The sequence below is a fragment of the Peromyscus maniculatus genome, chromosome 5 (genome assembly GCF_049852395.1).
Source record: "Peromyscus maniculatus bairdii isolate BWxNUB_F1_BW_parent chromosome 5, HU_Pman_BW_mat_3.1, whole genome shotgun sequence".
In the NCBI taxonomy this organism is placed as follows: domain Eukaryota; kingdom Metazoa; phylum Chordata; class Mammalia; order Rodentia; family Cricetidae; genus Peromyscus; species Peromyscus maniculatus.
In genome coordinates, this window is record NC_134856.1 from 32,000,021 (window position 1) to 32,144,199 (window position 144,179).

General features: G+C 44.3%; 2 protein-coding genes across 7 annotated transcripts; both read right to left on the reverse strand.

Annotated features, from left to right (window-relative positions):
- Window positions 1–4,971: 4,971 nt before the first annotated feature.
- On the reverse strand, window positions 4,972–42,513 carry Tom1 (target of myb1 membrane trafficking protein). 3 transcript variants are annotated; one of them, XM_006974950.4, is made up of 15 exons: window positions 42,358–42,513; window positions 28,470–28,554; window positions 24,892–24,970; window positions 23,650–23,799; window positions 23,262–23,396; window positions 23,023–23,169; window positions 20,417–20,533; window positions 17,585–17,718; window positions 16,628–16,661; window positions 16,226–16,319; window positions 14,487–14,607; window positions 12,085–12,160; window positions 7,896–7,955; window positions 5,928–5,967; window positions 4,972–5,828 (listed from the first exon to the last, which is right to left on the reverse strand). In XM_006974950.4, exons 1-15 carry the CDS (start codon window positions 42,407–42,409, stop codon window positions 5,674–5,676), a joined length of 1,479 nt encoding a protein of 492 aa, XP_006975012.1. In that variant the 5' UTR covers window positions 42,410–42,513; the 3' UTR covers window positions 4,972–5,673. The 3 variants fall into 3 exon arrangements, with proteins under 3 accessions (XP_006975012.1, XP_076428106.1, XP_076428107.1); XM_076571991.1 differs by lacking the exon at window positions 28,470–28,554 and having other exon boundaries at window positions 42,358–42,491; XM_076571992.1 differs by lacking the exons at window positions 24,892–24,970; window positions 28,470–28,554; window positions 42,358–42,513 and having other exon boundaries at window positions 23,262–23,373; window positions 23,650–23,791.
- A 1,399-nt stretch (window positions 42,514–43,912) lies between these two features.
- Hmgxb4 (HMG-box containing 4) lies at window positions 43,913–89,046 on the reverse strand. 4 transcript variants are annotated; one of them, XM_076571990.1, is made up of 12 exons: window positions 88,947–89,018; window positions 83,494–83,597; window positions 82,719–82,867; window positions 82,536–82,614; window positions 82,314–82,428; window positions 80,842–81,794; window positions 56,582–56,663; window positions 54,740–54,804; window positions 53,682–53,787; window positions 52,674–52,843; window positions 46,429–46,551; window positions 43,913–46,017 (listed from the first exon to the last, which is right to left on the reverse strand). In XM_076571990.1, the coding sequence occupies exons 6-12, from the start codon at window positions 81,724–81,726 to the stop codon at window positions 45,973–45,975; spliced, it is 1,476 nt and encodes a 491-aa protein (XP_076428105.1). In that variant the 5' UTR covers window positions 81,727–81,794; window positions 82,314–82,428; window positions 82,536–82,614; window positions 82,719–82,867; window positions 83,494–83,597; window positions 88,947–89,018; the 3' UTR covers window positions 43,913–45,972. The 4 variants fall into 4 exon arrangements, with proteins under 4 accessions (XP_076428105.1, XP_006975011.2, XP_076428104.1 ...); XM_006974949.4 differs by lacking the exon at window positions 82,314–82,428 and having other exon boundaries at window positions 88,947–89,046; XM_076571989.1 differs by lacking the exons at window positions 82,314–82,428; window positions 88,947–89,018 and adding an exon at window positions 87,940–88,057.
- Between the last annotated feature and the right edge of the window lie 55,133 nt (window positions 89,047–144,179).

Sequence of the window (144,179 nt, forward strand, 5' to 3'; positions counted from 1 at the left end):
CTGGCTGTTCTTCCATAGGTCCTGAGTTCAATTCCCAGCAACCACATGGTGGCTCCCAACCATCTGTAATAAGATCTGGTGCCCACTTCTGGCATGCAGGCAGAATACTGTGTACATAATAAACAAATCTTTAAAAAAAAAAAATGTACCCTAGCCTGAATTTCACTTCCCCCTTTTTTGAGACAGGGTTTCTCTGTGTAGCCCTTGGCTGTCCTGGAACTCACTCAGAGATTCTTCTGCCCCTGTCTCCTGAGTACTGGGATTAAAGGCATGTGCTACCACCCCGCTGGTCTCACTTTCTTTTGGGGCCTGCTGGCTCTTCCCCTCTGCATGTCCATCCAGCCTGCTGATAGATATTTTCTTCTCTTGGTCTGGTGGGCAGCATAGTCGAACACTGCTTTCCTATCTCCACAGATGACTTGGGCTTCTTGCCTTGTGTTCTCCCCAGTCTTCTGTTTTGAGACAGGTATTCTTCTGTAGCACAGGCTAGCCTGAAATAATGTAACCCAGGCTGGTCTTGAACTCATAACAACATCTTGCTTTAACCTTCTGAACATGAGGATTATAGGTGTGATCTTCCACCTGTTTCATTCTTTCCTGAAGTGGGCAGTGAAGTGTGAAGGCAGACTGGGCAGAAGAGCAGAGTGGGGGACACTTCTGTGGGTTAACTAATTGGGAAACTGAAGCCCAGAAAGGAGAAAGGATTTGCCTCCATCCAAAAGTATTTTACATGGATGTGTGAGGCAGAAGCTGGGCCTACTTGTTGACTCCCAGGAGGACTCCAACCACAAGGCAACTTGCTTGAAAAAGGTAGGCCTGGGAGTCCCCATGCTCTGGTCCTGCACTGCCTCCCTGGTGCTCACAGCCTGGGTGGGAGTTGTCTCTTCCCTAAGCCAGGTTGAGATAGGGTTATACATAGCGATCTGAGTTCAGAGGTTGCCTGCCTCCTGATTTTTGTGCCCCCCATTCCCGACTAAAGATTGCACCAGGGACACATAGTTAGAAATAAACAGACACCATTTATTAAGAAAGGACAAACAGCCAGGCATGGTGGTGGACACCTTTAATCCCAGCACTGGGCAGGCAGAGGCAGATGGCTCTCAGAGTTTGAGACCAGCCTGGTCTACAGAGCGAGTTCCAGGAGAGCAGGGCTAGTGAGCAAGGAAAAGAATGATCCCAAAAGACTTCAAGTCTTGGCAAACTGGCTTGAGCATGCTCCACTCATTATACGAAGCCCGAGTGGGGAAGTGCTTCCAGTTTTTGTCACTTGGCTTTTTTTTCTAGTATGTTAATCTTTTTTAAAACCAGATTTATTTTTATTTTATGTGTCTGAGTGTTTTTGCTTGCATATATGTCCATGTACTATGTACATGTCTGGTACCCAAAGAGGCCCAAAGAAAGCTCCAGATTCCCTGGAACTGGAGCTAGAGATAGTTATGTACTACCATGTGGGTGCTGGGAATTGAACCCAAGTCCTTTGCAGCATGCAGCTCTGGGGATTGGAATGCAGGGTGGTCTTTGGCAGGGGCAGAGTGCAGACTGGCTAAGCAAGGAATGGGGAGGATGGGGATCCAGATGGGTGGCAGTGAAGCCTGCTTGCTGACTGGTACGTGCTGCTTTTGGATGGGTAGGCCATCCTAGGGAGCAGGTAGAAGCCTTAGCCAGGCTCACTAGACCTGAGTCCTTTCTGTCTCCGATTCCAGCTCTGCTCTGGCCTCATGGCTGGTTCTTGGTGAGTTCCCATGGCTCTGGGGCTGGGCCAAATATTATCTATCAGTCACTGCAAATCTCCATGAGGGCAGGGATGGAGGCAGGTATTACATGCCACCGCTCTATACAGTGAAAAGAATCTGCGTGTGATAGCCATGGGAAGGATATGTCCTTCCAAATGCATATGTTAAAGTCTTCAGGTGTGACTGTATTTGGAGAGGCACCTCTGAAGAAGTGATTAAAGTTCGATGTGGTCATTAGATGGGGGATAATCCAATATAACTATATCTTTCTAAGAGGAGGAAATCAAGGTGAAGATAAGTGGGCCATTGTGACAACACAGGGTAAAAATGGCCATCTTCAAACCAAGGAGAACATCTCTGCCACACCTGGATCTTGGACTTCCAGAACAAATGTCTGTTGTTCAGCCAGCTGTGGCCCTTTGCTGGGGAACCATGCAAGGGAACTGCATGGACCAGTGATCTCTGTGGAGCTTTCTGATGCTGGAGGTGGAGAGGTCTCCTCCAGGGACAAACCCCAGAACTGCCCAGAGGAGGAGTTAGCCCAGACAGTAGGTTGTGGATGTCACTCTATCAATCTGCCTACAGCGAAGCCTGCCCTTTCTTTTCCTCTCCCCTTCCTGTCCCAGAGCTGTGAGATGAGTGACAAGATTGCCACTGGTAGTGAGGGGACAGCAGTGGCCCAGAGGGAGCTCAGGAGCTTGAGTTGAGAGAGGAGTGGTGTTTGGACAGGGCCATGGGGTCCAGCAGAGGATGGCCTGGAAGATATCGGATAGGGACAACAACAGAGTGGTGGTGATGGACTAAGCAAGACATAGTCAGCGTGGACCGAGGCAGGCCTGAGGTGATGCCTGAGACCACAACACTCAGAATTTGAGGAGGGAGGTTAGGAAGTTTGCTTGCTCAAAAAATGAAAAATAAACTGGGCAGTAGTGGTGCACATCTTTAATTCCAGCACTTGGGAGGCAGGGATAGGTGGATCTCTGAGGTCTAGGCCAGCCTGATCTACAGAGTGAATTCCAGGACAGCTAGGGCTTACACAGAGAAACCCTTTCTTGAAAAAACAAGGAAAAGAAAAAAAAAAAGAAAGAAAGAAAAAAAAAAAGGAAGGAAGAAAGAAAAATAAAATGTGCAGTGAGGCTGCTTTTCTTTACTGGAGAGGGGAACAACAGCATGAGAAGCTGGGCTCTGAGAAGGGTGCTGGGCTGTACCTGGTGCCATTCCTGACTTCCGGCATGTACAAATAGCTGCAGCTGTACATGAACTAGTACATGTACAAAAATTAGTCTGCGCACCAGGTTTTACCAGGAGCGTCAGGAGATGGGCTCTACCTAGCCACAGCCTCACAGCCTGCTGCTGGCTCTGGTGTGTTTTCCCTGCAGCTCAGGAGTCAGAGCTGAAGCTTCTGGGAATCAAGTCCTTAGCTGAGTTTTGAAAGAGGGACTTCAGATTCTTCAGACTCCATCTCCCTATTTCACCAGTCAGAGAAGCAAGGGTAGGTGTGGGGAGGTATGTGTGTGTACAAGCACATGCGTGTGTGTGTGTGTGTGTGTGTGTGTGTGTGTGTGTGTGTGTGTGTGTGTGTGTTCAAGCAGGGAAAGGAGCAAGAAGAGCTCCTGTGCATGCAGCACTGCTGCCATCTTGTGGTCACAATGGGACTCTGCTCCTGAAGCCAGGCCCACATGGCAGAGTGGGACAGCCTTCCAGCTATCCTGGAGGGGTCAGGGGCTTCATGAAGTCCTGGCTTCGGTAGCAGGGCTAGCACCAGGCCCTGTGGGCAGCCCTCGATTCACTCCTATTGCTGGGATCTTGGCAAGGAGCATCCAAGGCAGGAGGAGAGACTGGTGCTGCCTCTAGGTCTCCAGCAGTTGTCCTGAACAGACACATACCTGGAGCTGGGCAGCACCACTGCAGGCTGTGCTGAGGAACGAGAAGAGTAGTGCTCCAAGCCATGTTGCTGCCAACTGACCTGAGGTCTGCAGGCAGTACCTGGTTTCCTGACAGCATCCCCTCTCCTCTGCTGTCTGCGTGGTCTCCAGAGAGAGAACCCCTGCAGCATTGCCCTGTCTTGGTGGAAATCTGGGGATTGATTGGTTGATCCTTGATTCCCACTTAGTGCAGTGGCCCTTTTATCTCAGATCTAATCTTATTGTCCCTTCCCTTCTACAAGTGCCCAGGCGGGAACATCTGTCACATCCCCATATGTATCCCCTGCACTGAATACCATGTCTGCCCTACAACGATCACTCAGACAATATCAAACCCTGGTAACAGACAAGATGGTAGCTGTAATTATTGGTAGGGCCCTGGGCTTCTGGAGTGGTTTGTGGAAACTTCCTGGGGCTTTCTAGCTTACACAGGAAAGCAGCAGCCTTGGCTTTGATCATCACAAAGTCAGTTTCCCTAAAGGGTTCAGACATGGAAAGAATGAAGGAAGCAGGCAGAGGAATGGGCTGGGGTCCCTCTCCTCCATGACTTGTTAATTAATCAAACAAGGCCTTTCTTACCGACCTGTACCATGGATGCTGTGGGACCAGGCCAGGGGTAGATGGGCTTGGCCTGGATGTGCACTCCGCCCTTCCCCTGCTTAAAGATGGACAGCCAGGGCCCATGCAGGCTATCCCCAATCTGGTTCCTTTACCCAACTGTCCCTAGAGGGCTGAGCCGGGTCTCAGAGTGCAGGTACCAGACCCTATGTGCTGACCACTTTTATTCTCTGTCCTCTTGAGGGCTGTGTAGAACCAGGAAAGGTCTGGGTGCCTACACCTGATGTGCACAGCCCAGTGCCCAATGTTGTGTGCCAAGGCGGCCATGAGTTCTAGTCACCAGTATGCAGTGCAGACAGTGCAGAGCACCTGGGTCATGGCTGGCACCAGCATTCTCCCTGTGTGTAGCCTGCTGCCCCAACATGCCAACACTGTCCACCAATACTTGGCTCCCTCTCTTGAGCAACATGCCACTCTTGTAGGATGGGCAGAGCATGGGGGTAGTCACGTGTGAAGGAACCCAAAGAGGCAGATGGCTGCCCTATGCAGAACAGATGGAGGCTGGATTTGTGTGGTGAAACAGGGGTTTTATATGTGAGGATGGCTGTGTGCACCACCCTGCTGTGCTGTGAGTGTGGTCTACAGACCACACTACATCAACAAATGCCCACCTCTCAGACGGCCTCTAGCTTAAAGTAGGCCCTGCCCACCATGAGGTCAAAATGCTTCCTGCCAGAAGCAGATCACGATGCAGGTGGCTTTCTACTTTTATTTGAGGACACAAAAGGCATCTCTCCCTGTACCTGAGGACCAACCAACAGGTGAGCCTCAGGTGGGTGGAGCCCTGCTGGAGGAACAGAGCAAGGATGGGGGAAAGGCAGTGGAGGAACTGGGGGGCTCTGCGTACCCAGAATCCCCAAGGTCTCATCTTGACACCTGGACTGGTGAGGTCTTGCCTCACTGGGTGCAACTTCGTACCTGGACAGTGGGCAGCTCAGCAGGGGCCACCATAGCCTACCCCAACAGCCAGCCAAAGCCTTCTTCAGGCCCCGCTCTGCAGGGGCAGGGATGGGCAAGGCTGTGGTAACGTCTCCTCTATACCTAGACTGGTAGTGTGGATTCTGGAGGGCTCCCATGGGCTTCCCTGGGGAAGGAACCAGGGGAACTTCATGGAAGCAGTCTCACACCAGGTCAATCAGGTCACATCAGGTCAGCTTGTCTGGGGCCCCAGGTCTCAGCAAAGTCATAGTGGGTAGCAGGATGGAGGAGGCAGGACCAGTCAGGATCCCAGTAGAAGGCTGACCCGTTCCCCCAGTTCATCCTACTGCCACCCAGGCTCCAGGAGGAAAGAAGGGGTTAACACACCACCCCCAAGCAGCCTTAACACCAAGAGAGGGAGGGGCCCCAGTGGGTATGAGAGTGCTAGGCCCTGGGCTGCAGGGTGCCAGACCCTGCATTCATAAGGCAAACAGCATGTCATCATCCTTCTCCTGGGTCTTCCTCCGAGGAGCTGTGCTAGGAGAAGGTCCCGGGGGTCCCTCGGCTGAAGGGCTGGCCAGGTTGGGTAGTCGATCAGCAGCTTTGGCCCGTTCTTCCAGGAATTTGTCAAATTCTAATGGGAAAGAGTAGTCTTGTAGGCTAGAGCTGGGGGAGGGACAGGGACAGGACTATCACTTCCAGGGAAGGAGTAGGTGGAAGGGTGGTCTGTTACCTTCACTGGTGACACCAGAGGCCTCCTCAGCACTGCTGCCCTGAGAATGCAGAGGGAAAGAGAGAGAGGTTAGTACTGCTGGGAGCTGTACAGCCTGCCACACAGTGGGCAAAGACAGGCCCTTGACCAGGACCAGTGCTGGTGTTGTGCTGAGGCTGACCCTAGTGTCAGGACACAGGCCTTGGTTCACTCCTTCCTGAGCGAGCTTCAGGCTCCAGGTGTTCAGGTTTCTCTGAGCCATGACATTTTTCTCCTTTAAACAAGGAGGCTGGAGCTGAAGAGATGGCTTAGTAGTTAAGAGCTCATACTATTCCCACAGAAGACCAGAGTTCAGTTCCTAGCACGTCTATCAGGCAACTCATAACAGCCTTTAACACCAGGTTCAAGGGAACCAATGCCCTCTTTTGGCCTCTCTGGGCATTGCACTCACATGAACACACACACACACACACACACACACACACACAAACACACACACACACACACACACACACACACACAGACACACACACACACAATTAAAACATAAAATTAGGGCTGGAGAGATAGCTCAGTGTTTAAGAGTACTTTTTGCTATTGCAGAGGACCTGGGTTTTGTTGCCAGTGCTCATATGGCAGTTCATGACCAATTGTAACTCTAGTTCCAAGGGATCTGATACCCTCTTTTGACCTGTTCAGGTACCAGGTATGCATGTGATGCACATACAGACATGCAGGTAAAACATTCATACATGTAAAAATTAATAAATCTTAAAAAATTAAATCTTTTTAAAGAAACAGGAAGGATGGCTGGGCATGGTGGCACATGCCTTTAATCTCAGTACTCAGGAGGCAGAGGCAGGAGGATCTCTGCAAGTTCAAGGCCAGCCTGGTCTACACAGCAAGTTCCAGGACAGCCAGTACTATATAGAGAGACTATATGTCTCAAGAACAAAACAAAACAACAAAATCAAAACAAAACAAAAAGCAAAGGAAGGAAGGAAGGAAGAAAAGAAAGAAAGAAAGGAACTGCAGCAGAGGCTAAGTTGGTAGCTGTTGGAAGCTAAGCACAGAATATCAAGCCCAGGTGTGGTGCCCAGCAGCACATTCCTTTCCTCCAGGAGCTAGAGACGGGACTATCTAGCTCCACGGATGGAAGGCTGACACTCACTGGCACTGTTTGTATGGCTGGAGCTAAGCTATAACCCATTAACCACTGAACACGTGGGGTATGGGGATGGAATGAGGCTTCTGCCCTAGTTAGTAGGGCCTGAGTCCTGCCTAGTCCTTGGCCTAATTTGGGTAAAAACAAAGTCTTGCTGCTTATGGATGGCAGCCTTTGGAAGGGAAGTACTCAAGCTGTCACTGGGTCTTTAATGTCCACAGAGGTGGTGGCAGAAGCTGGGGAGAAGCCCTGATGCCAGGCTCAGGACTTCTGTCTTCTGGTCGTGCCCCTTTAGAAATGTGGTGGCCAGGAGCTGGGTCCCTTGCAGTTATCAACCTTTATTTTTTTTTAAAAGATTTTATTATGTATGCAGTGTTCTGCCTGCATGTCAGAAGAGGGCGCCAGATCTCATTACAGATGGTTGGGAGCCACCATGTGGTTGCTGGGAATTGAACTCAGGACCTCTGGAAGAACAGCCAGTGCTCTTATCCACTGAGCCATCTCTCCAGACCTTTTTTGATATGAAATGGGGTGATAATGATGCCTCCCTCTGAGTGGCTTTAGGTCTCCAGGGGCTATTGTGGGGACACGGTTTAGTACCCCTTTTGGTCTATAACCAATGCCATCTCCCGAATGATGGCTGACACGTGTAGGGACCTCACACTGGAGGTGTGATCTGGGACAGGGAGGCTGTTGCCTGGGGGAGGACACTGGGGAACCAGATGAGGACATTAATACTTATCTCTCTTCACCAGTTATACACCAGGCCCTCTACAAGACAAAGGGATCCCTCCTTGTTAGGCGAAGAGTGAGCCCCAACTTACCACGTCTGTGGACAGCCACTGCTCAATGTCCTCCATGATGCGGGCCTGGGTGGCAGGGATCTGGAAGGAAGGTAGCAGTGAGGCAGGGAGGGGCAGTGGTCTGGTTGCCGTGAAGGAAGCTGAGTGGTCCTTGAAATTCACTCACCCACCCTGATCTGAGTTTCCTCTGCCTCCTGCTGGGGTACACATCCTGGGATTACCTGTTCCAGCTGCCTAGGACCTCTTTGCAGTGGTGCCAGGCTGTAGGTGAAGGAACACAGATCCAGCAGAATAAGCAGGGACTGTGCTCCCAGCAGCTGGAGTAGGCAAGGGGCAAATGGGAACCGTTCCCCACATGGAGAGAATGTACATCTGGTCCCGACAACGGGATGTGTGGGGAGGTGTTCCAGCTGAGGGGGGTTTTATGCCATGGACCAGGACAAGGACAACCCTGGTCACCTGTGCTCAGAGCAATGCCAAAGAGGCTCTGTCTCCAGGCACCTTGGTAGATTCAGTTAATGGCAGAAGCAGAAACAGTAGGATCCAAGAGGAAGGAGGGTCTGAGTGTTCCAGAAAGGGCAGGCTGGTGGTCTCAGGGGCAGCTTTCTAGATGGGAACATTTGACTCTGGGCCCAAACACATGGGCTCTCACATGATGGCTCCTAAAAGGAACAGAGGTTGGGGTCTTTTTCTGTTAACTGTTTCCACAGTGGCAATCTGGTTGGAGGTCAGAGCATACATACGGTCTGCTATGGTCTTTGAAGCACTCGTGGCATCCTGCATAATGTTCTTATACTTGTCTTCCTCACCTGATAATACAACTGCCATCCAGAGTGCTGTTAGGAGGAGGTAAGTCCAGCAGAGAGCCTTTACAGAGGAGGGCTGGGAACTCTAAGCTCCTGTTTGGCAGCTTTTGGACAGAGGAGAGCTAGAGTTTCTGACCAAACCAGTTTAGGGCCCAAGCTTATCACCCAGTACAGGGAAGAGGCGGGGGACAGCGTTCCAGCAGCAGGTGCTCTTGGCAGGCCAGGCCTGTTCAGCTAACTGCTGTCCCTTGCCTGCTGGAGGAAGGAGTGCTTGAATCTGAGCCTTAGCCCTCCTCTCTTGAGGCTGCCCAGGGTCATGCTCCCTAGTACCAATTCTGTGGCCTGGTGCTTGCTCATATGATTTGTCTGACCATTGATCATTAGGTTCTTTACACTACCTCTCTCTCATTTCAGGTAAAGAGCCTCACCAGGGTGGCAGGCAGCAGGGTTGAGTTCAGGGCCAGTGGTGGGCTGGCAGCCTCTTCCACCTAGATGTTCATGTGCACATATATGACTGTGTGTGTAGGTGTGTGCATACACAGGTATGGCAGCAGAGCCAAAGGAAGCTACCCAGGGTGCCTCACTGCGGGAGAACCATGGTGGTAGGAGCCCAGAGCTTCTAGACTGGGGCAATGTGAAGAGAAAACAAAAACAAAAACACAACAGTGAGAGCTGGAGAGAGGGGTCAGTGTGGTTAAGGGCACTTCCAGGGGTCCTGAGTTCAATTCCCAGCAACCACATGGTGGCTCACAGCCATCCATAATGAGATCTGGTGCCCTCTTCTGGCCTGCAGGGATACATGCAGGCAGAACACTATATGCATAATAAATAGATAAATCTTAAAAACAAAAACAACAGCAATGAACTCCTTGCCATTCCCAGGGAATCCCAAAGGGTGGCCTGCATACTCAAAGCTGAAGAATAGAAGCTATCAGCCAGATTGGTGACTGGCCAAGGGCTTCTGAGGGGCATCCAAGTTACAGAAAAGTTGCTTTGTCCACTGGCTTTCTAGGCCCCAGAGCAGGTGGGTGGTGGAGGGGCTCCAGCCCATTATGCACTGACCTCCCTGTCCACTCGACACAGACCGAGTAGGCCCAGCCCACTGCTGCACCCGGGGAATGAAGGAGAGAATCTGGCCCTTGGTGCAGCAATGTATATCACACAAGTTGTCAGTTCTGCTGAGTCTTGGACAAAGGCACTGCCTACCAGGTCCAGTTTGAACTTTGATCTTGCAATCACATCCAGGTAGTGAGTGAATTATGTGCCTTGCCTTGCCTCTAGTCAGACATAAGCCCTTGAGAGTGGGTGCTGGCTTGGTCTTCAAAAATTGCATCCAACAGATGGTTGGCCCAAGGAAAGGGGAGAGAGAGTAAGAATGCTCATGCTTGTCAGTGAGTGGAGCTGTGCTTGTTTCCCACTGTGCCTACAGCTGTGGAGCCTGGAAACACAACACTGGTTATGCTTTTGGCGACGTACTTCTCCTGGGAAGATGCCTCCATCTCTGGGTGGCAGCAAGAGTGGACTGTGTGTGACTCCCAGGAGGGGAACATGAGGGTTTGGCATAGGGCCAAGCACAGAGCACAGGCTCAACAGTGATGGCTCAAAAGCATGCAGAGGCACTAAGGCCCAGTGCAGGTGTGCTCTGTCATACCCAATGGAGGCCCTCGTACTCCATGAAGCCTGCCCCAGTGGTCCCCCGCCCCCTCCCCCCAGGCAGGGTTTCTCTGTGTTGTTTTGGTACCTGGCCTGGATCTCGCTCTGTAGACCAGACTGGCCTTGAACTCACAGAGATCCTCCTCTGCCTCCCGAGTGCTGGGATTAAAGGCGTGCGCCACCACTGCCCAGCATGCCCCAGTGTTTTTTGTTTTTTTTTTTTTTTAAATGACCAATGTCGTTTATTGAAGGAGGGAGGAGGTCTTGAATACAGGCTTACAGCACAATGGGAGAACCTTGGAGGGCAGAAGTTCGCTACAGATGTTTTACAATTTTGCATCTAAGCTGTTAACGCCCATTATGCAGGATACACAGACAAGGAACTTTTCTTAAGCATTCAGGAGGGTGAGGGAGGGAATTAGCATAGGGAGGATATCAAGGTCAAAGTCAGCAAGCAAGGCAGCAGTTATCTAAAACGGGGGCCAGGGCCCTACAGGTCCCCCTTTTACTAATAAACGAGCTTCTGACTCAGGTTGCATGGGACGTCAGCAGGGCACCTTACCCATCATGGAGACGCCTGCCCAGGCCACACAGGCACTGTCTTAGGTTGGTGAGCGCCCCCCAGACATTACCCGTCTCTGAATACTCATTATCATACAGGCTCAATTGTGTGTGAGCTGCAGAGTTTACTGCTGCCAAAGATCTCAAAGTGGCGCTGATGCCCCAGTGTTTTGTGCCTGTTCTGCTCTGACTTGAAATGGACCCCAAGCAAGGAGATAGGAGGCACATGAATGCAGATGGAGAGTTCCTGGGAATCACCAGATCCTGCCCCATTTGAGCAGGATCTCCTAATGGAGCTCTGGTTTCCTTCTCCTGTGTCCAAGGCTTTCAAATGACTTTTACCTCACCTAAGACAATGCCCATTGTCTTAGCCACCACTTAGACTTCTTCTTCCACTTCTCAGGCCCACTTGGCCTCAGAGTCCATCTGCCACAATCCTCCTCTGTGACCTCCTTGCTCTCCTCTATTTTCTAAGTCGGTGTGCTGTTTCTAGCTCTCCCACACTCCCACTGACTTGGCTCACTATAGATTATACTTGAAGATCTTACCACTGAGGAGGGTGGCCACAGAATGCTCAATCTGGGCCTCAACACACAGTCAAGGAATTAATTGGACTTAAAAGAGTGCTTGGGAGGCAGAGGCAGGTGGATCTCTGTGCGGTCGAGGCCAGCCTGGTCTACAGAGTGAGTTATAGGACAACCAAGGCTACACAGAGAAACCCTGTCTCAAACAACAAATAAACAAACAAACAAATAGACAGACAGAGTGCCTGGGAATTCTGACTATTGTTCTAGGGTCTCCATTTTATTCCCTCTGCCCATGCTGCTATTAGTGACAGTGCTGTTCTCTCACAGGCTTCTCTCAACTACTATTGCTGTTAAAAGTTCCAGGTAAGGAGGATGAAACAGGGCCAGTGGGTTAATTTGCATGATGACCCAAAGCTGGCAGTTGATGAAGTAGGATGTGAACCCAGGACCACATTGGACACCAGCTCCCGAGGCAGGATTGGGTCTGAATCCTTGCTGGGTAAGTGCCTCCTTGGCTCTCCATTGGGAATAATGACACTAGCCACAAAGGGCCAACTGAGAGTCAAATGGGAAAGGTTGTGCCAAGCCAGTGCTGAGCTCATAGTGGGCCCAGAGTCCCTTCTTTTTGGCAGACTCTGGGTAAAACAGGACCTCTATGCTTACCGCTCCGGTGTTCTGCTGCCGGGCATCCAGGGCCCCAGCCAGGCCATCTGTGGTTTGGGGGGCTTCATATTTGACCCTGAAATACAAAGCAGCAAGGCATCAGATGCTGCCTGACCACACCAGGCCTGAAAGGCAATGTGAGGATTAAGGGGACCAGGTAAGCTAGACTTGGGCTGGCCTGGGCAGGAGTGGCTCAGGTCACAGGATGGCCTAACCCGAGGCTCCTTCTCTCCAAGCCCGGGACAGGAAGAAGGGGCTCCATTTTCTCCTACTGGGGATTATGCTCAGATATGTGCCCCATAATGATTTGCATCAATCATGCATGAGAATCTAGGAGCAGCACTTGACCAAAGACCAGGAACAAGATCACACATGGTTGTGACCACTCTGGGCCGAGTTGAGGGACTAGGAAATAGACTGTGACCCTATGCCCATGGTGAATTTTCATAGGTTCCTTTTTGAGCAGTTCCCATCTGAATTTCATAAATTGTGGTTCTGTTTGAGGGTGCATTTGAATGGAAGAGTCCCTTCTACTGCCAAAATGAGTATGTAAGCGCTGAGGCCTATCTGACGTTGGCTCACCATTAGGAAGGCTCCCTACCTCTCTGATGGATTGGTTACAGCTCCTCTATACATCCCCAAAGGGAGGCCAGGCAGCCAGGCAGGTGGAAGGCTGGGGCTGAGAGGGGTGGGACTGGCACCTGGCTATTGGAAGATGAAGACAGGGAAGGAGTATGTGGTGTGACTGAAGTACAGGAAGTAAGAGGTCACCCTGGAGTGGGAGGAAGGCTGAGCGGGTAAGGAAACTATCTGGGCAGAAAAGGTTATCCAGGTGACTACATGGGAGGACAAAGGACAAGGACTTCATGGCTAGGGCCCAGTCCTGTCTCTGTGGGTGCATTCTGTAGTGAGAGGTGGCTGCAAGTGTAGTGAGGGGACAGGCAAGACAAAGGCCCGAGAGGGTGCAGAATGGCTATGGCAGCCAAAGGGAGCTTCAGAGGCACAAGTCTGCTAGGAAACGCTTCCCCTGGCCCTGCTGCCCCCTATTGCCAACATGAGGAAGAACTTTTGTGAAGTCCCCTCAGTGTCTGCTCCCTTTCTCAGACCTGTGCCCAGCAAAGGGCCAGAGCTCAGCCCTTTCACCTTACCTCCAAGCATCTGCACATGCTGTTCCTAGAACCTGAAATGCTCCCTAAACCCGTCTGGCCTTGAGCCCTCTGAAGAGCTGCCTGCCCCGCCAGTCAAGCCCTGTATCACACAACAATGGCCATGCACACCACTACATGAAGACTGCTGCCTGAAAGGGCAGGTGCATGTGTGCCTTCCCCATGGAGGGAAGAGGTGCAACAGCATATCCCAGCCATGCTGGCAGACCGGTTCGACACGAGGTACTCTCCAGTGTGCCCGGGGCCTATGTGGACAGGCCCCACTCCTGAGTGTGGGTCCCACTAGACTCATTAGCTTTCATCTGCATAGCTGCTTCAGCAGCACCTGTAACTCCATGGCGATTGTAAGCTGCTAGTCCCAGAGCCTCTGGGCTTGGGAGTCCAGACGGCTTAGGGTAAAGGCAAACCTGGTTCACACCTCAATATGTATCCGCTGGCTGCAGACTGTCAGATTTCACCTGGATCTGCAGTGTGCACAGGGAATTCCCTCTGGCCAGTGCCCCCAAAGACAGAATGGTCACTAAGGAGTCATGTGGGAACATTTAGGAGGCTTCTTTAATCTAGAACTTTCCTTGGTTGTAAGAACCATAGATGCCTACATCTCAGCCAAGGGGGTCATAAGCAAAGGGATAAGAAATAGCAGCTAAACTATTTCCTTTGACAAGCACATGTGGAGCCAGCATGAGATCAGCCAAAGCAGGGAGTGGCCTTTGGAAAGCAGCTCCATTATAGGCTCTGGCTGTGACAGCACCTCTCTGAAAATGGATAGCTCATACGGAAAGACATACACCAATGGAGCCAGAGTCTCCTCTGGGGATAGGGGTGGCTATGGGACAGTCAAGACCTGGAAGCCCGTAAGGCTTTGCGAAGGGCCTTCCTTGCCCCTGGGGGCTTGGGACTGGCTGCATATTACATAAGACGGTGGGCCAGCCAGACACATTGTTTTGGACAAATGGCCAAAGGCTCCCAAACTGGTGCTGCCAAATGCTAGCCACTTGTCCCATGGCTTATGGCCAGCCTTGGTTCTGGTTCTGGTCAGATGCTAGCATCCTTTTCCTGCTCATCCCTTTCTGTCTAAGGATCACAGTGCTTGCCAGGCCATGCTGGACTGAACTTAGGGACTGTGTGTCTTTTCTCCTGCCTGCCCACTTCCAATCCAGATTCAGGGATCCTGAACGATGCTCTCACCAATGGAGAGCCCCCGTTTGCAGGAGAGCAGGGGAACAGGAAACTTACCCTTTCCGTTGGTCGGCCAGCGAGCTGCCCCGAGTCAGAGCAAACATGTCAAAGTCATCTTCCAGGCGACCCGAGGTCTCCAGAGACTGCAGGCCAGCTCTCACACTGCTGGAGCCAAGGTCTGCAGAGACAGAAAGGCCAGGTGAGATATCCACCTGCTCTTTCCATGTCCCATCTGGGTCTAGGGCTATCTGTTGGAAGAGTATTAGGGGTTAGGTGGTGGGAGTTGGATTTCCTTTCTGTTGAGTGTACTCATCTCTAAGGTGGTCGCACAATCACCTTCTCCTGGCTGTGGTGAGGATTAGAGAACAGGAAAAACGGCTGCCTGTGACACAGAACAGCAGTTCTCAACCTGTGGGTTGTGACCCCTCTGGGGGTTGAACACTTTCACAGGGGTCGCATGTCAGATATTTATATTATGATTCATAACTGTAGCAAAGTTACAATTATAAAGTAGCAATGAAATAACTATGGTTGGGGATCACCACCGTACTAGTGGAAGAGGCTGGTCAGCATGACAGTGATGAGATCCGACTTTTCACAAGTGTAGTATCAGTTATTCAAAGTGGGGCTTGGCTTGGAGCAAGCAGTCAACACCATTACACCCTCAAGTAACATTACAATCTCAAGCAGGCCTGGTGGTGCAGGTCTGTAATCCCAGCCCCAGGAGAAACTGAGGCTAGCCTGGATTACAATGAAGCATATTCAAGGACAGTTTGAGGAACCTTGTGAGGGCCTGTCTCAAAATTAAAGGGTTGGAATACAGTTCAGTGGTAGAGTATTTGCTTAGCATACTTCAGGCCTTAGGCTTAATCCCCAGCATGGCACAAAACAAGACAAAACACCAAAGGAAAAAAACAACAACAAAAAGATCAGGGAAATAACTGCTCACATTTATCAAGAGTACAGGGAGGTGCACTCACCTGTAATCTCAGCCTTCAGGGAACTGAGGCTGGAAGATGGAGAAAGTTCAAGGCTAACCTAGACGGGCCACTAAGCATTTAGCAACAACCTGGGTCAAACTGGGTGGTGGTGGCACACCTTTAATCCCAGCACTTAGGAGGCAGAGGCAGGCGGATCTCTGTGAGTTTGAGGCCAGCCTGGTCTACAGAGTGAGTTCCAGGACAGACAAAGCTATATAGAGAAACCCTGTTTTGAAAAACAAGCAAACAAACAAACAAATGATCAAAAGCCACCAAAATCAAATAAAACCTAAACTATCTACTCTTCTCAAAACAAAACACCAAAGGAAATCAATAAATGAGCTGGGAGTATAGCTCAGAGGCAGAATACTTGTCTAGCATGTGCAAGGCCCTGGGTTTTATCCCCAAGTACCATCAAAACATGGAGTGCATTCTGGCTCAGCCCTGATGGAAGCTTGTTTCTGGCAGTCTCTTGTTCTCCCTCCCACTCTTTCTTCAAGGAGGAACTAATTCCTGAGGCTGAGCATCAGACTGTCCTGATGCCCTCAGGTTGTTCAGGTGGGGGGCATGAGGTATGGTCAGAGCACAGTGGGATTTACTAGATCCAAGGGGTTCAGAAGCATTGGTGCTCCCAGGGCATTCTCACAAGCTTTTTATCAAGTGCCCAACCCTGCAGCAAGATTTGGCTTGGGCTCCCAGCAAAGTGAGACCTGGACCAATGAACTACTGTTGGGGAGTACAGGAAGGCACCCCCAGAACTTTGAGGCTACATATGCATTGTAACATACCCTTGGCTGGAGCCCCCAACATACTTACTCATTCCCGCCAGTTGGGATGAGAGGTTGTTGGTGGCTGCAGGGTCAGGACCCATGTCAATCAGGTCAGCGGCTGGCTCGGCTTCACTGGAGGCCTGAGATGAAGGGAGATGCCTGGATGATACTTTCTGGATGCAGTGATTCTGCCTCCAGGCCCCAGCATCTCTGAATGGGAGCTGGGGAGATTCTCCCCCTCCACTTGGGCTCCAGCTTGGCTATATCCCTGGGAGGCTGGGAAGGCCCTGAGGTACCAGCTGGTTGTGGCAGAGCCTTATTTCCCTTAAAGGGGCAGTGGTATAAGAAGTCAGAAGAAACTTCTCTATGAGCCTAAAAAGCACCATTTCCCTGTGTAGGGCTTCCTATCAATACAGCATGATCTAGTCCCAGAAGACATGCCTCTTACCTTGGCAGTCTGGCCTGTTCGGAACCGTTCAAACCTACACGACACAAAAGACCCCAGTCAAAAGGTCAAATTGACACAGTCCCCAGAAAACCCCTAGGAGGTTTTGAAATCACAGGTTGCTACCAGGGTGATGAGATATACTGGTCCTCCCTAACAGATCCAGGGCATCCTTACTGTCCCCCGTCACCTCTAACCCAGCCGTCTTTCAACTTGCACAAGGGTTGGATAGGATCAGTTATAGGGCCACCCTGTAAGTGTCAGCAAGAAACAACCGACAAGAACACAGAGAAAAGAAAGGGACACTCAGCAAGCAGAGGGGAGTGCTGCTTTGTCAAGTGTCCCAGTTATCCACCTACTCCACACTTGGGGAATGTGTGGGTAGCTCTCCAAGATGGCCACTTGTCTCTAACCCTGACTACCAAGGGGCTGAGGAGATGGATGGAGAAGACCTTAGTGTGCACTCTGTTGGAGTTGTGGCCTGGTGTAAAGGACATCATTTCTGAATTCATCTTCTGGTCTAACGTCTCTGGGCACCTGCCTGCCAGCTCAGGTGATGACTTAGTTGAGAAAATGAGTAGCAGTGGCTGGCACTGGAACAAACTGGTGAATTAGGGGCTTAATGCTAGGGTATTGGGGGTCTACCACACAAGATGGCGAGAAGGAGGTCCTACATTCTACTGGGCTAATGAACGGGACAAGGTGGTCAGTTGTTGGTCTCAGGGGCCCAGGGCCCTCTCAACGGACTGCAAACCACAGGGCAAGTGGGGAAAGACAGAAAAGAGGCCCACAGAGTGGGAGGCGGACAGACAATAAACCGTTTCCAGGCAAGCAGAGGGCTTTGCTGCCTGCTTTCATGACCCCTTACTACCCAGGTGTCTCAGTGATGGGCAGGGAGCTCAAGGCACATGCCCCTGGTAGCCTGCTGGTGCCTGAACAGGGAAAATGACTGTGGACTACCGTTCATGGCGCAGAAACACATTGTTGAGGTTGTCATTGACCATGAGAAGTTCCTCGGTCAGCTGCTCATTGGAGATGCGTGGGATGAGCTCCAGAACCCGCTGCTGCATGGCGCGGCAGGTGCGGTTCAGTTCCTGCAGGGAGAAGTGGGACATTGAGGCCACACTACAGGACAAGGCTCTCCCTCATGGATGGTATTTCAGTCTGGGCCTGTCCTGGAGGAAGGTCTTCAAGGCACCACACAACAGCCTTTGGGGTTCTACAAACCTGTTTTCAAGATCACTTCTCAGGGTGTTACAGTGTAACTACATTCTTTAATTGTGAGATGGGGTCTTACTATGTTGCCTAGGCTGGTCTGGAGCTCCTGGCCTCAAGTGATCCACAGCTTCTGGAGGTTTCACACTAACATTTAAAGTACAGGAACCCATCATGTTAATGATTCTGCCAGTTTAATGAGAGTGCACGCAGACTGAAGAGTCACATTTCTGCCAACATGTTTGCTTCCTTAAAAAAAACTTCAGACTTTCTGGGCGTGGTGGCACACACCTTTTATCCCAGCACTTGGGAGGCAGAGGCAGAGGCAGGCAGATCTCTGTGAGTTCAAGGGCAGCCTGGTCTACAAAGCCAGTTCCAGGACAGCCAGGGCTGTTACACAGAAAAACCCTGTCTCGAAAACCAAAACAACAACAAAAACCAAACAAACCTCAGACTCCTGGACCAGCTGGTCTGGCACATGTGGTGAAGCAGCACAAACAAAGAGACAGTCTCAGACAGAGTGGAAGAGAGGACCAACTCTCTGCAGCTGTTCTCTGACTTCTATATGCATGCCACGGTATTCACGTGTCCTCACTCTTACACACACCATGCACAAAAAAACGCTCACCAAAGGGAAGAACAAAAGAGGGTGACGGTGATGACAGGCCTGAGGATGGGGCTGGGGGTGTATGAACAAGTCATGATTTCTGTTACCCCACATATCCCGATTTTGAGTCTTTGCCTCATTATTCTCATTGACTGACTTTGTTTTTTCTTTTGACAAACTTGTTTGGGGACAGTTTTTCAGGTGCACTGCAGAGCTGCTGCAGTGATGGCCCCGAGGCCCCGTGTGTCTTCACCCGGTTAGACACTGATCCAAACGAAGGCATCAACATCGGCATTGACTAAACTGCGTGTTCATGTTTTGTCACTTTTTCTGCTAACATCTGTTCTCTGTTTCTGGATCCTACACTGCATTTAGTCTTCATGTTACTGATTGACTTTCAATCACAGTTAAATTTGCTTTGGAAAAAGAAAAATATTAAGAGGCTGGGTGTGAGGCTAGTAACCCTGGCAGTCAGTGGCCAAGGCAGGGGAATGGAGAACACTCAAGACTGGCTTTGGCTGCATAATGAGACCTTGACTCAAAAATAAAGAAAAAGATAAAACTTCCTTTGGTTTATAGACAACTGGTAAGGCTGGTCACTTCTTCCCCCAGTGCCTGTCACGTGACCATGGCCCCTGGCCACATGCCAGCATACTTTCTCTTGTGGGGATCAAAGATGAGGCTCTGTACCAATCTTTGGCTTCCTGTAGACCTTGTTCCCTACCCACTCCTAAGTCAGGCCTCCTTCATTTTTTTCATCTGCTCAGGGTGACTTTCAACATCCCTGGGCTCCCTTCTCTTCCTCCCATGATGAAGCACACCTGAGGATTAGTCTCTGCTTCCTAATGGGTCTCTCCGGACAGCAGAAGAACACAGCTTGAAGCTGTTGCTCCAAGTCACAAATCCCAACTTTGCTACCTATCAGCCACATGACCCTAGGCATGTTACATGACCTCTCTTTGCCTTAGTGTCCTGATCTGGTGAATGGGTGCAGTCAGGGCTATGAGTGAATGTATATCAAGTACCTACATTGAGCTTGACACATGCAGTGCACCCAGTGGGCACTGACTCTGTGTCACCCTGCCAGCTTGCTCCAGCCTTCTGAGTATCTCAGACTGCACATATCCAGATGGACATGGCCTGGGACAAATACAACTAACAACAATCCTTCATCAACCCTTTTCTTCATCTAGTCCTCACATTCAAGAGTCCACTCAGCTAAGATAGTCCTAGTGTGTCCTCCTCCATCCTCCCATCCTCCCAAGTATACAGATCTCTTAGCAGTCACAGGGACATAAAGACCAGGCTGGTAGGAGGGCGGTGCATGAACAGCACACTGAGCATTCTGCACACACAACATTTTGTCCCTCCATGCACTCTGGAGACTCCTAAGCTTTGGCGGTTGCTTCCCTGAGTGGCCTCCACAGGAAGAAGGCAGCCTAGCTCCCTTCACTCCAGTACCCCACCCCATATGTGGACAGGATCAGGTGAATATCACATGACACCTGGGAGCAAAATCCAGCATTTCCCACTTGCCTCAGCTCCCCAAGATCAGATGCTCACTCCTCTCAAAGCTCACATTGCTCTGTGCCTCTGCTTGTTCCCTCAAATGCTGTGAAAGGTGGAAATCAGCCCTTCCAGCTTTTTGAAGTACTGTTCATGCTATCAGTACTGGGTGTAGGACTACGTTTCACATGTACTATCTCATTTAATTATCATCTCCCACTTGTATCAAAGCAGCCACAGAGATGGAGAAAATGGGGGGCTATTTTGTTCAAGCTGGAAAGCAGCAGAATTAAGATCTAAATTCCCATCTGATGCAAATCCAAGGTTCCTCTCTGTAATATTTTCTGTTGCCTCAGGGCTCCCAGCAAAACCAAAAGATTGCAGTGTGGGCAGGAAGAAGCAGGTATGGATGCACACAGGGGCACCTGGGTGGGGCTGAACCTGTAGGCAGGCTGTTTGCTCACCTGTAGTAGTTCTAGGTCTGCAGGCTCTACCTGGGTGGGCACCAACTCTGTCAACATCTCCGACATCACTCGCACATTTCCACTCACCATCTCCAGCTCACTGCGCAGCTTCCCAATCTGAAATGCAGCATAATAAGGGGAGAGAAGCCAGAATTTAGAGCCCATGCTGCTCCAACAGACGTGTAGCCCAAGAACTGCCCCACCAACACCTTCTCCGCACAGCTTCTCTCCTGACTTCTGGGGACGGTCTATACTTAAGAGCCAGCAGAGGGTGCATCCCACCACACAGCCCCCTCACAGAGGTGCTACCAACCGCTGCCATCTCCAAACCAGGAGCCAGGTGCAGGGAGGAGGTTGGAAGAAGTGTGACAATCGGAGGGGAATAAGCCGGTGAGTGTGGTTGCCAGCATCTTTCGGGGCCAAGATGGCAATTAATGAGGCTCTAGGGAGTGGCAGTTCTCCCAAGGGAGTGGGAAAGTTGTAGGCCCCTTGTGTCTTGGAGGACAGAGTGGGTTCTATGTCTTTCCCTCCATTAAGAGAACTGGGGTTCTTTCTTGTCTCTGGTCCATGTTTGGGCCCAGGCTCATCCAAAAAAAAAAAAAAAAAAAAAAAAATATGTTCCAGGCCTGCTATCCACTTGAACATGAAACTCAGATCCTATACTTGTACTAGTAGTCAAAGGGAGTCAAGGTTCCAGGCCTGGGGACACATAACAATGAAGGTGGTCAGAGTCCTCAAACAGATTAAGTTGTGAGGAGCACTGTATAGTATCTTTTGTGAACCCCAAGGAACTTTGTATGCTCATGACACTGTGTCCACTTTGAATGCTGAGAATCATATGAAGGCTCCCCCAAATGTATCTGGATCAAGACTTTCTTATAATGGGATAGCTCATGAGTCTAGTGGCTAGAAGAGTACATTTTGGGAAATACTGGTATATTCTAAATTGTGTGACTAAGTGCCAAGCAGTGAACACATACCATCACAAGTAGGCTCAGCCACCTTTAAAGAGCTTGAGGATGAAGAAACAGGCATGCAGAGACAAGTACTATATCCACTGAAGTTGACCAACAGCACACCCCACAGTGCCAGGCAGGATGACTTGTTTAATAACTTTCTCGGTGTGAGTGGACAAGCTGTTCATCACCAATTTGCCACATCCAAACCCAAAGGGACCTAACCACAAAGGAGCCTAGGAGTTACATCACTAAACTACAACATCTTAACATGCCCCAAGAGGGAAAAGGGGCTATGAAATCAAACAAAAATACTCAGTTTTGTTTAGCAAGAACCTTCTAAGAGCACTAAAGTAATCAATCAGTCTTAATATACAGACATTAGGAATACTAGTTAAAACCAGAAGCAAGGTAGAGAATTGTTTTTGACAGGAGGGTAATTTTACAGTTTTGTAGGCTTTAATTACTTCTTAGCATGCCAACCTTCTCTAGTCATGTTTGCTGTGGTGCTCGGTTTCATAACTTGCTATAAGATATCATGGACATTTCTCTGTGGGGCTGAGACTGTGCACTGCATACAAGTGGTCAGGAAACAGTTCTTTAGAATGAAGCTTCTCATCTGCATCATGTTTGTGAATCTTTACCTCCAGCACACTTAGCAGCTAAGTGAAGTATGCTTCACTGATGATGGTCTAAGGTCTGTGAAGGCCTCAAGTCCAGCCCAGTACCACATCTCAAGGGACCGATGATCTAGATTATAGCCACCTGGTCTGGGGCAGGTGACTCTCTAGAGCTAACCCCAGGCTAGGGAAACTTCCCCAGACTCTTATGCTAGGCCTCCAAGCTTCTCCGTGAGGCATGTGGGAGGCCTCAGTGTAGTCTTTCTCATTTTGTGCATCTCTCTCTCTCCTGTCTTCTCTCTCTTTCTCTCTCTTACTCCTTCCCTCTCTCCCTCCCTCTCTTCCCTCTCTTTCTGAGACAGGGTTTTACTATGAAGCCCTGAACTCACACAGATCCATCTACCTCTATCTCCCAATGCTGGGATTGAAGGTATGTCACGAACCCCAGCAAGCATATAGATCCTTTAAGGTGTCCTCAACCAGAATCTCAATTCAGATGAAATTCTCTGTGAGCCCATTACCACAGTGGAGTGGCCCAAGTGAAAGGGACTGCTTCCCTGCTGCTGGCCATTTCCTCTCCTTGGTGCTCCACAGAGGGCTCCATGGAAGGAAGAGTTTGGAAAATGACAGAGGTACTGGACTGCATTCCAGTACAGACAGATTGGAACTGGAATCTCGGCTGATTCTGATGAGCCGTGTGATTTTGAGGGGATTTTTTATTTTATTTATTTATTTTTTAAAGATTTATTTATTTATTTATTATATACACAGAAGAGGGCACCAGATCTCATTACAGATGGCTGTGAGCCACCATGTGGGTGCTGGGAATTGAACTCAGGACCTCTGGAAGAGCAGTCGGTGCTCTTAACCTCTGAGCCATTTCCCCAGCCCCTGAGTGAATGGATTTATCTATCTAAATCTTATCCTGAACACAGGAAGAACAGTATTCATCTGTGGGCTTCTGGGAGGACAAAGGAATTTCTGGTGCTAAGGGCCATATCCACTGCCTCCCTGGACCTTGTCTGTGTACCTGCTCAGGAGTTGGCATGATGGGTGAGTCACCGGGGAGAACAGCTGGAGTGGGCAGAGGGGTGGTATGCTGGCTCAGGTCTCCTCGCTGACTGGTGTCAGAGCCCACAGAGTTCTGTCCGGATGGTGTCTCTGAGTTAAACACAGTCTAGGGGGCAAAAGACAGGGTAAGTGAAGCCCTCCTGGAAGGGCACTGTAGGCCCTCAGAATAACTCCTGCCCCACTCAAAGTTCTCCTCACCCTCTGGGGTGTGTGGATGGGTGACAGCATGTCCAGGTCAGTCATGGGGAACTCCAGGCCCTTCCTTCGCAGGTCCTCGTAGACAGCAACGACACCTGTCAAATCAGGCGAGCTGCGGAACGCGTCAGCCCAGGACTGAGAGGGGACAAGGGGACATGGCCGGTAACCACTGCTCACCTTCTTTTCTGTGAGCCTTCCCCACCCTGGCACTTAGGCAGAGGACAAAAGTGCTTCCCTCCCCTTCCTTCTGCACCAGGGTCAGCAGACAGTGCTAAGGCCTGCTGCACACATAAGCAGTCGACCAGCAGAGAGAGGAACACTAGCCCCGGCACTCCCCATCCCCTTGAGGTCACTAAGCCTCTCCACCCTGTCAAAGAGAAGAGCGCACCTGGATGAGGTTCAACACCTTGTCATGCACGATGGTGGGTGGATTGTTCTTTGGCAGGATGGTCCTCACCAGCACACTCTCTACAAAGTCCTGGCTGGCCACCAGTACATGGAAGCGGTGTCCGCAATTCTTAACACATGTTTCCAAGACCTGTAGGTCAAGGTGCCAAGAGAGTACTCCATCAGAGGAGAGGAAATGGGCTGCCACTCCAGTGAGGCTCCTCTTCTATCCCAGAGGGAAGCCGAGCAGAGAAGAGGAGGCTTCCAGAAGGGATCTTCTAGGACATGGGGATGGGAGCAGTGCTACATCTGGGGGCTTCCCTCCTCTTAGACTGCGACATACAGAATGATGTGACAGACAGGACTCCCTTCCTGCTAGACCAGGGCCTGTTATAACATAACCCTACTTTTTAGATCACATGATCTAGAGCAGTGGTTTTCAATTTCCTAATGCTGCTACAACCATTTAATACAATTCCTCATGTTGTGGTGACTCTCAACTATAAAAATCATTTTCATTGCTACTCCATAACTGTAATTTTGCTGTTTTATGAATTGTAATGTAAATATCTGATACATGGGATATCTGATGTGTGACCCCTGTGAAAGGTTCATTAGACTCCCAAGGAGCCCTGAGTCACAGGTTGAGAAACACTGGCCTAGAGTGTCAGATGTTCTCCAGGAGGAATTGGAGACAACTTGAGCTTCCCCTATTGGTAGGTAACATTATGACTCAAGGACCAAGCACCAACCTTCTCTCCCCATGACCTAGCAGGAGCTGCCTGTGCTTTGCAGGGAAGCAGGACCATCTGGATCTAAGCACCACATGGTAGAGGCATGGACAGGGTGTTCTCCCACCTACTCCCTAGCCAGGCTGTCCTAAAGACAGGATGGATGCCTGGTGCTTGGCCCATGTTGGCCTGGCTCAGTGCTATGGCCAATGCTGTTCTTAGATACTGGCATTTGCTTTATGTTCATGTTTCAGAGTGCAGTTTTAGAGGGAAGTGGCCCCAGTATGTCTACTCCCCTAACTCAGGTTAGGAACTCCTTTCCAGCTCCCTTGCTTTGTCATCTACCTCTACCAACAGCATGGGTCTTCCCCGTGGTGCTTTTCTTCCTCGTCCTCAGAGGAGGAATTCAAGCATGGGTGGGAGTCCCACTGGACCTAACTGAGGAGAAGCAACTTTCAGCAGACCATGGTCTAGCCATGGGAGATCATGGAGGGATGGACAGACAGACTCACCGTGAGGGCCAACATGACCTCATGGAAATTCTTATTCCCCACAATTCGCTTCTTTACTGCTCGGAACGCATCTTTGGGGCTGGTAAAAAGGACAAAAAGAATGATGGGCTTAGGCATAGAATCCTCTTTCCTAACACAGAAGGCTAAGGGCCCAAGCTCAGGAGGCTCTGCAAAGCTGGAAGGCTGGATAGGATCTTCCCTCCTCCCTATGCCTGACCTGTGTGCCAGGTTCTGATCACACCAGGATACTGCTGCCACCATGGCCTTCTCAGTCCAAGCACTAGGTAGACCCTGGGCCTCCCATCACAGACTCATGTTGGGCAAGGTATGAGTGCTTGTCAAAAATACAGAATCCCAGGCCTTTCTTAGCTGACAGTATCAGAATCCAACAAGTAGGGCAGTCCCATAATTTGCTATTTCTCATGTACCCCACAGTTCCTAGGGCCTTCTGGGTATTGATGCTAAGAACAAATGGGCTACAGGCAGAGTGTTCTAATGCCACATTTTGGACAGTTCCACAATCCATCTTCCTGTCAAGTTTAACCAAGCACTTGTGTGTACGTGTATGTGTGTGTATGTGTACATGTGTGCACATACACTACTTCTAAGGATTCTGGGATAACTGAAGGAAGAAGTAGTCTTGAGGAAGAATGGAGTAGGGTCTAAAAGACACTCAAGGAGGTAGCCAACCATAAAGAATGGGGAGGACAAGTTGGAGGACAGCCAGAGAGTGGGTTCAGGTGCAGGGAGAGCTTGGTGGGGAGAAGCTGCTTTGGAAGGACAGAGAGGAGACAACAGTGTAGAGGAGATGGAGGGTCAGGAGCCTGGATGCGCCTACATACAGCAGGTGGCCACAGAGAGCCTGCGGTCACCTATCCTCCCTGTCCCACCTGCTGACTACTCCTTTCCTAGCACTGCCAGAGCTGCTCTGCCCCGAAGGCTTTTGTTGGACCCTGCCTGTGCTCCAAACCCAAGGGAAGGCCTAGTGATCCGTGAAACTCCCAAGGGGCTTTCCCTCCAGTGCATCCTGTCTGGAAACACTAACCTATCCAGGCAGAGAAGACAGCTCCTAGAGAGCAAGCAGATGACTTTCAGCAGAGTGGGCCCACTGCAGGTGCCCGGGCAGAGAGGCTTTGAAGTTTATTCTGACTCTGCTTGTCTGTCAGTGCTGACCTTTAAGGGCCACACTGGGGCAGTATGGAATCCTGGTAAGATCCTTAGCAGAAGTAAAGGCAGAGGCCTCCAGGATGGGATCCCACATGCAGGCAAAGCTGTGCAGGTGGGTCAGTGCTACAGTGGAGAGGCTAGGGCAGGTATAGGAGCCTGTCCAGAAGGGTGAGAACAACCTGTACTCAGAACCTCGCACAGCTCCCTGACTTTCCCTGGCCAGTTCCAGGGGCAGCAGGCTTCAGTTCTTGATGTCAGCAGTGCTATATTGTTTGGATCCTGAGTGTCCCCCCAAAACCCACATGTTTAAAAAATGCTTTCATCCTCACAGCAGCACTGCTGAGACACTACAGAAACTTTGAGGTGGGGCCTAGGCTGGAGGCAGTGCTTGTCTAGCATGTGCAAAGGCCCTGGGTTCCATCCAAAGTGTGGTAGATAAATGGGGAGGGGGGAAGCTAGAACCTGCTGAGTGGTCTTTTTGTCATCAGAGATGTGACTTTAAAGGGCACCATGGAACCCTGGTCCCTGTCACTCTTCTTTTGTTCCCTGGCCATGAGGTGTGTGGTTGTAGCTCATCACACACTTCTTATGATGTACAACATCAAGACTGTGAGGCAAAATAAAAACTTCTGCTTCAGCTCCATAGTGAATTTGAGGCCAGTGAGATTCTGTCTCAAAAACAAACAAACAAACAAACAAACAAACCAAATCAAAACTGAGATAAACATTTTCTCTTTATAAGCGGATCATCTCAAGAACATTGTTATAGTTATGAAAAGCTGATTGACACAGTTGCTGACCTGTGGACCATTTTAGTGCTTGAAGTTACTTACTCCTACTTATGGAGTGGCCTGGAGAAAAGGGAACAGCACTGGTAGTGGACCAGGTATGCACAGTGACACGTATAAAGTGTATGGCAATGGTATGAATCCACCAAAGACACAAAGTTTAGATAAGATTGGTGAGGCTAAGAGTCGTGCCTGTCATTGCTGACTGCTGGCTCCTCGATGCTTGGACAGTGTCTGGAACATTTAAAGTGCTCGAATGAACAGCTACACAGCCAATGAACTCTGAACACAGTGCTTCCCAAGTTCACCATGGAGACAGGAACACTGTCTGCAAAAATACTGCAGCAACTTAGGGCACACCATCCATAAAGCTGCCAGGCCTTTCCAGAGGCTCAGTAAGCATGTCTGCCTGTCTTCTCTCCTGGTGGTGCTGACATCTGTCCAGGTGCACCCCGCTCTCACTCCGAATCTAGATGCAGATGTGTGAGTAAGTCACACAGCACAACTGAGTCTCCCCCAGTTCTCCCTGCACTCCTTGCCTCCTGCCCCTTTGCTTCAGTCTGCACTTGACTGGAAGGACGTCCTCATCTGGCTGCACTCCCTGCCTGGCATGACTAGCCACCCTGCACCTCACCCTACTTTCTGCTCCATTCAAGGACTTAGGCTAGAGTTTTGGCAGGATTTAACAGAGTTCTGCCTTTGAGGAAAAAGTCCTGGGGAGGTAATGCAATTTGTCCATGGTCCCATCACACAGTTGGCCTGCATGCATTAGGCAGAGGAAGACAGAAATCCAATACCTCTCCCATACCATGTGCTTTGACTGGGCTCAGCATTCTGAGCAAACGCCAGGGCCCCACACCTGGTTGCCTGAAGGTACCCACTCTGATCTACAGCTCTGCTCTGCTTCACTGACTGCCCTCTGTGAACTCCCTGGTGGCCCTGCTGGTTGCTAATCTTAGGGAAGAGAAAGTATGTTCTTGCTTTTTGAGAAAATCTGGCTGTCCTAGGACTCCAGCTCTCAGCATGCAGAAAGGCACTGTGAATCTTCAGCTGGCTTTGTTTGTTCCAGGGAGGTGATGCACCAAGGCAGGGGCTCAAGATCTGTGTGCCATCTGGGCTGCTGTTCAGAGACACTGTGTGTATCACAGCACCTAGGGGCCAGGTGGCCACACACTGTACCTTTTTTTTTTTTTTTTTTTTTTCCAATACAGGGTTTCTCTATGTGGCCCTGGTCATCCTGGAATTCGTTCTGTTGACCTGGCTGGCATTGAACTCAAGAGATTTGTCTGCCTCTGCCTCCCAAGTGCTGGGATTAAAATTGTGGGTCATCACTGCCTGGCTCACACTGTGTCTTTGAACTTCACAATTCTGAGCTTTTCATCCACCTGATGAAGGCAGTGGACTGGATTATGGTCTAAAGATGTTTAAAATGCCATGCTGTTGTTTAGCATGGGAGCAGGATACTGCACAGCAGGGTTAGACTTTGTGACCACAACAGTAGAGGGCTGGGGAGGATCATCTGGTGGGACACAGGTATGAATCAGTGCTGGTGTGTACTACGTTATAGTTGGCTGTCACAGCCTGTATCACCTCCCACACCCCCCCCCCTCTCAGGGCCCTTACCCTTCCTCGGTCTCGTTGATGATGTCACAGATCTCCATGTTGAGGGCCCAGTCCTCACTCTGCAGGGAGCCATCTGTAGCTTTCTCTGTGAAGAAACTGTGAGTCACAAAGGTATGCGGAGTCCTCTATGGGCAGACCCAAAATAGTGGAGAAGGGAACAGATAAGACAGAAGATCATGTCTGCTTTCTGGGCACCCAGGTTTATATACTGTCCTACTTGTCATTGGATTGTACCAGCCATGTGAGGCCAGAAGTGTCCTTCCTTGTTCATGGATAAGAAAACTGTGGCTCAGAGAGTCATAAGTGGATAAAGGGGCCAAGAACTGAGGCAGGCCTGGCCTCAGAGGGCTTGTTTGTAACAGGCTAGCAGAGATCATGTATTGCTTTATTTGTATAGGTAATATGCTCTTCTTCACTTCATATTATCCTTTGAGTTGGAAGTAGTCATGTGGTTTAAAAGGTAAAATGTTCCAAAGAAGTATTCAATGGGGAGCAACTACCTCTGTCCTTGCCCTAGGTCTCATTTCTTACAGGCCCCCACATGACACTCGCACTCTGTTTTACCTCCTGTCATGCCTGAGTTGGCATAGCAAATGTATGTATTTTTACCACATGAAAGCTATGTGACAGTTTCTTCTGCTCTCTCCTGGGGCATTCTTTCCATGCCACCTTGAGGCAGTTTCTCTCTGTAGATTGGGTCAATGAAAGAACAGTTTCAAGGGCAGGCAATGTCCAAATGGCACTTTCTCAGAATGGCTGTGCAGTGACGGCTGGCTGAGGACTAGTCTTTTCCTTCTGGAGCCTGAATGCAGGGTCTCATGTGCAGCAGAATATTATTTTAAGGAGTGTTACTTTTGTTTATGTTGCATTTGTTTAACTCTGTGAAGCTGTGTTACTTTGCCTGTATAAAACACCTGATGGTCTAATAAAGATCTGAATGGCCAATAGCGAGACAGGAGAGAAATAGGCGGGGCTGGCAGGCAGGGAGGATAAACAGAAGGAGAAATCTGGGAAGCCACAGGAGGATGACTCCAGGGGCATCCACCTAGCTGCACACACAACCAGTCATGGGAGTAAGAAACAAAGAAAGGTATTCAGGAATGGAAGGGGAAAAGCCAGAGGCAAAAGGTAGTCGGGATAACTAAGCCAAGCTAAGGCTGGGCATTCATAAGTAATAATGTGCCTCTATGAGTGATTTATTTGGGAGTTGGGTAGCGCCCTCCCCATCCCCCCACCCCCCACCACTAAGAGTAAAACAAAACAAAACAAATTCAGAAAAGACTAAAAACAAACAACACTCATCATGGATGGCAGGCAAGTGCTCTATCACTGAGTTACATTCCTTATCCAGTTCTTCCTTTTAAATTGATACGAAGTCATACCATATAAAATAATATCTTCAATTGTGTAATCAGTGGTACAGTCACAATGCTGTATAACCACTTCCACCTCTCATGGTATTTTCATGCTAGGGTGATCCTTAGGTTAAGATCTCTTAGTTAGGAACCAGCTACGAAGTTCTCAAGGCTTGTAATGGGTAGGTGAACATGGTGGCATGCACGTATAATCCCAGGACTTAGGAGGAAGAGGCAGAGGGACTGAGTGTTCAAGGTCAGCCTGGTGCTACACAGCAAGTCCAAATCCAACTAAGCTACATATCCATCTCAAAGAGCATTGATACGTGTTAAGTGAATGACAATCCAGGAACAGATAAAATGTGAGGACCTTCACCAACCCTCCATGCACACACACTACCATGTCTATTATTCAGACAGAACACACACACTTTGTTCCATCTCCTGTCATAGCAGATGTATTTTTCCACATGTAATCTGTGTGACAGGCTAACATTCAATATTCAGAGGGTGGAACCTTGGTGTTTGTCCAAATTCCCCTCCTCCTTAGCTATCTCCTCTGGCTTTCAGACTCTGGCTGTAGATGTGGTATACTCACACACCTGCTGATCAGCCAGTTTGGCTGGTGGTGTAATTTGTCTCACAAGGAACACGGTCTTTATTGCTGGGTGGTGCTGACAGCTTACCATTGTGTAGTTATTTGTAAGCCAGACCCATTCCAGGCACTGAGATGCCTGGTGGACAAAAAAGTACAGTTCTCGACCCATGGTATCCAGAACAGGCTCCAGTCTCAACAGGACTAGGAGAGGAAGAGCATGATCGCCACGTGACTGAATGGGACTCTTGCCTCTTCCAACCATCAGCAATGCCCCTGCTGGGCTGGGCAGGCAGCCTTCAGTTCTACCCTTGGTTCCTGCAGACAGACAGATGCTTGTGTGGCCCAAACATATGACAGGAGGCTGAGATAGAAGGGCAGTTGCTTTGCCACTGGCTTATGGCCAGGGGAGGAGGCCAGGAAGATTTCCCTTTAGAGGGCTGGAAGACAAGGCCTATTCTTTCCATAAATATCTACTGAGTGTGGCTTTTGTGCTCCACTTCTCATCTTGAGGCCAAGTGTCCCCTTGAGCAGGTTATGACTTGCTACAGAGGGCCTGGGAGCAGGGGCTGCTTAAACATGAAAACTTGCTCCTTTTCCACAGACTATACTCAGCCAGATGATCAGCAGGTATTGAGTCATCCTTGACCTCAGACCTATGTCTAATAGTCACAGTGTCCTGCCAATCCCACTTCCCAAGTTTGCATTGTGCCCATTCTCTTCTCTCTCCCTCCCCATGTCTACCCCTCCCATGAAAGTAACCATGCCCTTCCTGTGCTTCATGGCCTTCCAGGGTTCCCCAGTCTTTGCCTACAAAATACTTCTGTAATAATTTAACCTTTTGAGCTATATGTTACACAATCACGAGTGTAATTAGCTAGTTATATAAAACACAAGATTTAATTGTCACCCCATGTATTGTATACTACTACCTCATCTCACTAGTGAGGAAACCAAGACAGAGGAGTCAGCCCCTTAAAACAGCCACTCAGGCTGGCCACAGTGGTGCTCACCTTTAACCTCAGAGATCAGAGGCAGCTGATCTCTGTGAGTTGGAGGCAAGCTTGGTCAACAGAGCAAGACCATCCAGAGCTACATAGTCAGATCCTATCTCAATACAACAAAACCAAAACAAAACTCAAAACCCCAAAGACTCAGAACACAACAAAACACTAGCCATCCTATGATGAAGGGTGGCTGGTCTTTTGCAGCAAACTTGTCAGGCCTGCTTTGGTGCCTGGCTCTTCCTGGGGTCAGGACATGGCAAAGCATCCTCCTGACCTGCTTAGAGTTGTGCGCTCTGCCTTCTCCAACCCCAACCCTTCCAAGGCTCCTCTCAGCAGTCCTCTTGCTGCTGCTGCTGCTGGCCACTGGCACACCCTGGTAACTGAGCATCTTCTCCTGGGGAGAGAGCTGAAGTTTCAGAAGAGACATAGCCATGTGGGAAGGCCAGTGGCTGGGGATGGAAAGCTGGGAATCACAGGTGGGGATGAGGCTGGCCTGGTAGATGTGTGCAGACCACTGCTCCTCAATTCAGGTCCCTTGGGGACTGAGCAGTTACAGAATCCTGGACTTCCTTCTGACGTGCCCTGAGGAGAAGTGTCCTGTAAGTGTGGAATCTGAGAACAGTGGCATTATGTTTTGCTTTTGACCATGAAAGTAACTTGCTATTAAAAAAAAATTTTTTTTTGCCGGGTGGTGGTGGCACACACCTTTAATCCCAGCACTTGGGAGGCAGAGGCAGGTGTATCTCTGTGAGCTCGAAGCCAACCTGGGCTACCAAGTGAGTTCTAGGAAAGGTGCAAAGCTACACAGAGAAACCCTGTGTAGACCAGGCTGGCCTTGAACTCACACAGAAATCCACCTGCCTCTGCCTTCCAAGCACTGGCTGTGCCCAGCATAACTTGGTAATTTAAGAAGGTATTTTAAGTTAGTAACCCTAACATGGTCACTAGCTTCCTAGAGCACAATAATTGACTCCTCCACCTCTGGCTGCTGGCAGTGACTTTCAAGGGCTGCTGGGCAATGGCTCTTGTCTCCCAGCTCCTGCAGGTCTCTGCTGTCAATAAGGGCTTGCTAATTTTGCTTAGGGATAGCAGTCCTGTGGTCAGCAGCTTGTCCTGTGTTGGGACTAATGCAGGTATGTTCTGCCCAGAGGACCTTTGGTCTCTTGTCTGGCACAAATGCAACACTCCTCCATTTATAGTGACTTGAGCTGGGCAATGGCCTGGGCCTGCTGGCCATATCTCCTAACTCAAACATATTTGCCTATGGGTCAAAATGAGCAAGTTCCTGTATACATGTATCAGATCAGGTTGAGCCTGCCTGTTTCACAGCAGTGTGGCTTCTCAACCAGTCAATTGTCTCAGGCCAGGTGAAGGCTGTGATGATCATTGGGGTCTGACTGCAACTTGGGCCAAAGGAAAGGAATGAGCAACAGCCAAAGGTTGTGCTCCAGGCAGATGCTAGGTGCCTGTGCCTGCCCACCACCTTTTCACCTTCAGTGGTGACCTACAATCCCTGGCAGGACAGCTGCCTTCATGGTCCCAGAGGGGCCCTGCTCTGTCCCTTGGAACCATTCTGTAGGTGCTCAGTAGAGCTACAGACAGTATTAGAGCTAGGGCACATTGCCTTCCTGTTGCCACATCAGCTGTCTCCTCACCTGCACAGGCCAGAAGCTACCAAGTCTCTCACGACAGGGCCAGCTCTGGACCAGGTGCCATCACATGCCGAGGCCTAGACTGTCACTCCTACACCCTTCTCTTTTAATGCAATTCTAACTAGCACTCTTTTCTGTTGAAAAGTTATCTATAACCCTGCTACCAAGGGTCATAATCTGAACTCTTCAGAGGAACAATCAATACCGAGTCCCCACTTTTGGAACTCTTTTTCTTTCACATTCCTGGGTGCTGCCTGGAAGGTCATCCTTCATGTAGTCAGCCAGCCAGTTCACACACACACTCACTGGGCACAGTATGCACCAAACATAAGACTGAGAATGTCTTGCACATAGTGACACTCACTACCCTCAAAACAGTCTAGAACAACGGTGAGAACAGAGAGGGCTGTAACCTGTCCACAGCCACATGGTTGGTAAGCTGCAAAGCAGAGATTCACACTCCAAAAGGTCTGGTTCTCAAACACGCTCACTCTTTTTTGTTTAGAAAGAATCTTGCTTTTTTATTACCCTGGGTGACCTGGGACTTCCTCTGTAGACAAGGATGGCCTGGAGCTTACTCTGTAGAGAGGAATGTTTTACGATTTACTGTGTAGACTGGCTTGGGACTACTGTGTAGACAGGCTGCCTGATGCTCACTCTGTAGGCAGGGCTAGCCTGGGACTTGTATTGATCCTCCTGTCTTTGCTTCCCACCTAGATTACAGGCTCAAACAGACTGTAACCACTGTTACATGCCTCCCAAATACCTTGAAACATGTCCAGGCCCTGGGGATACCTTGGTGAGCAAGGCTAACAAAATCCTGCCATCAGCCAATGTGCATCCAATGGAGGTTATGGTGGGTAATGCAGAAAGCGAGGCTGAGTCAGCACATAGGCTGTGGGGCTAGGATGCAGAAGAGGAAATGAGTCTGCTAATGCACACCCCACCCTTACTCCACCCACACCCATCCTTAACCATCTCCTCAGCCAGCCTCCTCCGGTAGTACCATGTGATCACCAGAAAACAAGGATCAAATGACCAGCACTCACAGAGCAAGTATCTGTGTATGAGCTCCATGACCCTCCTTTCCTGTCACCTTGGCTGATGTATCAGCCAATGCTGATGAAGACAGGCAAAGTCTGCTTGCTTGCACTATCCCAGAGTGCTGGCCACTCTGCTCTATCCCCTGAAGGCTACCACTACTTGCCCAGCTCATAATTCTCCCACCCCCACACTCTGGGTGGCAGACAGGAGAGGGTCCTGGTGTGTCTGTGTAATAGTGCACTGAGTCTCCAGGCTACCAGGTATTTAGTTCAATGCTGTGGCCTGGACATCTGTTCTCCTCAGTACTCTTTGTTGCATTTCACACCTCAGCCTCCAGGCTAATGTCAGAGAAGAGCTTTGGTAAGGACAGTATTGAGATGTCAGCCCATGGGAAGTTGTCTCTCTCCAAATTTCCTTAAACATGTGGTTTCCTATTGCCAGAAGCTCGAACAGGGCAAGCTGATCAGGGTTCCTCTATCAGGCTCTGCTGTCTGGCTTTCCTAGAGATTGGCCATGCTGTGGTACCTATAGAATGAATTTGAGTGCCCTGGGCTTCCTGGAATTTGGTGGTCAGGAGCCAAGTGTTGGAATAGTATGACCTTCCCATAGCTCAGCTTCAGACTCAATTCTTCTGGGACTGTGCCCTTGTTCCTTAACTCAGTTCCTAGTCCCATCAATAAGGTCAGGTCATTTTCTGGGTACCTTGAGTCCTCCCTGCTTGCTCCTGTACTCAGTGGGCCACCAGCATTCTGCATAGAATGTAACTCTCAGCTGGGTTCTTGGTCTGTCTGTCCTTCAATTAGAGTGTGATGCATCTGGAGGCAGGTTAAGTCTCCCAGTTCTCTACACTGGATGAAGCTTGTAGGGCCTGTTTGCTAAGTGACTGGATGATGATGAGGCTACATTTTCAGCACAGTCACCTTTACAGCACTTTAGTTAGGAGAAGCACCACCTCCACTTGACATTCCTTGATCCCTAGTAGCTATTAGATAAAATCCCAATCTTTCAGAAAATTCCAGGTCCTTTTTTTCCCTTTCTTTTTTGTCCCCCTGTTCCTCTCTTGCTCTCTGTTTTTTTTTTTTTTTTTTTTTTTTTTTAGTTTTTCGAGACAGGGTTTCTCTGTGTAGCTTTGCGCCTTTCCTGGAACTCACTTTGGAGACCAGGCTGGCCTCGAACTCACGGAGATCCGCCTGCCTCTGCCTCCCGAGTGCTGGGATTAAAGGCGTGCGCCACCACCGCCCGGCTCTTGCTCTCTGTTTGTCCCTCTCCTTTTGCTTTTTTTGAGACAGGGTTTCTCTGTGTAGCCCTGGCTGTCCTGTCCTGGAACTCACGCTATAGACCAGGCTGGCCTCGAACTCATAAAGACCCACCTGCCTCTGCCTCCCAAATGCTGGGATTAAAGATCTGTGCCACCATACCTGGTCCAAATCTTTTCTTAATCCGCCCTTTAACCTAACACACTCTTCTCTGATGTGATTCTGGACATAATCCCCCCAGTTAGCACCATCTCAAGTGGCCCCTGGGATATAGGCTGGCTGTGCCAGCCACCTGGAAGTACAGCGTGGGAATCCATACATGGTTGTAACTCATCTGCTCACAATAGATACTACTGGACACCTGATCTATGACATTCATGAACACCACTGCTGACCTGCTGCTGTGACAGACTCCTTCCCCTGGCTCACAGTGTTTCTCTTCCCTAGTCTCCCTCCACTCACTCCTGGCCACTTGAACACAGGTTCCTGTAGGCTTTGTTTTCCTAGTAAAGAGACTCAAGCTGCTGGTGTCCTCAGCTGAGCTCCCTGACATAGGGAGGAAATTGTTATGGAAGAGGTAGGAATATCGGAGCCATTGGTGGATTCAATCATTCTAGATGGACACCCTATGATGCAAGGAGAAGCCCAGTGAGTCCCTTTCAGTCCTGTGGGTCAGCAGTGAGGGGGAAAAACTAGAAACACATGATGTGAACAGAAAATTCCCAGTGTAGGCCCTGACTTTAGCACCCAGTACCTGAGTAACCCTGAGTGAACACCCGAGCTCCTCTGCGCCTCGTTCTTCCTCTGCAGAATAGGGTAACTAAAGTGCCCACCTTCCAGGGTCGTGTGAGAAGGGGATGAAAGTGTGCATGTTAAGTCCACTGACTATAGCATAAGCACCAAACAAATGTTACCCACTACAAAAGTATCAGCCACAAAACTATAGTCCAAAATTTCAAGACTTCCCATTAAAAACCATTCTAAAATCATATAGAGTAGCCAACTTTTTTTTCTCTAGCCAGCAAGTTGTCTTGAAGTCTATTTTCCAAATGAACAACTCTTTCCAGACCCAGCCTGGAATGTTCTATCCATTTCCTAAGTTGCTGAAACACCCTTTAAAACCCTGGTTGTCTCTCCCTGTCTTTTTTTTTTTTTAACCACAGGCCACAAGAGAAACCTTAAAATACCTTACAGAGGGTATTGCTTCCTCACTCTGCATTTTCCAAATTGATGTAACTAACTACAGTTCTTTGCTGAGAAACTTTTGGTTAGACAGAGGAGAGTTCCCTAAGTTGTTCAGGCAGGAGGGAGTGCTGGTGTCACCCCACTTGTGATTGTGTAAGTCGTGTGGACAGCCTTGCATAGGAGGGGGAGGGTGCTGGGATTAGTCAGGGTTCGGAGAAATGGAAGAACAGCTAAGGAGATAGTTTGGTTAGTTATGTGCTTGCTGTGTTTATTTAGACCTGGTTTCCGATCCCCAGCACCATGTAAGAAGCTGGGTGTGGTGGTATGTACCTGTGATAGCAACTCTGGGGAGGCAGAGACAGGAGAGTACCAGGAGCTGCTGGACAGGTAGTCTGCTGAGTTGGTGTGCTTCAGGTTCAGTGAGAGAGCCACTATCAAAAAAGGTGAAGACATTCAACACTGACCTCTGACTTCCACACACATTCACACAAATGCACATGAACCTGTGCACACACATGTACATGCATATACCACACAACACACCCATATAAAATAAAAATAAGTGAGAAATGGAAGACTGGAAGAGTGTGAGAAAGAGAGAGTGAGCAAACATGCAAATACCAGTGGGCTCATTGATTTTAAGACATGCACTCATATGATTGTAGAGGCTTGGCAGCTCCAAAATCTCGAGCCAAGTGAGAATCAGCGACAGATATGTCTGCTGGCAGGGTTTCCCTTGCTCTGGGGATGTCAGTCTTTCCAGGAAAGTCTTCAACTGACTGGGTAGGGATCGTCCACATTATAGAGGGCAATCTCTGCCTGCCAGGCTCTACTATTTCATTATTAACCTCATCTAAGATTTACCTTCACCAGACTGGTGAGATGGTTCAGTGGGTAAAGGTGCTTGCTGCCATGACCCTGTAGGCCCGATTGTGAAGGACAAGGAGAAATGAGTGCGTGAGCCAATTAAAGGAAAACACCATGAAAATAAGAATAAAGGAGGCATGAAGATACAAAGGTTAAAAGGTGGCAGATGAATGTGGCAAGGTGAGAGTATTGGCCTAGATCAGGACCTCCTTCATCAAAGGGTTAAGAGTTAGTGTCCTGAATCCCCAGGCTCCTTATGGAGTGGCAGCCCCAAGAGAGTTCCACACTGAGGGCTTTAGTTCAGCTGCCCAAACACCACCCTCTGAGAGCAGAAATCCAGGACTTTACTCTTATTTCTCAGTGCTCCATGTGGGAACAAAACCTATTCAGCAGCAGCTCAGTCCACAGTCAGGCTGAGCCTATCCCCAGGAGAACCGGCTCCACCTACAACCTGAAACCTGACCTGCCTGTGAATGTGCTGCCACCCAGCCAGTGACTGCTCATATCCCAGGGACACAAAGACCAACAGAAAGGCTGCACTGGAGTCTGGGCCTGCATTGTTACCTTGGCTCTGTCGCTAAGTGCGCCCTAGAACAGTGACACCACCAATGACCATCCCCGTGGCTCACAGCTGTGAACTCCTCCTGTCTGGCAGCCGTCGGTCCAAGTGCTTCAAATGCCACACAGTACACAGCAATCCCACCTGACAGGTGCTATTATTAGCCTCCTTTTACAGATGGAGAACCAGAAGATAGTGAGGTTAATAACCTACTCCAGGTCACAGAGCGAGTGTTCTGACTCAAGGTCACCTTGGGCCTTACTAGTATTTGTTCAGCCAAGGCAAAGCCCTATGTAGACATTGTTTTGAGATAGGGTCTTACTAGGTCGACCAGGCTGGCCTGGAACTCACAGAGATTTGCCTACCTCTGCCTCCAGAGTGCGGCATTTAAGGCATGCAACACCACACCCACCAAGAATAATACTTAATGGCAGATGGAAATGACATGAACTCAAATTCCATGGCCCATATAGTTTTATTGGAGCATCACCACGCCCATTCATTTACCTATTGTCTCTGGCTGCTCTTATGCAACAATAGCCTTGTTGAATTATTTAACAGAGACCATATGGCCTTCCTAAGCCTTTAGGATTGACTGTGTGGCCCTTTGTAGAGTAATCCTGGTCTAGTCCACCCTGCCAGCAGTTGTAAGAGTCCTCTGAGGCTCCCTCTCCTTTGACCTATACCTTTCACCAAGAGTGGGCAGAGGAGCTGATTATGAACAAGGTAACTGGCCCATCTCTGACAAGTCCAGGGTAGGCTGCTTACCCTAGCACTGACTTCCTCTTGTAACACCACACTGCCCCTTTGTGCCTTATAGTACTAACCCTTCCCCATTCCTGCTACCTTTCAACTGCTGTTCACCAGTCCTATGGGAAGGCGAGGGACTGGGATGCCCCTGTGTTTCATTACAGATGGGGATGTGAGACAGAACTGCAATAGTCAGCAGTAGTCAGGGACCAATACCATCACTCCTAACCCAGCCCAATGTCTACAACATGGCCTAACCTGTGGGTTTCTAGCTCATCTGCCCCAAAAGAACCTCAGAGCCCCGATGCTGGTCATTCATTTCTGATTCCTGTCTATGGGCCCATGGGTAGGCTTTGGGAATCCAAGGACAGCTCCAACGTGTGTGTGTGTGTGTGTGTGTGTGTGTGTGTGTCCGTCCCCATCCGTGTGTCCTCTCCCCTACCATCCCCACATGGCCCGCCTCACTAGCTATGGTCTCCCTTTAATCTACAATAAACTTTTCCTCCACCATACCTAGGAGCAGTCATGTCCTTCTTTTTTCTTTTTTCACCTGAGGCACCAGGAAAGGAAGGGATAACTCCTGGTCTCAAATCAAGGCTAGCAGGGATGGTGGTGTATCAGTATGATGGAGGTAGAAACAGTAAATGATGGTGAGATAGCAGGAGCTGATGTTCCCCACACCCTCTCACTGTGCAGGCACTTTCTGGGAACCAGCTTTCTTACAACTACTCTCAAGCAAGAGAGTTTAAGTTTACAAACTGAAGTTCCCAGAAAAGGCTACACCTGTGTTAAAGATGTTAGAAGGCTGACTACAATTTTGTGATTGTGGAAAGTGGAAATGTTGCAGATCTTGAGACAAATTACCTTGCTTTAGACCCTTTAGTAATCACTTATTGCTCATCTCATCTCTGTGTCTGACCTAACAAATCTGTGACTATCAGGTAACACCTTTTGGAATAAGTTAATAGAAAACTAGCGTCCACCAACCCAAGAGCTAGGAATGTCATCAGCTGGCACTTGAGACATGCAGCATAGATTTTCATGCTTTGCTATAACCGAATTGCCTGATTTCTGGCTTGCTTTTGTTCTGTAGCTACAAAAATGTCATGAAACTATTTCCCACATTGAAACATGTTATTTGGGGCGATGTGAATCTGTGTTCCTGGGTCACAGCAATTCATATTTGGCTGTGATTCATAAACTGTGATTTCCCTTGAGGTGAGAGCAGTTTTGTGCCTACAGGAAGCAGAGTGACAAGAGAATAAAAGAACAGAGATTGGAGCAGGAGTTAGGAAAGACCTCAGTGGAGGAGGTGATGGTGCCTAGTGCTCGAGGGGATGAGCCCAGCTCCTCACAGAAGCAGACACTCCAGACAGTGAAACCAGCAAGCATCAAGGTGCATGTGAATTGTGAGGCCAGTGACACTGGGCCCTGACTAGCACCATTTAGTGACTGCTGTCCTCTAGTATGCTAACCATACAAGACTCTACTCTCAGGGCATGAGGTCAGACCTGAGAAGACACCATTTAACTGCTGTAGCAAAGAGAGGCCTAGATTCAGGAATTCAAACAGCTAAAACCTGGCCACCCATCATTACAGCCAGCTAGGCCCTTTGGTACAGGTGCAAGGTCTTTGATACTTGGAAGCTGATGGGGAGGACTGCTTGAGTCCCTAAGTTCCAGGCCAAGCTGGGCAACACTGAGACTCTGTCTCAGACAGACAGACAGGCAGACAGGCAGGCAGGCAGGCAGGCGAGCGCGCGCACGCGCACACACACACACACACCCCTCCAGTACTTCTATCTCTACACATAAAAGAGTACATTAGGAACACTGATGTTGTTGTTCAAGGTAGGGCTCTCTATGTAGTCCAGGCTGGACTTGAACTCAAAATATTCCTGCTTCAGCCTCCTGAGTGTTGGGATTATAGGCATGCTCCACTACACCAGGCTCTTTTACAGCCTCTTCAGTAGCCCTGGAAGGCTCATTTCAGTTGTTCTATCAGTTCACTGGCTTCTTGGGAGAGACTCAGTCTTCACCACCTTCCCTTTGTAGAACTCAATCCCCTGCCCCCTCAGTAACAGGACTGTGCAGACTGGTATTTTTGTTTTGAAACAGGGTCTTACTCTGCAGCTCATGATGCCCTGAAACTCATTTTGTAGTCCAGCTAGCCTGGGACTTGGTGGCAATCTTAGTCTCCCAAGTGCTAGGATTAAAGGTGTGAGCTACTGCTTCTGGTGGGAGGTTTAAGTTTGTGGTCTCCCAGCCAATTGCATTGCAAAGAGCACTACTGAGAACCCCACAGCTGCCAGCTTGAATCTCAGATGGATCTAGCCTAATCTGACATGAATCCCAAGGCAGAGAGGGTCCAGCAGTGAGATTTAGTCAGTACACTGATGTAGCAGCATTCTGTCTGTCCAGAAGTATTTCTTGCCCAAGGAAGGCAACCTTTCAGGGCACGAAGAGATGTTGAGTTTTGAACAGCTGGTAAGCACACTGAGCCCAAATAAGCTTATCCAGAAAGTCTCAGGACTTTGTGGCTGGGTTTTACGGCCAGACTAATTTGCTTGTTTTTACATAGCAAGTATGTAAAGAGGGCTGCCTTCTCTTTCCAGGTCCTAAACAAGGATTCAGGATGGGGCTTTGTGAAGCACCTGGATTTCAGGCACTAGCAGTCCCTTGCAAAGAACTGATGAGAACCTCAAAAGAGCTACTAATAGCCGCAGTGGCGGTTACAACACAGAGCTGGGCTAACGACTTTGGGGAAGCCTTGGCTTCCAAGGCAGGAAGAATGCAAAGAATGCCTTAACTAAAAGATCCAGGCTTCCCAGTCTGAACCCAAGGCGAAGAGCCATCAAAAAGAATTTCACAATGCTGTTGGGACCCTTCGGGAAAGGGAGGGGGGGAGAGGCATACCGAGACCACCCATTCCTGGGGAAATGTCGCCTGCCCTCCGCCCGAGAATAGGTTCTGGGAGCCGGCATCTTCCCACGGACTCCAGCCCCATTAGGTGGTATCGCAGTGACAACAACAAGCGTTAGTCATGTGTCAGGCAGCAGCCTCAGTGCTTCGCGCTTATTAATGCATTTAATGATCAAGCAAGCCTAGGAAGGCCAGGCCACCGTCCCTTAACTATGGGCGAGGAACACCACCGGGGCGACGTCACACAAACCCCAGCGAGCCCAGACACTCCGGTGTCCGGGAACGTGAGGGGCCGGAGAAGCGGTGAATGACCTGAGCGCGGCCAACCCGGGAGGGGCCCTCAGCTTGCGCGCGCCCGGCGTCGGCGGGGCCCAACGCCCGCTCATCACAGCAGTCCCTTTAACCCAAACTTTCTCCCTCTACTCTGGACCCCAACACGCACGCATTGGTTGAGCCACATACGCCTGGACCCGCCCTCCCCCCTGCCTATTGGTCATCCTCAGCATCAATCCCCATATGAGGCTTCTGGTTGGCCCTTGATCTTGTCAATCAGGGTGAATCACAGGGAGGCGGAGCCAGGAGCACCGCGCCAGCCTCGTCTACCTCTCCCACTCCAGACTGGGGACTCCGACAGGTCCCAGGGCCCAGGCCAGAGCGGCACACAGGGGAGGGGCTGCGCGCGGCTTCGGGGACTCACCGATGCGCTGTCCCACCGGAGAGCTGAACGGGTTTCCCAGGAGAAAGTCCATTGCCACCGCTGCCGCTGCCACCAGCTCCCAGAATCAGGTGACAGCAACCGCCGGCGCCGCCGACCCGTCACGTGACCCGCTGGTCGGGCCGCGGGGCGGGGGCTCTGGCGCACAGCCACGAGGCCCCGCCCCCTAAGCCACGCCCCTGAAAGGCTTCCGCTTGCTCCGTGGTGGAGCCTGGAAGTCTTCGCATCCGGAAACTGGGTCTCTGGGTCTCGTTACACAGCTGGGGCTGGTATCAGTGTCTTAGCCTTCAATCCTGGGGACGTAGCCCTGAGTGACAGGCTCCTTGACTCTGCCAGACTCGAAATTTCCTTTTGATGTCTCCCTGCTCCAAGAGCCACCTTGTGTGTAGCCAAGAGGCAAGGGCCTGGGTTTGTGCTCCCTTGAGACAGAGAATGAACTCAGTCTACGCCCAGGACTGTGGCAAGCCACCTCACCGGCCTCTGTTCTTACTTGGCAAATGGGAAAAGTACTTTTTCTGCATCTGTTCCCCTCAGTTGTAAAGGGGGACAATATCCATACTGCTTTGAGAGTATTAAGATGACACGTAAATCACTCAATAGTAGGCATTCAGTATTTCTTCCTTGATATATCTTTGTAAGACATGTTTTAAATTTTTAATTCTTTTTACTGTGTGCGTCATGGTGAATACAGAGGACAGACCACAACTTTTCCACCAAGCCAGTGCTCTGCACCTACTTTTGATATAATCTTCCTAGGCTGGTCTCAAATTCGGATCTCCTGAGTGTTGGAATTATAGTTGTGCACCATAAAACTCAGCCTTTAATAAGTTTTATTTTGCTACTTACAATTTTTAACATCTTGTATTTCTATTAACTTTTTTTTAACCACGAAAGGTCAAATTTCCATATATTCAATGTTCATAATATTACCAAACATTCACTTTAGGCCAGCTGGTTGTAGACTCAGAGACAGGGAGGTGACATCACCTTTTTTTTTTTTTTACAGACAAGACTCTGGAAGCTCATGGGACATGAACTGTATATTTTTCAGCACATTATTTCATGCAACCCTGACAAAAATGAATGGATACTTGATTTGGGCCAATACAATAATGTACATGGTTTCATTTGCCAGGCATTACAGCCACAATGACAGATTCTCTAGTTTTACAATACACAAATGGTATTTGGGAGCCTGGGACCCAGGATAGGTAGGAATAAGAAAACTTGACCTTTATTTCAGCATTTGGTCTAAAATGTTTTAGTTTAATTATGTATATGTACGTGTGTCCTGTGTGGGTATATGCACTTGTGTGCTAGTGCCTAAGGAGGCTAGAAAGGGTGCTGATCCTCTGGAGCTGTGATCTAACTTGGGGCCTTGGCGAGAGCAGGAAGTATACTTAACCACTGACCCATCTCTTCAGCCCCCACCCCCTTTTAGAGAAAAATTAGGGTAGAATAGAGTGAATGACAGGTTTTTATAATTTTATAGCAACTATGATTAACCCAATTAGGGAAAAGACAGCTAAGACAGGACTACAAATATTAAAAATGAGATCTTTAATATAAGTACAAAATTTTGTTTCTTTATACAACTGTAATAGGATTTGGATCAAACCACTAGGATTTATTTAAAAAAAAACAAAATAAAACAATGATATAAAAACAGCAAGAAGGCCTGAATCCAAAGTTTTCCTCTAATAGTACCAAATACACAAGTTACAGATTATTATACAAATGTGTACAAATCTTTAATACAAACACAACAGGGCTAGGCTTCAGAGGAAAACAAACACGAAAAGTCGGCTCTCTTCAGGAGTTCCCTACGTCTGTAGCAATGGCGATGGACTGGCTGCTTCCTGCACTGGGTGTGTCTTCTTGGCCTCTCCTTCATACCCCGTTTCTCAAAGGAAACTTCTGTAGGTTCAAATGAGGTTCTGACCTGTTCACTCAAATTTAAATTTCTGCTCTTCTTTTTTTGTTTTTTTGAGACAGGGTTTCTCTGTGTAGCTTTGCACCTTTCCTAGAACTCACTCTGTAGCCCAGGCTGGTCTCGAACTCACAGAGATCTGCCTACCTCTGCCTCCCAAGTGCTGGGATTAAAGGCGTGCACCACCACTGCCCGGCTAATTTCTGTTCTTCTTGATTTCAGTTCCCACATATTCCTGTTTCCTTCTCCATTTCCCAGATTAAATCTCAAAACTGCTCTGATCTGAAAAAGGGACTGAGAGTCCAGGACAGCTGTGAGAAGCTTAGCTGTGAAGCACAGTGAGGCTATGGGAAGGAATTGAACAGGGTGGCAGCTGGCTACATGGTCCCCAAAGATTGCTGTGATGCTGCCCTGTTCCATCTAGGCTAGAGGAAGAAAGCATGGAAAGGGGATCTCACACCAAGTTTCCAAACAACCCTGGAGTGCTCAACTGTCTTCTAATAGGGAAGTAGGTCTGGTTCTTTAGGAATAAGGGCAGTTGGGAATTGTGACATTCCTTTCTATTTCACTTTCCTAACATTATTGAAGGCCATGAAGCTCCTTTCTGAATCATAACACCTTAACATATGGATGACTTGGAGCTTTTAGACAGACATGAAGACATGACAAGTCTGTAGCTCCACATGCCACTGCTGGTGGAGGCTAGTTATTAAATTATATATACAGAAATTTACAGGATAAATTAAAATCTAAAAATTCTGAAGAGTTAAATACACATAATTAAAATATACGCTCACACGCACATAGAGATAACCCCACTGTGAACGGAGGACTCCTTTGTGATTGTGTGTGGAATGCAGAGCACAATTTGCCCACCAGGGGAACCAGAGCGGAACCAAGAAGCTGCAGACTCTCTCAGGATTTGGTCAACCAATGCTGCCAACAGAAGACACAGCTTTGGTTTTACAGACCCAGCCTTCTTGGCCAGCCAGTGCAGGTTCAACAGGCGGCACCAACAGCTCTGGCCTCTCCAAGGTATTTCTCTGCTGCCAAGAATCACATAACTGAGGCTATCAGCAGTGTCAATGACTGTGGTACCAATGGTTACAACAAAACTGGAGACACAGATCCTCTTTAGTAGGAATTGGAATGAGTCCCCTATCAGTCGACCTAAGCCATCTCCACCTCCCCCCAGGTCTCTTTGAGTCAAATAGTTTGTAGTCATCTGGCCTCCTCCCATAATCTTTACTATATTTCCAATTATAAGACAGGTAAGGCAAATGGTCAGTGATGGGTCTGGAGGTACAACCAAGCTTGGAAAAAAAAATCACATTTTAGCTGTCTATAAGGAGATACACATGGTACCCAGAATAAGCCCCTAGTCCCCAAATCACACTGATTTTTAAGGCAGATTTTTTTACACAAAAAATAATTCCAAGCCCACATTCATGCCAAAGTTTCCTTTTTATCTAAACCCTTGCCATTTCATAAAATTATTAAAAGCGAAGTAGTTATAATCCTATGTATATACTGTACATTATATATATGTATATATAGATATAAAAATTTAAAACCTACACCCAGAGATCAGTAGAGGATCTGGAACAGTCATATATACATGAACTAGTGAAGGGGTAGACAGGGTTCTATCCCAGGCTTCTCGGAGGTCACAGTCCAGGCATGATGTATGCAATGTTGTCCAGCGTGTTTGACTGCAAACAAGGAGAAAGGCTCAGCTGTGGCATGCCTCCCTGTGGTCCCAGAGACAGGCATGCTGCTGTCAGCTATGCCAGGAGCTTCTTCACTCATGCCTCACATTAGACCCGGCAGCAGGAAGAAGTCCCTCGACTGCCTTTGAGTTGCAGCCCCTCAAGGGCTAGACTACACCGATTCTCTCCAAAATACTGTTGTGGAGGTGGCACGTTTTCTAGTTTCACTGAAACCATAGCATACAGTTGATAATAGAGTGTCATGCTCTGTGGGACAATATGTGATAGAAGTGCCATGTGCTACCAAGCCTCAGGAGCAGTGCTTGGTATGCTCATTAAGGAGGCTTTCTGGCTCCCTAAGACCCCAGCTCTAAAAAGTTAAGAAAAACAACAACAACAATAACAAAAACTCACCAAGACCTGTTTGGGACAGCCGTTCAATTCAGGTAGTTGTGTGGTCAGGCATGCCAAAGGGCCAAGAGCACAGATAATTGAATCCAGGAGCACGGACAAGCTGCCGGATACTGCTACCATGCCCTGCAAGGAAAGCAGACAGCAACTAAACCTCTCACTTGCTCTTGCTGCTCAACGTTCTCCTGCTTGTAAGGTTTCACTCCTCTTTTACATCTTCTTGATAAAACACAGTAACAAAAGGCACTGTGTGCAGTCAGCAGAGGATCTGTGAGAGGCTACTGGAATTCACCCCATGCAATCAAGCAAAATCTTAATAACTATTTGCTAAGTTTCTGTCATTTCTACACTACATTGCTACTGAACCTTCTTTCTCTCCTCAGTGCTGATGTCTTCACTCACAATCTATAGATTTTCTCAGAAGGCCAAGTAGGAACTCTAATCACATCCCCCCCCCCCCCAAACCCTACTCAAAAATCCTCTGCAGTCCCAGAACAGGAAACCACAAATACTTCAGTGTCTACCAAGACGTCTGGTTTGGATGCCTGCCTTATCTTCCTGCTTTCTGTGTGTGTGTGTGTACACCCTACCTCAACAGTTAAGCAGGAAGACTCTTCCAAAGATCTTTTAAAGTAGGGCTGGAGCCTAAAGCCTCAATGGCCCTCCTTCCACCTTCTTCTGCAAAAGGCCCCGAGAAGGAGAGCCAGGCACCTGCCATCTTCTGTTCACAACATCTCTCCAGCTATCCACCCAGCCCTTTTCACCAGGCCTTTTACTCTCATAACCCAGTACACTGCTTCCTCTGTCTCTCCTTTGGAGACAGGGTCTCACTTTTTAGTACAGGCTGGCCTAGAACTCATTTTATTATTATTATTATTAATTTTTATTTTAGGTGTATTGGTGTTTTGCCTGCATGTATGTCTGTGTGAGAGTGTCAGATCTTGTCTTGTCAGTTGTGAGCTGCCATGTGTGTGCTGGGAACTGAATCCAGGTCCTCTGGAAGAGCAGTCAGTGCTCTTAACCACTGAGACATTTCTATAGGTCCCTAGAACTCACTTTTTTGAAACTCACAGCAATCTTCCTGACTCAGGATCCTAGCAGTAGAGCTACAGTTCTATGCACCACCAATGCCTAAGTGACACTGTTCTGTGACAGTCTTGTAACTGCTCACAACAGCACAGCAGTGCAACATGAGGAGGGCAAGGCCAGCTGGGCTCTATTTTTGGTACTAATAGTTATATAAATTTGCGTTGAAGCTCAGATATTCAATATCTACACTAGTGAACTATGTAAATCAATGTTCCTGAAAGTGTGGTATGCAATTTCTGGTGGCATATATATGAACTTTAACTATTTTAATAGTTACAAATCCACTATGCTGTTCATTAAATAAAAATCATGGGACTGGAGACATGGTTCAGGAGTTAAGAGCACAGGCTGCTCTTCCAGAAGTCCTACGTTGATTCCCAGCACCCACATGGTAGCTCACAACCACCTGTAACTCCAACTCAGGGCAGTGGAAGCCACACTTGCACCTTGCTCACACTCACACATACATGCACACACTTTTGGGAAACAACAGCCTAGACAGGGAATGAGAAATGACTGCTAATGGGCATTGAGTTTCTTTCTGGGGTAATGAAAATGTTTTAGAGACAGTGATGGGTCCAAAACTCTGAAGAGTATTGCCATTAAATCTTGCACTATAAAGGGTGAACTTTTGGCATGTGAATCATATTTTTTTAAGGCTGTTACCAAAGGTAAGTGGACAACAGAATCTATCAACTCTTTTCTCTTTCTGGTATGGTAACAACCCCTTATCTGCAGTTTCCCTTTTCATGGCTATAGTTACTCAGGTTTTTTGGTTGGGTGGAAGGGGTTTGTTATTATTTCTTTTGCAGACAGTGTCAAGTCATATACTGCAGGCTGGCTTTAAATCCATCATCCTCCTGCCTTAACCTCTCAATTTCTGGGGTCACAGATGTACCCACCACTCAACCTCAATTCCCAATTCTAAATTGCATACATGCTGTTGGAATGGCAGGATATAATCTCTGTCCTCTGTGGACTGTGAATTAATTCTATTCAGCATCTCAGTGCTGCATGGGCTACTTGCTTCTTGGTTGCTAGTAGCCATCTCTGGTGCCAGGTCAAGCATCGTGGAATCACTATCTCTATATAGGTGTAAGTGCTACCTGTGGGTTTGGGCATGCTGCTGGGTGTCTGTTGCCTGCGGTGTACATACAAATTCTCAAAGCATCTCTTCACACATGTGTGCATGGTTCTGACTGTTAGTCACATAAAATTATCTTTCCAGTTAGACTGTAAGCATCCTAAGACAGCCAATAGACAGTTAGGTTTTTCTACTCTGTAAGTTCTTGGAATAATCTCATAAGAACTCAAAAATATTTGCCAGCTGGGTGGTGGCAGAGGCAGGTGGATCTCTGTGAGTTTGAGGTCAGCCTGTTCTACAGAGGGAGTCCTAGGACAGCCAGGGCTGTTACACAGAGAAACTCTGTCTCTAAAAACAAAAATAAAAAAATATTTTCCAAACAAAAAGGAACTATCTTGGAAAATCTGGACAATGAATAGTGCATAAAACTATTTTACAGCTTGTGGTGGTGGCACACACCTTTAATTTTGGGAGGCAGAGCCAGGAGGATCTTTGTGAGTTCAAGGCCAGCCTGGTCTACAGAGCGAGATCCAGGAAAGGCGCAAAGCTACACAGAGAAACTCTGTCTCGGAAAAAAAAAAAAAAAAAACCAACAAAAAACAAAAAACAATAACAACAACAAAAAACAAAACAAAAAACCATTTTACTTTCAACTTTTTCGAAAATATAATAATGGTTAAATGTGAAAATTTAATAAAGATCACAGAATATTTTATTCTGGAAATACTTTTACTTACTGAGGTATTTGAGTATTGTATGAGAATGCCCATGTTCTTTCAACACCTGCTGAATTTTTAGAAAATAGCCAAAGAACTCAGATGTAGATTCATTTTCTGTAGCTTTTGTCTGTTGAATAATAATTTAACATTTATGTAAAGCAAGTCATTAGTTTTTATATTCTTGCACTGATTTTCTAACTTAAAAATGGCTTGAATAGGGCTGGAGAGGTGGCTCAGAGGTTAAGAGCACTGCTGCTCTTCCAGAGGTCCTGAGTTCAATTCCCAGCAACGATATGGTGGCTCATAACCAACTATAATGAGATCTGGTGCCCTCTTCTAGTGTGGAGTGCAGGCATACATGCAGGCAGAACCGGCATATATAATAAATAAATAAATCTTTAAAAAAATAACTTTAATAGCATACAATAATTCCTTTGCTATACTGAACAGTCCAATTAAAAAATGGGCTAAAGAGCTAAACAGAGAATTCACAAAACAAGAATCACAAATGGCTGAAAGACATTTAAAGAAATGCTCAACATCCTTAATCATCAGAGAAATGCAAATCAAAACGACTCTGAGATACCACCTTACACCTGTTAGAATGGCTACGATCAAAAACACCAATGACAACCAATGTTGGAGAGGATGTGGAGCAAAGGGAACACTCCTCCACTGTTGGTGGGAATGCAAACTTGTACAACCACTGTGGAAATCAGTATGGCGGTTTCTCAAAAAATTAGGAATCGAACTACCTCAAGACCCAGCCATCCCACTCTTGGGCATATACCCAAGGAATGCTGATTCATACCATAAAGACACATGCTCAGCTATGTTCATAGCAGCACTATTTGTAATAGCCAGAAACTGAAAACAACCTAGATGCCCATCAACGGAAGAATGGATGGAAAAAATGTGGTACATATACACAATGGAGTACTACTCAGCAGAGAAAAATAATGAAAGCATGAAATTTGCAGGCAAATGGATGGAACTAGAAAAAATCATCCTGAGTGAGGTAACCCAAACCCAGAAAGACAGTCATGGTATGTACTCACTCATAAGTGGATTCTAGATATAAAATAAAGAACAATCAGACCACAACCCATAGAACCATAGAGGCTATATATATAGCATGAGGTCCCTAGGACGACTATGGCTTATAATAAATTTCGGTTTTACTCAATTATTGAAAAAAAAATAGCCAAATGAATGGAAACACATGAACTATGAACCAAAGGCTGAGGGGCCCCCAGCTGGAGCAGGCCCTCTGAATAGGTGAGATAGTTGATTGGCTTGATCAGTTTGGGAGGCAACTAGGCAGTGGGACCAAGTCCTGTGCTCATTGAATAAGTTGACTGTTTGAAACCTGGAGCTTATGCAGGGACACTTGGCTCAGTCTGGGAGGAAGGGACTGGACCTGCCTGGACTGAGTCTACCAGGTCGATCTCAGTCCTAGGGGGAGGACTTGTCCTGGAGGAGGTGGGAATGGGGGGTAGGCTGGGGGTAAGGGGAGGGGGTGGGAGGGGGGAGAATAGGAGAACCCGTGGCTGATATGTAGAACTGAATGGTATTGTAAAATAAAAATATATATATTTTTTTAGGGATCTTAGAAGGGGAAGATCGGTTAGAAATGAACTTTCAGAAGGACAAAGAAAACCACAATAAAAGATCGTACTTTTATGTGTCAAAGTGTGTTGCCTGCCTGTATTCTGTGCACCATGTGTGTGCATGATTAGAGAAGGTGTTTGGGTCCCCTGGAACTGCAGTTACAGACAGTTGTCAGCGGCCACGTGGGGGCTGGGAATGGAATCTAGGTCTGCTGGAAGAGCAGCTATGCTCTTATTTCAGCCCCCTTTTTCTCTTTTTGTTTTCGAGACAGGGTTTCTCTGTGTAGCCCTGGCTGTCCTGGAACTCACAGAGCTCCATCTGCCTCTGCTTCCCAAGTGTTGCGATTAAGGTGAGTGCTACATCTCCTTTCATTGTTTTGATAGTGTAATATAATTACATCATTTCCCTCTTTCCTTTCTCTCACCAAACCCTCCCACATTCCCCTCCTTGCTCTTTCAAATTCATGGCCTCTTTTTATCATTAACTGTTGTGACAATCCTGGAGGTGCATGTGTGTATTTTTCTCCTAAGCACACAAATACAACCTGCTCAGTCTGTATAATGTTACTTGTATTTGTTTCCAGGGCTGACCATTTGGTACTGGATAACCAGTTGCTGTGCTCTTCCCTGGGGAAGACTGTTTCGTCTACTCTCAGTATTCCTTAGTTGCCTGTAGTTCTTTGTCTAAGGTTGAGCCCTGTGAGCTTTTCCCTAGGACCCTTTCTTTAAAGGTAGAGTCTCACTCTATAGCCCTGGTTGGCCTCAAACTTGTGATTATCCTCCTGCTTCTGGCTCTTGAACCCTGGGATTTTCAGAGAATGATGGGAATTCTTATCCTTGTATAATCTTGTCTGACCATTCAAAACTGCAGAAATTGTACTAAACAATCCCAGCTCTCAGAAGGCTCCAGGGGTGTCCACTAATTTTTTTCACTGCATTTTAATTTACCTGGGCTTATTTTTTTGAGACAGGATTTCAGTCTGTAGCCCAGGCTGATCTTGAACTTGCAGCAATTCTCCCGCTTCAGCCTCCGAAGTTCTGGGATTATAAGGCTGAGCTGCCATGAGTGGCTTCTACTTAATTTTTTAAAAAAATTATGTTATATGTATGGGTGGGTGTTTTACCCCCAAGTATGTCTGTGCACCACATGCATTCAGTGCTTAAGGAGGCCAGAAGGAGCCAGGCGGTGGTGGCGCACGCCTTTAATCCCAGCACTTGGGAGGCAGAGCCAGGCGGATCTCTGTGAGTTCAAGGCCAGCCTGGGCTATCAAGTGAGTTCCAGGAAAGGTGCAAAGCTACACAGAGAAACCCTGTCTCAAAAAACCAAAAAAAAAAAAAGAAAGAAAGAAAGGAGGTCAGAAGGTGTCAGATTTCCCAGAACTAGAGTTGCAAGTGGTTGTGAGCTACCCTGTGCATGCTGGGATCTGAATCCTGGTCTTTGGGAAGAGTAGCCAGTGCTCTTAACTGCAGAGACATCTCTAGTTCTTCCACTGAACTTTTAGAGACTAAAACCCAGCTACAGGGTATCTTAACTTCCCCTAGCGCCACTGTTTCTACAGGATGGTATACTGGTATAAACTCTAAGAGCCAGTAGGCAGACTCTGAATCTCTAGACATCTTTTCACTACACCATGGGTACCTGGCATTATTTTGCATTAAGTAGTTGCTCATTAAATGAACAAATGGCTCTAAATGGATCTAAATGGTATAAGAAACAGAAATCCTGCTAGTGAGTGCTGTGCTTACCTCTGTCTCCTGCAGGCGGTGTCCAATGAGGCTGAGGGACTCTCCTAACAACTGGAGATGAGCAGCGACATCAATGGGCTCTGTCTCAGGAGCTTTGGCTGGTGAGGCTGGCAAAAGCATTGTGGTTGGTGGGGACTTCTTTTGGGGTGACAGTATTCCCAGAGAAGAAGCTGAGAACAGAGAGACGAAAATTTGTCCATGGCCTTCAATGTCACAAAAATGAGAATTTCCCTCTTAAAAAACTATACCAGGCATTAGCTAATTTATGTTTGTGAGCTAAAATTAGTTTGACTTCTTTTTTTGTGACCCATGAGATAAAAATAGTTTTACTTAAAATTTTTTTAAATTTATATTTATGTATATGAGCATTTGCCTAACATGCATGCCTGTGCACCCACATGTGAAAATGCCCAGAAGCCAAGAGAGGGTACTGGATTCTCTGGAACTGGAGTTATAGTCAGTTGTGAGCAAGGTTGAAGCTGGGATTTGAACCCTAGTCATTTGAAAGAACAGCTAGTGCTCTTAACTGCTGAGCCATCTCTCTAGCCCCTAGTTGTACACATTTAAAGGGTTGTAAGAAAGAAAAACAAATAAAAAATGTATATGTGACTGGAAATGCACATACCATCCATACAAAGGTTGTAACATCCACTTTCTGGATCCTTTTATTTTTTTTAAAGACAGGGTCTCAGTGTTGTCCAGACTAGTCTATAATTTGCTATGTAGAGCTCAGGCTAGCTTTGAATTTGCCACTCTCCTACTTGCTAGGTTAGAGGTAGGCTGAAGGACCCACCCTTATTTTCTGGATCTTTACAGCAAAGCCTGTGACTCCTTACAATTTCTAAATTTGAACTACTTCTCTGCAGCCTGTAGTAGTCAGTAATACTTAGGTGTCAAGGCCTACTTTTACTATACGCTCTTTGCTCTCCCAACTTCCTAGCAAAGAAGCAGAATTCACAGGGTGTTGGAGGAAATCTGTTCAAAGCAGAAGAGAGAAGCGGCTGCTACCTCTGACTTTCCCGGAACCTTCTGCACTGGATGCTTTTCTTTTCACAGTCGTGGCTTCAGCTTTGTTCTGTTTGTGCTGCAGATACTGAGCCTTTTGCTTCCAGATCTGCAACAGATCAGCCACACATAATTTAAAAAGAAAGACAAAAGGGGAAGCAGAAAGGGAGCAGGGAGCTGGGAGAAGGTGGAGAGAGGACAAATAGGAATTCTGGATCTTAGGTCACTCAAGTGGCTTTGAGCTGATAAGCTGATCTTAAATGCAGGACTGTTAGAATACTCCAAGGTTAAACACAGGTCACACAGCAAACACCTGGCTCAGTATAATGTCCATGTGGCTAACCACTTCCTCTAACCTGTCTGGCAATGGGAAACAGCAAGCTATCAAGAATAATCTGAGTGGAAAAGAGCTGTATTGTCTAAAAAAGCCATTCTTTAAAGTAAGAATGGCAGTTTTTTGTTCCCACACAACCTTTGTACCAAATGACTGGGATGTGACGGCACATAATTCAGATGTGACTGTCACTGCTTTATTAGCTCTTCTACTTTCCTTTTTGTTTTTTTGAGCCAGACTTGTTATACAGCCCAAGCTGGCCTTGAATCCATGACATTCATGCCCAAGTCTGCTAAGCGCTGAGATTACAGGCATGAGCCACCATACCCAGAAGTCTTATTAGCTTCTTGATAGGAGAATGCATTGCTAATGGTTGATGAGGATGGAGTCCTAGAGTTTGGCTAAGGGAATCCCATGCTTCTCTTATCTAGAGGGTGAAGGTCCTCAGTCCCCAAACCATGGCTGACTGGCATGTAGAGTGCTGTGACTTTAAATTTTCTTTTTAAAATATTTTAATCAACTTGGCTCTTCTTGTTTTACTTAAATATGGTTTTTGGGGGAAAGTAAACAGCAGTAGAACAAGGCCATTTTCTTACAGCGAGAATAGCCTGGCCCAACAGTGGCCGTGTCCCTGCTGGCCACTTCTACTGCTCCTTTCTTGCTGTTCTCAGTGTTGTGTGGCTGGCAGGCAAACAGCAATGGAAACTGTGCAAGAAAATATACTTACTAGTTTGTCTTTTTCTGGCAACTGCTTCCATACTTCAGCCAATTTTTTACTAAGTTCCCCAAAATCTGGTATAAAAGAGTTAAAAACAAGACAAAAAAAAAAAAAGCACTGTAAGAAACAGAAGACTGGGGAAGCAGAAACTGGAAGAGGGTTTGGCAGGACAGAATTCTTTTTCTTTTTCCCCAAGACAAGGCTTCTCTGTGTAGCTCTGACTGTCCTGGAACTCACTCTGTAGACCAGGCTGGCCTCGACCTCAGAGATCCACCTGCCTCTGCCTCACAAGTGCTGGGATTAAAGGTACACATGTGCCACCATGCCTGGCAATGTCTACTTTTTCACAGCATCTTTGTGGCATGGACAACCACTTTATACTTAAGTTCAACGAAACAGAGACATAATGTGACCTGTGTAAGGTCAAGGTAGTGTCTGCTCATCTTACTAAGTGCTAACACAGAGACAAGCAAAACACTACAAAATACATGCAATGGAGCTCAAGGCCTACACTGCTGGAAATAAAATGCATATTTTGAATATTAATGTGCATTGATGCATTGGTTTTTTTTTTGTTTTGTTTTGTTTTGTTTTGTTTTTGTTGTTCTTTGTTTCTTTTGAGACAAGATCTTGCTATACTGCCCAGGTTGGTCTGAAACCTGTGATCTTTCCAGGTTAGTCTCCCCAACCCAGGGATTACAGGTACAGACCTGGCTCCTATATCTGTTTAATTTATGCATTCTTCTTCTTCATATTTTATTTTACACAGGGTTTTGTTGTACAGACCTGGCTGTTCTGGATCTCACTTTGTAGACCAGGCTGGCCTCAAACTCACAGAGATCTGCCTGTCTCTGCCTCCAGAGCACTGAGATTAAAGGCGTGCATCACCACCGCCCAGCATACTTTCCTCTTTTATTGGTTAAGAAATACATACTGGGATGATTCTCAGAAATGCAGAAACACAAGGAACCTTGAAGCTTACTAGCCATATGGATGAGTTCTAGGTTAAGTGAGAGACTCTGCCTCAAAAAGTAAGATGAGACCAGCAAAATGGCTCTGAGGATAAAGGCATTCACCACTAATGATGAACCTAAGTTTGATCATTGGGACATACATGGTAGAGAGAACTGACTCCTACAAGTTGTCCTCTGATCTCCACTGGCATACATGCACACATGTACACACACAAAATAATACATAAAATTCAATAAAAAGGGGCTAGAGACATGGCTCAAGCACTGCTTGCTCTCCCAGAGGTCTTGAGTTCAATTCCCAGCAACCACATGGTGGCTCACAACCATCTTGGAATCTGATGCCCTCTTCTGGTGTGCAGGCATACATGCAGACAGAGCACTCAGATATTAAACATAAAAAAGTAAGGTGGAGCCAACATGGTGGCACACACCTGTAATCCTAGAGAGGGAAAGGCAGGTGGCTCTGTGAGTTTCAAGGACATTCTGGAGTTCCAGGACAGCTAGAGCTACATAACAGAAAACAAAACAAACAAACAAAATACTACTAATAATTAAAAACCAGGTGGAAGCAACTGATGAAGATATCTGACATCATCATTCTCTGGAAAACTCTTTTATAGGCTGGGTGAAATAAAGGATTTGCAGAACTGAGGAATTACAATTTATCTTCTGTTTGAGACAGGGACTTACTCTGTAGCACCGACTCCCTTAGCCTCCCTGGGATTGCAGGCATGAACCACCCAAACTGGTTTCAATTTGTATTCTAATGCTATAGGGGGAAGAGGCCTGGTAATCCAATTAATTAAATGCATAGCTTCAGAGAGTAGAAAGTAAAAAACAGAACAAAATGAAACCCAAAGCTCAGAAAGGTTCTTACCTATACCTGGATGGTCAGCCACAATGGTTACTCGATACTCTTTACAGAACACCTGGTAGGCAGACATGTTCTTCTTTTTTGGCTAGTGTCACACACACACACACACACACAAAACATAACAGGGCAAAAGTTGATTAGGACCCAAGTAGTATATTTTCTATATTCTTCAGCCACAAAAGAGTGCCATCCTATCAATCAGCTTCCCTGAAGAAGATAATTTAATTTTTAATCCATGTTACTTATTACCCAGGGGTTAACATCAGATCTAACATGCCAAACATCTGTGAACACCTTCATTCTTATATAAAAACCCCATGTTGCATAATTCTTTGAGCATCAAGTACTAATTCTTCTTCTTCTTTTTTTTTTTTTAAAGATTTATTTATTTATTATGTATACAGCATGTATGACTACAGGCCAGAAGAGGGCATCAGATCTCGTTACAGATGGTTGTGAGCCACCATGTGGTTGCTGGGAATTGAACTCAGGACCTCTGGAAGAGCAGTCAGTGCTCTTAACCTCTGAGCCATCTCTCCAGCCCCCCCCCCCCTTTTTTTCAAGATAGGGTTTCTCTATGTAGCTTTGAAGCCTGTCCTGGAACTCACTCTGTAGCCCAGGCTGGCCTCAAACTCAGAGATCCGCCTGCCTCTGCCTCTCTGGAGTGCTGGGATTAAAGGTGCGTGCCACCATCACCCGGCCAAGCACTAATTCTTATAAGATCTCTACCTTCCCTTGAAGAGACTAATTTTCTCATCCTTGAGAATCAGAACCACTTTCCTTTTCTTTCTTTTTTTCTTAGGTTTTTTTGAGACAGGGTTTCTGTGGACCAGTTGGTCTCTGCCTCTGCCTCCCAAGCTCTGGAATTAAGAAATGTACCAGCACTGTCAGACTAGGGGTTCCCTAGTTGGGTCAGCTCAACCCTGGAGCCAGAAATGCACACCCTAAATCAATGTTACTTTTTCTTTTTCTGGGTTTGATGTCTCATCTTGTAGCCCGTTTCCTAACCTTTGTAGTTTATCATATTTTATTCAGATTCCAGTGGTGGAAAGGTGCGATAGTTAAACCTGTAAACAAGTTGGACATGGTGGTACACACCTTTGATCCCAGCACTGGGGAGAGAGAGGCAAGAGATCTCTGGTACATATAGCAAGTTCCAGGACAGCCAGGGCTACATAGAGAGACGGAAGGAAGGAAGGAAGGAAGGAAGGAAGGGAGGAAGGGAGGAAGGGAGGAAGGGAGGAAGGGAGGAAGGGAGGGAGGGAGGGAGGGAGGGAGGGATGGGAGGGAGGGATGGGAGGGAGGGAGGGATGGGAGGAGGGATGGGAGGAGGGAGGGAGGGATGGAGGAGGGAGGGATGGAGGAGGGAGGGAGGGAGGAGGGAGGGAGGGAGGGCACTGCAGACAGTTATTAGGTAGTATCAAGAGGGGCTCAGGCTCTTCACTTCAGCATATGTGGTATGTACCATTAAAGCACTGGACTGTGACAATGCCCAAAGCAACAAAGGGATTTTCAGAAACAAAATCTGTATTTAAGCCAGTTCTGCAAGGGAAGTACAAGATTCTTTATCACATGTTATAACTCTCTACTGAGGGAATGATGCTGAGTGTCTCTACCTGGAAAAGGACATAAGTTTAAAATATCTACCCAAACCTCCATTTGTGGATGAAGAAAGCAAACAGAGAAACAGATTTGCTGAGGGCCATACTGAGTGGTCATGGAAAAAAACAAACAAACATACAAAACCCTCTCTACTTCCTTCATCTAGACGCTTCAAAGTCTGATGATCTCCTAAGAGGCCCTTCTGGTCTTATAATTAGTAAAAAGACACACACAGATCAACAATTTAAAAAGCTACTGGCAACTTGTTTGCCTTAAGAGTCTGATTTGTGTCTAAAACCCAAGTCCCTTATGTCACTCCACAGAGCTGCTTGTTTGATCAGGGAAAGCCTGGCTGTTTTCTTTACTGCCTTGGTCACCAATACTTACCTGAACTATAATGGTGTGTTTGTCTTTAGTCTATGCTGACCTATTTGCATGCCTAAAACACACTAGAGTAGAGAAGAAAAAAGTCTGTACATTTCTAAATCTTTCCCTCCAGCAGAATCTATCTCACCGCTAAATATTGAGATATTAGGGAGAATATGTATATAAAAACTTTTATCTCATTTAACTGTATTACAGGTCTTACAATAGGCATTTTAACAATGTTGTCTTAAACATGGTTCAATATTGTTACTTTCCTCCTAGCCCCAACGTCACTTGGAGTTTAACATGAAGTACCTTCATAAGATTAATTGTAATTCTTGGTCAACACCCAGATTCACAGACTGAAGGAAAGGGTTTCCCTATTATAGAGGACTCTATCCATTATAAAGTAAACAAACTAGTATTTATCAAATAATCATACTGGCTGTAATAAAATGAACTTGAATCCCAGATCTTACTAGTAGGAAATTAAGAACAGCAACTGGGTGGAGGGGGTGATAGGAGAGGGAAAGGATGGGGGGCAGGACAGGACACAGGACACACATGAACTTTACCTTTAAAGGTCCAACATCTCATCTTAGATATGCTATATACTACATGGTTGATCTTGAGTAAGCACACAAGAAATGGGTAGCTTTTCTGATATGTGGCAATAAAGTATTTAAACTAGGATGTGTGGCTCACATTTATGAGTCCCAGGACTCAGAAGGCAGGAGTATTACTGAGAGTTCTGGGCAAGTCCCAGGCTATATTAAGAGACCCATTCATTTATATTTACTGAATATTCATCATGTGTCAGATGCTGTGAATATAGCCAGGATTGAGATATATAATCTAACAGATAAGACATACATTTGTTGGCAAGGCAGTGGTGGCGCACGCCTTGAGTGGTAAGTGAATCTCTGAGTTCAAGTCCTGTCTGGTCTACAGAGTAAAAAAAAAAAATAAATAAATAAAAATTGTCACAATAAAATGAAGAATTTGAAGGGTGGCGGCAGCACACACTTTAATCCCAGCATGGAGGCAGAGGTAGGCAGAGTTCTGAGTTGATGCTAGCCTGGTCTACAGAAAGAGTTCCAGGACAACCAGGGCTACATCAAGAAACCCTGTCACAAAAAACCAAACTAACAAAAACCCCACAGAATTTGGAGACCAACAGAGAGATCCTGATCAAACTAAACACCAGCTACACAAATGGTTTCATTTTCCTTAGTGTTAACTTATATAAATAAAATGTAGATGGTTGAGGAGGTAGTGCGAGAGCTAAAGTTACATTTAAGTTAATTACTAGGCCTAGAAGATCCATGAAACAAAAATGTCTCTGATCTGCAAGCCCCTTGCTCAAGGACAGACAGTTCCTGAAAGGCTAGAGGCCAATGTTAATGGGAGATAACAGGGCATGTTTTCTCCACTCCCTTAAGTAAGTCTGTTTGACCCATATGCACTGGATGTGCTTGATCACCTGTGGGTGGAGGTTCAAAGGCAGAAATACATCAGGATGTATATTTGCTCCTGATTGGATCTGATGGAAAATGCAATGAATTACGGGTTTCCCTTCTTAAGCCTCTGTAAACCGTGACTCGGGGCCATTTCCCAGGAACCTGGGTATGGACCTGGCCAGAGCCCACCTACCAGGCCAGTATTTAATTAAAGCTTGCTTCAAATTTGGCTTTAAACTGTGGTAGTGGTCTTATTCTCACAGTGGCAGAGCACTGGCCTAGCATGCAAAGACTATCTTATACTACACCATAACTCAAAGGTGGGGTTAGTAAAATGTTCCATGCTTCAGCAAGTGCTCAATATTGTTTTTGTGGTAGGAAGAATCCAAGATGTCCTCCCAGACTCTGCCCCCTGGCTTGCATGTCTTGTAGCTATCTTTTTGTGAACGAGGTGCTGAATAAGAAGGGCACTGGCCCCTCTATATATTCTATTACATAGCAGAGGAGATTTTGCAGTCATAATTAAGGCATCTAATGAGCTCAATCTCAGTCAATCAAAAGGGAGGTTTTCCTGAATGAGCCCTTAATTAAAAAGCCAAGCTAGTGCACGCCTTTAATCTCAACATTCTGGAGGCAGAGGCTGGTGGATCTCTGTGAGCTCCAGGCCAGTCAGAGCTACATAGTGAGACCTGGTCTCAAAAGAACAAAACAAAAACTGAATCAAAGTTTGTATACAGAGGTATAAGACCGAAAGAGAACTAGCATGGTAGTAAAGAAAAGGAGTGCTCAAGGGTGCCGCTCGCCACAGTGCTGGGACAGCGAGCACTGACTGGCACAGGGACACACGTGCACACTGGTGGGACACAGCAGAGGGCCAGAGACACTCAGCAATGTGCTCAACTGATCTTTGACAAAGGAACAAGGCAGCACAATGGAGAAAAGACAGTATTTTAAATGAACAACTAGATAATCACAAGCTGGAGGCAGGAGGGGAGTCACCACTACAACAAAATAAAAAACCTACACACAAACTTTATATCCTTCAAGAGAATTAATTCAAAACAGGCTTAAAGATAAAATACAAAGTCAAGGGGCCAGCAAGATGGCTGGGGGAGGGGGTGGAGGGAGGTGTTTGCTTGCTGCCAAACCTGAGAACCTGAGCTTGATCTTGGGGCCCACGTGGTGGGAGGAAAGAACCAACTCCTGCAAGTAGTCCTCACACATACACACCCTACAAACAAATGTAATATGTACCCCCCCCCTTAAAAAAAACCCTATAGAATTCCTGAAAATCTCCATGACCTGGGATATTTTAGATAAGATACCAAAGGCTTAAAAGAAAGAATTGGTAAGTAGGACTTCTTTAAAATAAAAATTATCTGGGTGTGGCGCATGCCCATTGTCAAAAAGCAAAAAACTTTAACCATTTGCTCTGCAAAAGGCACTGTTAGAAGAATGAGTCCACAGACTGGGAGAAAGCACTTGTGTAAGACTTATCTGATCAGGTACTGTTACCCAAAGTGCACAAAGAACTCTGAAATCAACAAGTGAATAATATAAACTGCACCAAAGAAGCTAAAAGACACCTCACCAGGAAAGATAAACTGACAATAGATGAACATAGATGAAAAAAGGCTCCACATCACATCATCAGAGAAGCACATATTACACATTGAGACACCATCAGACAACTGACCATACTCGATGCTCCTTCAAGGATGTGCGGTGGCGGTAGTTCTCAACTGGTGGATGTTTGAAATAATCTTCTTTTCGGGTTTGGGAGAAGTGCTGAGACAATCACAGGCAGGGGTCAGTACTTTAACTGATGGCCACCTACAAAGGAGGAGGCTAGGGTAGAAGGGCCCACAGATACCCAAGAACAAAGGAAATGCCTTTTCTTGTAGACTTCAGAGGGGAAGAGGCTTCTGAGCTTAGAGGGAGGAGTGTACGTTAGCATAATAATAACTACAGGATAGTCCATAAGGCTTTAAATTCAGAAAGTTACTCTACAGTTACGCCCTGCCTTGTGGTTGCTCCATGCTAGGACTTTAGCTGGTTAAGGGAGGATACTAGATAGTGTGGCTGATCTCTTACAAGGGCATCAGTGTATGTAGGGGGATATAGACACTCTGAAGATGGTTAAGGTGGTTTCTCACAAACTAAATATAACTCATCACACAGTCCTTCCTGCTTCTTGGTATTTACTCACTGGAGCTGAGAATGTCTCTCTCTACATAAAACAGACATATGGATGTCTGTAGAAGCTTGAGAGCAACCCAGACAGCCTGCACTTGGTGAACAAATGAACTGTGGTCCAACCAGACAACAAAATACAATTCAAGAGACAAGTTAACATTATAAGCCAAAAAGGCCACCTACAAATGATTCTAACTATGTGCCATTTTGAAAAAGGCAAAATATGGAGACAAAAAAAAAAAAAAGTCGGGCAGTGGTGGCGAACGCCTTTAATCCCAGCACTTGGGAGGCAGAGCCAGGAGGATCTCTGTGAGTTCGAGGCCAGCCTGGGCTACCAAGTGAGTTCCAGGAAAGGTGCAAAGCTACACAGAGAAACCCTGTCTCGAAAACCGCCGCCCCCCCCCAAAAAAAAGGTGAGATGAACAGGTGAAGAACTAAGATTTTTAGAGTAGTTAAAAGTACTTGGTGATGCCACTGCAGGAGAGAGACCATTTCCACACTGTAAAATGGACAACACTGACAGCACAGACCTCTGCACACTATGGACTTGGGGAGATAAAGATGTCAATCTGAGTCTGGATTCATCTATAGCAAGTACACTGGTGGGTGTTGGCAGTGGAAGAGGCCATGCACGTGTGAGGCAGGGAATGTATCGCATATGCCCACATTTTCTTCTCAATCTTACTGTGGTTCTAAAAAACTTTACTTTTTTTTTTTTTTTTTTGAGACAGGGTCTCACTAGGTCTCACTAACCTTGGCTAGCCTGGAACTCACTATATAGACCTGGCTGGCCTCAAACTCACAGCAATCCATCGGCTTCTGCCTCCAGAGGGCTAGTGTGCCACTATGCTTTGCCTAAAACTTCAAAAATTTTGCTCTACAAAAGTAGTCTGAAACGTTTCTTCCCAGGTGTGACTGACTGCTCACTTACAAGGCTTAAGCATGAGTAGTCCTAGTTCAAGGCCATCCTGGGCTATATGAGAAAACTATCTCAAGGAACTTAAGAGTAAAAAAAAAAAAAAAAAAAAAAGCAAAATATTAGATGTTAAAGAAAAAATAACATTAAAATAGAATGTCCAACTTGAATAAGCCTCAGATGGGAATGCCACTCAGCAGACCATTCACTTCAGTCTTATGAGACCCTAAGCACAGGACCCGAATGAGTCACCCAGGCTTCTACTCTACAGAACTGGGTGGGAACACATGGGCACTATTTAAAACCATAAGTTTGTGATAGTCTATAATCAAATAGTTCTTTTCATTCCCTCTGTACAGTTAAAAATAGAAGCAGTGGCATCCAGGAAGTGAATACAAACTTTTTTAAACGTAGAAACTGTGGTAGGGAGGACTGAGTGAAAAATATTTGACCTACAAGACACAAAACAAGGGAAGCCCAGGACTTACAAATTTTTCATTTAAATAGTAAAGGACACTTGGGGAGGCATTACAGACCTTTATTCTCAACATTTGGGAGACAAAGACAGGCAAGTCAGCCTGATCTAGTACTGAGTTCCAGGCCAGCCAGGAATACATAATGGGACTGTCTCAAAAATAAATATATAAATACTCTCTGGAAACCCTCAGCCCAATTTGACAGGAAAACAGGTAGGCTAACTGAACGACTTCTTCCTCAGCCCTTCCAAGTCCAGTCTCCAGCTCTGCAGCAGCCCACCACTGGAGCCCCCATCTCTAGTGGATCACACAGATCTTCTCCTCCTAACTCCCTCCCCCATTTCTTTTATTCTAGCCCCGAATTCCAGCAGACACTCCTGGGAACCCACACACCACTGACCAGGGAAACAAATAGGCTAACTGCAGATCTTCACCTTTTCATCCATTCCTCCAAGTCCAGTCCCCTAGTCTCTGTTATGCCCAGATCCCAGGGACCCCCAAAGACCACCACAGGGACTGAATCCCACATGTAAAAGCAAAGAGCCTTTATTTCAAGCTCTGGAGCTTGGTCTCTCTGTCTGTCTGACACAGCGGTGAGAGCAGAGAGCCCCAAGCTCAGGTGGGGTGGGGTTTTTATCAAAGCAGAGGTTGGGGTGAGGGGATTTCCAGGGTCCAGGACCCTGATTGGCTGACAATTGTCTAGGGGTATCTGTAAAACAAAAAACAGGTGAGTGCTAGACTTAAGGACATCTGGCCACCTTATCTAATCTAATGGTTGGAATGTTTGGGATGTCAGGTACTTCCTCATCCCTGGGTGGTATCAGCTTAAGGCTTTTCCTGGATCTGGGCATTGCCTGCCAGTAAGCCTGTCACAGAAGCTGTGACTAGGTCCCTAAGCCTTCATGGCTGCTGTGTGGTCAAGCTGTTTAGGGCCCTGTACAGTCTCACCCCCAGCTCTGTAGCAGACCTAATGCTGCGGCTCACTCTCCGCCCCATTCCCTGCTTTCCTCCTCCCGTGGAACCCTCCCCGCCCTTCTCCATTCTTAACTGTCAGCTCCCAATACCCAGAAACATATTTTACATGGAACCCCTAGTGGCCACACCTTTGAGGACCCTAGAAGAATTTTCTATTAGGCAACACAGCCACCACACTCTCCTAAGAACCAGAGAGAAAACAGAAACCAAGGAACGAAACACCCACCCAAAAAGTACAAGACCAGCTATCAGCACCTAGAATTACAATCTTCCTAAACCCAGATGCCTAGACGCCTGCGTAAAAACACAACCAATAGTCTGGATGTCACATCTCCACTAGAGCCCAGGAATACTACCACAGCAGGCCCTGAACATAGCTGAAGCACAAGAAAAAGACCTTAAAACAACCTTTATGAATGTGACAGAGGTCCTTAAAGAGGAAATGAATAAATTCCTTAAAGAAATCTATAAAAGAACAAATAGTGGAAAGAAATTAATAAAACAGTTCAAGATCTGAAAGTGGAAACACAATCAATAAAGAAAATCCAAACTGTGGGAATTCTGGAAATAAAAAATGTAGGACTTGAGCAGGAACTACAGAGGCAAGCCTCATCAACACAATACAATGGAAGAAAGACTCTCAGGCACAATAGAAGAGGAAACAATAGAAGAAAAGGATACATCAAAGGAAATGTTAAATCCTAAATCTGGGACACTATGAAAACAAATCTAAGAATAATAGGAAGAGAGGAAGGAGAAGAAACCCAGGTCAAAGGCACAGAAAATTATTTTCAACAAAATTATAAAATATTTCCCTAACATAAAAAAGAAGATGCCTACAGGAAGCATACAAAACACCAAATAGACTGTCCTCTTGGCATATAATAATCAAAACACTAACTGCACAAAACAAAGAAAGAATATTAAAAGCTGCAAGGGGAAAAAAAAAAACAAGTGACACACAGAGACCTATGAGAATTACACCTGACTTCTCAATGAAGACTGAATGCCAGAAGGATCTGGGCAGATGTGCCCTAAGACTCTAAGAGGCTGCAGATGCCAGCCCAGACTACTATATGCAGCAAAACTTCCAATCATGATAAATGGAGGAAATAAGATATTCCACGATAAAACCAAATTTAATCAATAACTATTTAAAAATTCAGCCCTATAGGTGGCGCTAGAATGAAAACTCCAATTTAAAGAGGTTAACCATACCCAAGAAAACACAGAGAATAAATAATCCCAAATTAAAATTAAAAGCAAATTAAAAGAGAGAAAGTGCAACCACCACCGCCACTGCCACTAAAGTAACAATAATCAACAATATTGTTCATTGATATCTCTCAACATCAATGGTCTCAATTCCCCAATAAGAAGACACAGATTAACAGAATGGATATGAAAACAGGATCCATCCTTCTGCTGCATCTAAGAAACACGTCTTAACATCAAGGATAGACATCATCCCAGGGTAAAAGGAGGAAAAAGATATTCCAAGCAGATAGACCTAAGAAGCAAGCTGGTGTAGCCATTTTAGTATCTGACAAAATACACTTCAAATCAAAACTAATCAAAGGGAAAATCCACCAAGAGGACATTGCAGTTCTTAACATCTATGCACTAAATACAAGGGCACTGTGGTGGCTTGAAAGAAAATGGCCCCCATAGGGAGTGGCACTATTAGGAGGTGTGGCTTTGTTGTAGTAGTAAGTGTGGCCTTGTTGGAGGAAGTGTGTCACTATGGGGTGGGCTTTGAGGTCTCCTATGTCAAGCTACTCCCAGTGAGACAGTCTACTTCCTTGCTGCCTGCATATCAACATGCAGCAGCTCTTCTTGTTCTAGCACCATGTCTGCCTGCATGCTGCCATGCTCTCTGCCATGACAATAATGGACTAAATGTCTAAAACTGTAAGCCACCACCTCAATTAAATGTTTTCTTTTCTAAGAGTTGCCATGGTCAAGGTGTCTCTTCACAGCAATAGAAACCCTAAATAAGAAAGGCACTCAAGATCATAAAAGAAACACAATTGCAGTTTAAACCACATATTGACCTTTACACATTGATGGTGGAACACTTTAATATTTGACTCTCACCAACAGAGAGATCATCTGGTCAAAAACTGAACAAAGAAATGCTGGAGCTAACTAATGTTATAAATCGCATGGACCTAACATATTTATAGAACATTTCACAAAAACACAAAAGACTATAACTTCTTAGCACCTCATGAAAACTTTTTCAAAACTGATCATATACTTGAACACAAAACAAGACTCAATAGATGCAAGAAAATTGAAATAATACCTTGCATCTTGTCTGACCTCCATGGATTAAAGCTACACATCAACAATAGAAACAACCGAAAGGTTACAAACTCATGGAAACTGAACAACTGTTGAATGAAAAACGGGTCAAGACAGAAATTAGGAACAAAATGAAAAAAGCCAGGCGGTGGTGGCGCACACCTTTAATCCCAGCACTTGGGAGGCAGAGCCAGGTAGATCTCTGTGAGTTCAAGGCCAACCTCGTCTACAGCCAGAGCAGTTACACAGAGAAACCCTGTCTCAAAAACAGAAAAAAAAGAAAGAAACAAATGAAAGACTGTCTAGAATTGAATGAAAATGAATACATAACATACCTATACTTATGGGACACAATGAAAGTGGTTCTAAAAGGCAAGATCATAGCACCGTACCTACATTAAAAAAAAAAAAAAATTGGATAGACCTCATACTAGCAACTTAACAACATACCTAAAAGCTCTAGAACAAAAAGGAGAAAGCATGCCCAAAAGGAGTAGGCAGCAAGAAATAATCAAACTCAGGGCTGAAATCAAGAAAATAGAAACAAACAAAAAGCTGTTTTTTTGAAAAAGATAAAATAAAACTGACAAACCATTATTCAATTAACTAGAAGGCAGAAAGAGAATATTCAAGTTAACAAAATAAAAAATGAAAAAGGGATATAACAACAGTCACTCTGTAGACCAGGCTGGCCTGCCTTGAACTCACAGAGATTTATTTGCCAGGCTCTGCTTCCTTAGTGCTGGGATTAAAGGCATGTGCCGCCGCCGCCACCCGGCCTAATGTAGTAGTTCTTTAGGAAGCTACCTCAAGTTTTAGCTATCTATCCAAAGGACATTTCATCCCACCAGAGACACTTGCTCAACTATATTCATAGCAGCTTTATTCATAATAGCCAGAAACTGGAAACAATACAGACGTCCCTCAAGAGAAGAATGGATAAAGAAAATGTGGTACATTTACACATTGGAGTATTATCAGCCATTAAAAAAATGACATCATGAAATTCACAGGTAAATCGATAGAACTAGGGAAAAAAAATCATCATAAGCAAGGTATTCCAGACCCAGAAAAACAAATATAGTATGTGTTTGCTTATATGTAGGTATTAGCAAACTGTTAAGTCAATGATAACCAAGCTACAACCCATAGAACCACAGAGGTTAGGGACAGAGTATGAGATCTGAGGTACAGATAGATCTCATTAGGAAAGGGAAATAGAATAAATAATTGTGGATAGATGAATGGGGTGGGGGGGCTGGAATGGGAGGTTCAAATGGGGAGGATAAAAGAAGAATGGATGAGGGAAGTAATATGGGGAGAGACATCTAAAATTAAGGGCAATTTGGGTGGTGGTATGGAAACCTAATATATGTGTATATATTATGTTTATATATATATATGTGTGTGTGCGCGCAGGAAGCTTCCCAAAATGTATACATATATTATAGTGATCTAAATGAAATTGTCAAATAACAGGGGAAACAAAGTCCCAATTGACCATCTCTTGTTACCAAATGAAGCTTCCAGTATTGGGACTGGATTACATCTAATTGAGTTCTTGGCCAAAGGGGTTCCATGGGAGTCCCCAAACAACCCAGGCTATTGCCAAGAAGACTATAGGTTGTTCTGCACAATCTCACAGCAAGGCCCCATTGCTGAAGACAATACCTACACAACTCATTGAACATGGAGAAGTTGAGGTGGTGTATACATAGAGCCTTCTTTGGTACAGGAAGGTACTCTGCATGCTACAAGAAGAGAAATGTGGACACCAACCCAGTCACAAACCTTTTGATTTACAATGGTGTCCTGCAAGATACACTAGGGCAATAGTGGCATAAAGCTGTGGGAGCAATCAACCAATATCTGATTTAACTTAAGGCCCACTCCATGAGATGGAATCCATACCTCACACTGCTTGGGAGACCAAGAATCTGAAACTAGATAGCCCAGGGGTCTAGGGTAAAACAAAATACTACTGGTCTCAAAAAGCCATAGTGACAAAATGACTCCTAATGACATTCTGCTATATTCATAGATTGTTCAGTCATCATCAGAGAAGCTTCCTTTTGGAGCAGATGGGAACAAATACAGAAACTCACAGCCAGACACTATGCAAAGAATGAGAGATCTTGGAACACATAGCCCTAAGTGGGATCTCCCTATCAAATCCCTCCCCTTAGGGCTCAGGGAAGCCCAAAGAAAAGGAGGCAGAAAAAGTTTAAGAGCAAGAGGGGTGGAAGACACCATGAAAACAAGGCCCTTTAAATCAACATGATCAACGCTTATATGAACTCACAGAGGCAGAAGTAGCAGGTACAGGGCCTGCACAGGTCTGTACCAGGTCCTCTGTGTTATTATGTGATTTCTGAGTGTGCAAACGAGCGGGTCTCTGGTTCTTGTTCCTTCTCTTAGGCTGTTTTCCTTCTGGTTTGTCCAACTGCAATGTGGTAGTTTTTCTTAACCTTATTTTTTTTAATTTTTAATTTTTTTTTTTTTTTGGTTTTTTGAGACACGGTTTCTTTGTAGCTTTGTGTAGCTTTGGTGCCTTTCCTGGAACTCACTCTGTAACCCAAGCTGGCCTCGAATTCACAGAGATCCTCCTGCCTCTGCCTCCCAAGTGCTGGGATTAAAGGCATGCGCCACCACCGCCACCGCCCAGCATTTTTTTAACCTTATTATCTTATTATCTCTTAGAAGCCTGTTTGTTTTCTTTTTTTTTTTTTTTTTTTTTGGTTTTTCGAGACAGGGTTTCTCCGTGTAGCTTTGCGCCTTTTCTGGAGCTCACTTGGTAGCCCAGGCTGGCCTCGAACTCACAGAGATCCGCCTGGCTCTGCCTCCCGAGTGCTGGGATTAAAGGCGTGCGCCACCAACGCCCGGCTGAAGCCTGTTTGTTTTCTAATGAGAGACAGAAAGGGAGTGGATCCAGATGGGAGGGGAGGTGGAGAAAGGCTGGGAGAAGTAGATGGAAGGGAACACATAATCAGGATACATTATGTGGAAATCAATTATTTTCAATAAAAAGAAAAACAAACATACAAAAATAACTAAATAAAAATGAGTAATAGAGGTCTGGGCCAGCAAGATGGCTTAGCAGTTAAAGGTACTTGCTATCAAGCCTGATGACCTAGTTCAATTCCTGGGGACCACACTGTGATAGAAGAGAACCAACCCATGCAGGAGTCCTGACCTCCATACACATTATTAGCATATACACCAACACACATTCTAAATAACAAGAAAGGAGTAAAGGTCCCATTTCCAGCATTCTTCTAGTGACCCAGGCCAAGATGCTACATAGGAGCTCCGGCAGCTTCATTTACTCAGTTGCAGCTTTATAGCCCTAAATTAGGAAAATATTTATTTTAAATTATGTGCATGTGCATGTGTGTCGGTGTGTGTGAGTGCACGCATGCACATGCATATATGGGGTATGTGCAGTACCCCTGGAAGACAGAGGTGTCAGCTCCCCTGGAACTGGAGTTACAGGCAGTTTTGGGAGCTCAATTCAAGTACTTTGCAGAACAGTGTGTGCTCTTAACTGCTGAGCAGTTCTCTAGCCTCAATCCTAAATGTGTCTCAACTAAAACCCTTCCTTTCCAATTTCATCTTACACACACACACACACACACACACACACACACACACACACACACACAGGCTGTATCAGGGCACTTGTACACGTGATATATGGGGTTGGGGAGAAGAATCTGGTGACTCTACCTGTCATCCATTCTACCCTGAGAATCTATATTTTGGTAGTTGCTATATGTCTCTTTCAGTGTGGTAAAACTCACTATCAAAGTGGGATTTTAATGTCCCATTTAAAAAAAAAAAGGCTATGTAACATAACTCTTTTAGAAAAAAAATAGGGGGGGGGGGCTTGAGAGATAACTCGGCATTAAAAACACTGGCTGTTCTGTCACAGGGCCCTAATTAGGTCCCTAACATATCCATCTGTGACTTCAGTTCAGGGTATCTGATGCCCTCTTCTGGCTTCTGTGGGCAGTAGGGATGCAAATGGTGCACAGACATACATGGCAGGAAAATACCCACACACATAAACTACAATGGCTCCTGAGCCTATGCCAATGACATCATATGGCACCAATGAGAAAAACTAGGTTACACTAGGAGATACTCTGTAGGCAGAGGATCTGCTTGTCTTCAAAGTGAAGCCTTCCCAAGGGCTTTTAATAGGAAGCTCTACCTACTACATGATGAACTTGACATCCTGACTTGGAACCTAGCCATTGTGTAAGATGCACATCCAGTCTGTGGTTCTAAAGTTCAGATTTCAAAATGAACTTTAGGATTGAACATTTTCTACAGCACAGGCAGTTAGAAATGCCAGAAAGGTGGATGATATCTCACACAAATTGGTTGTATGAGATCCAAATGCAAAGCCAGTCAATCCTCCCAGGGGCTGCTAACAAAGCAAGCTTAAGAGATGGCCAGCAAATCAGAGCTGGACACAGGATTGGGTCCATAAAATGGTAACAATGTCAAAACTCGGATACTAAATTACCAGAAACAAAGTACATGTAACAAGCAAACTCACTAATGTCCTTGGATACAATGTTGCAGGCAGAAGTGGTTTTGGTATTTGATGAGGTATTTCATAGTAGGATGTTTCAAAACCCAACATCTTGATGATCTTGTTAAATAATCCTGTTAAACTTTTTTGGAACACAGAACACAGAAACTGATGAAAATACCTCTTCATGATGGTAATTTAAGAGGCAGTTTCAACAATGAAATATCACGGAGTTTAAGACACAACATAGGTTATGAATCTTAAGTTGGGGGTTTGAAGATAGCTCAGTGGTAGAGTATGTGTAAGGCCAGTGAGATGCAAGGGTTCAACTTCTAGCATACACTCACATGCACGTGTGCAAACATACACACAGAAAAAGCATGCACAATGCAGAGTTGGCTTTCTTCTGTTAAGAAGGAAAGACAGGAGTTAAATCTTTTTGTTTCTCTAACATGACTAATGTGAACAACACCGCTAATATGAAAGCTGTTGACACTGGCTAGGAAGGAGACACTTAAAACAACTAGACCCATGTAAGCTTTGCTGAATTGAGGTAACTTTATATTGAAAGGCAGAGACTGAGAGCCAGGATTACTAGACTAGTGGCCAGCAAGCCAGTCTGTGAACATGGGATCTGGCTTTGGGGACACACTGGAATCTGACACTTGTCTGAGACCCCAAATCTGACTGAAAGGAAAGAAAGACTACAAGAAGGTTAGTTAGGTCTTCACACTAAGCCTTTGATTGAGTGGCAATGATTTTTAAATGGACACTATCCTCCACTGCTCTCACAATAAACCCCTGAAAGTCATTGGAAAGAACAGAGACCCAAATTCTAAAAAACCTGAATCTAAATTCCTGCACTGCAATTAACAGGGGGGCATTCTGTGGCAGGTTATTTCATGTCCTTTATGTTGTGAGATGGGTGAGGGGGGGGGATAATATCCAAACTTCCTAGTGGAAGTTCAAGGGCCTAGCACAGATAAAATTAGTATTACAACCTTCAGTGCATACAACACATTAAGTACTCCATGCACTGTGCCTACAACACATTAAGAACTCAAGGGACTGTGATTTACTAATACCCACTCAGCTCTCCTTCCCCTTTCATAGAAGGCAGGCCTCACACTGCCTCACACTGCCCCAATTCTTGCCTTCTATAAGTACACTTTAAACTTCTACTAGTTTCAGGCGGGGCATGGTGGTGCACACCTTTAATCCCAGCACTCGGGAAGCAGGGACTGGTGGATCTCTGTGAGTTTGAGGCCAGCCTGGTCTACATAGTTAGTTCCAGGACAGCCAGGACTTCACAGAGAGATCATGTCTCAAAAGCCAAAACCCAACCCAAAACTTCTGTTGGCTTCACTTCATGTATACAGACTTTGGGATCCACTCAATACCAAGACACTCATGTCTTAGCATCTTCACTTATATTTTTCCTTCCCTATCTAAAGTGCTTGCTCCTCTTTTCCACCTATAATTCCTACATGGCTTTAAGGTTAACTAATACGGTGCTCAGTAGCCATGTATAAAAGTTCTATGTATAGTGGAAAGATTATAGGCACAGACTTAAGGGATCTGTGTTGAAATCTGGGATCCACACCATTTTACAGCTTCCTACTTTTGGCAAATGAGGTAATGATACTTATCAATCGTGATTGATGGCTGATAGATAAAATGCCAAGAAAGCCTAACACATGCAGGAACTGAACCAGATACTGATTCTTACCATTGATTCTTGTTATTTAGCCTTGGTTAGTCAGAGGGACAACTTACACAGCATTGTCCTAGGTCTAACTGTATCTTAAAATTTAGTTTATCAGTAAGCAATGTCCGAAGCTAGTTGGTGGTGGTGCACGTCATTAATCCCAGTACTCAGGAGGCAGAGGCAGGTGGATCTCTGTGAGTTCGAGGCCAGCCTGGTCTACAGAGTGAGTTCCAGGACAGCCAGGGCTGTTTTACAGAGAAATCCTGTCTTGAAACCGACCCCCCCAAAAGTCAATGTCTGAGCATGCTGCACCCCCCTCCCCAAATAAATAAATGACTATAATAAAAGCTTTTTAAAAGAAAACTTCTGCCGGGCGGTGGTGGCGCACGCCTTTAATCCCAGCACTCGGGAGGCAGAGCCAGGTGGATCTCTGTGAGTTCGAGGCCAGCCTGGGCTACCAAGTGAGCTCCAGGAAAGGCGCAAAGCTACGCAGAGAAACCCTGTCTCGAAAAACCAAAAAAAAAAAAAAAAAAAAAAAAAAAAAAAAAAAAAAAGAAAACTTCTATCCCAATGTGATAAGCTTTCGTTGGAAATCAAGATATTATTATATAATTTCTCTACTATTTCATAAAAAGGACTCAAAGTAAGCCACAGCTCCCCCTCTTCCTTCTTGTATACAAGTGTTCTGGTAGAATATCTACCTCAACTTCCCTCCCCCATCTCTTTCCCTAAACCATCCCCTTCAAAGCCCGCCAAACACAGCTCCTCCCTCAGAGAGGTACATATAAGCTGCATCCCAGAAAACAACAGACACATGGTCTGTTTATGGTCTTGTTTATGGTCTCTCATCCTTATCTCCTCTCTGGGGGGCTGGAGAATCACCAGGAATGCTTTACCCATTAAACCTGGGCTTTTTCTAATTCAGTCTGATTTGGATTGCTGTGTTGGCGGAGAGGCCTATCAGGATGCGAAAAAACTTATCAACAAGTACTAATCAGGCTCATGGCATCTCCTCTTCCCCATTCATACATTTACTTACTGCACACAACCATCTGGCTTTTATTCTGGTTTCAACTACTTTCCCAAATTCTGGGTTATATATTCCATTGCTCCTTGACTAGATGATGATTTTAACAACTAGCATTTATTGAAAGCTAGCCATAAGGCAAGCTATAGCAAAGACAAAGTTCCCAAAAGTTCCTGGTTCTCACTGTTCAAGCGGTTTTCACAGTGCTAGGGGCTGAACCTAAAGTTATTGGGAATGAAAATGGCTGTACCACTGAGCTATGTCCTGAGCCCTTTCCTTGAGGGTTTACATGTGGTACTTGTTTTGATTTTTATCACAGTAATCCCAGAAAACCCATCTTTTTACAGGTACCAGCATGACTGAAAGGAATGCAAGAGCTGCTGAGTCTGGAAATGACTCTGAGATAGTAAGTAGCTCCTAAGACACCCAAGAGCTGTCTGGGAAGCAACTTCCCTTTAAAACATCCAGAACATGCAGCATTGCTTGAGGCAGGCCCCAAGTAAGTTGCATGCATCGTTTTATTTTAATCTCACTAGGTTAAGTACTCTTGTTACCCTTCACAAGTTACAGAACTTGTCTAACATTATAGAGCTTCTGTTGTTACATAAAAACTTTAAGTTACATTTATTTATTTACTTATTTGGGGGATAGTACATGTTCTGCTGTGCATGTAGAAGTCAGAAGACAACCTGTGTGTGTCAGTTCTCTTCTTCCACTGTGTAGAAACCCCTGCCCTTGGGTCAGACTCAGGTTGTCAGGTTCCTCCATAAGCACCTGTACCAGCAGGGCCATCTCTGGTCCCATCCCTCTTCTAAGGGAAAGCATCAGGATTTAGACTCGGTGGTCTTGGCTCCTCAACCCACTTCCTATGAAACATCCTGATGCTTGTTTCTCAAAATCCCAATGATAACTAATGTGAAGGGGTCACAAAACAGCTTGACCACAGAGCAGCTTAGGGGCCTAGACACAGCTTCTGTGACAGGCTTACTGGCAGGCAACACCCCAATCCAGGAAAAGCCTTAAGCTGATACCACCCAAGGATGAGGAAGTACCTTATATCCCAAACATTCTAACCATTAGATAAGGAGGCCAGATGTCCTGGAGTCTAGCCAACACCTATTTTTTGTTTTACAGATACCCCTAGACAATTGTCAGCCAATCAGGGTCCTGGACCCTGGAAATCCCCTCACCCCAACCTCTCCTTTGATAAAAACCCCACCCCACCTGAGCTCGGGGCTCTCTGCTCTCACCGCTGTGTCAGACAGACAGAGGGACCAAGCTCCAGAGCTTGAAATAAAGGCTCTTTGCTTTTACATGCGGGATTCGGTCCCCGTGGTGGTCTTTTGGGGGTTCCCGCGATCTGGGCATAGCACTGTCTGTCAGTCCAGCTATTCTTCTCATCGCTGCTCTTGCTATAGTCCATCACAGAATCTACGGGGAAGTGGGTCAAGTTCAGCACTCTTACCAGGTGGCCATCCAGTGTCCAGCCGTTTCAGACTAAGGGAGCATACCCAAAGCGCTCTTCCTATTTCCAGACGAATATTTCCCCCATCTTTTTTATGAGCATGTACGTGTGTGCACGTGCAGGTACACAAAGTCACCAGAAGAAGATGTCAGATCCCTTGGTGCAGTTGTGAGCCACCTAGATATGGATGCTGGGAACCAAACTCATGTTCTCTTCAAGAGATTCAAGTGTGCTAAACAGCTGAGCCATTTCTCCAGCATCCTCCCTGTTTTAGAGTTTCTTTTTCCTTTTTAAACATGTATTTATTGAGCAAGTATGTATGTGTGTGTGCATGAGAGTATCACAGTGGAGAGGTCACAGGAAAACTTGCAGGAGTCAGTTCTCTCCTACCATGTGGGCCCCAGAGATCAAACTCAGGTTATTAGGCTTGGAGGCAAGTGCCTTTCTTTACTCTTCCAGCCATTTCCCCTGGCGACAGTTATTTTTTATACAAAGTTCAGGAAAAGATACATTTTATACTTCACAAGGAATTTTATGTCTAAGTCAGGTTTAAAAAACTATATATATACACTATAAATATCTGTTGAATAAATGATTCGATTCAAAAATAAGACTATTTCCCCCTTTATACTTCAACTCTTTGCAGCTTCCCATTGTAAGATCTTATCACCTTTCCTTTGGTCTCCTGAATGTCTTCCCTTCTCTCTCCCAGGGTTCTATCAGTGTCCTCTGCCCCTGCAATCTCTACCTGCTGCTAGCTGCTTGGTCCTAATTTACCTGTCCTTGTACAGCCCGGCCATTTCATTGTCAAACTGCCACCGAGAACACACCAATGTGTGCCTCAGAAACCGTTTAAGAGACTCCACGTTCTGACCCTAGTCTACTTTTTTGAGTACTATTCTATCTACAGACCCACTCACCTGACATACTGACAAAAGACAGTCACCAAGGAGGATGTCAGACTTAGCAAAGACAACAGGGAAATGTAAATGCCAACCCCAAGGAAAGGAGTTTGGCACTGGGTGAGGGAACTCTTAGGAACGAGGGTAATGTCTAGCTTAAAGGTGTAGTCAAACAGGTATGTGCATTTGTCAAAAATCATCAAATGGCTTACTTTCCCAATGACCATTTTGCCCTATGTAAGTTTTATCTGAAAATCTGAAAAAGAAAAAAAAAAAAAAGGTCAGTAGACCGTGACCTACCTTGCAGTGCACTCAATAAATTATTAGAGCAAAAGAAAGAAAGAATGAAAAAACCTTGAAAATGAATGTTCAACTCAAGTTAATGACACAACCTGAATCTGGCCACAGTGGTACACACCTATAATCCCAACACTCCTAAAGTGGGTAGAAGAGTCATCTCAAGTGTAAGGCCAGCAGAACTGATGATAATAGAATCACACAAACATTAACCTTGATTTCATGAAACAATTTGCAAATGAACAAACAAAAACCTGCCATATCCAGGTCTGTGCTCACAATGATTCTTGGATTCAAGGTATGGCTTTTACACACACACACTTTTTAAAAGCACAGTATATGGTGGAGAAAATTGTTAGGAAATGCTAACATTCCGGCCCATCCCATGGGGACACAACCAGTGTCCCCTTTAAGAGAAAACCCCTCCCCCTTATCTCTCTTCTTCCTTCCTCTTTCTTTCTCTCCTTCCACGAGGCGGCACCACCTCCACTTTCTTTTTCCCTCTCCCCTCCCCCTTTCATAATAAAACTTGTCTGCAATTCTCCCCTCTCCCCCTCGGCCCGTGCCATCTCCCTCATGCACCTTCGGACACGTTGGTTCAAACCCGCCAAGGCTGCCATGTGCCGTTTTACAACAAAAATAACTTGCCGGGCGGTGGTGGCGCACGCCTTTAATCCCAGCACTCGGGAGGCAGAGGCAGGCGGATCTCTGTGAGTCCCAGGAAAGGAGCAAAGCTACACAGAGAAACCCTGTCTCAAAAAACAAAACAAAACAAAACAAAACAAAACAAAACAAAACAAAACAAAACTTGCAACTTGCCCTTCCATCCCCAAATTATTTTCAGTTTATTTTATTTTAAATTTTGAGGCAGAGTCTTGCTATGCAATATATGCTGGCCTTGAACTTGATTCTCCTGACTTCTCAAATGCCTGCTACCACATCTGCCTTTTGTTTCTTCTCTCTCTCTGTCTCTCTGTCTTTCTCTCTCTCTGTCTCTCTGTCTCTGTCTCTCTCTTGTTTGTTTGAGACAGGATTTTTCTATGTAGCCCTTGCTGTCCTGGAACTGGTTCTATAGACCAGGCTGGCCTGGAACTCAGAGATCCACCTGCTTCTGCCTCCTAAATGCTGGGATTAAAGATGTGCGCCACCATGCTCAGCTGGTTTTCTTTGCTTTTCTCTTTTCTTCTTCTTCTTAAAAAAACAAAAAACAAAAGTCTTATTGTATAGCCCAGTCTGGGCATGAAATTGTAATTCCCCTGTCTCAGTCTCCCAGATTTTAGGGTTACAGTTTTATGCCATCACATGATACCCAAGTTCTAAATATAGTTGGTTATCCTTTTCTTAGTAGCTTTTCTTTCAGATTTTATAAATTTCACTTTGTAGAAATATAAACAAAGAGAACAAACAGCATAGCTGTTTCTAGATGACATAATCATTTGTACTTTCTATTATTGAGAGAAAAATTGATAACCTTTCCCTTTAGGGCTCTAGTAATTCATTCATGAAATATTTTCATAATAAGACTTCCATGTTTTATTTCTGAGCTTTTAATTTTTTTTTTCCCCACATTGGTCTTGCCCACATTGGCTTTGAACTTTTCTTCCTCCTGAGGCATGGACCGAATGATGACCATTGCTGCTTGACAAAGTTGCATCATTTCAACTTTTTGGATCATAATTCTCTAGCACCATTTTACTTTCATTTTTAATGATTCTCACTATGTGTTATGGGAGTTCTCTTATGCTTTTCCCTTTGGGAAATTTTGTGTAGGCTTTGGTGAAGGATAAAAATGTATACAATGGTATCCTCTCTAAACAAAATAAATCTTTGGAAAAAATCCCCACCACTGTAGAACCATATAGTATGGTAACTCTGCCTAAACCCACACAAGTTAACACCAAACTGACAAAAAATTTAGATGAGTAACATATGCTTGATAAATAAGGTATATTTGATAATTAAGATTTGTAAATTCCTAAGGTCTACTCAGGTTCACAGTAGTGTTTATCTAGCTTCATCTTGGCTCACTTTTAAGCTTTAGTTATTTGGATAAACTAAGCCATTAAAAAAAAAACAAAAACAATATTCTATAATGAAATGTCTGATCCTCCAAGAAAGTCCCTTTCCCAAAGTCAGGAAGTCCCCATTTCCTCAGGGGCTTGAAGAAGGTTCCTGCTTTCTAAAAAGGGAAACAAATTCTTGTATCTGGCAGGAGGAACTTGTGGCCCTCCATTAACATACGACTGGTGCCTATAGTCAAGGTCAGTGCCAGATTCCTCAACCCCGTTCTCAAACCACCCCAGCTCACATGCCTCCTTTCTCCCATTTAATTCTGTGTGCAACTAGAGTTTAAAAGGTGTATTCCTTTTTCAATAAAAGTGCTGGCAGCCATCTCAATTCACCCTCAGACCATCTCCTCCCCTCATCCTTTTCCTCCACCCTCTACATATCATCTTTGGGACCCCCCACCCCCACCCCCCACCCCCATGGCCAAAGCTGGTCTTCTGCACGCCTGCCTCAACCTCCTGAGTGTTGGAGTTACCTGAATGGGCCACCACACCTACCTGAGTTTATAAGTTCCTAATAAAAATAGGTATGAATTTGATAACAGGGTCAGACTGTCTTTACTAGTTCCCAAAATACATCTGTTGGAAATCTTCCGAAGTGGTGAGGTGACTGATATCTCACTCCTATCTAGAACAAGCTAGAGTGATACTCAGCCAATAAGAACACAGGCTGCTCTTAAAAGAGAACACAGGTTCAGTTCCCTGTACCCATATGGCACTTCACATCCATGGATCCTTTCAGTTCCAGAGGACTGAGGCCCTTTTCTGACCTCTGAGGGCTCCTGCATGCACATATACACACTCAGGCACACACACATATACATCAAATAGTATAGATCTTTGCACCCCAACACAGTAAGCACTCAAACAGGGAAAGGACACATTGGATGGACATAAAAAACAAACATGAAGAAATGTTCTTTCCACTAACCCACACCAGTTACTACAAAGTTGTGAGCTCCTTTTATTAACTTTATCAGTCACCCACTACTAGTTTAGACTATCTTCTCCAAGATGACCTAAACCTTTTCACATTTCTCAACTGCCCTGGCAGACAGTGGGTGCTAAGAAAAAGAAATGGGGTATAGCTGCTTCTAGGACTTTTTTTTTTTTTTTTTTTTTGAGACAGGGTTTCTCTGTGTAGTTTTGGTGCCTGTCGTGGATCTCGCTCTGTAGACCAGGCTGGCCTCGAACTCACAGAGATCTGCCTGGCTCTGCTTCCTGAGTGCTGGGATTAAAGGTGTGCGCCACCACCGCCTGGCTGCTTCTAGGACTTTTAAGAATGATGATGTTTGATCAACAGGCTGGAATAGCTTTATTAAGACAAGCCAGTGTTGGAGAATATTATTTTAAGGTGTCCTCTTCTGTTTATGTTGCATTTGTTTAACTATGTGAAGCTATGTTACTATGCCTGCCTAAACAACTAATGGTCTAATAAAGAGTTGAATGGCCAATAGCAAGACAGGAGAAAAGGTAGGCAGGGCTGGCAGGCAGAGAGAATAAATAGAAGGAAAATCTAGGAGGAAGAAAAGTAGCCAGAGAAGGAGGAGGACTCCAAGGGTTCTGCCACCTAATTACACAGCAAGCCATGGAGTAAGAGTAAGATTTACAGAAGTAAGAGAATGGTAAAAGCCCAGAGGCAAAAGATAGATGGGGCTAATTTAAAGTTAAGGAAAGCTGGCAAGAAACAAGCCAAGCTAAGGCCGGGCATTTATAAATAGGAATAAGCCTCCGTATGTGATTTACTTGGGATGTGGGTGGCAGCCTCCCCAAAATAGCAAAAACAGAAAACAAGAAGCCAGGAATAATTGCACTGATGCCACTTTTGCCCCCGACAAATTTGGCTACTGGTAACATTTTACTCTTTGCGCCCAGCCATCCCATGAGCTCAATGGTGGCTTGGCTCAAGGCTGCTTCCTATTCAGGAAGAATCTGTTTAATGAAGACCCTTTCTCCTTACCTTTTCTCCCCTCTCTCTCTCTCTGTCCTTCTCTTCTTTTTTCTTTTTTTTCTCTCCATGTCCATCTGTATGGAGAGCAGGAAGTGGCAGGGTGGGGATACCGGGGGCAGGGTTGGGTGTCACCAAATGCTCTCGAGCAGTACCATGCTCTCGGGCAGCGCTTGTGGCCAGCCCTGAGCTTCTCTTGGTCCGAGAGTGCCGCTTCTCCTTGTGTCTGTCCTTGTCCTTCTTCTTCTTGCTCTTCTTTGACTTCTTCTTCTTCTTGATTTCCCGGTAAGAATCATCTATCACCAGCTCACCGGCTTCCAGTTCTCCACCAGAGGACGACTCTGATTCTACTAGAATGGGGTCAAGCCCTGTAATATCGAGGTTAGCACTGTGGGGTTCTGGAAGTTGGGAGGCATCAGACCCACAACCTTCTGGGCCAGGAGATGAATGTGAGTCTGAGGATGACTTGTGCTTCTTCCTGGCCGTTTTCAGGAGGCTCTGTAGCTCGTGTCCTAGGAGTAAAGCACCTTGCTCATCCCGAGCCAATTTCTTGGAGGACTTTTTCAGAGAAGCTTGTTGGGCAGGGTACTGAAAAGCCTCCTCGTCCACTGAGCTGCTTCCCTTCTCCTTTGGTGAAAGAATAAGTTTCATCTTTAAGCCATCAGGCTCACGAAGAGTCAGTGTCTCCGTGTTCACATAGAGTGGCTTCATTTTTTTGGGTTTGTGGGCACTGCTGTCCTCCAAGGAGAGCTCGCTGCTGCTTCCGTTGCCTTTCTTCTTGTGGTGGTCCTTTCTGCTCTCTAAATGGCTTGAAGAACTGGAGGACTTCTCCCCTGCCTTCCTGGAGGACTTGGCACCTGCTGCCAGTGGGGAAGTGATAGCTTTTAACAGGTCCATTGCTGTGTCGGCAGATTGCGGGCTGGATTTCTTCTTTTTCTTCTGTGATGATTCCAAAGACGAAATGTCTAGAAATAATCAAGAGAAGTACTGTCAACAGGACCGGAAGTAACTTCTAGCAAGTGTCCTCTCTCAACAAAAAACACCCAACTGGCATAAGGAAAAGGCTAACAGGAGCAATTTTGAAGGGTGACACTTTGGTTCCTAACATTCAGAACCCCCGTGTACTTCTTGGCTTGGTAGATTCAGCCTTTGGCTCTCGAGACCATTCTTGCCACTAAAGCTGATTCTCTTCCTTGAGTCTTCACCAGAGACAGAGAGAACATACTTGGAATAGAGCTGTGGGATTAGATTGCAGATGGAGTGTCATTGGTTCTTGTGCTGAGGACAACTTATTCTAGTGAGAGGTTAGTCTCATCAGCTACATGTAGAGCAGAGCTAAGAAAACGGGTTTTGTGAGTGGATATATGCTGGCTGAGAAATGCTCCACGGATATGCAGAGGGCCCAAGGACTGCATTTGGCAAAGGGATGCTAAGTAACAATGGCATAGGTAAGTGGATGATTCAGGGGAGAAGGAACCTGGTACCTTGTGTATCACAAATGAAGACTGTTCTTCTATGCTGAATCCTCCAAAATACCAGCCCTCCACCTCTCTCCTCCTTCACACTGGTTTATCGGCACTCAGAACAAGAACCACTGTCCTGTTAAATAGGCCACTGAGTCAGCAATATCTGGGATCCCTTCCCCTACCCCGATTCCAAGAACCAGAGATGTGCATATCCCCCCTGCAGCCCATTTCCATTCTCACCTCCATAGTAGTAATCATCGGGGGAGTGCTTCCTCTTCTTCTTGTGTGTGTCCGTCCCCAAGAAGAACAATTCACTGTCCTGTGGTTAAAGAGGGAGAAGAATTGGCCAGCAATAAGATGGCGAGGTAATGGCTTGGAGCTGTTCTCCTGGGATCCTGGCTTTGAAAGACATCTGGAACTGACCTTTGACTTCTTCTTGGAGGAACTCCTGACCTGCGCAGCAACTTCTTCCTCTTCCCTTAAGAAGTCTTTGTAAGACCGCTTCTTTTCTCGTTGGCTTCGGCCGGCTGCAAGTCCTATGTCCTCAAAGCTGTGATCACCATCAAAGCAATCTGGGAAGCACAGGTTCATTTAGGAATGGAAGTGACTAAAGTACATAAGCAACAACTAAATGTAACAGTCCCATTTCCAAGTTAAAGTTACATCACACTGTGTCCACTGAAAGGCAGGGCTAAACCCAGAGGGCCAAGACGACTTCTGATGACCTGGCTTCAAACACAAGACTCAAACCTGAAAACACAATGCTTCCATGCTATGCAAATGCCCAGTGTGCGTCCTCAGATATGGTTTCTTAGTAGTGATTTGGCAGGTAGACACAGACTTGCGAGGGAAGGCTGAAAAGGGTAAGGATTCATGTGCTGTGCTGTTCTGTGGGAGTCCAATGTGAGATTCCTAGTCCCAGACTCATGCACACTGGAGCTGGCAAAGGACTAAGAGTGCTGTGGGGATCACCCCAATAAACTAAAAGGCTCTTATTTCAGACTCTGGTGTAGGAACCCCTGTCCTGGTTTTCATTTCCATGGGCCCAGTCTGGGAATGATGGAGGCTGTGTCTCATACAGTATTCTGGAGCATCACTTGGTCTAGGCTGTGGTGCCCAGTCTTGGTCTCTACATCCATGGACTGCAGGGAATGAAGAAGTTATGCCCTTTGGAATGCTTCTGAGTAAGGGGTCATACCTTCTTTCTTCATGGAGTCATCATAAGCCATGGTGGTCCTGCAGGGCCTTTAAGAATGTGTTGTATCACTGTGTCCAGGCTCCTTCCCGTCTACAGGACCAGGTCTGAGAAACAAAGAAGGAAAACCTTCCTGTAATGTGAAATCACTGTGGAGAAGCAACCTTCCAGGTGGAAATTCCAAGTAATCCAAGGGCTGACTGGAAGGAACACAGGAGTATCTTGTCACCTCCTCACTCTGTAAATATATTGGAGTTGAACTTGCAGGGAGTATGCTAAGCTTAACTGGATTTAATTCACGTATTAAAGTTGACATTTGAAGAAATATATAAAATACTTCTTAGATTTAAAAAAACTTCCAAAATTAATGAGAATTTCTGGAATGCCAACAGGACTAATGACATCAAGACAGGGTAGAAACTGACATTAAGTCAGAGGCATGGGTTCAATCACAGTCACAGGATGCACAGATAAAGCCAGATGCAGAGGACAGAGTACACCAAGTACCGGAAGACCACAAAATCCTACTGATGAGACTGGTGAGGCATAGAGTTTGCTGTGCCATAATTTAAACAGAATGGATTCAGATACTAATAATTTTAAAGCTTTGCATTCGGCTGGGCTTTATGAACTTGTTCAAATTCACTGAAGTATGAAAATGGACATACTTCTCAAATTTGTTGGCTATATGGAAACTTCCAACACTAACAAGCTTTTTTTTAAAGGCTAGAAAGAAGTATAGAGAATTGCCATTTATCCACTGATGATGAAACTGTGATTTTCACTAATTTATAAGTTCTATAATTTAAAGGTTCTAAGTACTGGGTTTTGTTTTTTGAGACAGGGTGTCCTTATGTAACCCTGGCTAGCCCTAGAAATCACTATGTAAACCAGACTGGTTTGGAATTTACAGAGATTCACTGGCCTCTGCCTCTTGAGCACTGGGATTAAAAGCATGCATCACCTTACATAGTTATAAGTATTGTAGCATTTAACAAAGTGGTTCTTTGTTTTTGTTTTGTTTTGTTGTTTTTGGCTTTTGGAGATAGGGTTTCTCTGTGAAACAGTCCTGGCTGTCCTGGAACTTGCTTTGTAGACCAGGTTGGCCTTGAACTTAAGAGATCCGCCTGCCTCTGTCTCCTGAGTGCTGGGATGAAAGGCATGTGCCACCATGCCTGGTAAAGCAGTGGTTCTTAACCCGTGGGTTGCAACCTTTTTGTGGGGTCAAACAACTCTTTCACAGGGGTCACATAAGACCATCGGAAAACACATATATTTACATTACGATTCATAACAGTAGCAAAATTAGTTATGAAGTAGCAACGAAAATAATTTTATTGTTATAAAATTATTTCATCAAAACATGAGGAACTGTATTAAAGGGCCGAAGCATTAGGAAGGTTGAGAACCACTGCTATAAAGCATGCTGGGGTATTCAAGTTCAGATGTCCATATTGACTTTGAAGGTGACAGAGTTACATCTTGCACTATAAAGTGAAATCCTTAAACTATCTTAAGGACAGGAAATCCTTGCAGAATTTTTCTTTTTTCTTTGTTTGAGACAGGGTCTCACTATGTAGCTCTGATTGGCCCAGAACTCACTTTTTTGCAGAATATTTAAAATGATAACTATTTTGAAAATGTTTTCATTCAGTTAGTCAAATGCTTAGAAATTAATCTAATTGGTAATTTAATTTTTTTTACATTCATTATTATAAATGGGCTTAGGATTACTCATTATTTAGGATTATACATTATCAATCCTCTCAGATAGGTATGAACAAAAAGCATATTTTTTGGGGGAAGAAAACATTTACTGGATTAACAGAGGAAGGTTTCAAAATTTAACAGTTCAGAATTTTTATTTAGTGAGGCATAGTGGTGAATGCCTTTAAATCCAGCACTCGGGAGGCAAAGTCAGGCGGTTCTCTGTAAGTTCAAGGCCAGTCTGGTCTACATGAGTTCCAGGCCAACCAGGGCTCCAAAGTGAGACCACCCTGTCTCAAAAACAAAACAAGAATTTTTTTTTTTAAAGCCACATAAATACAATGCACAGGTAGAAAGCACAAAGAGGAAAAGCACTGCCAAGGTTTTCTAAGTCTAAGAAATACAAAATGTGAAGTGAAGAATGAATTGCTCCAGGTAAGGGAAGCTAGAGTGAAGTAAATAAACCACATGAACTAGATTATTTAAAGAGAGCTGGCACACTGCTTGCTGAAAGGGCCTTTTCATGAAATAGAGGGTGAGAATACAGGGTCAGGCCTCATATAAGAATGTGAGGAGATATATACATATCATGTAATCAGTTTTTCCTGTTTCAGCACTTAATTACTAAAGTTTTTTAATTAGAAACTGTTCTTCACTTCCCACTCATTGGTGCTGATGTAAAAGGGAGTGAAGGTGGGTCACTGGGAATGATATTCATTCATTTTAAAACGGCAATTTTCACCAAGTAGCACCAAGTGGCCTTTAATTCCAGCACTCAGAAGGGAGGCAAGTGGATCTCTGCATTTGAAGCCAGCCTGTTCTGCAGAGTGAGTTCCAGGGCAGCCAGGACTATTTAGAGACACCCTGTCTCAAACAAAACAAAGGCAGTCTTCGAACTAGCACAAAACGATGAGTTTACTAGGAAGTCATACAGGTCACTTGGGCTTTCACAGGCTGATACCAAATAGAATAGCTTTAAATGCAGTTTCAGGCTTTTCACGCCGGATAAATTTTGGCATAAAATTCCTGAGAAACAATGTTCTCCGCCCACAAATTCCAACTACACTCTTATTTAGTCTTTTTTTTTTTTTTTTTTTTTTTTTTGGTTTTTCGAGACAGGGTTTCTCTGTGTAGCTTTGCACCTTTCCTGGAACTCACTTGGTAGTCCAGGCTGGCCTCGAACTCACAGTGATCCGCCTGGCTCTGCCTCCCAATTGCTGGGTTTAAAGGTGTGCACCACCACCCCCTGGCCTTATTTAGTCTTATAATTCAGCCATCAGTCCTTGGTCATCACCAACATACTTTCAAATGTAAAAAGGCAGGCCCGAGACTCATAAGCAGGCTTTCTCCTTGAGAACATTAAAACTAATATGAAATAGTATTAAGGAATGGCTTCTGGGGGTAAGGGCTGAACTTTTTACTATACATGAAAGTTATTTTTTGACTGCTGTGAAAAACTAGATTTTAAAAAGGCATGAAAAGGAACATAAAACTAGGAAATGCTCCCAAAGGCAGGTCAACACAGATGTGCTAGCTTTATGTATTAGGATTAGGCCTGCTACTACTGGAACTTTTTCAAAAATACCGAAGAATGTTTTACAGGTTACAATACCAAATGCTTATAGGAAAAATAAGTGAGCCCCGAACACAAGTCAAATTCACCAATATGTGAGGTAGTCTAGAACTTGAGAAATACCATGGACTGTTTCACAGGTTGTGTAAACTGATGGGCGCTAAATCGTGGCTCAGTGTTCAGAGGTGGCTGACTCATAAGGAAAGACAGTACCAGAAGGAAAATGTCTCAAGCAGTATGAAAGGAAGCAGAGTTCAGGCAACATTTATACAAGATTAGATGAACCCGATATTCCTTCCAAGTCTCAAATATGAGCCAAGATAAACTGAAGGTTCAGGGGTAGAAAGCGAATTGGGAGAGCGAGCAAAGATGAAAAAGTTTAGGTTTGACTTTTCACATCAGCAAACAGCTACATTAAATGTTGGCAAACATAAAACAGGTGCTAAAACCCATTCTCTTGAATTCCATAATTTTGGAGTTTACAAAATTCGATGTTGTCAACTTCACGAGGCAGGATAATTTTCAATCCAGTGTTTGTCCTAGTGTGCAGAGAAATGACAACAAAGTAGAAACAAAAGTTCGTTATTTAATACTGATGCCATTATAAAAAGTGAATGCTTAGGAAATTTGAAAATTGTGAATTGGCTTTTCTGAGGCTTTTCTTCAGGATATGAAAAAGAAGCAGGCTGCTGCTCCACTTGGAAGTAAAACTACAAGTCAACCTTCAGGCACAAGCTTTTCGGATAACCAAGTAATTATGAAAAAACTTAAAATCTTCAGAGGGCATATTTTGTTATTTTGGAAACTCAAAGTTAACTATTTAAAAGAAAAGTTTCAGAAAATGATTTTCTGGAGGTAATCTCAGTTCCAGCAATCACTAACGATTATCATCATCCCAGAAAACAAAGAATTGAAAATTAATAAAGAAAATCCACCCAGTAAACTGGGTAAGGAAGGTCTCCTCCAGGAGGGAGAGTTTCCTCCAAGGTTGTTTTCAGGAACTCAACACTGTCAGTCCGTGCAGGCAAAAGGAAGAAACACATCCAGCTGTTTTGCAGTTTCTGAAATTTTGTTGCTACTTCTAGTATAGCGCAGGTGATTTCTTCTTATTTCAGTGGGTTTCCTTCCATCTCGAATCTCTCCGAGTTCTTGCCACACCCTTTTCCTACCTATGCAGCACTCCCAGTCCGTGCCAGCTTTGGAACCCGCAGAGATCTCCACAGCCAGGAATGCGCACCGAATCTTCTCATTGCAATGCAATTAAGCAGAACTGCGACCACTGCACAGATTGGCTGACAACACAGTTCCACGAGACCAGCGATCCAAATTTCGACAAGCCATGTGCGATCAACAGGCTTTACTTCGGATGCAGTTTTAAAATTCACTTTGCTACGAGGGAATAGGATCGGCCAGCAGCTTAGAAATAGGGACAGGGTGGGTGATAGACATCTCTTCTTTATGATATAAAATAAAGTGAATCTACAAGTAGTGGTTCTGGAGGGAGAAATGGGCCTGTCTGGAGGAGACTCCAACTAAGAAGGCATGTTCAAACTGGGTCGCACGCAAAGAACACACACAGTGCGAGACTGTTTATCCGACAGCCCCCAGACCACCGTTCCGGGGTCCACGCTGGGATACCCCCGGCAGGTCTGCCGCAACAGCTAGTTCAACAAAGCTGTGCGCAGCGCAGGGAGCTGCCGCCTCCTCGCCGGCTCGGCGCGCCCAGCCCTCCGGCCCGCCCGGGACCTCTGCCCCTGACAGCCCCGGACAGCCCGCGCCCCGGGTCCCCAGCCGCGCTCCGCCCGACCCGGGTTCCCGCGTCCCGACGGCCTCGGGCGCCCCGGAGCGCCCAGACGGCGGCGCAGGGGGAGGGGCGGCGCGGGCCGCGGGTCCCTGGGCGGCCGCACGCCCCCTCCCGGCCCCGCAGCTTTCCCGCCTTCCCCGTTTGAACAGCTCCCGCCGCCTTCCTCCTGCGGCCCGCTCCAGCCCCTACGCCGGGGCGGCTGCGGCCGCTACTCCAGTCCCCGGCTTGGCCCCCGAGCTAGGCCGTAGCGGGCCTGAGGCGCCTCCGGGACGGTGTCGCTGGGCCGGAGGGGTGGGTGGAGGCCGGGCGGGGACGTGGCCGCCCCGGGGTGGGGGTCCGGCCCGGTCTGGTGGGGGCTCCGCTCGCCGCTACCTTCACTCGGCTCGCTTGGATCCCGCCTCAGCGCCGCCGACCGCCGCCATCTTGGAGAAGGAGAGAAAAGCGCGAGCGACCAGGGAGCCTCAGTCGAGCCCAGAGCGCAGACTCCTACTGCAGCGGGGCTATCGCGCCGGCGAAAGAGCGTCGAGCGCATCGAATAAAACTTGCTGAGCGCGGTCTCGGTACCGACTTTTGGCTGGAAATCTCTCTTAACATATAATTTCCCAAGTCTTCTGATCACTTTTCAATAAAAAATTACGTTTCTGCAAAGAAATTGCAAGTAAAAAATACTAGGCAACTAGATTGACGTAGTCATTCAAACACCTTCCCTGACCCAAAGTCTTTTCAGCTCCCTGAACTTTTATGAAAATAGAACAGCCGTTTTGAATCTGTAGAGCTTCACTTTGGACTTTACAGGTTCTCTATGAGTTACATTTATATGCACTTATCTACCACATGCAACAAAACAAAACAAAAACAAAACCCCCCTAAAAATTCCACGTCAGACAACATTAGAAAAACAATTTTTATTTTTTTCTTTGTGTTCTCTTTCACAAACTCATGGATCCTATCTGCTTTCTCCAGCCTTCCTGGTCATCTAATAGTACCTTGGCTCTCTTTTTACCCCCAAGTCTTCTGATTTTTAAGGCAGTGTTCCCCCCCCCCAGGATATTATGCTGTTAATTTCAAGACATTCCCCTCTTTGCCCAACTCAGAACCGTTAAGATTAATAGTAGTATTTATTTATAATTTAACATCTACGTCTGGATATTAGCCCTGTGAGGTGAAGTACAAGAACATACATTTGTAAGATGAGCTGTAAATTTGTTTTCTCACCAAATCATTACACCCCCCCCCCCAAAAAAAAAAAAACCACATACAAATTTTCATTTAAATGTTTACAGGACCGGAGAATTGGGTCGGTAGATTAAGGCACTTTACACAAAGCCAGTGTGTATGTGTGTATGTGTTTGACACCAGGAGCCCACATGGTGGAAAGAGAAAACTTATTCATGCATGTTGTTTTTTGACTGCTACAGGAGAGCTCTTAAAAACACATAAAATGAAAATAAATAAAAGTTACAAACGGTTCTCAAAGAAAAAGTAGATACTATTCCTAAACAGAGGGGACCCAGTTTCTTCTGATTTGTTGTGAAGAACTTAGACCAGTAAGTAAATTTACAACGTCCAGAACATGGTTTAATACCAGGACACTGTTTTTCTAGCATAGTACTAGTATAGTTGGCTTCCATGTGAACAGTGAGCTGTCCATCTGTCGGAGCAAAAGCTGGTACCCTAATCACTGTAGACGGCAAGTGATTAGAGACACAGACTTGTGACTAGGGCTGTGAATCCCACAAAACTGTCAAACCACATTATTGTGTCCATGTGTGTTTTGCTAGGACTTAGGACCTTATCCCAACTGACTTGCCATCCAGAACAGAGTGAGTGCTTTAAAATGCTTCAGTGGTGAGACCAGCAAGAGCCAGCAGCTTATCTCACACTCAGACTTCTCAGTGATCAAATGGTTAGAGGCCAAACTGACAGTGTCTTTGCTCAGTGTTGTTTTTTTTTCCCGTTTCTGCTCTCTTCTCCTCTGCACCGAGTAGAAGATTGGAGTTTAATTATTGCTCTTACAGGTGTCAGATGCTGAGATGCAAAAACACCTGACACAAAGTTGCTGAATTGATTCCCAAAGTAGAAATGCAAATAACAATGAAAATGATGTAGTACAGCCTCATTCTCCTCAGTCCTCATCCACTGCACAAAAAGATAGACAATGAGTTTTACCAAAAGACAATAATTTGTTTTTCTGGGATGCCTTCTCTGATTTAGGTTTCTATTGGAAGCATTTAAGAACCTTATAAATATATTTCATTTTTGTTGTTTAATTCCTGGATGCATTAGCCATCATGTTTTCTGTCTTAAGTGATAAAAACCCAATTTAAAATAGTTAACCAGAATGCTGGGCAGTGGTGGCACGCGCCTTTAATCCAGAACTTGGAGGCAGATGGATCTCTGTGAGTTCAAGGGCAGGAGGATCTCTGTGAGTTCGAGGCCAGCCTGGTCTGCAGAGTGAGATACAGGACAGCCAGGGCTACACTCCAAAAAGAAAAAAAAAAAAAAAAAAAAAAAAAAGAGGAGGAGGAGAAGATAACCAGAAAAAGGGGATTTATTGGCTTACATTATTGAAATGCCCAGTAGCTTCAGGCATGGCTGGATCTGGGGGACTCACATTGGTCCCTCTGTGTTTCTTTTTTAAGCTTCTCTTCTTGTTGGCTTTATTTTCAGACCTGGCTTAATACAAAGATCCTGTTTTTCTAGCATAGGGTTAGTATATAATGGCCTTCCATGTGAATAGTTCCCTCTCTTTCAGTCCAGGAGGTCAAGGCTCTTTGAACAAATGCAAGCTCCTCCTCAGAATCTTCACTGCTTCTGTGAGACTTTTCACTGCTTTTATGAGCATCCTAGGATGGCTTTCTGGTACTTGGTGAGAGAAGGCTGAAGAAGAGAGCTGACCCTTCAGAGTTCTCCTCTGACTTCATGAGCATTTGTGAGCACACACACACACACACACACACACACACACACACACACACACACACAATAATAAATAAATAAAAACACAGTAATAATAATAAATAAAAATGAATGCAATACCATTATAATCATTCATAACAAAACAAACATGAACCATAAACTGTTAAGAAGCAATTAAGGTGGGGATAGAGAGATGGCTCAGAGGTAAGAGCACTTGTTTACACAGAGGACCAGGGTTGGGTTCCCAGTACCCACATGGCAGCTTGCTGTAATTCCAGTTCCTTAAGATCTGACACCCTCTTCTGGCTTCTACAGATACTGCATGTGCATGGTGCACAGATGTACAAGCAGGAAAACGCCATACACACAAAATAAAAATGAATAAATCTACATAGTGTTGTGGAATATTATTTTAAGGTGTGTTACATTTGTTTGTGCTATGGAACATTTGTTTAATGATGCAAAGATGTGTTGCTTTTGTTTATGTTGCATTTGTTTAACTCTGTGAAGCTGTGTTACTATGCCTGTCTAAAATACCTGATAGTCTAATAAAGAGCTAAATGGCCAATAGCAAGGCAGGAGAGAGGATATATGGGGCTGGCAGGCAGAGAGAATAAATAGAAGGAGAAATCTGGGAGGAGAAGGAAGAGGAAGAGAACAGGGAGAGGAGGATGCTGGGAACCAGCCTTTCAGCCACCCAGCCAACTGCAGAGTAAGAGTGAAAGTAAGATACATAGAAGAGAGAATAAGAAAAAGCCCAGAGGCAGAAGGTTGATGGCATATAAATAAGTCAAGAAAAGCTGGCAAAAAACAATCCAAGCTAAGGCTGGGCATTTGTAATTAAGAATAAGCCTCCATGTGTGCGTTTATTTGGGAGCTGGGTGGTGGCCCCCCAAAAGAGTAAAGAGAAAAGAGTAGAAAAAATAAACAACATAGTGTTGGATCACGGTCGAAAGAATGATGCATGGTGAACAATGTCTTGGGGAACTATGAGGGAGGCTCCAGGGAAAAAGGCAGAGGGCCTTTTACCTCAGGTATATTTTGTTCCCTGATTGTTCTTGGATATGATTTGTGCTTCATGCAACAAACATTTGCACTTAATTTATAAGACATGTTTATTCTTTTTTTTTTTTTTTTTTTTTTGGTTTTTCGAGACAGGGTTTCTCTGTGTAGCTTTGCGCCTTTCCTGGGACTCACTTGGTAGTCCAGGCTGGCCTCGAACTCACAGAGATCCACCTGGCTCTGCCTCCCGAGTGCTGGGATTAAAGACGTGCGCCACCACCGCCCGGCGACATGTTTATTCTTATTGGATGTCAGAACATAGCTATAGAACTCAGTCTGATGAGAGGATATGTGGAGTGTTGTCCTCAGTGTGCCCTGAATCTGGATATGGTCTCTGCCCTGCTTTTGTTCTGTCCCAGATATAATCTGTAGTAGGTACCAGGCAATTGTGTTAAATTAGTCTGTCCTGAGAAAGTTTTGGGAAAGGGCTGCTCTGTTAGTATTTACTATGTGCTTACTGGTGTTTATTTACATGTTCTAATCACGTTTTTTCTGAACTCAAACAACCTTCCTTATATTATTGCTTTCTTTGTTACATCCATACACTGAAACTGAAGTAAAGTTATCTATAGCATTAGTCTGTAGTCCCAATCCATTTTAGGTCCTCAGATCTCATATCTCATAGACACAGATCTGCACAGGTTGATCAAAGTTGACAACACAGTGTGAGAAACTGAGTAAAAGAGTACACACTGGGAAAAGACTAGAACCTAAAACACATGAAAGTTTCACGTGGACATAGTGGTGTACCCTTTAATCTCAGCACATATAAAGCAGAGGTAGGCGGATCTCTGTGAGTTACAGGCCAGCCAGAATTACATACTGAACCACACAGCACTCCCAGTTCTAAGCATTTCTCTCATGAAAATGAATATTTATGTTAATCCCCAAACCTATACAGAAGCAATCATATAGCCTAAGAACTTGTCTTAGTTAGGATATCTTTCTTTCTTTCTTTCTTTCTTTCTTTCTTTCTTTCTTTCTTCCTTTCTTCCTTTCTTCCTTCCTTCCTTCCTTCCTTTCTTCCTTCCTTCCTTCCTTCCTTTCTTTCTTTTTTTAAATTACACTCATGATATTAATCACATTTGTGGTATTCATAGAATACATTTGCAGTATTTATTCAATTATATATATATATTTAATTTTGAATGTCGAATGTCATTTCTTGAAGGGGGTAGGAGGTCTTAAATACAGGCTTATAGCACAATGGGAGGACCCCGGAGGGCAGAAGTTCGATACTGATGTTTTACAATCTTGCATCTAAGCTGTTAACGCCCATTATTCAGGATACACAGACAAGGAACTTCCCTTAAGCATTCAGGAGGGTGGAACCTGGCAGGGAATTAGCATTGGGAGGATATCAAGGTCAAGGTCTGCAAGCAAGGCAACAGTTACCCAAAACGGGGGCCAGGGCCCTGCATGTCCCCCTTTCATTAAAAAATGAGCTTCTGACTTGGGTTGCATGGGACGTCAGCAGGTCACCTTACCCGTCATGGAGATGCCTGCCCAGGCCACACAGGTGCTCTGTCTTAGGTTGGTGAGTGACCCCCAGGCATTACCTGTCTCTGAATACTCATTATCATACAGGCTCAATCGTGTGTGAACTGCAGAGTTAACTGCTGCCAAAGATCTCAAAGTGGCACTGGGCTTGCAATCTGTGTGTTCAATACAGAAAAGATCAACAGAGGTCCTATCTCACCCATAGCCAATAGGCTAAAGGCAACTGAGCCATTCCCTTCCTTAACGAGCCGTACTGTATGTTGGAGTCCTTGTAAGATAGTATCCCAAAAGCAACTGGAACTTGAGTTTATAAATTTATAATTTTCAAAGCCAATCGAGATGTATATAACTACTGAATTAAATTTATCTTGCCTAATAGAATGAAAGATTAGCTAACTGTGGTAGCTACTTTTGTTGTCAGGGTCTCCACTGTGCTAGCTGTAGTAAGCAATTATGAAATGGTAATCCCAGAAACAGTAGCAGTGGTGTGCACCATTGTTATACCAACAACAGTGGCAACAGCAATGTCAAATTCTCTTCTGGATTGTGTGGACATCCACTGGCATGGATACAACTCAAGGAACACTAACCACCAAGGCCCATTTTTCTTGATCCGAGCATGACTTTGGCTGGCAGCTCTTCTGGAGAATCCAATCTCATGGCTACAGTTCCTAGGCTTTCATTAATGCTTGCCAAAGCTGGCCATATTGGGCTCTCAATCTCCATTGGCATCAGAAGGGTAGATTTTTTTCCTTTTATTTTATTTTACAATACCATTCAGTTATACATATCAGCCACGGGTTCCCCTGTTCTCCCCCCTCCCACACCTCCCCTTCCCCCCAGCCTACCCCCCATTCCTACCTACTCCAGGGCAAAGCCTCCCCCGAGGACTGTGATCACCTGGTAGACTCAGTCCAGGCAGGTTCAGTCCCCTCCTCCCAGACTGAGTCAAGCATCCCTGCATAAGCTCCAGGTTTCAAACAGCCAACTCATGCAAAGAGCACAGGACTCGGTCCAACTGCCTAGTTGCATCCCAAACAGATCAAGCCAATTAACTGTCTCACCTATTCAGAGGGCCTGATCCAGGTGGGGGCCCCTCAGCCTTTGGTTCATAGTTCATGTGTTTCCATTTGTTTGGCTATTTTTTTCAATAATTGAGTAAAACCGAAATTTATTATAAGCCACAGTCATTCTAGGGACCTCTATGCTATATATATAGCCTCCATGGTTCTGTGGGTTGTAGTCTGATTTTTCTTTATTTTATATCTAGAATCCACTTATGAGTGAGTACATACCATGACTGTCTTTCTGGGTTTGGGTTACCTCACTCAGGATGATTTTTTTCTAGTTCCATTTATTTACCTGCAAATTTCATGCTTTCATTGTTTTTCTCTGCTGAGTAGTACTCCATTGTGTATATGTACCACATTTTTTCCATCCATTCTTCAGTTGACAGGCATCTAGGTTGTTTCCAGTTTCTGGCTATTACAAATAGTGCTGCTATGAACATAGCTGAGCATGTATCTTTATGGTATGAATCAGCATTCCTTGGGTATATGCCCAAGAGTGGGATGGCTGGGTCTTGAGGTAGTTTGATTCCTAATTTTCTGAGAAACCGTCATACTGATTTCCACAGTGGTTATACAAGTTTGCATTCCCACCAACAGTGGAGGAGTGTTCCCTTTGCTCCACATCCTCTCCAACATTGTTTGTCATTGGTGTTTTTGATCGTAGCCGTTCTGACAGGTGTAAGGTGGTATCTCAGAGTCGTTTTGATTTGCATTTCTCTGATGATTAAGGATGTTGAGCATTTCTTTAAATGTCTTTCAGCCATTTGTGATTCTTGTTTTGTGAATTCTCTGTTTAGCTCTTTAGCCCATTTTTTAATTGGACAGTTCAATATTTTGATGTCTAGTTTCTTGAGTTCTTTCTATACTTTGGAGATCAATCCTCTGTCAGATGTGGGGTTGGTGAAGATCTTTTCCCATTCTGTTGGCTGTCTTTTTGTCTTATTGACTGTGTCTTTTACCCTGCAAAAGCTTCTCAATTTCTAGAGTTCCCATTTATTAATTGTTGTGTTCAGGATCTGTGCTGTTGGTGTTTTATTTAGGAAATGGTCTCTGGTGCCAATGCGTTCAAGAGTGCTTCCTACTTTCTTTTCTATTAAGTTTACTGTAACTGGATTTATGTTGAGGTCTTTGATCCACTTGGACTTGAGTTTTGTGCATGGTGACAGATATGGATCTATTTGTAATCTTTTACATGTTGACATCCAGTTATGCCACTTAGTTAGGATTTCTATTGCTGTGATGAAACACTGTGACCAAAGCAACTTGTGGAGGAAAGGGTTTATTTCAGCTTATACTTCCAGGTAGCAGCCCATCGCTGAGGGAAGTCAAGGCAGGAACTCAAACAGGGAAGGAACTTGGAGGCAGGAGCTGATACAGAGGCCATGGAAGAGTGCTTCTTACTAGCTTGCTCCTCATGGCTTTTCAGCCTGCTTTTTTTTTGGTAGAACCCAGGACTGCCAGCTCAGGGTGGCACCACTCACAGTGGGCTGGGCCAAAACCCCATCAATCACAAATTAAGAAAATGTCCTAAAGGTTTGCCTACAGCCGGATCTTATAGAAGTGTTTTCTTAGAGGTTCATTCCTTTCAGATAACTCAAGCTTGTGTCAAGTTGACATAAAACTAGCCAGGACAGAGCTCAAGTGAAGAGAGTTTAGATATACTGAAATCACCAAGTGCTTACGCAGACTTTGGTATGTCCATACCATAGAATACCATTAACAAATAAAAAAGAGAAATTCCACTGAATGAATTGAGTGAGAAAAGCCAGTTCCCCAAATGGCATACTGTTTAATTCTATTTAAACAACATTCTGGACATGACAAGTTTATGAAAAGGAACTGTTAGGTGGCACATCTAATCTTTTGATTAGAACATGATATTGTCATTGTCGATGAAATTCACTTTCGAGAATTGTGTGATCAAGTATCAAAAGGTTTATAATTTTGCCTTGGGCTATATCTGGGTTACTCTGGGGCACTTGCTGCCCATAGGCTGTAGGTTGTACACATCTGGCAGAAGCAGTTGATAATTAGAGACAGGGTTAGGTCAGGAGATAAGTGGGTGTCTTTGCTCCCAGAAGAGCCATACTGAAGCATCTGGGACAAAGGGACATAATATATTTTACTATCAAATGGCTCAGAAAGTGACTATCCATAAGGAAAGTAGGAGAGAATAGCAGAGTGAACATGGAAAAGTGGTAAGAAAAATAACTTTGGTGCATAAAGAATACATTCATTATATTGATTGTGGTTGTTGGTTGGTGTCAACATAAAACTCTACCAAATCTTACACTTTAGTATATGGCATTTTGAAATGTCTCAGTTATTCATCAATAAAGGTATCAAAATGTCATAGAAGAGATACACATCCAATTTCTAGAAATGAAAGCTATAATGCCTGGGATACCTAGATAAAGTGAACAGCCAAAAATCAGATGCCAAAGAGATTCTTTAAGACCCAGCAAAGATATCACCTAAATAAAATATATGAGAAAAAGCCTCCGAATGAAGTTTCAGTGACTATGAGACAACTTTGAGCTTAAGATAAATGCAATCTGAGGATCTGAAAAAGGAAAGAGAATGAATTTTTATTTTACTTTATTTTATTATTATTTTTAAATTTAGAGAGCTCTAGTGGTTAAGAGCATGGGCTGCTTCCAGAGGGCGGGAGTTTGGCTCCCAGCACCTACATGGCAGCTCACATCAGTTCCAGGGGAGGATCCAATGCCCTCTTCTGGCCTCTGAGGACACTCTACTCTGGTGGGACATAGATCTATGTGTAGGCAAAACATCCATACACATAAAATAAAAACAAATTCAATATACAAAATATGTTTAGAGAGCTAGGTATAGTGGTACGCATCTGTACCTACTTGGGATGCTGAGGTAGGAGGATCTCTTGAGCCCTGGTCGTTGAGGTCAGCCTGTGGCAACCTACAGATAGCCTAGCTTTTACCAAAACCTCAAACAACAGTATCAGAGAAGCACCAGCAAGATGACTCAGTGAGTAAATCACTCCTTAGGCAAGCCTGGTGACCTGAGTTCAGTCCTGGAACCCACTTGTAGGGAAAGAATGGACTCCTGAAAGTTGTCCCCTGACTTCCACATGTACACCCAGGCACACATGAGTGCCCCCATCATCATCATCATCATCACCATCATCATCAATTTAAATTAAAGAGAAATTAAAAAAGTGATAGAAACTTCCCATACCCAAAACTTTCACCAAGGACCATCACAAGCTAGTTGCACAAACAGTAATCATGAGACTGTTAAAAAGCAGCTAGAAGAAAAGGACATATGTGCAGGGAACATTGAACATGGTGTGCTGACTGCTGTCCTTGTAAAGTCTCTCTGCAGATTTGGATGTTGGCCATAGGCTCCGGGAACCTGAATTTTGGGAGACAGCTTTAGTTCTGGGAGACAATTGTGGCCAATCATTCAGAGAACAGAATCCTAAAGCTCTCTGCACACACAGCCTGTATATACATTGCTCAAACAGCAATAGCTCAGAGCTCTCTGCTTAGAGGATCCAGCTTCCCTGAGACATTTCCAGATTATTCCAGGTGCTTATATTTATCATTTAGCTTCTATTACACCTCTCTTTGTTCTAGCACCTTCCCCAGAAACCTCAAAACCTTCAGAATATGCAGTGACATGGCTCCCTGTGCCCAGCTCTACTTCCTCACCTTTCCTTTTTATGTTTGCATTCAGGAGCCACGTGGAAAAGGGTCTGGTTCTAAAATGTGCAGCAATGAGTTATCTGAGGAGGATAAATAGCCATGTTTTGTCCTCAAGGGACGACTTCAGGGCTGGGTGGCTGGACTATCATTGATTCCTAAAGACACAAATCTCAGGGATGAGTCTAGATCACTGGTCCAGAGATCCATTAAGTACCCTTTAATTTCCAGTATTCCATCTCAGAGCAAACTGCCTCCCTGTGCCTGCCTTATCCATGAATCAGACCATAGTTGAGATTACTCCAGTCCACAGGATGTGTTTTCATTAAGCATCAGAGGGAAGATAACAGAGTTCCTTTCCCATCTCTCTCAGGAGCACTTCTATGTAAAATGTACCTACAAACAAACAACTAGCAAGTAAGTGGTATGATAACAGAGGGCTGCCATCACACTAATTTCCTATTGGTCTGTAGGAGCACATTCTGTGACATTAAGAAAGGAGTTTGGGCTGGAAAGATTGATCAGGGCTTAGACATATACTGCTCTTCCAGAGGACCTGAGTTCACTTCCCAGCATCCACCATGGGTGGCCCATAACCTCCTGGAACATCAGCTCCAGGAGGATCTGTTTCCTCCTCTTCTTCAGATAGAGATACATACAATCTAAAAATAATAAAAATAAGTCTTAAAAATGAAAGCATTTAGTAGACCGAGGATGTATCTCAGTGGTAGAATACTAGCTTTATGATTAAGAGACCTTGGGTCCATCGCCAAGACTATAAAACAAACAACTAACGACAAATAAAAAAAGCCCAAGAAACAGCTTAGGTCCTTGTCTATCCCCAAATCATTTTCTCTCAGTCTTGCTACTCAAATCTATGATAAATTGGCAATGAAAGTAAATAATGGTAGTGTCAGACTACAATCCTTCTCCCCCTTACCCACAGGCTTGTGTTGTAGGACCCTGGAGATGACTAAAACAATGGATACTACCAAATCCTACACATATTGCGATTTCTCCATATAACATACACATGGGATATATTTATATAGTGAAATTCAATTTATAAAGTAGGCAAATGAGATGAAACAATAATAACAAATAATAAAAAGAGGAGTTATGCTAATCTACTGAAATAAAAGCCATGTGAGTGTGGTCTCTCCAGTCTCTAAATATCCCTTTGTTCATTTACCTTAAAGAAAGTACCTTGGACATACCCTAACTGCCAGCACTGCTACTCATTTTTTTTTTCTAAGACAGGGTTTCCCTGTGTAGCCCTTGCTGTCCTAGAACTAGTTCTATAGACCAGGCTGGCCTCAAACTCAGAGATCTGCCTGCCTCTGCCTCCCAAGTACTAGAATTAAAGCATGTGTTAAAATGCCCAGCTGCATGGATACTTTTGTGACTTGAATTCACAAACTTTCTCATCACAGTTTGGTAACTGACATGGCTACTAAATGTAGGTTTTTTTTTTTTTTTATTTTTTGTTTTTTGTTTTGTTTTTGTTTTTACACTTTGGGGGCCCACCACCCAGCTCCCAGATAAATACAGTGACTTATTCTTACTTATGATTGCCCAGCATTAGCTTGGCTTGTTTCTAGCCAGCTTTTCTAACTTAAATTATCCCGTTTCTCTTTAACTACATTTTCCTCAAGGCTTTTTACCTTTTTTCATTCTATATATCTTTCTTTCCTTCTTACTCCATGAATGAATATGTGGCTGTGTGGCTGATCCCTGGAATCCTCCTCTCCTCCTTTTCTCACCCCTCACCCCTCTTCTCTCTAGATTCATTCTCCTATTTATTCTCCATACCTGGCAGCCTTGCCTATCACTCTCCTGCCTAGCTATTGGCTGTTCAGCTCTTTACAGACCATCAGATGTTTTAGGCAGGCAAAGTAACACAGATTTACAGAGTTAAACAAATACAACATAAAAGAATGTATCATTAAACAAATATTCCACAGTATAAACGAACATAACACATCTTAAACTAATATTCCACAACAACTGAATGACTGATGTAGGGTAGCATACATAATGTGAATACACCTGCCAAAGAGACTTATTTTCTGGGTAAGATGCATAAGAGTTCAGAATACTACAGTGTGCAGATTTTAAAACACACACACACACACACACACACACACACACACACACACACACACACACACTTTCATCTAATATTATCAGATTAAGGGGAAATCTTGGTTAAGGAGGATTTATTCTACAAACACTGAATGAAGTCAAAGCACCTGAGCCTACTAACACAAGTGGGTGAATGAATGGTGAGCAGGGAAGACGCTGATGAGGACAGGAGGTAGAGACTGTGGGCTGGGACCCCACAGCTGTTTCAGGAGGAATGTCCTTGCTGGAGGTCAGGAGAGAGTTCTGCTTCCTGCTTCCTGCTTCCTTGTTATCGCTTCTCCTAAACGATCACCTCTGCCTGGAATCTGAAGCTGAGTACACGAAGGAAACTGAGAGGAGGCACCTGTTTGGCTTGGGCTGACTGGAACAACGGGCCCACCCCTTCCTTGTGCCCCGCCCACTTTCTGCCGTAATTCCGTCCTCGGACCCCTCCTACTACACTGTGCTGCTCCTCTCCTGCTAGGCGCCCACCTGTGACTCTGTATAAACTTCTCTGTGGAGGTTTGGATAAGAATGGCCTCATAGGCTCATATATTTGAATGCTTAGTTACCTGAGAGCAGCACTTTTTGAAAGTTCAGAAGCATTAGGAGATGTGGTCTTGATGGAGGAAGTGTGTCCCTGGGGGTGGACTCTGAGGTTTCAAAGCCCACACTAGGCTTACTATTTCTCTCTCCACCTGCAGATCAGGATGCAGCTCTCTGTACAATATTCCTTTATGTTATGTGAATATATGTCACTATGATTTGTTTAATAAAGAAGCTGACTGGCTATAGCTAGGCAGGATAAGGTTAGGTGGGAGAGTAAACTGAGAGGATGCTGGGAAGAAGGGTGGAGTCAGGAGACACCATGTGACACAGAGTGAACAGCATAGGAAGTAGGAACATGAGTTAAATGAGCCTTGGGACAGCACATAGATTAACAGAAATGAGTTAAGTTATAAGAGCTAGCCAAAACCAAGCCTAAGCTATCAGCTGAGTATTTATAATTAATATTAAGTCTCTGTGTGGTTATTTGGGAGTGGCTGGTGGGACAGAGCTGACCAGCAGTCTAGACAGAAGTCTCCCTACAGCTCTCAGCTACTTTTGCAGCACCATGTCTGCCACCATGTTCCCCACCATGATGATAAGACGCTAACTTCTGAAACTATAAGCAAGACCCCAGTTAAAGGCCTTCTTTTTAAGAGTTGCCTTGGTTAAGGAGTCTCTTCACAGCAATAGAACAATGACTAAAATACCCTCCATGGCCCAAGAATTTCATTCTATAAATTCAGGAGACCAGAACCTACCATCTTAACTCCTGAGTTAAAGCTCTTCTGGGAGAGAAGAAGGGCCTTCTTGAAACTTAAAGACACCCCAATATTCTTGTATCACTGCTTCCTTACTGAAGAAATCCAATTAATAAATGGAAAAAAAGTGATGGGATTTGACAAGCTCCCTTTGTCAATCATAATAATCCATTCAGGTAGGAATGGTCAAAATCACTAATGTCACTGAATAGATATTTGAGAAGTAGCAGATAACTACATAATCTCACCTTGGTTCTCTATAAGACACGTGTTAACTAAAAAAAAAATAGTGTAACAGTGAATCAATTGGAAGATCTTTTATTTTTTATTTTTTTGAGACAAGTTTTCACAAGGTAGCCCTAGCTGGCCTAGAACTCACAGAATGCTGGTGGTAAAGGCAGCAATTAGCTGGAAGATCAACAAAAAGATTTATTTATTTTTATTTAGTGTATGTGTACCAGTGTGAGTTTATATGCATCATGAGCATGCAGGTACCCAATGGAAGCCAGGAGAGGGCTTAGGATCCCCAGAAACTGGAGTTACAGATTATTGTGAACTACCATGTGCGTGCTGGGAACTGAACTCAAGTCCTATTTCTGAAAGAGTAGCAAGTTCTCTTAACCACTGGGCCATCTCTTCGGTCTCCCCCAAAGACATTCCTTTAACACACACACACACACACACACACACACACACACACACACACACACACAATGATATTAACACTCTTGGTGACAGGATCAAGTGGCAGCGTGTACTTTTCTTGATACGATGCACTGAGAAGAGCCACTACCATCACATCTTACCACAACTGGATGAGCCAAGGCCTCCACAGATTAAGTGTGATTTACAATGTATCTGGCCTGTATTCTTAAAAAGTGTCTGGAGGTGGTGGGAATGGGGGGGTGGGCTGGGGGGAAGGGGAGGGGGGCAGGAAGGGGGAGAACAAGGGAATCTGTGGCTGTTATGTAGAACAATAGTATTGTAAAATAAAAGAAAAAAAAAGAAACAAAAAAGTGTCAATGTCTTGAAGTGTGCGCATATATTTACATAAAACTGAAGGGAGTTTGTGCATCAGTAAAGACTGGAATGGTCCAACAGTGGAAGGCCGTGCTTGAGACTCGGTATTTTCTGGCATAGCTGACATTATTGGGACCTTGGTGAAATATAAATAAGGTTTGAAGAATAGATAAGAACATTGGATTTATATTTCTTGATTTTGGCAATTGAAATGTGGTTATGTAAGATTAATTTAAAAAAGTGTGTGTGTGTGTGTGTGTGTGTGTGTGTGTATGCAGGTGCCCTTGGAGGCCAGAAGAAGGCGTCAGATCTCCTGGAACTGGAGTTACAGATGGTTGTGAGGCACTTGACACAGGTTCTGGGAACAAAATGCTTGTCCTCTGCAAGAGCAGTATGTGCTCTTAACCACTGAGCCATGTCTCCAGTCCTGAGACGTTGATTTATTTGAGACTGGTTTTCATGGAACCCAGGCCTTTAATTTGTTACATAGCTGAGGATGATCTAGCACTCCCGATCTACTGCCTCCCCTTACAAGAATGTATCACCATGCTTGGCAAGAGGGTACTTTTTTTTTTTTAAATTACATGTATTTATTTATTTATTTATTTTGTATGTGGGGTTGGAGGATGTTTTTCACTATCAGTTTGGCTCTTTTAATTGGCCTGAGGATGAGTGGTTAAGTCTCGCTTATTAGGGTTGCCAGCACACAGGCACTGACCTTAATCCCCCTAACAAAAGGACGTTCATTTGGCCCCATCTTCCTCACATCTGTGGTGGCCTGTTCTAGTTTGCTTTCTGTTGATGTGATAAAACACTGACCCAGACCACCTCAGGGAGGAAAAGGTTTGTTTGGTTTACATGTCCATAGTTTATCATTAAGGGAAGCCAAGGCAGGGAAGGAACCTGGAGGTAGGAACTGAAACAGAGGCCAGGGGAACACTGCTTACTGGCTTACTCTCCCTGGCTTGTTCAGCCTGCTTTCTTATACAACCCAGGACCATCTGCCTAAGGGCGGCACTGCCTACTGTAAGCTGGGCCCTCCCCTCTTGATATTTAATCAAGATAATGCTCTACAGACTTGCCTACAGGCTAGTCTGATATAGGCATTTTTCTCAATTGAGGTTCTCTCTTTCCAGATGACACAAGCACGTATCAAGTTGATGGAAAACTGCCAAGCACAGGGCCATTCATTTATGCAATGACTCTTCCTAAAGCCTGTGATGACGGCAGGAGATAGAAGCTGGCCTGCAGCTTAGGGTGGAGGTTCCTGAAAATGAACAGTTTTTTCTTCTACTCAAAGCCATAAATGTCCTTGGCTGGCAGCTTTGTCTTTGTCAGAGGCCAGGGATGCCATAATGTTGGTTTTGCCTTGGCTGGAGGAGGGGAATGCCAGATGAGGGAGCCTGTTTTTCCTTATCTCTTTTTTCCTAAAGGGGAACTCCAATCAGGGAACTATTTGTGGGGATCTGATGGACATAGAGAGGCACCTGGGCTCCCTATGAATAAAAACTGGACCGACCAGTGAATCCTCCCTCCCATGCCTCCATCTAATCAAGCCTTAACTCCACAGCAGTGACCCTCAACGTTACCCCACTCCTGAGGTCCCTTGTGCTGGACAGGAACTCTGCCTTCTTTCTTGTAAGCTGCCACCTGGGAATCTAATAATAAATTTCTTTTTAAAATTCACCCTCTATGATCTGTGAATTTTATTCTTTGTATATGTGAGACAAGGCTCTGGATGGCAGTGACTGATGTAAGCTTCGAGTGACCATGAGGATCTTGTTAAAGCCCACCCAAGAGCTGAGAAAGGCTCTGTTGCTCTTACAGACCACTCAAAATTTACATATCATCTATAGAGGCCCACGAGCCAGGGAGCTACTGCTGGCACATGGAGAAACAAACTCCTTCTTTATTCTTTAGGGGTCTGTGGAGTTTTGCAGGAGAGAGACACCCTTCTACCCTCTGCACAGTAGAATTGGAGCGTCAGTGTTTCTTTATGAAAGCACAGTATCTATGGAAAACACAGCTCTCACCCCAAAGCAAGTAAGAGATTATTCGGAGCCAAATATGGGGACCATGACCTAGGAACAAGGATTCATGTTGACTGGAATAGCATGTTCCAACATGGAGTAGCTACATGAACTTTTTCTTCAGTTACAGAACAAAAGGAAGTCATGAATCAAGGCATTTACCAAATACATTGGTGAAAACATTAGATAAACAGGTTATAGTCAAGCATGAGACTGTGCTGTAGGTCTCAGGAGCTACTGGAATGACTCAGGTAATGCCATCTTGTTCTGAGTCCATTTTATGTTTGCTTAGGCAGTTCTCTACTCTCTCCCCTTAATGGTCACATCTGTCATGGCAACACATTTGAGATTTCCATGACCTTGACTATGGTCCTGATGTATTAACAGAAATTAGCAAGTTATGTCTAAAATAACGACTATGCTTGGCCAGGAATGAACATTTGGAGGTTATTCTGACCCTCATCTAACTCTGATGTATCTTCATGGTTTTTGTCTTTAAAAACTCTGGTTCCCTGAACTTGGGCACCAAGAGACTTTTTGGAGCTGGCACTTGGTCTGGCCATCACCAAAAAAGGACTTGAAACTTTTAATTGGCTTAATCAGCCTGGTTGTCACCAACTATCTTGAATTATTATACTATCTGATGAAATTCTTAGCCTTCAGATTGATTGAACTAGTGGTCTCTTAAGTCTCATAATGCATCCCAAAAGATTTTACCTAGCCAGGTGGTGGTGGCACATGCTTTTAATCCTAGGCAGAAGCAGGTGGATCTTTATGAGTTTGAGGCCAGCCTGATCTACAGAGCTAGTTCCAGATAGCCAGGGCTACACAGAGACTTTTCCTTGACAGAAGGATGTTAGGTTAGCTGCAGAGGCTGACAATAGATGCGTCTTACAGGGACTAAAAGTAGCCCTAGGTTATTTGGCTCTAGATTTTGCATTAGGACCCCCAGCCCCCCAAAGTCAGGGAGTTCTAACCAGCTAGTCAGTCTTGCAACATCTTTAATGTAAGTGTGTCTTTTCTTGTGTGTTTTGTTTTGAGACAGGGTCGCTGTGTGTAGACTGAACTGGCCTGGAACTCACAGATCTGCTTGCCTGTCTTGGGAGTGCTGGGATTAAAGGTGTGTGCTACCACACCATTAACTTTTTTTCTCCTTAGGGACTTCAGTTCACAGTAGTAAGGCTTTCTTCTTTAGGAAGTATTGATTCAAAAGTAGAAAAAGATGTCAACACAAATACATTTCCATACACCCCTGGAAGCACCATGTCAATCCTTGCATCTACCTTCTGGAGTGGGTATGCATTTTAATCTTATCAAGATACAGTTTACTCACGGACAGGGAACGGAAGCTATGAAGGGTACAGAAATCCAGCTGTAAGTAACTATCTGGATGCTGATGTCTCTGCCTGTAACATCATACAGCCAGAGCCAGGGGGCGGGACCATAGCTAAGGAGACCATTCCTAGAAAGCCCTCCCTCAGTGGCCCTTTGCACTGCCAAGGGAGCATGTTCCGCGTGATTCCAGTTCCCCGAGTCTTTCCTCCATGAAGCCACTAGAGGGCGCAGCTGACCCAGTTCAGCGAGCTTTCTGAGCTTGAATTGCTGGCTACAAAGCGGGGAAAAAACAAAAAACCTTCAATTTCCTGGACTCTCCCTTGCACAGACCCCTTCTATTTTTACATTCAATTTACCTTTATCATTTTGCATTATCTTTTGACAAAGAAATCTCCAGGAACAAACGTCAGTCTCTCTTTTTTAAAATTATTTATTTATTTATTTATTTATTTTTAAATGTACATTTGTGTTTTGCTTGCAGGTATCTGCATGAGGCCATCGGATGCCCTGGAACAGGAGTTACAGACATCTGTGAGCTGGGAATTGAATCCAGGTCCTCTGGAAAAGCAGTTAGAGCTCTTAACCACTGAGCCATCATCCCAAATGTCAGTCTCTTAAATCTATATGCAAAAAATTGCTTGCTTAAGGTTGGGCATTTGAGACTATGTATGAGCAGTATGGTGAAATTTCCTGGGATCTGCCTGTGTCTTCCTGAGCTTCCTTCTAGACAGCCTGAACTCATCTCTGGCCTTGAGTCTTTCCCATGAAGCTCAGGCATGAAGTGAGGGGTGAACGGCCCACTAGGGTACTGAGGCTACTTTTATCTCCCCTTTGAGAATAATTTCTAACTTAAAAGCTGGACTTGGGCTGGAGAGGTGGCTCAGAGGTTAAGAGCACTAGCTGTTCTTCCAGAGGTCCTGAATTCAATTCCCAGCAACCACATGGTGGCTCACAACCATCTGCAATGAGATCTGGTGCCCTCTTCTGGCCTGCAGGCATGCATGCAGACAAAATGCTCTATACATAATAAACAAACAAATAAGCTGGGGTGAGTTGGCTCTTCTGATGGACTCTGGAGGTCTAACCACTCAGTGCTGCTATCAGAAGAAATCAGGAGGCAGAGATTGGGGAAAGGGGCGCAGCCCTGGCAAAGGTGGGTAGCATGTTATGGGCAGAATTGGTGGTGCAGTCTTTAATCCCAGCACTTGGGAGGCAGAGCAGGCAGATCTCTGTGAGTTCCAGGTTAGTCATAGCTACATAGTGAGACTCTGCAAACAAACAAACAAACAAACAAGATTAATTCAGTCAACCTCCTCCCTTCATCTCCATACCCTGGCCCACAACATCTGCAGAAGCCCACTGCTCTACTGGAGGCCACACCTATACCTGGAAACCCAGAGAGCACACTGGTACCCAGAACACTAGAAACCCCCTTTTCTACCAGAGTTGGTACCCAGAACCCCAGAGGCTGTGCTAGTTCCCAGAATCCCAGAAGGAATGCCAGCACCCAAAACCCCAGAGGTCATGCAGGCTATGGAGACAACCTACTGGACCTGAAGATTCACTGGTCATCAGAACCACAGGCCATTCAGGCCAGGAGACCAAAGAGGAAAGGAAAACAAGGTGAAAACATCTATCCCACAAAGATAAACTCAGAAATCAGCAATTAAACCTATAATTATCCCAAACCCAGAGGCCTAGAGGCCAGCATAAGAACACAATTGTGGTGGTTTGAAAGAAAATGGCCTCCAAGGAAGTGGCATTATTAGGAAGTGTGGCCTTGAAGTATGTCATGGTGAGGGTGGGCTTTGAGATCTTATGTATGCTTAAGCCATGCCCAGTGAGAAAATTCATTTCCTGCTGCTTTCAGATCAAGATGTAGGAGTCTCAGCTCCTTCTCTGACATGATGTCTACCTGCACACCACCATGTCCCACCATGATGCCAATAGACTAAACCTCTGAAACTGTAAGCCACCCTATTAAATGTTTTCCTTTATAAAAGTTGACATGAGGGCAGAGGTAGATGGAGTGGTAGCAAAGGTAGGCAGAGCTTTGGCAGAGGCAGGCTGAACGGTGGCAGAGACATGGTCGTAATAAAGACCAGAAACTGAGCTATTACACGCTGAGGAGTTAGTGAAAACAAGGAGAATAAGAACCTGTAACAGGGACACCTTTAAACCCAAAGGCTGGGGAAGGAGCCAGCTGCAGATCCTGTGAAACCCAACAATTTGGAAGTGTTGGTGAGATTACCCTACTAAATAATCTACTCAGCTGAGATCCTTTCAGGAGAGGATTCAGAATCCTACAGTCTGCAGTCTGAGGAAACAAAATCAGCTGACGAGTTGACAAATGAGCAAAACATGACCTGAGAATATAAAAGATGGTGCTGACCAGCAAGTGAACCAGATCACTAGAATCATAAGTCTACACTACACCGACTGGGAACAGCTGCCCCCAAAGAAACAGAGCCCAACAGCACCGATTTAACCAAGAACTCCTAGTGGACCAAGACTAACAATTAGAACAAGAGAGGCACCTTCAGACACAGACACCACCTATACTGAGCAGAAGAAGAGATGAGTAGATGCCAGTGCAAAAATACAGGCAACAACATAAAGATGGCAACATCAGAACCTAGCAATTCTATACCTGCAAGACCTGAACATATCAACGCCTGTCTGTCCTGGTCCTGGACAAATGTTATGCAGATACTAAGAGACCACTGATGCCAAACCAGACTATTATACCCAGCAAAACTCTCAGTCACCATAGGCAGAGTAAACAAAATATTCCATGATAAAACCAGATTTAAACAATACCTATCGACAAATCCAGCCCTACAGAAAGCAATAGAGGGAAGAACCCAACCTAAAGAAGTTAAACACACCCATGAAAACTCAGGCAATAGATAATCCCACACCAAAAGTTAGACTTCAACAACAACAAAAATTATAGAAAGCCTATAATCTCATGGAAACTGAATAATGCACACCTGAAAGAAACATCAATGGGTCAGGGAAGAAATAAATAAAGAATTTAAAGATTTCCTAGAATTCAATGAAAATGAAAGTACAACATACACAAACTTATGGGACACTACGAAAGCAGTGCTAAGAGGAAAATTCATGGCTCTAAATGCACACATAAAGAAGACGGAGAAATCTCATACCAATGAATTAAAAGCACAACTGAAAACTCTAGAACAAAAAGAAACAAACTCACCCAGGAGAAATAGATGCCAGGAAATAATCAAATTGAGGGCTGAAATCAACAAAATAAAAACCAAGAGAACAATACAAAAAAAAAAAATCAAGGAAACAAAGAGTTGATTCTTTGAAAAAATCAACAAGATAGACAAACCCCTAGCCAAATTAACCAAAAGGCAAAGAGAAAGCACCCAAATTAACAAAATCAGAAATGAAAAGGAAGAAATAACAACAGAGAACAAGGAAATTCAGAGAATCATCAGGTCATACTTCAAAAACCTGTACTCCACAAAATTGGAAAATCTGGAAGAAATGGACAGTTTTCTGGATAGATACCACATTCCAAAGTTAAATAAAGACGAGATAAACCATTTAAATAGACCAATAACCCTCAAGGAAATAGAAACGGTCATTAAAAGTCTCCCAACCAAAACAAAACAAAACAAATCCCAGGACCAGATGGTTTCAGCACAGAATTCTACCAGATTTTCAAAGAAGAGATAATACCAATACTCTTCAAATTGTTCCACACCATAGAAACAGAAAGAACATTACCAAATTCTTTTTTATGAGGCTACAGTTACCCTGATACCCAAACCACACAAAGATGCAACAAAGAAAGAGAATTACAGACCAATCTCCCTCATGAACATTGATGTAAAAATACTCAACAAAATATTGGCAAACTGAATTCAAGAACACATCAAAAAAAAATTATCCACCATTACCAGTAGGTTTCATCCCAGGGATGCAAGGATGGTTCAACATATGAAAATCTGTCAATGTAATATACCATATAAACAAACTGGAAGAAAAAAACCCACATGATCATCTCATTAGATTCTGAAAAAGCCTTTGACAAAATACAACATCCCTTCATGATAAAGGTCTTAGAGAGATCAGGAATACAAGGAACATTCCTAAACATAATAAAGGCAAGCCAACAGCCACCATCAAATTAAAGGGAGAGAAACTCAAAGCGATTACACTAAAATCAGGAACAAGACAAGGCTGTCCACTCTCCCCATATTTATTCAATACAGTACTTGAAGTTCTAGCTAGAGCAATAAGACAACATAAGGAGATTAAAGGGATACAAATTGGAAAAGAAGAAGTCAAACTTTCACTATTTGCAGATGATATGATAGTATACATAACTGACTCCCAAAATTCTACCAGGGAACCCCTACAGCTGATAAACTCCTTCAGTAAAGTGGCAGGATACAAGATCAACTAAAAAAAAATCAGTAGCCCTCTTATACACAAATGATAAAAGGGCTGAGAAAGAAGTCAGAGAAACATCACCCTTTACAATAGCCACAAGTAATATAAAATACCTTGGGATAACACTAACTAAACAAGTGAAGGAACTTTTTTTTTTTATAAGAACTTTAAATCTCTAAAGAAAGAAATTGAAGAAGATATCAGAAAATGGAAGGATCTCCCATGCTCATGGATAGGTAGGATTAACATAGTAAAAATGGCAATCTTACCAAAAGCAATCTACAGATTCAATGCAATCCCCATCAAAATCCCAACACAATTCTTCACAGACTTGGAAAGAAAAATACTCAGCTTCATATGGAAAAACAAAAGACCCAGGATAGCTGAAAGAATTCTGTATAATAAAGCAACCTCTGGAGGCATCACCATCCCTGACCTGAAGCTCTAATAATAAAAACAGCTTGGTACTGGTATAAAACTGACATACAGATCAGTGGAATCGAACTGAAGACCCTGACATTAATCCACACACACATGAACACCTGATATTTGACAAAGAAGCCAAAACCATACAGTGGAAAAAAGAAAGTATCTTCAACAAATGGTGCTGGCATAACTGGATGTCAATATGTAAAAGATTACAAATAGATCCATATCTGTCACCATGCACAAAACTCAAGTCCAAATGGATCAAAGACCTCAACATAAATCCAGTTACACTAAACTTAATAGAAGAGAGAGTAGGAAGTACTCTTGAACACATTGGCACAGGAGATCACTTCCTAAATATAACACCAGCAGCACAGACACTGAGCACAACAATTAATAAATGGGACCTCTTGAAACTGAGAAGCTTTTGTAGGGCAAAAGACACAGTCAATAAGACCAAAAGACAGCCTACAGAATGGGAAAAGACCTTTACCAACCCCACATCTGACAGAGGACTGATCTCCAAAGTATATAAAGAACTCAAGAAACTGGACATCAAATACTGAACATGCCAATCAAACAATGGGATAAAGAGCAAAACAGAGAATTCACAAAACAAGAATCACAAATGGCTGAAAGACATTTAAAGAAATGCTCAACATCCTTAATCATCAGAGAAATGCAAATCAAAATGACTCTGAGATACTACCTTACACCTGTCAGAATGTCAATGATAAAAAAACACTAATGACAGTCAATGTTGGAGAGGATGTGGAGCAAAGGGAACACTTCTCCACTGTTGGTGGGAATGTAAGCTTGTACAACCACTGTGGAATTCAGTATGGCGGTTTCTCAGAAAACTGGGAATCAATCTATATTGATGTAACCAACCGTCTTATTAAATAAGAAACACAGAAACAATGTAAAAGAGAAAGCCGAGAGGTCAGAGCTCAGAGCTAAAATCTCACCCTTCCGCCTGCGGTGTCCCAGCTTCCCGAAAGAGACCTAGTTCCTGTCTATTCATCTATTTATAGTATTTTGTTCTGCCTTCTCATTGGTTGTAAACCCAAACACGTGACTGCCTCGTCACTGTCTGAATGTACAGCCCCCTAGGTCTTAAAGGCATATGTCTCCAATGCTGGCTGTATCCCTGAACACACAGAGATTTATGGGATTAAAGGCATGTGCCACCACCGCCACACTCTTGCTATGGCTCTAATAGCTCTAACCCCCGGGCAACTTTATTTATTAACATACAATCAAAATCACATTTCAGTACAATTAGATTACCACCACAGATCTACCTCAAAACCCAGCCATACCACTCTTGGGCATATACCCAAGGAATGTCCAATCATACCACAAAGAAACATGCTCAGCTATGTTCATAGCAGTACTATTTGTAATAGCCAGAACCTGGAAACAACCTAGATGCATGTCAACTGAAGAATGGATTAAGAAAATGTGGTACATATACACAATGGAGTACTACTCAGCAGAGAAAAACAATGACAGCATGAAATTTGCAGGCAAATGGATAGAACTAGAAAGTATCATCCTGAGTGAGGTAACCCAAACCCAGAAGGACAAACATGGTATGGATTCTAGATATAAAGCAAAGAACAATCAGACTGCAACCCACAGAACCAGGGAGGCTATATGGCACGGGGGACCCTAGGATGACTGTGGCTTATAGTAAGTTTTGGTTTTACTAAAAAAAATAAAATAAACAAACAAACAAAAAATTCCTACCAGTGCAGGGTGGTGGTAGGGCACACCTTTAACCCCAGTACTCCCAGGAGGCAGAGGCAGGTAAAAAAAATAAAATAAAAGTTGATATGGTCATAGTGTCTTTTCACAGCAATAGAAGCCCTAACACAACAATAAAGAACAACCAGGGTAATATAGCACCACCAAGTGAGCCCAGCTATCCCACTACAGCAAGCCCTCGATATTCCAACATATCCAGAAGCACAAGAGAGTGACCTTAAAACCAATTTTATGAAGATGATAGAGGCCCTTAAAAAGGAAATGAATAAATCCCTTAAAGAAATCCAGGAAAACACAAACAAAAAATTGGAGGAAATGAATAAATCCCTTAAAGAAATCCAGGAAAATACAAGCAAACAATGGGAGGAGGAAAGGAATAAAATCCTCAAAGAAAGCCAAGTAAAACAACAAACAAACAAACAAACGAAAACCAAATAGGTGAAGGAAATGAATAAAACTGTTTAAGACCTGAAAATTGACATAGAAGCAATAAAGGAAACACAAACCAAGGGGAATACCAGAGATGGAAAAGCTAGGTAAGTGAACAGGAACTACAGATGCAAGCATCATCAACAAAATACAAGAGATGGAAGAGAGAATCTCAGTCATAGAAGAAATTAAAAATTGGTCAAAGTAAATGTTAAATCTAAAAAATTCCTAACACAAGACATCCAGGAAATCTGGAACACTATGAAAAGACCAAATCTAAGAATAATAGGAATAGAAGAAGGAGAAGAATCCCAGCTCAAAGACCCAGAAAATATTTTTAACAAAATCATAGAAGAGTTGGGCGGTGGTGGCGCACACCTTTAATCCCAGCACTTGGGAGGCAGAGCCAGGCGGATCTCTGTGAGTTCGAGGCCAGCCTGGGCTACCCAGTGAGTTCCAGGAAAGGTGCAAAACTACACAGAGAAACCCTGTCTCGAAAAACCAAAAAAAAAAAAAAAAAAAAATCAAAGAAGAAAAATTTCCTGACCTTAAGAAGAATATACCTACAAAGGTACAAGAAGCTTACAGAACACCAAAAATATTGGATCAGAAAAGAAAGTCCTCCTAACACAATAATCAAAACACTAAACATACAGAACAAAGAAAGAAAATTAAAATCTTCAATGGAAAAATGGCAAGTAATATATAAAGGCAGACCTATTAGAATTACACCTGACTTCTCAGTGGAGACTCTAAAAGCCAGAAGGACCTGGACACTCTAAGAGATCACAGATGCTATCCCAGATTAATATCTTTCAATCACCACACATGGAGCAAAACTCTCAATCACCATACATGGAGAAAACAAGATATTCCATGATAAAGTCAAATTAAAGCAGTATCTATCCACAAATCCAGCCCTACAGAAGGTGCTAGAAGGAAAACTCCAACCTAAGGAGGTTAACTACACCCATGAAAACACAAGAAATAAGTAATATCACAGCAGCAAAATCAAAAGAAGGGACACACACACACACACACACACACACACACACACACACACACACACACACATACACACTACTGCCACCACCAACAATGAAAGAATAGGAATTAACAATCATCGGTCATTAATATCTCTCGATATCCATGAACTGAATTTCCCAATTAAAAAACACAGGCTAACAGAATGGATGCAAAAATAGGATCCATCCTTCTGCTGCATACAGAAACACACCTCTGAAGTGTAATCCTAATTAATCTTATCAATAAAAACTAGGAGTCAGATGTCAGCGTAAAAACCAGAAAGATCAGAGAATTAGGGGAGCAGCCATAGTCACTTCCTACCTCTCCAGTTCCTCCAACCAAAAGGGGCCAAGATCCTGTCTCTACCCCACCTTATCACTTCTTGTTTCCTCTCTGTACAGACTTCCAGACCTTTGTGGTTAACTAGTGGCTAGCTCCACCCTCTGACTCCAAGCAAGCTTTATTTGTCAGAACACAAACAAAATATCAGACAACATTTCCCCCTTTTTGTCAAAATAAAAAGTGAAAGTTTTAACTAACATAGAAAAACTATATACAATAAATACAGTAACTATATGCAAATATATATAGGCAATAATTATATTAACAATGTTTAACCATTAGCATATGACAAATTCAGAGAAAACATCCCATTATCTATCCTATCTTGGTGAGTCCAAAGTGTTGTACCTAATTCACTTTCTATCCTAACTTGCATTACCAACCTAAAACTATATTTTTATGTCTCTCAACCTTGTACACTTTACATCTCTTTTGTGTATTTTCTGAATTTGTTAACAAAGAAAATTATAACTATCTAGTCTTCAAATGCATTAGAGACCTGAGAAGGATATAATATTATCTGAGTAAATAGTAAGAGCAGAGCAAACAACTTCCAAAATTAAGAAATGACAGAAACAGCTGGCTGCCTGGTCAGTCACCCAAGGTTCCTCTGCAATGTTGGGGCATCCATCTTTGGCCTAGAGGCCTAACATATCTAACAGACTTTACTGTGAAGCAGGATTTATGAAGGACTGTCTCACTTTGCCTTGGCAAAGTTCTTCAGTCACTTTCTTTTCTGTCCTGTTTGTCCAATTTGGGAAAGGATCTTGTCAGTTGAAGGAAGGGCACTTTCTTGCCCAGTGGCTAACTTTTGCCACAAAGAAAGTAAACTTCATATGGAGTTTCTTTAATGCTCAACATCTTCTCTGAAGTAGATTGGTGCTGCCAGGAGCAGACATGTCCCATTACCATTAAAAAAACCTTATGTTAATTAAAACATCTTAAATGCTATATTCTGTAGATCTCTGAAGTGTTTGAAGACCACTTGCCTATCTAAAAATATATCTCTGTTTGACCTTGAAAACATACCTATCATAACTACAAGTTTGATTGTAATAGGTGGCTAACTACTAACCTGCATTTCTTTATTATCCTAAATAGTTTGTAATAATAACTTTCAAGGACTAGAAATTTATATTACATTGTTAGATGAGCTGTATAGGTACAATACCTTGAACAAGAGTAGAAATATATGTACAGTATGTTCTAACAAAAAAAATCTTAAATTTATATCAATAGACAAAAATATCTTTTTTTTTGTTTTGTTTTTTTGTTTTTTTGAGACAGGGTTTCTCTGTGTAGCTTTGAAGCCTTTCCTGGAACTCACTCTGTAGTCCAGGCTGGCCTTGAACTCATAGAGATCCACCTGCCTCTGCCTCCTGAGTGCTGGGATTAAAGGCATGTGCCACCACTGCCCAACCCAAAATATCTTTAAAAAGAGTAGAAACATATATACAGCATAACAAAAATAACCTCAAATTTGTACCATTATACAAAAATCCACATAGTTGCTTTTTTGGCTTAAAAGTAGATTCATTAATGTACTCTTTTATCCTATTTCTATATTCCCCATTTTTCTTTTTAGAATGAAATCCCTGAATCTGATCTCCTTTGTTCAGCTTTTTCCTGACTATTACCAATAACAGCTTGTAACCAACCACCCTAAATGATGACAAATATCCAAAACCTATTGAATGACAAAAGATCACCCATCCCACCTCTTGAGAATGTGTATGTTGTGTTCTTAAAATTACTTCTTGCTCTCTGGAGGCAGCAACATCTTTAGGGGATCCTTGGAAGTGTTCTGAGCAGTTTTTATTCCAGAGCTGATCTTTAGGTGGTGTTTGTCAGTTTAGTGGTATTATCATAGTCCAGGTGGAATCGTTGTTGTGGGGCCACATCCTCTTTTGGAGACTTCAAGGGTCACTTTTAGGCATGGTCATGGTTCACTGCAGAAAATTTAAATAGTTTAAATGTCATATGTAGCAGATCTTGAAGAAGATAAAGGACCATAATTTATTATGTACATCCAGACTACAAAAACTTAATTCCTAGTTACATGATAGATACTCAAACCTGAAATCATGTACAAGAAACTAGATGAAGCCCTTTTCTAGAATTAGTTAGTCCTCTATATGGTCATTAATATCATGAGAAAAAGTTGAATATATATATATGTATATATATATATATGTATATGTATAATTTTATAAATTTTGAGATAATATTTCTACCTTAAGAAAAGTTTTAAAAAGTCAAAATAAAACCAAAGGATTATGAGATTAGTGACAATAGAATAGTCCCTTAATTTCATTTTTCTTCTGTCCCATATAAGGTGGCTCTTCTAACATCAGACAGAAAGTTTGGGGTTTCCTTTTAACAAGCATGCTTGGGTTTAGAGAAAGAGAGACCCAAACCCCAACTCCAAAACCAGCTTTATTTTTTAAATTGAACTAGGACTACAAAACAACCATTTACATTATATGTCTGTAGGGAACAGCAGAAAGAAACATTTGGGAAGATATATGAAATTTTATCCTGTTGGAAATGTGATATACCAATAGACCAACTTACTCTTTTCCTTGGGACATTTTCTCTGGATGACTCATCCTTTTTCTTCAGATGTCTCTTTTTTTTCTGTGGTCTTCAGATTCCTTAGCTGGATGCCTTCATCTTCCAGAAAGACAAAAACAAAAACCTTGTCCCAACCCTAACTTTGGGGAGTTTCACTTTTGGCAAGTTATATCTGATCAAATGAAAAGCATTTATTAGTCTTATAAGTTAGTTTAGATTGAATGGTCATGCTGGTTGCTGAACTATCATGTCTCCTAATCAAGAAGTCTTTCTTGTTCAAATTTAATCTTTATCAATTTTGATGTTATCCATAGCTTTTCTTCTCCTGTGGAAATGAAAGAAAAACCTCTTCCCCAATGTGACACATATCCTGGTTTCCATTCTGAGGTCAACACATCTTTAAAGTATACAGGCTGATTTAATTCAGCATTTTTTTCTATTATTCAATGTCTCTCCACAGCTGTTGTTCCTTTCTCATTAACACTGAGAAAATTTAAAGTTAATAAAGCATTGTGGAATCTATCTCTGGGGGTCTCTATTACCCTTTTCTGTTTATTAAGCATATTCTTTAGAGTTCAATTAGATCTTTGTATAGCTGCTTGCCCTATAGAGTTGTGTGGTATACCTATAATACATTTTATGTTGTAATATGCAAAACTGTTTTATTTTATTAGAGATATATGCTGGAACATTGTCAGCCTTAATTTGTACAGGAATCGCCATGATAGCCATAACATCTAACAAATGTGTGATAATACAAACAGCCTTTACAGAGTTCAAAGCAGTTGCCCAATGAAATCCTGAATATGTATCAATGGTGTGGTATACATATTTTAATTTTCCATACTCTGCAAAATGAAACACCTTCACTTAACACATCTGCTTATCAAATTTTATTTCTTTGAGTACCTTTTGGGTTATTTCCTGCAGATAGCAGAGTTTGGTTATAAAAGGAACAAGTAGGATATTTTCTTATAATTTCCTTGACTTGTTGCCAAGTGATGGAAAAATCTTTTTTCAAACCCTTTATATTGACATGGTGTTTTTTAAAATATGAAATTCTGAGGCTTCTAGCACATTTCCTACCAATAGTTGAACAATTTCATCATTACCTTGTGCTAGTGGGCCTGGTAGACCTATATGGGATTCAATATGTGTTATATATAAGGGATTATTTCTATTTCTGATTATTTCTTGCAACTGAATAAATAACAAAGTCAATTCTGTATCATCTGGAATAATTTCAGCAGTTTCAATATGTAAAACAACCCATTCTGCATATTGAAAGTAACTATATTAAGAGGTTCTGGAAAATCTAATAATACCATGAGAATAGCACATAATTCTGACTTTTGAACAAAATCACAAGGGCTTTGAGCCACATTATTCAAATTTCCTGATTTATAACCTGCCCTTCCTGATTTCTTTGCATCAATATAGAATGTAGGGGCTCCAGAAATTGGGGTTCGCTGTACAATGTGAGCAAAGATCCAGTAAGTTCTCTTTATAAACTGAATTATCTTGCTTTTGGGGTATTTGTTGTTAATGTCTCCAAAAAAAATTGCTGCAAGCTCTTTGCCATTGTTCATTTTCTGCCCATAAGGGGGAAATTTTATCATTAGTAAAAGGTACTACAATTTCTGCTGGATCTATTCCTGCTAATTGGCAAAGTCTCAATTTTCTCTTTAGAATCAACTCAGAAACCTTTTCTACATAGGTCTTTAATTTTTTTTACTCTGTTTGTGTGGTAAAAATAGCCATTCTAATATATTATCTTTTTTCTGCATTAAAATCTCTGTAGTGGAATGTGTAGAAGGTAAAATAGCCAGAATTCAATCAAGCTCTGGATCCAAATGACCCACATGTGCATCCTGTAATATCTTTTCTCCCAAAGCCAATTCTCTCTCAGCTTCAGCTTTTCTTGGACTATTTAAATCCTTGTCTCCTTGTAAGATTTGAAACAAATTAATCAGTTCTTGAGTTGTTAATCCAATTGTGGGCTGTAGTCAGTCAATGTTTCTCAGCAATTTTTAAAAGTCATCAAGAGTCTGCAATTATTCTCTCCTGATTTGTACCTTTTGGGGTTGAAGTTTTTGTAAATCTATTTTATATTCCAAATAATTAATAGAATCTCCTTTTTGTATTTTTTCAGGAGCAATTTGTAATTCCCAACAAGGCAAAATTTTCTTTACTTCTTTAAATATTTTTTCTAAACTATCTACATTTGAATCAACTAGTAAGATATTGTCCATATAATGGAAATTATAAATTGAGGAAACTACATGAATCATTTCCAGTGGCTGTCATACAAAATATTGGGTGGGGCTGTTTAACATCCCCTGTGGGAAAATCTTCCTTTGAAATCTCTTAACAGGCTGAGAATTATAAGTAGGCACCATGAAGGCAAATTTTTCTTTATCTTTTTCTTGTAAAGATTTATTGAAGAAACAGTCTTGTAAATCAATAACTATAATAGACCATCCTTTAAGTAATAGAGAAGACAGGGGAATTCCAGGCTGTAAAGAGCACATTGTCTGAATTACCTTATTAATGGCTCTTAGATCTGTTACTATTCTCCATTTTCCAGATTTCTTTTTAATAACAAATACAGGAAAATTCCAAGGACTGGTCAATTCTTCAATATGTTGAGCATTTATCTGCTTTTGTACCAGCTGTTCGAAGGCCTGTAATTTTTCTGATGTCAAACACCATTTTTCCACCTGGACAGGTTTATCAGTTAACCATTTTAAAGGTAAAGCTTTTGGTACCTTTGAAAGATCAGCAGCTGTTGAACCCTGCTTTTGTACAACCTGAATGGTCAGTGATTGTTCTTTATAATACCTTTTAATATTTTCCCCAGAAACATGTTAGTTTATGGTTTGTTTCTGAGATTGGAAGAATGTTAATCTGGGTATCCCATTGCTGTAACAAATCACATCCCCATAAATTCATTGCTTTATTAGCCACATGTAGCTTTAATTTTCCTCTCTGTCCTTTTGGCCCTATGCATTTGACCCATTTCATGCTTTGTTTTACCTGAGATAAAGTTCCAATTCCTAAAAGCTGAACATTTACTTCCTGAAGAGACCAATTTGGATGCAAAGATTCTGGTGCAAGTATTGTTACATCTGCCCCTGTGTCTACAAAATCTTCAAATACAACATCATTTATTCATATTTTTATCTTTGCTCTTTGATCATTTATAGAATTTTGCTAAAATATTGGCTTTATGGTTTCTCCTGAAATTTTTGTTTTATCTTCTAAAGCTGTTCTATCATCCAGAGCAGTATGGTTTTTATAATAAGCATTAGGTCTTTTAATTGCTCTGGGGAGGAGTTACCCCCACAGTGACAGGGAATGACTGAACCAAATTTGACATGGGGCCCTGTGAGAGGCCTCCCAAGGTATTTACCAATGGCAAAGGGTTACCCTGTTTGTTCTCTGTTGATCTGCATTCATTGGTTCAATGTCAGCCTTTGCTGTACCTTCTCCATACTCCAGAAGGCAGGGGCCTTCTATTTGGATTATTCCTAGAAAAAAACATTGTTTTTAGGAATGTCTTGTTTACAATCCCTTTTTAAGTGACCTTGTTTGCCAAAATTAAAACAACTGATGTTCTGATTTTTCTTCAAGCCTCTGGAAATCACCTTTCCTATCCAAGCATCATCATGGTTATGAGATTCAATATTGACTGTATCTCAGATCCATTCCTCTATTGGTGCTGATCTTGCCTTCAAAGGACTAATTACCCATTTGTATTGTTAATTAGCATTTTCAAAAGCCAAAGATTCAATTATTATTTGTCTAGCTTTTGAATTTGGTATCATTCTATTTATAGCTGAATTAAATCTTTATAAAAAAAAACCTCAGAGAAAGTTTCTTTGGGGTCTTGTATAACTTTAGTAAATGATTCAATTTTCTTTCCAACTTCTTCAGTTTTGTCCAAAGCATTTAAAGCTGTTGCATGGCATACAGCCAGGATGTGGTCATCATCTAGAGACTATCTCTGTACATCAGCATAATCACCCTCTCCAAGAAGTTGGTCTTGGGAGATTTCAATACCTTTAGCCATACTTCATTGTTCAATGGTTCTAGCCTCATCTTTCCACCAGGTCCTCCACTGTAATTGAGGACCAGGTTCCAATACTGCTGTAACCAATCTCTCCAGTCTTGTGGGTCAATTCTGTTACTAGTTGACCATGAATTTAACATCTGCTTCACCAAAGGTGAATGCATGCCATATGAGACTATTGCTTCCTTAAGTCTCCTAAAATCTAACATTTCCACAGGAATCCAGTCAGCTCTTACATAGCCTTTGGGATATTTGTCATTTGGTAGTTGTTCCTGTAAGATGGATAAATTAGAGTTGGTTGTTTGATAACTTTGGGCTGTTCCTCTCTAATTTTATAACATAATGGTGAGGTTGGTTTGCTTTAAATTCCTCTGTCTGTGTCTGAATATCTCTATTATTTGTTTTAATAAGTTTTTCTAAGACTTGTAACTTATCAGTCAAAATTGATTTATTTTCTTTAGTAATTAGTTGTAGGACTTGCATATTATCTGTAGTAACCTTTTCTAAGGCTTGTATCTTGGCACTCATATCAACCCACTTTTTTCAGGATAAAACAAAAATTATCAAACTGATAATGTTTATAATTGACATTATGTAAATCTCATCTAAGTTAATTATTCTATCCCTTCATTTAATTGTTCCATTTTAAAACCATACATTGTGTAATCACACAAAGACCTAACTCCTTTCATTGTAATAGTGTTTCCCATTTATTTTTTTGAGACAAGGTTTCTTTGTGTAGTTTTGGTGCCTGTAGACCAGGTTGGCCTTGAACTCACAGAGATCCACCTGGCTCTGCCTCCCGAGTGCTGGGGTTAAAGGCATGTGCCACCACCACCTGGCATGTTTCCCATTTTTTTTTTTGGTTTTTCAAGACAGTGTTTCTCTGTGTAGCTTTGAGCCTTTCCTGGAACTCGCTTTGGAGACCAGGCTGGCCTTGAACTCACAGAGATCCGCGTGCACCACCACCACCACCACCCATTTTTTAATGTAGGAAAAACCTCTCTCTTTTTTAAACTAATTCTCCCTAGTAAGAATTCCCAATTGTCCTACCAAATCTGCTGACAATGATGGTGAAATGTGAGGCTGGCTGTTGCTACATAGCAACTCTGAGCAGAGAACACAGGCAGGGCACAGCCTGGCTAGGGACAGCTACTGCTGATTGCACATCAGCAGCTCGAGGAGCGAGTCCAGGGAAAGCCTACAACCCACTAGGAAAAGGAGTAGAGAGGCAGCCATCTGAAAGGCGGACACAGGGATCATGTTGCCCGAAGTTTTCCTGTGTTCCACCTAGTCCTGCAGCCACTTGGTCCTAAGTAAACATATAGAGTCTTATACTATTTACAAACTATATGGCCTATGGCTCAGGCTTCTTGCTAGCTAGTTCTTACAACTTAACTCAACCCATTCCTATTAATCTATGTTTTGCCATGTGGCTTCATGGTATTACTTGTTCTCTCTCTCTCTCTCTCTCTCTCTCTCTCTCTCTCTCTCTCTCTCTCTCATATCTTGCTTCTCCTGGTGGCAGCTTGGAGCATCTCCCCCTGACTCTGCCTTTCTCTCTCTCTCTCTCTCTTCCCGGCTCTCTTTCTCTCTCTTTCTTAGATTTCCTGCCTGGCTTCATTCTGCCCTGCCATCGGCCAATGCAGCTTTATTTATTAACCAATGGGAACAACACATATTCACAGCATACAGAAAGACATCCCACAGCAGGAACATGTGAAAACAGTAAGTATGATGGGTGGGAAGTGAAAGCACAGAGCTGCCTGAAGGCAGAGCTGGTTGGTGGTAAGGGCCTAACTCTGCTGACATTTGGAGCCCAGGTACCTGTGGAGTTTGGGGCTTGTGGAGATTGCTGTAGAGAGGCTGCAAAAGGAAAATCCCAGACTCACTCAGAAGGCTTGAGGAAGTAAAGGAAAAGGCAGCCATTGGCATGGTGACTCTGTTGGGTGCTGTTCCTGCATGTACCTCTAGTGGTAAAGCTACAGACAAGCAGCTATTTCATGAATTCATGCTACAAAAGTTGGATGCCAGATGAATCATAATCCTAATTAATCTTATCAAAAAAATACCAGGAATCAGATATCAGGGTTAAAACCTAAAAGATCAGAGCAGGGGCACAGCCACAGTCACTTCCTACCTCTCCAGTTCCTCTGGCCAAAAAAGAGTCTGAGATCCTGTTTCTATCCAGCCTGGACTTCCAGACCTCTATGGCTAACTAGTGGCTAGCTCTACCTTCTGATTTCAAGGAAACTTTATTTGTCAGAACACAAACAAAATATTACACAAAACCCCACAACATCAAAGATAGACATTACCGCCAGGTGGTGGTAGCACACGCCTTTAATCCCAGGACTCGGGAGGCAGAGGCAGGTGGATCTCTGTGAGTTCAAGGCCAGCCTGGACTACAGAGTGAGTTCCAGGAAAGGCGCAAAGCTACACAGAGAAACCCTGTTCAAAAAACAAAACAATAACAACAAAAAAGAGAGACATTACCACAGAGTAAAAGGCTGGAAAAATATTTTCCAAGCAAATGGATCCAAGAAGTAAGCTGGTGTAACCATTATAATATCTAACAAAATAGACTTCCAACCAAAATTAATCAAAAGAGATAGGGAAGGACACGTCACATTCATTAAAGGAAAAATCCACCAAGATGACATCTCAATTCTGAACATCGATGCCCCAAATGCAAGGGCACCCACATTTGTAAAACAAAACATTTCTAAAGCTTAAATCACAAATCAAACCCCACACATTTATAGTGGGAAGCTTAAGTACCCAATTCTTGCCAGAGGACAGGTCATCTAGACAAAACTAACCAGAGAAATAATGGAACTAACAGACATTTTGCACCAAATGGATCTAACAGATATCTATAAAACATTTCACACAAACACAAAAGAATATACCTTCTTCTTAGCACCTCATGAAACTTTCTCCAAAATTGACCACATACTTGATCACAAAGCAAGTCTCAACAAATAAAAAATTGAAATAACCCCCTGTATCCTATCAAATCACTACATATTAAACATGGATTTCAACAACAACAGAAACAACAGAAATCTTACTGATAGACCCCAAAATCTAGGTCTCAAGTGGAAGCCCCAAGAACCCAGACTCCGGTCCAGTTGATGCAACAGCACAAGGTGTATTGAAGTGACTGTACAGATGGGCTACTCTTGTCCTGAGAGCAAGAGTTGCATCTTACTGCAGCCACATGGGTGCTTTTAAAGGAAAACCCAAAAAACCCCACAAGATTACAATTCCCATACAATTTCATTTCGATTGATTTATGTCTAGAGGCTAATTTCATAAGATCATGGTCTGATCACAGAATGATCACAGAGTGGGTACAGTCATGTCCACATGCACATTCTTCCTGAAACCTCAAAGGGGGTATCAGGGTGGGAGTGGAGTTTACACAAAGGTCACAGTGGTCCTTCCTGGAACACTTGCAACTATCCCAGTCCCAGTTGAGTACTGTGGGATGTTCTGTATGGCAAATGTGTTGCTGTGATTGGTCAATAAATAAAATACTGATTGGCCAGTGGCTAGGCAGGAAGTATAGGCAGGACTAACAGAGAGGAGAAAAGAAAGAACAGGAAGGCAGAAGGAGTCACTGCCAGCTGCCTCCAGGACAAGCAGCATGTAAAGATGCTGGTAAGCCACGAGCCACGTGGCAAGGTATAGATTTATGGAAATGGATTAATTTAAGCTATAAGAACAGTTTGTAAGCAATATAAGTCTCTGTGTTTACTTGGTTGGGTCTGAGCGGCTGTGGGACTGGCGGGTGACAAAGATTTGTCCTGACTGTGGGCAAGGCAGGAAAACTCTAGCTACAGTTGAGTGCATGCATCTCTTAACAGAGATCTCTTTACATTGTTACATTGTGGCAGGGGTGGTTGAATAATGGCTGAGTCAGGTTGCCCTTGGAACTAGTTTTACTTTTTAGTTCCTTATTCTCCTGGGGCTTGGGGGGTGTAAGCCTGAAGGGTTAGGGTCTTTCACTTACAAACTCATGGAAACTGAACAATGTCCTAAATTCAATGAAAATGCATGCACAGAATACTCAAGCTTATGGAACACAATGAAAGTGGTGCTAAGAGGAAAGTTCATAGTGATAAGTGCCTTTATAAGGAGATTAGAGAGATCTCATTCTAGCAACTGAGCAACACAGCTGAAATCTCTAGAACAAAAAGAAGCAAACATACCCAAGAGGAGTAGACAGCAGGAGAAAATCAAACTGAGGGATGAAATCAATACAATAGAAACAAAGAACAATACAAAGAATCAATGAAATAAAGAGCTGATTCTTTGAGAAAATCAACAAGATTGACAAACCCTTATCCAAACTAACTAAAAGGCAGAGAAATATCCAAATCAACAAAGTCAGAAATGAAAAAGGAGACATTACAACAGACACTGAAGAAATCCAAACACTCATTAGATCATACTTTAAAAACCTATACTGCACAAATGGAAAATCTAAAAGAAATGGATAAATTTCTTGATAAATACTACTTACCAAAGTTACATCAAGATTAGGTAAACAATTTAAATAGACCTATAACTCCTAAGGAAGTAGAAGCAATCATTAAAAGTCTCCCAACCAGATTTTCAAAGAAGAGCTAATACCAATACTCCTCAAATAATTCCATAAAATAGAAACAGAAGGAACATTGCCAAATTCATTCTATGAAGTCACTGTCATACTGATACCCAAACTACACAGAGAATCAACAAAGAAAGAGAATTACAAACCAATTTCTCTCATGAACATTGATGCAAAAACACATAATAAAATACTTGCAAACCCAATTCAAGAACATGTAAAAGAGATCATCTACCATGATCAAGTAGTCTTCATTCCAGAGATGCAGGGATGGTTCAACATACAAAAATTTGTCAATGTCAGCTACCATATAAACCAACTGAAAAAAAACACCACACAATCATTTCATTAGATGCTGAAAAGGCCTTGGCTAAAATTCAACACCCCTTTATGATAAAATTCTTGGGTAGATCAAGGATATAAGGAACACACCTAAAGACAATAAAGGCAATTTACAGAAAACTCATAGCCAACATTAACTGAAATGGAGAGAAACTCAAAGCAATTCCACTAAAATCAGGAATAAATCAAGGCTGATCACTCTCTCCATATCGATTCAATATAGTATTTGAAGTTCTTATTGCTAGAGCAATAAGACAACTAAAGGAGATCAAGGTGATACAAATTTGAAAGGAAGAAGTCAAAGTATCTTCATTTGCAGATGATGTGATAATATATATAATCGACCCTTAAAATTCTACCAGGGAACTCCTACAGCTGATAAAAACCTTCAGGGATGTGGCTGGATATAAGATTAACTAAAAAAAAATCAGTAGCCCTTCTATATACAAACAATAAATGAGCTGAGAAAGAAGTCAAGGAAACAACACCCTTCACAATAGCCACAATAACATAAACTATCTTGGGGTAACTGTAACAAAGCAAGTAAAAGACTTGTATGATAAAAAGTCACATCTTTGAGGATAGAAATTGCAGAAGATATTAGAAGATGGAAAGATCTCCCATGCTCATGGATCAGTAGGATTAACATAATAAAAATGGCCATCTTATCAAAAGCAATCTATAGATTCAACACAATCTCCATCAAAATTCCAACACAATTCTTTACAGACTTTGAAGGAACAATATTCAACTTTATATGAAAACAAACAACCCAGGATAGCTAAAACAATCCTATACAATAAAAAAACTTCTGGAAGTATCACCATCCCTGATCTCAAGCTCTACTACAGAGCTATAGTGACAAAAAGTGCATTATATTGACATAAAAACAGACTGGTGGATTAATGGAATTGAATTGAAGGTCCAGATATAAATACAGACACCTACAGATACCTGATATTTGACAAAGAAGCCAGAATTATACAATGGAAAAAAGAAAGCATTTTCAACAAATGGTGCTGGTATAACTGGATATCGACATACAGAAGAAAGCAAATAGATCTATATCTATCACCCTACACAAAACTCAAGTCCAAGTGGATCAAAGACCTCAGCATACAACCATATACACTGAACCTGATAGAAGAGAAAGTGGGAAATAGTCTTGGATGCATTGGCACAGGAGACCACTTCCTGAACAGAACACCAACAGCACAGGCACTAATAATGGGACCTCATGAAACTGAAAAGTTATTGTAAGGCAAAGGACACTGTCAATCAGACCAAATGGCAGCCTACAGAATGGGTAAAGATTTTCCCCAGCTCTACATATGACAGAGGGCTTATTTCCAAAGTATATAAAGATCTCAAGGCCGGGTGGTGGTGGCACACGCTTTTAATCCCAGCACTTGGGAGGCAGAGGCAGGCGGATCTCTGTGAGTTCGAGGCCAGCCTGGTCTCCACAGCGAGTTCCAGGAAAGGCACAAAGCTACAAAGAGAAACCCTGTCTTGAAAAACCAAAAAAAAAAAAAAAAAAAAAAAAACTCAAGAAACTAGACATCAACAAACCAAGTAATCCAATTACAAAATGAGGTACAGATCTAAACAGAATTCTCAACAAGGAATCTCAAATGACTGAGAAGCACTCAAAGAAATGTTCAGTACCTTTAGCCATTAGGGAAATACAAATAAAAATGACTCTGAGATTCCACCTTATACCTGTCAGAATGGCTGAGATAAAAAACAGAAGTGACAGCTCATACTGGTGTGGATGTGGAGCAAGGGGAACACTCCTCCATTGCTGACAAGAGTGCAAACTTGTACAGCTACTTTAAAATCAGTATGGTGGTTTCTCAGAAAATTGGGAATCAATCTGCCTCAAGACCTAGGTATACCATTCCTGTGCATATGTCCAAAGGATGCTCCATGCTACCACAAAGACACTTGCTCAACCATGTTCACTGCAACTTTATTCATAATAGCCAGAAACTGGAAACAGATATCCCTCAACTAAAGAATGGATAAAGAAAATGTGTTGCATTCACACAATGGAATATTGCTTACCTGTTAAAGAAAGATAACATCATGAAATTTGCAGGCAAATGGATAGAACTAGAAAAGGTCATCCTAAGTGAGGTAACCCAGACCCAGAAAGACAAACATGGTCTGTATTCACTTATAAGTGGATATTAGCTGTAAAGTAAAGTAAAGGATAATTGTGGTGCAATCCCCAGAACCAGAGATACTAAGTATCAAGGGGGGCTAAAGGGGGGGGGGTGCGTTTCTCCTTGGAAGGGGAAATAGAGTAGCTACCATTGGCATACTCAGGCGGGTGGCTGCAGGAAGAGGAGGGACCAGATGGGGGAGGATGGAGGGAGAGATACCCAGAATTGGGGGGGGGGCATCTCAGGGATGAGCTAGAAACCTTGTGCAATGGAAACTCAGGAATGTATGAGGGAGACTCCTAGCATGGAGGATATGGAGCCCAAATGGGCAATCTCTTGTAATCATGCAAGACTTCCAGTGGAGGAACTGTGACACCAACCCAACCACAAAACCTTTAACCTACAATTTGTCCTCCTTACAAGGTGTGCTGGAGTAAAGGTTGCACAGAAATTGTGGGAGTGGCCAATCAATGACTGGTCCAGCTTGAGATCCATGCTACAAGAGCAAGCCCACCCCTGACACTGCCTGAAGGGCCAGGAGCCAGATATGGGATAGCCCAGAGACCTAGGATAGAACCAAACATGACCAGCAAAACCAAAAACAAACAAGTCAATGAAATGACTTCTAATGATATTCTGCTATACTTGTAGACAGGAGCTTAGCATAATCTTCATCAGAGAGGCTTCATTCAGCAGCTGACAGAAGCAGATGCACAGACCCATAGCCATACATTAGGCAGAGCTCAGGGAATCCTGTGGGAGAGGAGTTAGGAGACAGAGGGGTCAAGGACACAAGAAAATGGCCCACAGAATCAACTAACCTGGGCTCATAGGGGTTCACAGAGACTAAACTGACAATCAGGGACCCTGCATGGGTTTGGCCTATGTCCTCTGCATAGATATTATAGTTGTGTAGCTTGGTTTTCTTATGCGACTCCTAACAGTGGGAGTGGGGGCTGCTTCTGACTCTTTTCCTACTTTGGGAACCCTTTTGCGTTTACTGAGTTGTCTCATTCAGCCTTAATATGAGGGGAGGTGACTAGTCTTACTGCAATTCGATGTGTCATGTTTGGTTGCTGTCCCTTGGAGGCCTGCCCTTGTCTGAAGGGAGAGGAGGAGTGGATGGGGGTGGCTGGGAAGGGAGGAGGAAGGGGAACCTATAATCGGGATGTAATAAATGAGAGAAGAATAAATTAAGAAAATAATTCAATAATCAGGAATGCGGGAATCTGCATCTTGAAGCTGACTTCCAAAGAAAAGATTTGAAAGGTTCCATTCTCCTCTCATCACAGAAACAGAATTGTGGACCAGGAATGCTGCCATGCCTAGGGTTGGTGGGGATTGTCCTTGAAAACAAAAATCTCATCTCAAAGGGGATAAAGGACAGTTTGTTCTGGAGGCGAACATGAGTGATCATGGCCTGGAACACAGATTCTGGTTACCCCAAATTCCATGTTCTAATGCAGACGCAGTATCACCAAGTTTTTATGGTAATGGAATAAAAACAGTTATAAGTCAAGATGCTTTTCAGATTCATCGGTGGAAACCTCAGGTGCAGTAAATCCAGGCAGAGCAAGCAGCCTGTCAAGCTCAGACACTATTAGATAACACTCAGCTTTTTTGTTGTTGGAAACTGATTTTAAGTTAATACATTCCAGAGGCTTATCTGTTCGTCGCAGGATATGAGGCCAGGCACAGAGGGCAGGAAATGACTGCTCAGTGGCACAGATGGCTTCAGGTGAGGAGCTGTAATTAGGCTCTTGACCTGCACCATTCCAACCTTCACGCAGTCATCCACGTTTCGTTAACTTGGCTTGCAGAAGGGTCAGTGAAAAGTGGAGTTCCTTTCTGGAAATTCTTCACAGATTCCTGCCCAACACAAAACCTGATTCTTTTCTCTTCCAACATGCTCCTTGTTTGTTTCTTTTGTCCTTGTTTCTGAGATCTGTAGATGAAATGGGTTCAAAGGGGCACCGTCTTGCTGCTTCTGTTCTGCAACAGCTGATCAGAATAGTGGGAGCTTCCAGAGAGGCTAGCTAACAGGGAAAGACCCTAGGAGGGACACATGGATGATCCAGAGAAAGAGAAGAGGATGAGATCTACATGAGTGGACTGGGTGTGTGTCGGGGGTGGCAGAGGGCGAGGAGTGGGGGATGAGAACATAGGGAAATGGGAGGGTCAAGCTGGAGCAGGGACAGAGTGGGAGGGCAGAGAGGGAGATACCATGATAGATGAGGACATCATGAGAACAGGAAGAGGCAGGGTGCTAGGGAGGCTCTCAGGAATCCACAAGGATGATCCCACCTTGTACTGTTGGCAGTGGTCCAGAGGGTGCCTGGACCGGTCTACTCTTGTGACCAGTCTAGGGAATAACCTAGCATCATCATAGAGCCTTTGTCCAGTGACTGATGGAGGCAGATGCAGAGATCCACGGCCAGGCACCAGGCTGAGTTCCAGGAATCCAATTGATGAGAGAGAGGAGGGATTCTGCAGGCAGTGGACGTCGAGATCATGATGGGAGGACGTGCAGAGATGACGGGCCACACTAGTGGAAGCCCATGAACTGTGGACTGGTGGCTATGGATCCTCCATGGGATTGGACTAGGCCCTCTGAATGTGGAAGATAGTTGTTTGGCTCTAGCTGTTTGGGGAGCACCCAGGCAGGGGGATCAGGATCCATCCCTGGTGCATGGGCAGGCTTCTGGAACCCGGTGCCTGTGGTGTGACACCTTGCACAGCCTTGGTGCAGTGGGAAGGGGCTTGGACCTGCTTAGGCTCAGTGTGCTGGGCTCTGCTGACTCCCCATGGGAGACCTCGATTTGGGGGATGTGGGGAGGTGGGGTGGCTTAGGAGAGAGGGCTGAGGGATGGGAGGATGGAAGGGGAGGGGATCTGAGGGTGGTATGTGGACTGAGTAGAAAATTTCTTAATAAAGAAAAAAAAAAAAACAACGGCGGAGCTTTAAGACCCCACTTTCTGGCCCAGTTGATAAAAATGCTTGCCCTTCAACTATAAGGACCGGAGTTCCATCTCCTGTAAAAATGCCAGACACAGTGACATACACTCACAACCCTGGTGACCCCTGGGGCTCATGGCGAGCCAGTCCACCCTGGTTAGTGAGCTCCAGGCCAATGAGAGATTCCATCTCAAAGGAGGTAGATGGCATTCCTGAAGGACAACACACTAGGCTATCCTCTGGGCTGCACATACATGCGCACATACGTTAACAAACGAACAAGCCCCCAATTCTGTAGCTCTAACTGTAATGGAGCCCCAAACTTTAGTAGGCCCCCAGACCTTAGCTCAGCTAACTCCATGATGAAAGTACCATTCAGGCTGTAAAACTCAACATGTTGGTTGCACCACCTGCTAAAACTAAAAAATCTAATCCATCTAAGTCCACAGTTCTGGGAAAGTCTCTAAATGTACTAACCTTGCTTTTTGGCTTCTGTAGTTCTGCTTCTGGCTAACTGTTTCTGTTAACTGAAGTATTGTCAACCCAGGACATAGTTTTTATACTTAAAAGCTCACCCTGAGAAAGACTCAGTGCTACACTGGGATCCTGAACACCTGGCCAGCTAATAAAGACTTTCTTAATTCTTTTTTTTTTTTTCTTTTTTCGAGACAGGGTTTCTCTGTGTAGCTTTGCGCCTTTCCTGGAGCTCACTTGGTAGCCCAGGCTGGCCTCGAACTCACAGAGATCCGCCTGGCTCTGCCTCCCGAGTGCTGGGATTAAAGGCGTGCGCCACCAACGCCCGGCGACTTTCTTAATTCTTAAATGCACGTCGGAGCAGTCTTCTCAGGTGGATATCCCACAGCATGCTCTTTTTTCCAATTTGATAAAACTGGAACAAATCCATTTTTTTTTTCATTTTGGGTTTTTTTTTAACTTGTTCAGGATTTTTATTGTGAATTGTTGATTTTTTTTCCCAAGAAATTTTTTTATTCATTTTACATACCAACCACAGATCCCCCTCTCTCCCCCCACCATTTTTTTAAAAGATCTATTTATTATGTATACAGTGTTCTGTCTGCAGGCCAGAAGAGGGCACCAGATCTCATTACAGATGGCTGTGAGCCACCATGTGGTTGCTGGTAATTGAACTCAGGACCTCAGGAAGAGCAGCCAGTGCTCTTAACCACTGAGCCATCTCTCCAGCCCCACCATTTTGTTTTTTAACAATTGTCGTTTCCTAATTTTCCTTTAAAAAAGTTATTTTTATTTCATGTATGTTTTACCTGCCTGTATGTCAGGGCACCATGTGCATTCAATGTCTACAAAAGCCAGAAGAGTGCATTAGATCCCCTGATACCAGAGTTAAGGAAGGTTGTAAGTTACGTGGAACAAAAACCAGGTCCCCTGGAAGAGCAGCAAGTGCTCTGAAGCACCGAGCCATCTCTTTACCCTATAATTCTCTTTAAAACACAGGGAAGCTATGCTGCCTCACTGTAGGTTCCAAGACAGTGGGAATGAGTAGCCAAGTTTCAATTGAAACTTCCAAGATTGTGAACCAAAATAAGAGTCTCCCCATGAGAAGGTTAACTCCGGTAGTTTGTCACAGTAACGGAAAGCTGAAAGTGTCATGGCAGGAATGAAAATACTCTAGAGACACTTGTGCCCCTCCCCTTAGGCTATCAGGCCTCTGAAACAATGGACACTAAAGAACTGGCATTTCCTCAGGAGTCTCAAACTGGGAGAAAGAAAGCCTAGTGCCAGCCAGAGAAGGATCCTGTTTCTGGGAAGGGTGTGTCACACAATTCGCATGACTTAGCAGACCACCTCCAGTTGAGTCTGGAACTACAACAATGGCGATGGATGGGATCACATCCTGACTGGAACTGCTTAGCTATGCATATTTCTCTCCTTCTTTTTAAACCTAGATGGCACGTCAGGACCCTGAAGATGGACTGGGAAAAGGACTTGTTAGTGTTTCAAACACAAGACAAATGGCTGAGGTGCCTATTTAACATATTCAGACTTGGCCCCTAGATTCTCCCAGAATCCCTCAGTTCCTACCTGTTACAGAGTATACCCGGCATGCCCCACCCACCCTCTACCCCGAACTCTCCAGCCCAGGGACTGGGCTGCCCCAGAGGCTCTTCTCTATATAATCCAGACATTTTGGTTGCCTGCCCCTTTTAGGACCTTTGGCCTCCTGATGGCTGAACCTTGGCTCTCCTCCCTTCCTTTTTCCTTTCCTCCGCCCCCCTTCTCCCCACATGGTCCAGCTTAGTCTGGTCATGTCCTCTCTGGACTCTTCCAGATATTCCTGACTCACTGTTACAGTGTTGAAAACCAGGAGCTAACACAGAGATGTTGCAGGGTAAAAATTTCTTAATGCCTGGGCCATGTTTTCAGTCTTCCATAGTAGGAGAATGAAAACAGCCCAGGTTAAAGGTAGAGTAGCCTCCTTATACCAAGCAAGCAAGTGCTCAAAAGTGGAATTTTACAGTTATTTTTATGATCATGGGAAAAAGATATGTTATGAGTTTATGGTCAGAATTCTATTGCTGTGAAGAGACACCACAACCAAGACAACTCATGAATGAAAGAGTTTATTTGGGAGCTTGATTACAGTTCAGAAAGTCTATGATCCATCCAGGCATGGATGCTGCTGGAACAGGCCTCATATCTCGAGAAATAACCATAAGGCAGAGAGAACTAACTGGAAATGGCATGGTGTGATGGCTATTCTTGGTTGTCAAGTTAATCTGCAATTAACTAAAACCTAAAAATGGCTGGGCATATCTGTGAGGAATTTTTGCTTAATTAAATAATTTGAAGTATGAATATCTGCTTCTAATCTGAATAAGAATGTTAAAAATAGCAATGAACCAAGCTTAAGGTCTAAGCATACATGACCAAATATGGTCTTTTCTTTTTCAGATAGAAACCTTCCATTTTCTGAGAATCTAATGAGCTAGATTAAATCCCACTTATGGTAAAATACGTGTCTCCCCTTGTGTGACCTATATGAACTATGATTTCACGTTTGAATCCTAGCCAAAGCATCCTTAGAATTACCTTGCCATCTCATTTACCTAAAAATGGAGGAAAGTTCCTTAGAGAACCTTTGAGCAATGTAATTTTAGAAGCCATCAGAATCACATACACGGCTACTGTTAAGACATTTAAATACGACTCTCCCTTAAGCCTACACCCAAACTTGGGTATGTACTACTCATTACCTACCCCCCCCCCCCCACCGTCCCATCTCCCTGCCCCCAGACAACGTTCATTTTTGGATCTGTGTCCAAATCTTTCCTATTCCCACACCTCACACTCATTGGCCAAGGGCTGCCCTGGGGGCTGTGGGGCCGAGGAGAATGCTGGGGTACATAGAGGCTCCTGAGCAGCCTAGGATGGGCACACAGGCATCCCGCATCCCGATGCAGATGCTTACTGGCTCCTGGGGTGGTTGTATTGTCTAAATTGGCTTTTCTGGCAATTGGTACCTCCAAAAGCCCCTCCTGTTTGTCCTGATTCCAGTGTTTCATTTCCAGCACTCTGTTAAGAGGGATGAAGGCCTGTTACAGTTCCTGGAAGGGTATGCACAGAGTGTCTTTGCCTGAGGCTACCCCCTCCCCCATCCTTCCACTATCCATCACAACCCATTGCCATCCACATAAACGTCAACACACACATTGTGTATTTCCATAATGTTGTCAGCTGCCCATAAAGCATCGAGAATATATTTCCCTACATTAGAGTGCTGGTAACTCAATTTACAGCAAATTTATTCCACAAAAGCAGACAGTAAGTCAACTGGTGAGAGGAGGACAGAAAAAAGATTCTGGTAACCCACCACTGTTCCTCAGTGCTGGCAATCAAAACGGTAATACGTGGAATAGATTTCTGTGGGTAATAGACTTGGTCAGCAGTTGTGTGAGCTGAGTTGAATGCCTTTTAAGTAAGTCTCAGTGTGAGTTATCTGCTCGCTTGGATGGGCAGGCATCAAGACTGCAGTGCTGTGTGCTTATAACTTTCACTATCCCACCTTGGATAATTCATTAATATTCATAGTTGGGTTACTGTGATAGGTGGCTACTAGTATAGTGTTGAGACATTAATTAATTATAATTAATTAATTCAATTATTCCTCAAGCCTAATTATGTTCAAATTGTGCCAGACATTGTATTAGGCAAAGAAGGCACAGATGTAAAAATAAGGGTTAGGAAGATAGAGTCATGGTTGCTGTGTAAGTTTGAGGACCCTAGTTCAGATCCCCAGCATTCCCCATTCCAGGAGTGGGGAGGCAGAGACAGACAGCTCCTTGCAGCTCATTGGTCAGCAGTTCAGCTCCACTCAAGAATCTTCAGTTTCTTAGCCTGGTGAGTTGTTTCAAATAAAGCTTGCCTGAGGATCAGAGGACAGAGCCAGCCACTAGATTAAACATAGAGGCCAGGCAGTGGTAGCACATACCTTTAGTCCCAGCCCTTGAGATCTCATGCCTTTGCTATCAGTATTTGGGAAGCACACATGCCATTTATCCCAGCACTAGGAAGGAAGTGAAATGGCGGAGAAAGGCCTGTAAGACGTGAGAAGACAGGAACTAGAGCCTCTTTGGCTGAGGACTCAGGGGCATTCAGTCTGAAGATTCATGGAGACAGGATCTTCTCTTTTTGGCTGAGGAGCTGGCGAGGTGAGAAGTGGCTGTGGCTTGTTTCTTCAGATCTTTCAGCATATACCCCAATATCTGGCTCCAGGTTTTTATTACAAGACCATTTAGGATTCGTGCGATGAGAAAGCAGTTGTTGACCCCAGAACAGTCATGCCACTACTGCACAATAGTGTTAGTATTGCAGCATGAATGGTTCACAGCTGGGGAAGTTCCCTGATGACTTTCCTCCCCCAGTGGCTTGCATAGCATGGCATGTCAGTTCTCGCTTGAATTTTGTATGTTCTACAATCAAAGTGTTGTATCTTCAGTAAATGGGTCTTACTACCAAGTTATGATGGACAACCGAGGGCAACAGCAATAGATAGACGGTTGTTTTGGGTCCTCTGGGATCTCACTGACCATGCATATGGAAGTAGCCTACACCTGAGGTGAAAACCATTGCCTGCCTATGAAGTCTTCATAGCCCTTGGTTTTGGTTAACCCGCTGCACATCCTCCTCTTTTCCATCTTCCTGTTCCCATTCCCAATTCAGCCTTTAAGCCTAGGTATTCCTCTCCCCTATTTCTATATCACATGTAGACATGTTTTTTTCCTCTGAATATTTATGATTGTCGGTTTGGTGAACATAGATGTACAACCCACATTGTCCTTGCTTACAGTGGGGGTTGCCCTCTAGCCAAGAAGACAAACAATGAACAAGAAGACAAAAAAAGAAATAATATTGTAATGTGATATAATGCACAGAAGGTAACAATAATATAGCACACGGCAATGTAGTTTATAACATCATAGGTAGGGCTTATTATGGCACTTATTTTTGTATATATGTATGTATGCATGATGTATGCATGTATGTATGTAGATAAAATTCTAAACAGCCTTATTAAATAAGAAACACAGAGCCAACTACAGAGTTAAAAGCCCAAGAGATCTGAGCACTAGCGAAGAGCCAACACCACCTTGTCTTACTACTTGCTGCTGTCCTTCCCCTGAGAGAGAGACCTTCTTCCTGTGTGTCTTGCATTTTATTGCTTTCCTGTTCTGCCTTCTCATTGGCCCTAAGCCCAGCCACATGACTTTCTCGTCACTGCCTGTCTATACAAACCTCTAGGTCTCTATGGTTGGTACTGGGATTAAAGGCTTGTGTCACCATGCTGGCTGTGTCCTTGACTACACAGAGACTCTGCCTGCCATGTGATCGGATTAAGGGTGTGGGCTACCACTACCTGACTTCTGTTCCTGGCTCACTAATGACCTCTGATCTCCAGACAAACTTTATTTATTAATATACAAATAAAATCACATTTCAGCACAATTAAAATATCACCACATATGTATGTATTTAGATAGGGTCTCATGTATCACAGCCTGGCCTTAGAATTGGCCAATTAGCTAAGGATGACCTTGAACTTTTGAACTTCTTTCCTCCAACTCCTGACTGATGAAACTACAGGCTTGTGTCACCACACCTGGTTAAGGCAGTGGCTGGGATTGAATTTATTTAGTATTTGTACATGATAGGCAAATGCTTTACTCACTGAACTACACCCCTAGCCCCCTTTATGATGTTTTCACAGTAAAATTGAGGACACCTGGGTTGAGTTACCAACTTGACTAAGGCAATTTGCCTGAGTCAGTGGCTACTGAGGAACAGAACTTGCCATCTACATCACTGTGTGCAGCCTGTGGGACTGTTAACTGGAAGACATGTATTTACATACCAGCTTACTGTACACTTGGATATGTTGTTTTACCTCTTAAGCCTCAGTCTCCATGCCTTTCTAGTGGACACATAACTATGGCCTCAGGAAGCCTGCTGTGAGATGATGGGAGAGGACTATAAAGCTACCAATGTTGCCAACTTCCATCCTTGCTTCTGTGGTGTGCCTCAGGAGTCTGGGTTGAGAGAGAAATTCATCATGGAGCTTAGTTGCTATGTCCTCAGTGGATCCTTCTGCATAACCCATTGGTTTCTTCCTGTTCCTCTGAAGACACAAATCAGCCCCCAGGGGTCTGGTGAGCAGGACAGGAGTGGCTCTAGGAATGTGTTAAAGGAAATTGTCTCCCCAGAGTCTCTCTGCACAACTTCCACCCAGATATTTCTGTCCCTATAAATAAAGGTGCCCCTCCACCAGCTCTGTGCTTGGACAAAAATATCAATAACATGACTAATTATGGAAGTTTTATAATGCATCATTAGTTAGTAATTATGACTTTGTCAGGCACCAGTTAATTTTTATGTTAGAGTCACTCAGTGTGTGACATGGAAATATTAGCTTGTCATCGGCTTTCCTTTCTGCTAGGGGAGAACAATTTCAAAAGTTAGGTTAATGATTGGGGGGGGGGATCCATGGAAGGGAGACAGAGAGGAGAAGGAGGGGTATGTGGTGGGCTGGAGGGGATGCCTCATGCACTAGGAGAGAGGTGGGAGGACCCAGGAACTGGTCTCAGAAGGTGAATCATGTCACATTTGCTGGCCTCCCACTTCTCCCCCAGATTCAAAGAGTTTTTGTGGGGTGTTGACACATTTTCTAGTAAGAAGGCATTATCATTTCACAGCCTCCCTGGAGATTCTTGGCATGTCTCATTTTGCTTGAATAAATTATTAATTTGGTCTAATTAGGCTCATCCAGCAGTTGGGAGGCAGGTTGAGCTAATTTGGGATTCCTGTCTGGTTCTACATGCATGCTTGGCTAGGTGTAGATGAGGATCCAGGTGGCAAGGTCCCCTCTCTTTAGTCAGGGTGAGGGTGGTCAGGCAATGGAGAGGGACAGCAGGTTTTACCCAGCTTCATCTCTTGTGTCTGCCTCGCCACAGGCATCTGCCAACTAAGCTCCAAGTGCTGAGAATCCCTGTACTTCTTCAGACCCCTGGAGCCTTAACAAGGTTGCACAGTTGCCTGGTCAGGAGAGGACATGGTTCGAAGAAGTAGGTGGTGGTAGGTTACTCTTCACTCACTGTTAAAGGTGTTTCACGGTGGGTCTGCCAAGTTCACTGTTTCAGGGCTTCTAGATTCCAAAAAATGGCTCCAGCTTTGAAGATTTTGGGGCAAAACAATGCTGTTTACTGAAGTATTTCTCTTCCCAACACATCTCTCCAACTTCAAAAGATCTTGTTAGCTCTCTGTGACCAGATGTGACCACAGCTGCTCTGTTACTCTAAAGGAGAACTGAGCTGACAAATGTGTCTGACTCGTCATGGGTGTTTAGTCAACCACAGCTGTGATGCTTTCCAGAGAAATACCTTTAGCTATTTTATGCACAAGGAATTAGCATTCGAGGGGCTATCATAATTTGCCCAGGACAGACCAAAGTCCCCACCCACAGGCCATTTCTCAAAGTTGGTGTTGGCATTTTACTATTCATTTCTTGAAAATATTTTTTATTTTATTTTAATTAATTTATGCTGTGGGATATTCTGTATGTTAAATGTGTTGCTCTGATTGGTTAATAAATAAAACACTGATTGGTCAATAGCCAGGCAGGAAGTATAGGTGGGACAAGGAGAGAAGAGAATTCTGGGAAGTGGAGGACTGAGGCAGAGTGACGCTGCCAGCTGCCGCCATGAGAAGATGTTAAGATACCGGTAAGCCACGAACCACTTGGTAACTTATAGATTAATAGAAATGGGTTAATTTAAGATATAAGAACAGTTAGCTAGAAGTCTGCCATGGCCATACAGTTTGTAAGCAATATAAGTCTCTGTGTTTACTTGGTTGGGGCTGAGCAGCTGCGGGACTGGCGGGTGAGAAAGATTTGTCCTGACTGTGGGCCAGGCAGGACCAGAAAAACTCTAGCTACAAATTTAATCTGTGCATTACAGACTTCAGAGGACAACTTGCAGGAGGAGTTGGTTCTTCTTCCACCACGTGCATCCCAGGCATTGAACTCAGATTGTCAGGCTTGTAGCAGGTGCCTTTATTCACAGAACCATCTTGTTTGCCTCTTTTCTGTTTTGACAAATTGTGTATTTGCTGGAATATAGGTAATGAACAGACAAATACACTTAAGAACTCTGATTATTTTTTAATGATCTTCAAGTCCCTGTGAAATTTCTTCCCATGTAGAAGGTATGAAGATTTAACTTGTTTTTGAGAGGAGATTATCTTTGTGGGGTTTCCTGTGACCAATACCAGCTTTGAAGCAGCTTTAGAACCCACAGAGACTTGGGACTGGTGAGATGGCTCAGCTGGAAGGTGCCTGCTGTGCAGTTGTGAATACCCAAGTGGATCCATAGCATCCATGTGGAAGACTGGATGTGTGTGTGTGTGTGTGTGTGTGTGTGTGTGTGTGTGTGTAATTACAGATCTGGGGAGTAGAGATAGGAGGTCCCTTGGTGTTCACTGTGCAGGTAGCCTACCCTAATCATGAGTTCCAGGTTTCAACAGGAGATCCTGTCTCAAATAACCAGGTGGACAGTGTCTTAAGAATGACACCTGAGATTAAACTCTGGTCTACACACACACACACACACACACACACACACACACACACACACACACACACAAACACACACATGCCTACTGGGTGCTGAGCTGTGTGTGAGTTTGGCCAGCCTGTTTGTGTGCTTGGGCAGCTTACCCATTAGGTTCTGTCCAGTGTTCTTTACATAAGCATTTCTCTCTAAGACGAGGCTTCAATACCCCCAGGCCAGGAAGTGCAGCATTATCTCAGAGTCCCAGGCTCAGTGTAGGATCCTGATAACCCTTCTGCAACTTGCTGAATGAATGAAGGAAAGACCCTCAACAGAGCTCTAGTGAATGCAATGCAATCTTTCTCTGTGTCCAGGAGGCTGTTGCCCCTCCAGGGCGGCGATTTCAATCAATCAACACAATAGCAGCACTTGCTGCAGTACTGCGCCTCTTCCCAAGGGACAGCTGTGTCACCAGAGACATGGCAAGTGGGCCACTCCCCATGTTACAGTGGGGAAACTGAGGCCCAGGCAGACAGGAACAAGGACACCTATTCAGCTTTTCCCTCCCAGCACCTTTGGCTCTTCCGTTCATGATTTTGAAACCTTTTCTTACTGCCAAAGCTATAGCAGTCCCCTCCCACAGGCCTTCCTGCTTCTGCTCTCTTCTACCTCATGCTGTATGGCTGCTCAGAGAGACAGTCTCCAGAGACAGGGCTTTGCCTTGCTCGATGGGGAACTTGCTATAAATGTAGCTTCAGTGGGTCCACCAAATCACAATTCTCCTACCTCAGCCTCATGAGTGCTAGGATAACAGGTGTATCCTGCCACATCCAGCTTTAGTGTGTGTGTGTGTGTGTGTGTGTGTGTGTGTGTGTGTGTGTGTGTGTGTGTAGGTTTATATGGCTGTGTGCACACGTCTATGTAGGTGTGCATGTGTGTGGAGGCCACAGGATGTTTGTTGTCTTCTTTCTCCATTTTTAAATTTTGATTTTTTTAATTCTCTCTCTCCCTCTGTATGTGAGCTTGCCACAGCACACTTTTTTCACTTTTTTCCCTCCTACCATGTGCATCTTGGGGCTCACAATAGGTTACCAGGCTTGGTGACATCTTCACCTTCTGAGCCATCTGGCTGGCCTTCCCCCTTTGTTTTGAGGCAGTCTTTTGTCAAACCTGGAGCCTACTAATTCTGCTAGACTGGCTGGCCAATGAGCTCCAGGGATGTCCCTCTCTCTGTGTCAGGGTTGCAGATAAACATTGCCTTTTTGTCTTTTTTTCCCCATGGGTGCTGGGAATCAAGTCTTTATGCTTCTGTAATAGGCAATTTACTAAGCCATTCCACAGTTTTAACTTTATTCTCTAGCTGTACAAACTATGTCACATCCACCCCCATTATTACCTTTTCTACCTCCTCTGCATTTCCCCCCTCCACATCCCTGGTCTCTCCTTTGCTTTCATGGCCTTTTTCTGTCCCTGGTTTCTGCATATGAGAGAAAGCTTATGCTACATGTCACTCTGAGTTTGGCTTATTTCACATTACAGGATGATTCCCAGTCCCACACATCTTTCTGCAAATGATATAGAATATTTCTTTCTTTCTTTTTTTTTAAAGATTTATTTATTTATTATTTTTTTTACAGTGTTCTGCCTGCATGTGTCCCTGCAGGCCAGAAGAGGGCGCCAGATCTCATTATAGGTGGTTATGAGCCACCATGTGGTTGCTGGGAATTGAACTCATGTCCTCTGGAAGTACAGTCAGTGCTCTTAACCGCTGAGCCATCTCTCCAGCCCCGATATAGAATATTTCTTAAAGAACCTACTGTGGCTTTTAAGTTCAGACTCCTTGTCTTTGGGGAAGAAGAAATCTACAAGTGATGGCTCAGGAAAAGTGTGTGTGTGTGTGTGTGTGAGTGTCTGTGTGTATGTGTGTGTGTGTGTGTGTGAGTGTCTGTGTGTGTGTGTGTGTGTGAGTGTCTGTGTGTGTGAGTGTCTGTGTGTGTGTGAGTCTGTGTGTGTGTGTGAGTGTGTGTGTGTCTGTGTGAGTATGGTGTGTGTGTGTGTCTGTGTGTGTGGTGTGGTGTGTGTGAGTGTCTGTGTGTGTGTGTGTGAGTGTCTGTGTGTGTGAGTGTCTGTGTGTGTGTGAGTCTGTGTGTGTGTGTGAGTCTGTGTGTGTGTGAGTGTCTGTGTGTGTGAGAGTGTCTGTGTGTGTGTGTCTGTGTCTGTGTGTCTCTGTGTGTGTGTGTCTGTGTATGTGTGTGTGTGTGAGTGTCTGTGTGTGTGAGTGTCTGTGTGTGTGGTGTGGTGTGTGTGAATGTCTGTATGTGTGTCTCTGTGTGTGTCTGTGTGTGTGTGTGTGTCTCTGTGTGTGTGAGTGTCTGTGTGTGTGTGAGTGTCTGTGTCTGTGTGTGTGTGTCTGTGTGTGTGTGAGTGTCTGTGTGAGAGCCTGTGTGTGTGTCTGTCTGTGTGTGTGTGTGTGTCTGTGTGTGTGTGAGTGTCTGTGTATGTGTGTGTGTGTGTGTGTGTGTGTGTGTGTGTGTGTGTGTGTATGAGAGAGAGAGAGACAGACAGACAGAGAGAGACAGAGAGGAGAGATTATGCTTGGGGCCAGGGTTTTATGAAGTCTGCTATTTAGGATTTCCAGGCCCAGGAAGCTGTCCAGTGGGGTTGTTGTTGTTGTTTTTGTTGTTGTTGCTGCTGCTGCTTGTTTTGGCTATTGCCATTCTTGTTATCATTTAGCTTGACTGGAAACCAAGACAACACACAGAGATGACAGAGCCTGTGGACTTGGAATTGAGACTCAGCCTAAGTGCTACTTCATCAAACTTTGCCTCCACAATTCGGTTGGATCCTAACAATCAAGAGTTTTCACACCATTGGTCACTGTGGTGATATTTTATTTGTATGTTAATAAACAAAGTTTGCTTGGAGATCAGAGGTCATAGCGAGCCATAAATAGAAGTCAGGCGGTGGTAGCCCATGCCCTTTATCTGATCACATGGCAGGCAGAGTGTCTGTGTGTTCAAGGACACAGGCAAGAGTGGTAACACAAGCCTTTAATCCCAGTACCAACCATAGAGACCTGGAGGTCTGTATAGACAGGCAGTGATGAGGAAGTGATGTGGCTGGGCTTAGAGCCAGTGAGAAGGCAGAACAGGAAGACAATAAAGGTGCAGGTTAGACAGGAAGAAGTTCTCTTGGGAAGCTACAGCAACGTGGTGAGCTAGGTTAGTTGGCAGCTATTGCTTTAACCTCAGTATTTGGTTCTGTGTTTCTTATTTAATAAGATTGTTTAGAAATTTGTCTACAGGTCATGACCTTGGGTTAAGAC

What these genes read in the sequence shown, in the direction of transcription:
- Tom1 (XM_006974950.4), bottom strand. Translation starts at nt 42,409, where the DNA reads ATGGACTTTCTCCTGGGAAACCCGTTCAGCTCTCCGGTGGGACAGCGC. An exon ending in AGGTGTTGAACCTCATCCAG is followed by an intron (nt 23,397 to 23,649) that starts GTGCGCTCTTCT and finishes GTCCCCTCTCAG; the next exon opens with TCCTGGGCTGACGCGTTCCG. An exon ending in GGCAGCAGAACACCGGAGCG is followed by an intron (nt 7,956 to 12,084) that starts GTAAGCATAGAG and finishes CCTTCCTTCCAG; the next exon opens with ATCCCTGCCACCCAGGCCCG.
- Hmgxb4 (XM_006974949.4), bottom strand. Translation starts at nt 83,524, where the DNA reads ATGGCTTATGATGACTCCATGAAGAAAGAAG. An exon ending in CGATGATTACTACTATGGAG is followed by an intron (nt 81,795 to 82,535) that starts GTGAGAATGGAA and finishes GATTATTTCTAG; the next exon opens with ACATTTCGTCTTTGGAATCA. An exon ending in TGCCAGAAAAAGACAAACTA is followed by an intron (nt 53,788 to 54,739) that starts GTAAGTATATTT and finishes GATCTGTTGCAG; the next exon opens with ATCTGGAAGCAAAAGGCTCA.